Source organism: Arachis hypogaea, chromosome 7, assembly GCF_003086295.3.
Source record: "Arachis hypogaea cultivar Tifrunner chromosome 7, arahy.Tifrunner.gnm2.J5K5, whole genome shotgun sequence".
Lineage (NCBI taxonomy): Eukaryota > Viridiplantae > Streptophyta > Magnoliopsida > Fabales > Fabaceae > Arachis > Arachis hypogaea.
Window position 1 is genome coordinate 5,411,752 of NC_092042.1, and position 104,969 is coordinate 5,516,720.

General features: G+C 28.2%; 7 protein-coding genes and 1 non-coding gene across 12 annotated transcripts; 5 read left to right on the forward strand and 3 right to left on the reverse strand.

Moving 5' to 3' along the window:
* Nucleotides 1-12,992: 12,992 nt before the first annotated feature.
* LOC114924227 (uncharacterized) lies at nt 12,993-13,730 on the reverse strand. Its single transcript, XM_029288113.1, has one exon. The coding sequence runs from the start codon at nt 13,728-13,730 to the stop codon at nt 12,993-12,995; it is 738 nt and encodes a 245-aa protein (XP_029143946.1).
* A 30-nt stretch (nt 13,731-13,760) lies between these two features.
* LOC112701029 (uncharacterized) lies at nt 13,761-14,282 on the reverse strand. Its single transcript, XM_025751832.1, has one exon. The coding sequence runs from the start codon at nt 14,280-14,282 to the stop codon at nt 13,761-13,763; it is 522 nt and encodes a 173-aa protein (XP_025607617.1).
* Nucleotides 14,283-35,702: 21,420 nt separating this feature from the next.
* LOC112702166 (leucine-rich repeat protein 1) lies at nt 35,703-38,691 on the forward strand. The gene is made up of 6 exons (XM_025753091.2): nt 35,703-36,236; nt 36,933-37,004; nt 37,171-37,314; nt 37,659-37,730; nt 37,831-37,902; nt 38,343-38,691. The coding sequence occupies exons 1-6, from the start codon at nt 36,016-36,018 to the stop codon at nt 38,413-38,415; spliced, it is 654 nt and encodes a 217-aa protein (XP_025608876.1). The 5' UTR covers nt 35,703-36,015; the 3' UTR covers nt 38,416-38,691.
* An 800-nt stretch (nt 38,692-39,491) lies between these two features.
* On the forward strand, nt 39,492-39,575 carry TRNAL-CAA (transfer RNA leucine (anticodon CAA)). The gene has a single exon. It is a non-coding gene; the product is annotated as a tRNA-Leu (tRNA).
* A 3,770-nt stretch (nt 39,576-43,345) lies between these two features.
* On the forward strand, nt 43,346-49,121 carry LOC112702168 (L-ascorbate oxidase). Its single transcript, XM_025753092.3, has 5 exons — nt 43,346-43,721; nt 44,358-44,450; nt 44,541-44,753; nt 46,738-46,941; nt 48,024-49,121. Exons 1-5 carry the CDS (start codon nt 43,416-43,418, stop codon nt 49,002-49,004), a joined length of 1,797 nt encoding a protein of 598 aa, XP_025608877.1. The 5' UTR covers nt 43,346-43,415; the 3' UTR covers nt 49,005-49,121.
* A 3,641-nt stretch (nt 49,122-52,762) lies between these two features.
* Nucleotides 52,763-55,401, reverse strand: LOC112701030 (AP-1 complex subunit sigma-1). Its single transcript, XM_025751833.3, has 7 exons — nt 55,393-55,401; nt 55,209-55,295; nt 54,859-54,950; nt 54,643-54,751; nt 53,772-53,807; nt 53,288-53,374; nt 52,763-52,834 (listed from the first exon to the last, which is right to left on the reverse strand). The coding sequence occupies exons 1-7, from the start codon at nt 55,399-55,401 to the stop codon at nt 52,763-52,765; spliced, it is 492 nt and encodes a 163-aa protein (XP_025607618.1).
* Nucleotides 55,402-62,810: 7,409 nt separating this feature from the next.
* On the forward strand, nt 62,811-66,283 carry LOC112702169 (ETHYLENE INSENSITIVE 3-like 1 protein). The gene is made up of 2 exons (XM_025753093.3): nt 62,811-63,120; nt 63,896-66,283. The coding sequence occupies exon 2, from the start codon at nt 64,042-64,044 to the stop codon at nt 65,908-65,910; it is 1,869 nt and encodes a 622-aa protein (XP_025608878.1). The 5' UTR covers nt 62,811-63,120; nt 63,896-64,041; the 3' UTR covers nt 65,911-66,283.
* Nucleotides 66,284-94,233: 27,950 nt separating this feature from the next.
* On the forward strand, nt 94,234-98,818 carry LOC112702170 (probable inactive receptor kinase At5g10020). Of its 5 annotated transcripts, none has more exons than XM_072199009.1 (5): nt 94,240-94,606; nt 94,924-95,391; nt 95,490-95,841; nt 96,037-97,560; nt 98,015-98,818. In XM_072199009.1, the coding sequence occupies exons 2-5, from the start codon at nt 95,380-95,382 to the stop codon at nt 98,602-98,604; spliced, it is 2,478 nt and encodes an 825-aa protein (XP_072055110.1). In that variant the 5' UTR covers nt 94,240-94,606; nt 94,924-95,379; the 3' UTR covers nt 98,605-98,818. The 5 variants fall into 5 exon arrangements, with proteins under 5 accessions (XP_025608879.1, XP_072055110.1, XP_072055109.1 ...); XM_072199008.1 differs by having other exon boundaries at nt 94,299-94,418; nt 94,505-94,606; nt 94,924-95,841; nt 98,021-98,818; XM_029287855.2 differs by having other exon boundaries at nt 94,303-94,418; nt 94,505-94,606; nt 94,924-95,841.
* Nucleotides 98,819-104,969: the final 6,151 nt, after the last annotated feature.

The window sequence follows — 104,969 nt, forward strand, 5'->3', positions numbered from 1 at the left end:
GGGATGCACTATTGACAGGAGTAACAACATTTTTCAGCGAATTTTTAGACCCTTTAACATTTTCAGACTTTTCTCCTTCCTGTGTGATCTCTATATGTTCTTCTGCTTGACTTTTTTTTTTTTACGTTTCTCATCACCAAATCTTCCTTTTCTGATGATCGTCTATCAGTTTCAACAATGATAATGGGTTCATTCAGAGAAAAAAGAGTTGCATTTTTTTTGTTACTTTTAACATACTACTCATGTTGTAATAATTTTATTAATTTTATTAGATGTTATATTAAAATTTTATTGTATCTTGTAACTTTTAAATATTGCCATATTCTTGTATCTGCATTATATCATGTTGTATCACATACCTAATAATTCAAGTTTACATACAAAAATCAAAGTGAATAGTACATTTTTTTAGATTAAATTACTGACAAGAAACAAATTATTTCTTTAATGCAAATTTGATAACAATAACACAAAAAGATTAATGGAAATCATATCTGAAAAAGAGAAAAGGAATTTTGGATTTGATGTAAAGGCAATAGATTGAACAGATTATGTTACGAATTTAGAAAAATTATATCAAGAAGGAAAAGATGAAACAAAAGAGATGGAATAAGTCTTATGTTAGTTATTATAAGAAGGTTAAGGCATCAAGTAATTTCAGTGTTGTTCTATTATCACCGCCGTCAACACCACCCTCAATATTTTCGGAAGAGGATTATGATGATGAGGAGGATGAAGATGACACTGAAGATTATATCTGATATTTTTAGTATGATTGAATAATACACTGAGGATTATAGTTGATGTATCAATACTTGTATTTGTGTTTTGAATTGACTTATTTATTTACAATACTTTTCTTCTAGTTTGATACGATGAATTTGTTTATTTTTTGAAATACTATGAATATTCTAATACAAGTTAGACAAAATTTAGATAAAAATTTGTCTTCATTTAATTATATTTATTTTGTATGAAATCAGATTTATTTTGCAAATAGACAAATCTAAAAGAAAATTCTATTTTACCTCACTAACGTTTTACAGACAGAAAATTCATTTGTATGCAGAGTTATAAATATTTTTCTAGACTCTAATTACCAACAAAAAATCTGTCAAAAAATTTGACACTATTTACAGAAAGAAAATTTGTAAAAAAAAAAAATTATTTTTAGCAAAATGGATAGGAGAATTACCAAAGAAAAATCTATTGGTAGTAGAAAAAATCTGTCAGTAAATTATCGATGAAAAAAAATTATTAGTAAATAATTTTCGACGAGATTTTTACTAATGGACAAAATTTATCTGTAACTAAAACTTTGTTTATAATGAATATTAAACCTGTCTATAAATCTGTTGGTAATTAATAGTTTTTTAATAGTATTTGTTTTAATACATTTATTTTAAAAAAATAAGTTTTACTACATTAAGAAAACAAAGATGGAAAACTTTTATAGAAAGATATTGAAGTTCATATATATATATATATATATATATATATATATATATATATATATATATATATATATATATGAAATTATTTCCTTTTTAAGTTAGTAAGACCACAAAATAATTCTTAGTAAGATTTCTTCGACCAAATGAGGAAAAAATCCTTACGCTTTTGAGTTTTGATTATATAAAGAAATCTTGCCATATTATATTAGTATTGTACTATTATGAGAGTCATGATAACATCAGGGAAATAGATATTATTATCATTCGAATTTTAATATTATCATTTTTTTTATAAATTCATGTAACATATATAATGTAAAAAAATTATATATAGAGTGTCGTTGTAAAAAATGGTAGTGAAATTCATTACTTTTCTAATATCTATGATATCACAAAATAAAGAATAAGAAAATTTATATTTATACCCAAAGTTATTTAATTTGATGGATCGTGTCTCATTATTGTTGTCCATTGAAAAGTTATGTTTTACGTATGACAAAAATGGACTTAAAATTATTTTAATTTTTAAAATAATAATAATAATAATAATAATAATAATAATAATAATAATAATAATAATAATAATAATAATAATAATAATGTTACGATAGGTAACCGGAGATTAATACGACGAATGGCGTTTGGCGGCCCAAGCGTGTGATGGAGGAGAACTCCGGATATGTCCGCAACTCGGGAGGCTCCGTCCGACTTGTGCTCGCGTGGGAATGGGGGGTGGTACCTGCAAAGACACTCCGATGCCTAAGTTAGCAAGAGTGTAAGCAGGTCTTAGAGAGTATTGGACTTGGAGATACCTGAGGGGGTGTCAGTGTATTTATAGAGGAGAGCCAATAACCACCGTTGGTGTAGTGCCGTATCTTTAGGGTGGCAACCGTCCCTATTATCTTGGGGAGGTTAAGATACGGCCTTATGAGGCGGTTAGAGAGATTTTAGGGGCGGTTACTCATTTGAATGAGTGTTTATCTGCCAACTAATCCCGCATCCGACCTCTTCTGACCAAGTCGTGGTTGATACCGACTTCTTATATGAAGGCCGGTACTTAGCTAGGCTCTAATCCTTTAGATTAGGCCTTTTAGTTGGACCTGGGCCTTAGTATTGGGCCAGGGTATGAACAGTGCCCCTACTTGAGCCCAAATTTTCTTTAAAGTTTGGGTTCAAGTATTCAACTCGGGTGCGTAGTCGACTTGTTTGAAAGAACACGGATCTTGGGAACCGACGTGATTTTCGCGACTTTTGGTTTCTGACAGTTACGTCAATTCAAGCGTCGTGTCCGTTGAGGGATCGTTTAGGGATTGAGGGCTTTGGTAACGGTGCAATCTCATTAATGACTGCCTCGCTTTTTACCATTATGCCCCTTAGCCTTTCTTATAAATACTTTCCCTCTCTTTCCATTTTCCGTTTCTGCAATCTTTCAAACTTTTCCCTTATCTTGTTCGTATTGCATCCTTGCGTTCGAAGACTTCTGTTCTTCTCCAACCTCCATTTTCGGATAAAGGTCAGTTTTGCTTCTTCCATGTCATGCTTTATGTTTGCATGTTTTGTTTTGCGAGTAGATAGGTTGACCTGTAGATTCTAGTTTCAAGTCTCTCTTCTTTAGTGGCCGTATTTTTTGATTTTCTTTTTCTTTTCCCTTTTTGTAGGTTTTCTGCCACTTTCCTCTTTATATAAAAGATGGCTTCCGTAGATATTCTTTCTCAGTGGGTTGATGATACGGTCCTTGGGGAGGAACCGTTGGTTGACGCTGAGTTCATCACCCACCTTCGTACTCATCATAGGCTCTGTACTTCGGATGAGGACGAGCCCAAATATGAACTGATAATCCCGGGTCCTGAAGACCGGGTCTGTTTTGGGAGAGTTAATGAGGCGGCCCCTCACTTTCTCTTTATGTATGAATGCATGATCACCCGTTTGGGTGTTTTTCTTCCTTTCTCGGATTTTGAGATATCCGTTTTGCACCACTGTAAGGTTGCCCCTACTCAACTTCACCCCAATTCTTGGGGTTTTTTGAAGATTTATCAGTTTATAAGCCATGCTCTGGATTTTCCGACCTCCTTGAGGATTTTTTTCTTTCTCTTTCATATGACTAAGCCCTTTAGTGGGCTAAACAACAAACAACAATGGGTATCCTTCCGGGCCATTCAAGGTCGGAGGATTTTCACCCTTTTTGACGAATCTTTCCACGACTTTAAAAACTTCTTTTTCAAAGTTCAAGCCGTAGAGGGTCACCACCCCTTTCTTCTGGATGAGCATTCCTCCCCCGCTTTCCTCTTTATTGGTTGCCGGCCTCCCCTTGCGAAAAGATTGGTCCAGATGATTTGGACGAGGTGGAGGCTGCAATTGTGGGGTTTTTCCGAGAAGCATGGGGGAGGGCCCCATATTTGGATACGAGGAAAATCCTTCAGGGGACGCCGACTTTTGTTCAATCTTGCATAGGTAGCACATGCATTTCTTATTGCCGAGTTGTTTTTTGCCGACTTGTATTTTACCGATTTGTAACTTGATTGTTTCTTTGTAGATATGGCAAAAAAGAATGCTCAGGAGGCCTACCAAAGGGTCCGGGAGGCCAAGGCGAAGTCCCGGGCTAGGTCCGGGGCGATCACCTCTCCTCCTCCTCCACCTCCTCCTCCTAAGAACGCTGGCACTCCTTCTCAACCCATTGTCATTTCTTCCTCGAGTTTGCCCCGACCACCCCCTTCTGCCCAAACTCTCTCCGAGCCCGAGAAGAAGAAGCGCAAGACTTCAGAGTCTGGCTCTTCTTCTTTTGATGGTGGGGTTAAGGCGGATGCTTTGGCATTCGTCCAAAAGAACATCTATCCTTTTATAAGTATGGATGATGTTTCTGTTCGGAACCACCTTACTGCCATGGCTGAGGAGAGTTTTAGGACAGCGGGTGTTTGTAGCAAACTTTTGGATATTTTTGATAAGGCTCCCCTCAGCTCTTTGGGGGCGTCCTCGAGGGTTGAGGAGCTAGAGGGGAGGCTTCTTATTTATGAAAAACATGAAAAAGAGTTGAAGGAGGAGAGGGATAGATTGAGGAAGGAGAGGGATCACCTTAAGGAGGAGGAGAGTAAGCTGCGGGCTCAATGCACCTTGGAGGCAAATTTGAGGAAAACGGCGCAAGACAGCTACCACAGTTTGTTTAAAGATATAGTGGAGGTGAGGAAGGATTTGTTGAACTCTCGGAATGCTTATACCGAGTTGGAGGACTCTATAGCTGAGGGCGCCGAGGAGTCTTGGAGAATTTTCCTGGAACAGGTCAGGGTTATAGCCCCCGACTTGGATCTTTCTCCATTACATCCTGACAAAGTGGTTATCGATGGCGCCATTGTTGAACCTCCTGCCCCCGAGGTCCTTTCCGAGTCCGACCTAAAGACTCGGGGGCAGAGGATTGTAGAGTCTCCTCCCCGTCCCCAAGATGCTCCGGGTTCTTCAATCCTTACTCCGACTTCCTCTTTGGCTCCTCCTCCCGGTCCTGGTGGTGTTCCTCCTGGTGGTGATTCCTCTGCTCCATCCCAGAAATGACTTTTTTATTTTTGTGGCTATATGGGGGCCCGGCCTGTGGGTCCCCCCTTTTTAAACTCTATTTATTTGTTGTGGTGGTTGTGAACAATTTTCTTCCGGCCTTTTAAGGCCGTAAACAAAATATTCTGTTTTGGAGCCCTTTTTGGATAAGGGTTTTAAACAAAATAAATGCCCCTTTTTTGAATAAGGGTTTTTTAATCGAAGTAGGTGCCCTTTTTTGGATAAGGGTTTAAGTTGCTCTACGCGTGCACATGCTTTTTCTGTTTTGAGTATGTTTGATCTTTTCGGAAAAGCCCTTTGTTAGTTTGCATTGTTTTCTCGAGCCTTTTTCGTGCAAAGGCTTGTATGCAAACTTTAAACTTTTCAGGTTTTCATATCTCTTTTGTTATCCTTTGTACTCAACTTCGCTTTAGTGAGTTTTTGTGACTTAGGTTATTTTTGCGATGCGTTTTTCGTCTACTCGGAGCTCGGTTCCTTTTACTCGGAGCTCTTTCGAGTTTGCTTTACTCGGATTTCCTTTCGACTTAAGAATCGGATAGTTTCCGAGTTTGATACGATCAACTCATATAACCTCTTTACACCGACTTGTACCTCGTCGTTTTATCCTGACGACCATGTTAGGTCGGTTCATGGGATTTTCACACTTTGTCGAGCTTAAGTCGGCGCGTTTCGTAGAAAGACTTATAAAAATAAAGGAGGATATTTAAGAGAGACATAGCTATGAGAAAAGATCTTTACTAATTGGGAAGGTACCTTTTTGCTACTAAGGGTCTTGAAAGCATGTTTTCCCTTAGTCTCTACTATGATGCCTCGTTAAAAACCCCTCTCCAGAAAAAACCCTTTTTTGGGGAAAAAATCATGGAGCTGGGAAAAGAGTACATCAGGGAGTAGAGTTCGCTTCTAACTGTAGTACCTTTTCATATTACAAGCATGCCACGACCTTGGTAACTCAGTGCCATCCAGGTCGGTTACTTTATAATAACCTTTCCCTAACACTTCCTTGATTTTGTATGGCCCTTTCCAATTTGCGGCGAGCTTTCCATCTCCTGACTTGTTGACTCCAATGTCGTTTCTGATTAGGACCAAGTCATTTATGGCGAATGTTCTTCGAATGACTTTCTTGTTGTATCTGGTAGTCATCCTTTGCTTTAATGCCGCTTCTCTTATCTGGGCGTTCTCTCGGACTTCGGGGAGCAAGTCGAGCTCCTCTTTGTGCCCCTGTACATTTCCGACTTCATCATGGAGAATTACCCTTGGGCTTTGCTCACTGATTTCTATAGGAATCATGGCTTCTACGCCGTATACTAGTCGGAAGGGTGTTTCTCCTGTGGCGGATTGGGGGGTTGTCCTATAAGCCCACAACACTTGAGGGAGCTCTTCAGCCCAAGCTCCCTTTGCTTCCTGTAGTCTCTTCTTCAAACCTGCCAGTATGATTTTGTTAGCCGCCTCGGCTTGCCCATTGGCTTGTGGGTGTTCTACTGAGGTGAATTGATGTTTGATTTTCATACTGGCTACCAGGCTTCTAAAGGTGGCGTCGGTGAATTGGGTTCCATTATCTGTGGTTATGGAATAAGGTATTCCATACCTTGTGATGATGTTTTTGTAGAGGAACCTGCGACTTCTCTGAGCGGTGATAGTGGCTAATGGTTCTGCTTCTATCCACTTTGTGAAGTAATCTATTCCCACGATTAAGTACTTAACTTGCCCTGGTGCTTGGGGAAAAGGTCCTAACAGATCCATTCCCCATTTTGCGAAAGGCCAAGGGGAAGTTATGCTAACGAGCTCTTCTGGTGGAGCCACGTGGAAGTTTGCATGCATTTGGCATGGCTGACATTTTTTCACAAAGTCTGTGGCATCTTTCTGCAAGGTCGGCCAATAGAATCCTGCTCGGATCACTTTTCTGGCCAGCGACCTTGCTCCGAGATGGTTTCCGCAGATCCCACTGTGTACTTCCTCCAACACCTCGGCGGTTCTTGAGGTCGGTACGCACTTTAGCAATGGTGTTGATATCCCTCTTCTGTAAAGGGCATTTCTCACCAATGTATAATGTTGTGCCTCCCTTCGGATCTTTTTGGCTTCCTTCTCCTCTTTGGGGAGGATGTCGAATTTCAGGTATTCGACTAAGGGATTCATCCATCCGAGGTTTAAGCCGACTACCTCAAGTACCTCTTGTTCCTCTTCTGCTTTTGATACCGAGGGCTTTTGGAGGGTTTCTTGAATCAGGCTTCTGTTGTTCCCTCCAGGTTTGGTACTCGCTAACTTGGATAGGGCGTCAGCTCTGCTATTTAGATCCCGAGTTATATGTTTGACCTCGGTTTCCGCAAAGTGCCCTAGGTGTTCCAAGGTTTTTTCCAAGTATTTCTTCATATTGGGGTCCTTTGCCTGATATTCCCCACTTATTTGGGACGTCACCACTTGTGAGTCGCTGTAGATTGTCACCTTTGTGGCGCCAACTTCTTCTGCTAACTTTAATCCTGCAATCAAGGCTTCATATTCTGCCTGATTGTTTGAAGCCGGAAATTCGAATTTTAAGGAGACCTCTATCTGGGTTCCTTTTCCATCTACCAATATTATGCCTGCGCCACTCCCTGTTTTGTTGGAGGATCCGTCTACATAGAGTTCCCACGTAGTCGGTTTTTCCTCTTGTTCACCTGCGTATTCTGCAATGAAGTCGGCGAGGCACTGGGCTTTAATTGCAGTCCGAGTTTCGTATCTCAAATCGAACTCGGAGAGCTCTATTGCCCATTGAACCATTCTCCCTGCAACATCCGTCTTTTGAAGGATTTGCTTCATGGGCTGGTTCGTTCGGACTTTTATTGTGTGAGCCTGGAAGTAAGGTCGTAGCCTTCTTGAGGCTATCACTAAGGAGTAAGCAAACTTCTCTAGTTTGTGGTACCTTAGCTCAGGACCTTGTAGAACCTTACTGGTGAAATAGACCGGGTGTTGCCCGACCTCGTCTTCTCTGATCAGGGCTGATGAGACAGCCCTGTTTGCGACGGATAGGTATAGGACGAGGTCTTTTCCCGGTACTGGTCGGGTTAGGATAGGAGGTTGGCTTAAGAGTTTTTTGAACTCTTGGAACGCCTCCTCACATTCCGGAGTCCATTTAAACTGGCATCCCTTCCTTAACAGGGAGAATAATGGAAGGGATTTTAGTGCCGATCCTGCCAAGAATCTGGAGAGGGCTGCAAGTCGGCCATTGAGCTGTTGAACCTCTCTCAAACAAGTCGGACTTTTCATTTCTAGGATGGCTCTACATTTGTCGGGATTGGCTTCGATCCCTCTTTGTGTCAGCATGAACCCTAGAAATTTTCCTGCTTCTACTGCGAAGGCGCATTTTGCGGGATTTAGTCTCATCCCATGCAACCTTATAGTGTCGAAGACTTGTGAGAGGTCGGTTAAGAGGTCGACTTCTTGCTTAGTTTTTACTAACATGTCGTCGACGTATACCTCCATTAGGCTCCCTAGATGGGGGGAAAACACTTTGTTCATCAACCTCTGGTACGTGGCTCCTGCATTCTTCAGACCGAATGGCATGACCACGTAGTAGTAGTTGGCTTTTGGTGTGATGAACGATGTTTTCTCCTGGTCAGGTTCATGCATCGGGATTTGGTTATATCTCGAGTAGGCGTCCATGAATGATAGGTATTGGTACCCTGAGCTGGAGTCCACCAGGGTATCAATACTCGGTAGAGGATAAGGGTCCTTAGGACATGCCTTATTCAGGTCGGTATAGTCGACGCACATTCTCCATTTGCCATTTTGTTTTTTGACTAACACTACATTGGCTAGCCATGTTGGGTATTTGACCTCTCTGATAAAGCCGGCCTCCAGGAGCGCCTGTACTTGCTCTTCTACTATGGATGCCCTCTCTGGGCCGAGCTTGCGTCTTCTTTGCTGTACAGGTCGGGATCCAGGGTAAACCGAGAGCCTATGGGACATGAGCTCGGGATCAATCCCGGGCATGTCGGAAGCCTTCCAGGCGAAGAGGTCGGAATTAGCTCTTAGGAGTTCACCCAACCTTTGTTTCAGGGTTTCCCCTAGGTTGGCTCCTATGTAAGTGTTTTTTCCTTCCTCCTCACCGACTTGTATCTCCTCGGTTTTTCCTCCCGGCTGAGGTCGTAGCTCTTCTCGGGTTCTTGCACCACCTAATTCTATGGTGTGGACTTCTTTGCCCTTCCCTCTCAGATTCAGGCTTTCGTTATAGCACTTCCTTGCCAATTTTTGATCTCCCCTCACCGTTGCTATTCCTCCTGGAGTCGGGAATTTCATGCAGAGGTGAGGAGTTGATACCACGGCTCCGAGTCGATTAAGGGTAGTTCTGCCAATTAAGGCATTGTAAGCTGACCCTTCGTCGATGACTATGAAGTCTATACTCAGAGTCCTTGATTTTTCCCCTTTTCCGAAAGTTGTGTGAAGGGGCAAAAATCCCAGTGGTTTTATTGGCGTATCCCCTAATCCATATAGGGTGTCGGGGTAGGCTCTCAATTCTTTCTCATCCAACCCTAATTTGTCGAAGGCGGGCTTGAAAAGGATGTCCGCCGAGCTTCCTTGATCTACTAGGGTTCTGTGGAGATGGGCATTGGCCAGGATCATGGTTATCACCACGGGATCATCGTGCCCGGGGATTACTCCTTGCCCATCTTCTTTTGTGAATGATATAGTGGGGAGGTCGGGTGTCTCATCCCCGACCTGGTAGACTCTTTTGAGATGTCTTTTGCGAGAAGATTTGGTGATTCCACCTCCCGCAAATCCTCCTGAGATCATGTGGATATGTCTTTCAGGAGTCTGTGGCGGTGGATCTCTTCTGTCCATATCGTCTCGCTTTCTTTTTCCATGGGTGTCCGACCTCTCCATGAGATATCTGTCAAGCCGACCTTCTCTAGCCAGCTTTTCTATCACATTTTTGAGGTCGTAACAGTCGTTGGTGGAGTGACCATATATTTTATGGTACTCGCAATATTCACCGCGGCTTCCCCCTTTTTTATTTTTAATAGGTCTTGGGGGTGGCAGCCTTTCAGTGTTGCAAATTTCTCTGTATACATCCACTATAGAAGTCTTTAGAGGAGTATAAGAGTGATATTTTCTGGGCCTTTCGAGACCGGGTTCTTCCTTCTTCCTGACTTCCCTTTCCCTCTCCCTAGAGGAGGAAGTAGGTCCAGGTCGTGAATTCGGGTCTCTTAGCTTTGCATTCTCTTCCATGTTGATGTACTTTTCAGCCCTTTCTTGTACATCACTTAGAGAAACGGGGTGTCTTTTAGATATGGACTGTGAGAAGGGGCCTTCTCTAAGTCCATTGACTAACCCCATTATTACTGCCTCTGTGGGCAGGTCTTGGATCTCTAAACATGCCTTATTGAACCTTTCCATATAGGCTCGTAAAGACTCTCCGACCTCCTGTTTTATTCCCAGGAGGCTCGGTGCATGTTTTACTTTATCTTTTTGAATTGAGAACCTCATCAAGAATTTCCTCGAGAGGTCTTCAAAACTAGTGATGGATCTCGGGGGAGGCTATCGAACCACTTCATCGCTGCTTTTGATAAAGTGGTTGGGAAAGCCTTGCATCTCGTAGCGTCGGAGGCATCAGCTAGATACATCCGACTTTTGAAGTTGCTAAGATGATGCTTTGGATCCGTAGTTCCATCATAGAGGTCCATATCGGGGCTTTTGAAGTTCCTTGGAACTTTTGCCCTCATTATGTCCTCGCTGAAAGGATCTTCTCCGCCCGGGAGTTGGTCTTCTCCTTCATCGCGGGAGTTCTTGAGGGAGGATTCTAGCTGCAAGAGTTTTCTTTCTAACTCTTTCCGCCGTTCCATCTCCTCTTTAAGGTACCTTTCGGTTTCCTTTTGCCTCTCCCGTTCTTGTTCTAATTGTTCCAGGCGGCTATGAACCAATCCCATTAGTTCAGTTATGTGGGATGGTCCACCCTTTTCGGACTCACGTCCATCTGAGGAGTTTACCTTCGGATTCTTCATTCCGGAGGTACCCTCTCGGTGCTGGTCGTTGTCTTGTTGTTGGGCTGCATCTTCATTGTCATTACCCATGTCCAGATTCTCTTGTTCGGAATCTGTTTCCACATGACCCTCTTCGTGGGATCTTTCCGCCATCGTTGAGTGATCTCTCGGGTCCCCGGCAACGGCGCCAATGTTACGGTAGGTAACCGGAGATTAATACGACGAATGGCGTTTGGCGGCCCAAGCGTGTGATGGAGGAGAACTCCGGATATGTCCGCAACTCGGGAGGCTCCGTCCGACTTGTGCTCGCGTGGGAATGGGGGGTGGTACCTGCAAAGACACTCCGATGCCTAAGTTAGCAAGAGTGTAAGCAGGTCTTAGAGAGTATTGGACTTGGAGATACCTGAGGGGGTGTCAGTGTATTTATAGAGGAGAGCCAATAACCACCGTTGGTGTAGTGCCGTATCTTTAGGGTGGCAACCGTCCCTATTATCTTGGGGAGGTTAAGATACGGCCTTATGAGGCGGTTAGAGAGATTTTAGGGGCGGTTACTCATTTGAATGAGTGTTTATCTGCCAACTAATCCCGCATCCGACCTCTTCTGACCAAGTCGTGGTTGATACCGACTTCTTATATGAAGGCCGGTACTTAGCTAGGCTCTAATCCTTTAGATTAGGCCTTTTAGTTGGACCTGGGCCTTAGTATTGGGCCAGGGTATGAACAAATAATAATAATAATAATAATAATAATATAGCAAGATCATCATTATTCATTAAAAATGCACAATCTTTTTATTATTTTATGATAATTACGGTAAGATTTCTCTAGAAGCTGAAAAAAGGGATTTTTTATTTTCTAAAAGTTTATTTGGGTGAGTCTTTACAAAAATATTTTTTAAGTAATTTTTTTATTTTTAGAAAAATAAAAAATTAATGTTGAATTTTTAATGTAAAAATATTTTTTTTATTTAATAATTATGTTTGAGTAGTATAATATAATTTTTTTTGTTTATTTGTTATGTTAAAAATATTTTTTTGATATAAAAAAATCCTTTAAAAAAGGATATTTTTTAATAATTTTATTTTTACTACTAAAATTTTGTCAAATATAAAAAAATACTTTTTAAATAATTTAATGACACTCAAAAAAATTCTTAGTATATCTCAGGTTATTTTTTAATTGTCTTTTTTAAAAGTAATCATATGAGAATTACATTAAAAATTAATTATTAAATCAGTTATTTATATTAGATATATATTATATATACATAATATAAATATTTAGTAACTGATTTAATGTCTAATTTTTAGTATAAATATATAATTTTTGTTTAAAAAATATTTTTTAAAAAGTTTTTTGGGAAAGAATATTTTTTTAATGTTTGGATAGATATTTAATAGATCCTTTTTTTTGGACAGATTAATAGATGCTTTTAATTGGGACAATTTACGCAAATAAAATGAAGGAGCAAAACCTTTACACAAATATAACATTGACAATTTCCAGACGCAAATGCAATAAATGCAACTATATATAATCCATTACACCCTGTAGCGGAACTCAATTGCACGTAATCCACTACAGGGTATCGCGAATTACGTTAAGTCGTTGAGAACTGAGTTACTCATAAACCGCTACACTCTGTAGCGGTTTATGACCAAATGGCGCTACACTCATAATCCGCTACACACTCTAGCGGATTATGAACAATGTGGATTGATGGGAAGATGCCTATATATACCAGTCTTACAGTAACAACTCGTGATGCAAAATATACGAAGTTATACAAATACAGTGTCCATAAATAATAAGCCATAGAAATATAATAGGCACGAGACATTAACAGTAACACGGATTAAATTTCTACATTAGGCATAAGTCATAAGTCATACAAATAGGTCGGAACCAAGATTAACACAAACACACGAAAGGAACTAACAGTAACACCCGAAAGTGTAAATTGCTACAGGAGAATAAAAAATTCAAAAAAGTAGAAGCACACAGACTAGAAGTCCTACGAACTACCGGCAACGGTGGAGCCTCTCTAGGGGCAAGACCTACGCGTGTGCCCAGGCTGTCTGCATAGCCCGCACCGCTTGGATCGGTTAGGGTCGGCCTCATCCATGTTGTTCCAGATTCTGGTAGACCTCGGTCGTCCATCACGACAACGCCTCAAGCTGGGGTCCGGAATAACGGTCGGACCGTCATAAGGTGGCCAAAGTCCCTTTGGTATTGGCGGCACGAAACCCATCTGGTACACCCTGAACACCTTCTGCATGGTGTAGACCTCGTCGACATAGATAGACCAGTCAAGCCGTGACTGGGCACAACATGCAATCGCATGGCAACATGGGTAATGGAGAGCTTGAAAGTATCCACAGTCGCATGTACGGTGCTGGAGGGAAACTCGGTACGTCCCAAGTGAAAAGCTCCCGGTGGGCGTCGTCTCGGCAACGGTGTACTCAGACTGGTGTCTATCGAACAGGGTAATAGTGAAACATCTGGAGTCTTTCAAGTTGCGCTCCATCGCCTTCATAAAAGACTGGCAGAACTTGGCACCGCTGGCCAATTGAGCCTCTGCCGTCTTACCACGAATCACAAACAACTTCGCTAGCCGACCATATGTGGACTTGAATAGGGTAGTAACCGGAAGATTTCGTGTACCCTTAAGAACAGAATTAACACCCTCAGATATATTGGTCGTCATGTGACCGAACCGTCTGCCACCATCCTGGTGCTGAGTCCACTTATCGTATTCTATTCTATTCGCCCAATCACACATTGTCGAATTCTCAGTCCGCATTATATCAAACTAATAGTGAAACTCTGCCTCAGTCTTCTCATAAGCAGCATTCACAAGCAAACGCTTTGCATCCGTGCCCTTGAAACTGAGTGCGAAGTTAGCTGCAATATGCCGAATACAAAATGTTCGGTACGCAAGCAGGGGTAACCACCCACTGTTCGGGTTCTCTAGTGCAGCCTTGATGCCATTGTGTCTATCTGAAATGACCAGTATCCCCTGTTGCGGAGTCACATGTTGCCGCAGGTTGGTCAGAAAGAAAGACCAAGACTCGGTATTTTCTCCCTCCACGAGACTGAAAGCAATAGACAAGATGTTGGAGTTTCCATCTTGAGCGATGGCCATGAGCAAAGTCCCTCCATACTTGCCATACAGATGAGTACCGTCTATGCTTACCAATGACTTGCAATGTCGGAAAGCTTCAACACAAGGAGGAAACATCCAGAAAAGACGATGAAAGTACACGATTGAGTCATCCACGTCATCACCCACGCGACCCGGAGATGTCTTCAACAACGTAACCGTCCCCTCCATAGTGGACTGCACACCAAGGATCTAATGAGGTAGCTCGGCGTAGGACTCTTCCCATTTCCCGTATATCTGTGCTACCGCCTTTTGTTTTGCCAACCACGTCTTCCTGTAACTTGGCTTGAACCCGTACATTCCTTCGGTAGCTTCTTGAAACACCTTTATCGATACCGCCGCATTGGCTCGAACCAGAGAAAATATCTTCGCACAAATCACGTGATAATCTAGTTGTCGTGGTCGCTGGATATCGATGTAGCCAAGCATGTGTGTGGTCCGTTGTACCGCGGAACCTCCCAGGTTCCCTTCCGTGCTCGAAGGCTGATGCGAATCATCCATGTGCAACCTTTCCCAAACTCCTTGCATCTTCCATGGTACTTAAGATGATCTGACTCCATCACTCTATACTCAACTCCGCGCCGAATGTTGTAATCCTTTATAGTAAGCACAGCTTCCTTGTTACTATGGAAAGATTGGCCAACTTGAAATTCAGTTACAGAGTTTTTCTCGTGCAAGCCTCGACCCCCAAAGGTTGGTGCTGAATCCGTCGGTTGGATGATGGCTCCCAGATCCAGGGTAGAATAATGTGCAGGTTGCTCATGTGTGCCGGCACTTGACGTCGGTTGACATCTTGCTGGGTTTGTCAAAATTTCATCATCGTTGTCCCCTCCAATGTCAGCAGGCTCTTCATCGGAATCATTCTCTTGCATAGCATTTTCCACCTAATCCGGTTCCCCCTCATGTCCTACATCTGGAGATGGATGAGTTGAGGTGAATGCCCCAACTGGACCGGCTGGCCGATACTCCAACAAACACTCAGGTGCAACGACAGGCATCGAAGTGGAGGCACCCCCATCGTAGTGGACTGGGGGTTTGGAGCGGATGCACCAGAACTATCGATCCCATGTTTCAGCTTCGCAAACAACTCATGTATCCTCACTTCCAGAAAACTTCGACGACAATGAAACAACACCTGCATATCTTCATCTGTTCGTAACACGAACGTCTCGTATTACACGCCGGTTGACACAACCGCAATAGGGATCTTGTAGAACAGCTTCTTCACCCACTTTGTAGTATACTGCTCTGCAGATCCAACAGTGTATCAGACGACCTGACAAAAACACTCAGCGGTTCTCTGTCTGTAAACTTGACACCGTGCCTCTTACTCTTTTTTATTTTTCCAACATGATGCACTAACTCCAAAAAGCTCTCTTCACTCTCCATTCCTCAAGTTATGAATGAATGAGAATGACAATCTACGCCACTTGTTGGGTATATATAGGCATCTTCCCATCAATCCACATTGTTCATAATCCGCTAGAGTGTGTAGCGGATTATGAGTGTAGCGCCATTTGGTCATAAACCGCTACATGGTGTAATGGTTTATGAGTAACTCAGTCCTCAACATAATCTGCGATACCCTGTAGCGGATTACGTGTAATTGAGTTCTGCTACAGGGTGTAGCGAATTATATATAGTTGCGTTTATTACATTTGTGTCTGGAAATTGTCAATATTGTATTTGCGTAAAAATTTTGCTCCTTCATTTTATTTGCGAAATTGCCCTTTTAATTATCAAAAATTTTTCGTTATGTTTATTTTTAAAGCTTATTATTATCAACTTAAAAGATAATAGATAATTTTCTGTTTTAATCAGAAAATCGTGTTAGATAAATTAATCTAAATTCTTTACCTCAAAATGTTTAATGCACAACATTTTCTTCTAGAAGCAAATCGAAAGGCACTTTTTTCTCTCTAGATATCATTTTGTTGGTATACCAATTTCTTATTTAACAAATCTAATAAAACAAAAGCATTAAGGACTAGAAATTCGAAACCTCGATTGCTTAAAAAGTTGTAGGACTAAAAAAAGATGCAATATTCCATGTGTTGGTGACAAAACATTGGGGTGTCAATAAGATGTTGGGTTTAGGAAAAATGAAATTTGCAATGTGACGTGGAATTATGCTGTATTTTTCTCCCTAGCCTCAGACATGATCATTGAATATAAAGACTTAATTTGATAAAATTGGTTGAAACATACTCAATAATAAAATAATTCATTAAGCGGAAATAATTCATTAGGTGGATAATTTAAAAAAAATTAAATGTGATTCTTAATATATTTTAAAAATATTTTTACAAAATTATATAGAAATAACTCTAATATATATAAATAAGATCAAAATTCAAATAAAAATCTCTCATTTTTTTAAGTATAATTTATCTTATGAGACTAAAATTAGAATATTAAAATTTAGTATTATATTTAAAAGTTAGAGTTTAAAACTAAAAATTTCAGTATCAAAAAATAAAATTTTAGTCACTTTAATATTTTTAGAAAATAAAAATACAGAAAATAAAAATTTTTGAAAAATAATTAACATTTTAATAATTAAAAAATATCTCTATTTATTTTTTAAAATTTTAAATTTATCCTTTGATTTTTATATTTATTTTAAATTAGATATAATGTTCAAACTCTTAATTTCAATTTCTTTTTTAAAAACAGTTTTAATATTTGGTATTCATAACATGCGAAGAACTTTTTTAATTTATTTTTTATTTTTTTATTTACCCTTCTCCCCTCTCCCTCTTCTGCCATGCCAATTGCATTTTGAACAATTTGTTTAAGTGTGGTTTTCAATGTGTACGGCTCATTAATTTGGTTGAGCATCTTGTTGACTAATGATTGTTATGTTTTCAATATTCATCATGAATTCCTCCAGAATGTCATTTGAGTCCCTAATTAAAGTGCTAGAATGACAGAAATTCATATCTTAAAGAGTGAACCATTCACATTTATTTTGAGTCAATTTTCTTCCAATAGAGTCCACCCAATCAAAACTGAGTGCGATACTTGTAAGGTTATTGAACTCTTTTTCTTAAAAGCGTAGCTTATCTCTTGTATTAACATTTTTTTTGTCTTAGGTTTAAACCTATATTAATGATTTTTTTTATACATTAAAAATATTGATCCTTTAGTATTCTCTATTTAAATTTTTTATTAAATTAAAAATTAAAAATTTTATTTAACTAATATATATTTTTTATTTAAGTATTTATAGTGCACAATAATAACTAAATTCCTTTGTAATTTTTAGAGTGATGACTAAGAAATTTTCTTTATACCTATTTTATCTAATTAAATCAAGAATCAATAATAGTTACAAAAAAATCAAGAATGAATAAGATTTTTTATACATCTTTAGACAGGTAGAGTTAAATTAAACCATTAACTCAGCCAAGACAAGTGAGGTATGGTGAGTAATATTTGGCGAAAAGGCATTTTTCTCCTATGATAGCAAAAAAGGCTTGTGGGATCAGTGAAAACTAAAGTTCCTTTGATGTGGAAAGATTTTTTCGGCAAGAGTGCCGTTATGAAGACCCATTAATTTGATATAAAATTATATCAATTTTTTTTCTATATTAAAAGGTATAATTTATAATCCTAAGAGATTAGAATACATAATTTCTTATCCTATTAATAAATATACACTAAGAGTACTCAAAGAGAATATTTTATTTATACTTAATTAAAGAAATATTATTGATATGATCTATATATATCTAAATTTGTCTCCTAATTTTATTCTTCTTAATTTTTTTTCTCTATTCAAACTTTTTAACTTCTTTTTTAAACCTTCTTTATTTTACATTCTACTCTTTTTTTCTCTTTAAATTTATATTAACTAAAGTAATTAACCATCATATCTTGTATCAGTAAAAAAATTAAGCTTGTAATGTTTCTTATATTTTAGCTATTTAGATCTTCACGGTTACTAGACACAGTCAAATATAAAAATATCACAACGAAAACTTTAATCACAATATAATACCATTTTTTTACCAAAGATAAGAGACTCGAATCCGCAATCTCTTAATTGAGTATAGAGAGATTATACCATTTGAGTTATTACTAATTGACCACAACATAATACCATTCATTGAAATATAAAATCTAATCTTATCCTGATACACATCAAATTAAGTTTTTAACCTAAAATTATAAATTAAAATGTAATTATATTATATATACACTATATTAGCCATAACATCAATTTATTATATAAAGATTTAATTTGATAAATTTTTTTGAAACATACTCAATAATCAAATAATTCATTAAGTGGAAATAATTCATTAAGCGGATAATTTGGAGAAAATTAAATATTATTCTTAATATATTTTAAAAATATTTTTACAAAATTACATAGAAATAAATCTAATATATATAAATAAGATCAAAATTCAAATAAAAGTCTCTCATTTCTTTTAAGTATAATTTGTTTATGAGATTAAAATTAGAATATTAAAATTTAGTATTATATTTAAAAGGTAGAGTTTGAAACTAAAATTTCAATACTAGAAAATAAAATTTCAGTCACTTTAATATTTTTAGAAAATAAACATATAGAAAATAAAAAATTTTAAAAAATAATTAAAATTTTAATGACATTTTTTTAAAAAATATCATTTTTTAAATTTTAAATTTATTTTTTAATATTTATATTTATTTTAAACTAAATATAATGTTCAATCTCTTAATTTTAAATTTCTCTTTTAAAAGCAGTCTTAATATTTAATATTCATAATATGTGAAGAATTTCTTTTATTTATTTTTTTTGTGTTCTTTTACCTTTTCTCCTCTTCCTCTTCTGCCGTTACACTTTGAATAATGTGTTTAACCGTGGTTTCGGCTCATTAATTTGGTTGGGTATTTTGTTGACTAATGATAGTCACTTTTTCAATGGTCATCATGAATCCCTCGAGAATGTCATTCAACTCTCTAATTAAACTGCTACAAGAACAGAAATTCCCCTATCTTAAAGGACTGAACCATTTACAATTATTTTGAACTAATCTTCTTTTAATGGAGTCTACCCAACCAAAATTGAGTACGACACTTATAAATTTATTGAGCTCTTTTTCTTAAAATGCAACTTATCTCTTGTATTATCACTTTTTTTTTAGGTTTGAATTAATAAATTTTTTTCTTTTTTTTATACATTAAAAATATTGATCCTTTATATTCTCTATTTAAATTTTTTATTAAATTAAAAATTGAAAATTTTATTTAACTAATGTATATTTTTTATTTAAGTATTTATAGTGCACAATGATAACTAAATTCCTTTGTAATTTTTAGAGTGATAACTAAGAAATTTTCTTTATACCTATTTCGTCTAATTAAATCAAGAATCAATAATAGTCACAAAAAAAATAAAAAATAAATAAGATTTTTCATACATGTGTGGAGAGATAGGATTAAATTAAACCATTAACTCAGCTAAGACAATTGAGGTATGATTAGTATCATTGGCGATAAGCATTTTTTTTCTGTGATAGCAAAAAAGGTTTGTGGGGTCAATAAAATCTAAAATTCCTTTGATGTGGGAGGATTTTTTCCGCAATAATTCCGTTATAGAAATTCCATCACAGAAATCATTCCAAGTGCTATGATAGGAAATAGATGAGGGAGGGTGTTGATTGGATAAACTGAAAAACTGAAAGGTGCTATAGGATTAGTTTGGATTGTTTTTTTTTTAAATATTTTATTTTTTTATATTTTTAAAAGATTTTTTTAATTGATAAAATTATTTTACATTTGCATAGCCTTTTAAAAAATAAATTTCAATTATTAAAAATATCTTTTGTTTTTTTTAAGTAAGGTATTGTTAATTTTTAAAAAAAGTAAATAATTTATTTTTTTAATAAAAATATTTTTTTTAAATACGTATTCAAATAGAATAGGTTTTAAATTGAATATAAATATTTTTAATTCAAAAAAATCAATTAAAATTAGCATGTAATAAAAAATGTCCTTTTTGTTTAAATATAATGTATAAAAAATTTATTAAATCTAATAAATAAATAATATACTATACCATAAAATCTAAAAATCCACAAAAAAAAATCAAAGACTATTACTCCTCTATTTGAAGTAAAGAATATTTATATCAAAAATTTTTGAAATCAATTATTAATTAATTATGGTAAAACAGGCCATCAAAACATTTAGGCTGATACTACTTTTATTTTGGGAAAAAAATATTTTAAATTTTAATTCATTAGTAACTTTTTTTATTTGTAGATTTCTATAAGAATAATATTATTTAATTCAATTAACTTGTTACAAATAACAATAGTAAAAAATATCCGTCATATATATATATATAGGCCGATACGTCTCCGACTTGTGTTTCAATGACGGGTAAGGCGGTCAAGCTACCTGCACCTGTCTGGTCCGATCGTTTAGCGGCTCTTTCTAAGAGATGGGAATGTAACAATAATGACATTTGTCGATATGCCAGGCCTGTTTACTAAGATCATCATAGATTATTAATGCGTGCATTCCAATATCGCGGAAATATTCCCCCATGGCACACCTAGAATATGAGGCCAGAAATTGCAGAGGTGTCTGATCCAAAGCGGTGGCTGCTACAAGAATGGAATATTCTATAGCATTCGCTTCTGAAAGAATTTGAACTAATTGTGCCATAGTATATATATATATATATATATATATATATATATATATATATATATATATATATATATATATATATATATATATATATATATATATATATATATATATATATATATATTGATATAAAATTATATCAATTTTTTTATTTTAAAAGGTATAATTTATAATTCTAATAAATTGAAATACATAATTTCTTATCCTAGTAATAAACATACACTAAGATTTGGTTCACAAGATTTATTATATGTGAAACGGATTGCCTTGACATTCTGCCCATCATGCATGAGCTTACAAGTGGGTATTCATCTGAAGTAACAGATTTGGTTCACAAGATTCAGGAGCTTTTATCTCGTCCTTGGCTTGTTCACGTTGAATGGGTGTCCCGAGAAGCAAATAGAGCTGCGGATTGGATGGCTAAATATGGTGCCAAGAATAACTCTAATCATGTTATTTGGTCTGAGCCTTGTGTTGATCTTCAACGAATCATCCGCTCGGATTTAGGATAGTTTTTGCTTTGTTTCTTTCCTTGTTTAGACACCAAAAAAACATACACTAAGAATACTCAAAGAGAATACTTTATTTATACTTAATTATAAAAATATTATTGATATGATATTTCTATGTATATCTAAATTTATCTTCTAATTCCGTTCTTTTTAATTCTTTTTTTTTCTAATCACACTTTTTAACTTCTTTTTTAAACCTTCTTTACTTTACATTCTACTCTTTTTTTTTTCTCTTTAAATTTATATTAACTAAGGTAATTAACTATCATACTCTTATATCAGTAAAAAAATTAAGCTTGTAATGTTTTTTATGTTATAGCTATTTAGACTTTTACAGATACTAGACACAATCAAATATAAAAATATCACAACAAAGACTTTAATTACAACATAATACCATTCATTGAAATATAAAATCTAATCTTATCCTGATACACATCAAATTAAATTTTTAACCTAAAATTATAGATTAAAATGCAATTATATTATATATACACTATATTAGCCATAACATCAATTTATTATATAAAGAATTAATTTGATAATTTTTTTTAAACATTCTCAATAATCAAATAATTCATTGAGTGGAAATAATTAATTAGGCGGATAACTTGGAGAAAATTAAATGTTATTCTTAATATATTTTAAAAATATTTTTACAAAATTACACAGAAATAAATCTAATATATATAAATAAGATCAAAATTCAAATAAAAGTCTCTCATTTCTTTTAAGTATAATTTGTTTATGAGATTAAAATTAGAATATTAAAATTTAGTATTATATTTAAAAGGTATAGTTTGAAACTAAAATTTCAATACCAAAAAATAAAATTTCAGTCATTTTAATATTTTTAGAAAATAAAGATATAGAAAATAAAAAATTTTAAAAAATAATTAAAATTTTAATGATATTTTTTTAAAAAATATCTTTTTTAATTTTAAATTTATTCTTTAATTTTTATATTTATTTTAAACAAAATATAACAATCTCTTAATTTCAAATTTCTCTTTTAAAAGCAGTCTTAATATTTAATATTCATAACATGTGAGACACTTTAAACAATGTGTTTAACTGTGATTTCTAATGTGTACGGCTCATTAAGGCATTTTGTTGACTAATGATAGTCACTTTTTCAATGGTCATCGTGAATCCCTCGAGAATGTCATTCGACTCTCTAATTAAAGCGCTACAAGAACAGAAATTCTTATCTTAAAAGGACTGAACCATTCACATTTATTTTGAACTAATCTTCTTCCAATGGAGTCTACCCAACCAGAATTGAGTGCGACACTTGTAAGTTTATTGAGCTCTTTTTCTTAAAATGCAGCTTATCTCTTGTATTAACACTTTTTTTTCTTAGGTTTGAATTAATGAATTTTTTTTATACATTAAAAATATTGATCCTTTAGTTTTCTCTATTTAAATTTTTTATTGAATTAAAAATTAAAAATTTTATTTAACTAATATATATTTTTTATTTAAGTATTTATAGTGCACAGTGATAACTAAATTTCTTTGTAATTTTTGGAGTGATAACTAAAAAATTCTCTTTATACCTATTTCGTCTAATTAAATCAAGAATCAATAATAGTCACAACAAAATCAAGAATGAATAAGATTTTTTAAAAATGTATGGAGAGGTATGATTAAATTAAATCATTAACTCAGCTAAGACAAGTGAGGTATGGTTAACATTATTGGCGATAAGCATTTTTCTTCTGTGATAGCAAAAAAGGTTTGTAGAGTCAGTGAAAGCTAAAATTCCTTTGATGTGGGAGGATTTTCTCAGCAAAAATTCTGTTATAGAAACCTCATTACAGAAGTCATTGCAAGTGCTATGATGGAAAATAGATGAGAGAGGGCGTTGATTGGATAAACTGAAAAACTAAAAAGTGCTCTAGGATTAATTTGGATTGTTTTTTTTTAAATATTTTTTTATATTTTTAAAAAGATTTTTTTAATTGATAAAATTATTTTACATTTGTATAGCTTTTTAAAAAATAAATTTCAATTATTAAAAATATCTTTTGTTTTTTTAAGTAAGGGAAAAAATAAATAATTTATTTTTTTTAATACGTATTCAAATAGAATAGGTTTTAAATTGAATAAAAATACTTTTTAATTCAAAAAAATCAATTAAAATTAGTATGTAATAAAAGATGTCTTTATTTAACTGTATGTTACGAAGTGTAGGATCTACCATTCAACAACTAGAGCGGTTTTCTCGGAAGGATGTTGACTCCGTCACTGATGCTCTTGGCTTTCGCGTGTCACTGATTTAGCTTCTTTTCGATGGGTCATCCTTTAATCTTTACTATAGACTATTGAATTTGAACTGGCTGGATTCCCGCCTGGCCCACCTATGGGATTAGAACTTTGTCCTGAACCTTCTTTCTTGTTTGCCGGAGAGCCGGTCTTTTTGCTGGCTGGACTTATAAGAAAGCCTCTTCTATCTATTTTATTTGAACATAATGTATAAAAAATTTATTAAATTTAATAAATAAATAATATACTATCCCATAAAATCTAAAAGTTCACAAAAAAATCAAAGACTATTACTCTCTATTTGAAGTAAAGAATATTTATATCAAAAAATTTTAAAATCAATTATTAATTAATTATTGTAAAACAGGCCATCAAAACATTTAGGCTGATACTACTTTTATTTTGGGAAAAAATATTTCAAATTCAATTCATTAGTAACTTTTTTTTATTTGCAGATTTATATAATAATAATATTATTTAATTCAATTAACTTGTTATAAATAATAATAGTAAAAAATAAATTATTTTAAAATATTTTTTATCCATCATAAATATATATATCTTTTGATATAAAATTATATCAATTTTTTTCTATTTTAAAAGATATAATTTATAATTCTAATAGATTGGAATACATAATTTCTTATCCTAATAATAAATATACACTAAAAGTACTTAAAGAGAATACTTTATTTATACTTAATTATTAAAATATTATTGATATGATATTTCTATATATATCTAAATTTGTCTTCTAATTCCATTCTTCTTAATCATTTTTCTTCTCTATTCACACTTTTTAACTTCTTTTTTAAACCTTCTTTACTTTACATTCTACTTTTTTTTTTCTCTTTAAATTTATATTAACTAAGGTAATTAACCACCGTACTCTTATATCAGTAAAAAAATTAAGCTTGTAATGTTTCTTATGTTTTAGCTATTTAGACCTTTATAGTTACTAGACACAATCAAATATAAAAATATCACAACGAAAATTTTAATCACAATATAATACCATTCATTGAAATATAAAATATAATCTTATCCTGGTATATATCAAATTAAATTTTTAACCTAAAATTATAGATTAAAATGCAATTATATTATATATACACTATATTAGCCATAACATCAATTTATTATATAAAGATTTAATTTGATAAATTTTTTTGAAACATACTCAATAATCAAATAATTCATTAAGTGGAAATAATTCATTAGGAGGATAATTTGGAGAAAATTAAATGTTATTCTTAATATATTTTAAAAATATTTTTACAAAATTATATAGAAATAAATCTAATATATATAAATAAGATCAAAATTCAAATAAAAGTCTCTCATTTCTTTTAAGTATAATTTGTTTTTGAGACTAAAATTAGAATATTAAAATTTAGTATTATATTTAAAAAATAGAGTTTGAAACTAAAATTTTAATATCAAAAAATAAAATTTCAGTCACTTTAATATTTTTAGAAAATAAAGATATAAATTTTTTTTTTTAAATAATTAAAATTTTAATGACATTTTTTTAAAAAAATATCATTTTTTTAATTTTTAATTTATTTTTTAATTTTTATATTTATTTTAAACTAAATATAATGTTCAATCTCTCAATTTCAAATTTCTCTTTTAGAAGTAGTCTTAATATTTAATATTCATAACACGTGAAGAATTTTTTTATTTATTTTTTTGTGTGTTTTTTTATCCTTCCCTCTCTCCCTCTTCTGCCGTTATACTTTGAAGAATGTGTTTAACTGTTGTTTCTAATGTGTATGGTTCATTAATTTGGTTGGACATTTCGTTGATTAATGATAGTCACTTTTGCAATGGTCATCGTGAATCCTTCGAAAATGTCATTCAACTCTCTAATTTAACCGCTAAAGGAACAGAAATTTCTATCTTAAAGGACTGAATCATTCACATTTATTTTGAATTAATATTCTTCCAATGGAATCTACCCAACCAAAATTGAGTGTGACACTTGCAAGATTATTGAACTCTTTTTCTTAAAATGCAACTTATCTCTTGTATTAACACTTTTTTATTTTTGTCTTAGGTTTGAATTAATGAATTTTTTTTATATACATTAAAAATATTGATCCTTTAGTATTCTTTATTTAGTTTTTTATTAAATTAAAAATTGAAAATTTTATTTAACTAATATATATATATTTTTATATAGGTATTTATAGTGTACAGTAATAACTAAATTTTTTGTATTTTTTGGAGTGACGACTAAAAAATTCTTTTTATTCATATTTCGTCTAATTAAATCAAGAATAAATAAGATTTTTTTTACATGTGTGGACAGATAGGATTAAATTAAACCATTAACTCTATTAAGACAAGTGAGGTATGATTAGCATTATTGGCGATAAGCATTTTTCTTCAGTGATAGAAAAAGACCTGTGGGGTCAGTGAAAGCTAAAGTTCTTTTAATGTGGAAGGATTTTTTCGATAAAAATGCCGTTATGAGGCCCATTACAAAAGTCATTCTAAGTGCTATGATGGAGAATAGATGAGGGAGGGCATTGATTGAGTAAACTGAAAAGCTGAAAGGTGCTATAGGATTAGTTTGGATTGGATTTTTAAAAAAATATTTAATTTTTTTATCTTTTTAAAAATATTTTTTTCTTTTTTAACTGATAAAAATTATTTTACATTTGCATAGACTCTTAAAAAAGAATTTTCAATTATTAAAAACATCTCTTGCTTTTTTTTTAAATAAGGTATTGTTAACTTTTAGAAAAATTAAATAATTTATTTTTTTAATAAAAATACCTTTTTTTTAAATACGTATTCAAATAAGTTTTAAATTGAATAAAAATACTTTATTTTTTAAAAAATACTTTTTAATTCAAAAAATCAATTTAAACTAGCATGTAAAAAAAAATCTCCTTTTTTGTTTAAACATAATGTATTAAAAATTTATTAAATCTAATAAATAAATAATATATTATCCCATATATTTAAAAAAAAATCAGAACTTTCTTATACTTATGACAGGTATTTTCAGGACATTTACTAAAAGGTTTCTATTGGGAGAGATCCAACCAAAAAGACTTATTGGATTGGTTATCCACCCACGTATTAAAAGAGGAATCTTCTATATAACTATATTAAGTGTGAGTGAGGTCTTTTCCAAAACAAACAGTGGAATTTTCTATCTTTTCTCTCCTTCCTTTTTCTACTTTTTCTCTTTTCTTTTGCTTGTGCTTCTACCCAGACTTTTTATTTTTATAGATTTATATATAGAGACCCGAGAAAATTTTTATAAGATTCATTGCTCGATTTTGCACGCTCTTCTCCCAAAATGCGGATCGAGAATAGATCCGAGTTGGTCCGAAAAGTCACGAGAGAGGCGGGCTAGTACTCTAAGTAGAGGTTACCTCGTAGGACCTCACTACTCGGGTCTTGTATCGATATGTAGGAAGGGAAGCTCATAGGTGTGTGTAGGAGTTGTGTTTGTTTGCGAAAATAGATTCTTCGTCAAGTCACTTTGGAGGTGTGGATTATAAATCTAGAAGTCTAAAAAAAACAAAGACTACTACTCCTCTATTTGAAGTAAAGAATATTTATATCAATAAATTTTGAAATAAATTATTAATTAATTGTGGTAAAACAAGCCATTAAAATATTTTGGCCGAAACTACTTTTACTTTAGGAAAAAAATATTTCAAATTCAATTCATTGGTAACTTTTTTTTATTTGCAGATTTCTATGACAATAATATTATTTAATTCACTTCACTTGTTATAATTTATAACAATAAAAAATAAATTATTTTAATTTATTTTTTTAATCCATCAAGAATATATATATATATATATTTTTTTGATATAAATTTATATCAATTTTTTTTTATTTTAAAAGGTATAATTTATAATTTTAATAGATTAAAATACATAATTTTTTTATCCTAGTAATAAATATATACTAAAAGTACTCAAAGAAAATATTTTATTTATAGTTAATTATAGAAATATTATTGATATGATATTTGTATGTATATCTAAATTTGTCTTCTAATTCTATTCTTCTTAATCTTTTTTCTTCTCTATTCACACTTTTTAACTTCTGTCTTAAACATTTTTTGCTTTACATTCTACTCTTTTTTTTCTCTTTAAATTTATATTAACAAAGATAATTAACCACCATACTCTTATATAAGTAAAAAAATTAAGCTTGTAATGTTTCTTATGTTTTAGCTATTTAGACCTTTACTAGTTACTAGGCACAATCAAATATAAAAATATCACAACATAATACCATTCATTAAAATATAAAATCTAATTTTATCCTGATACATATCAGATTAAGTTTTTAACCTAAAATTATAGATTGAAATACAATTATATTATATATACACTATATTGGCCATAACATTAATTTATTATATAAAGATTTAATTTGATAAATTTTTTTGAAACATTCTCAATAATCAAATAATTCATTAAGTGAAAATAATTCATTAGGTGGATAATTTGAAAAAAACTAAATGTGATTCTTAATATATTTTTACAAAATTATATAGAAATAAATCTAATATATATAAATAAGATCAAAATTCAAATAAAAGTTTCTATTTTTTTTAAGTATAATTTATTTTCTGAGACTAAAATTAGAATATTAAAATTTAGTATTATATTTAAAAGTTAGAGTTTAAAACTAAAATTTCAATACAAAAAATAAAATTTCAGTCACTTTAATATTTTTAGAAAATAAAGACATAGAAAATAAAATTTTTTAAAAAATAATTAAAATTTTAATGACATTTTTTAAAAAAAGTATCACTTTTTTAATTTTAAATTTAGTCTTTAATTTTTATATTTATTTTAAACTAAATATAATGTTCAATCTCTTAATGTCAATTTCTCTTTTAAAAGCAGTTTAAATATTTAATATTCATAATATGTAAAGAATTTTTTTCTTATTTATTTTTTTGTGTTTTTTTATCCTCCCCCTCTCTCTCTTCTGCCATTACACTTTGACAAGGTGTTTAGCCGTGATTTTCAATGTATACGGCTTTTTAATTTAGTTGGGCATGTTGTTGACTAATGATAGTCACTTTTTTAATGTTCATTATGAATCCCTCGAGAATGCCATTTAACTTTTTTGTTAAACCGCTATAAGAACAGAAATTTCTATCTTAAAGGACTGAACCATTCACATTTATTTTGAACCAATCTTCTTCCAATCGAGTCCACCCAACCAGAATTGAGTGCGACACTTATAAGGTTATTGAGCTTTTTTTCTTAAAATGCAGCTTATCTCTTGTATTAACACTTTTTCGTTCGGGTCTTAGGTTTGAATTAATGAATTTTTTCTTTTTTTTTATACATTAAAAATATTGATCCTTTAGTATTCTCTATTTAATTTTTTTTTATTTAGGTATTTATAGTGCACAGTTATAACTATATTCCTTTGTAATTTTTGGAATAAGATTTTTTATATATGTCTGGACAGGTAGGATTAAATTAAATCATTAACTCAGCTAAGACAAGTGAGGTATGGTTAGTATCATTGGCGATAAGGTATTTTTCTTCTGTGATAATAAAAAAAGCCTGTGGAATCGGTGAAAGTTAAATTTCATTTGATGTGGAAGGACTTTTTCGATAAAAGTGCTGTTATGGAGACCCCGATTACCGAAGTCATTTTAAGTGCTACGATGGAAATAGACGAAGGAGGACGTTGATTGGGTAAATTGAAAAGTTAAAAAGGTGCTATAGGATTAATTTGGATTGGTTTTTGAAAAAAAATAATTTTTATATATTTAAAAAGATATTTTTTCACTTATAAAAATTATTTTATATTTGCATAAGCTTTTGAAAAAGAATTTTCAATTATTAAAAACATATTTTGTTTTTTTTTTTAAAGTAATGTATTGTTACCTTTTAGAAAAGATAAATAATTTATTTTTTAATAAAAATATTTTTTTTAAAATACGTATCTAAATAAGTTTTAAAATGAATAAAAATATTTTATTTAATTTTTTTGTAATTAAAAAAATAATTCAAACTAGCATATAATAAAAAATTTCCTTTTTGTTTAAACCTAATGTATTAAAAATTTATTAAATCTAATAAATAAATAATATATTATCCCATACATATTTAAAAAATAAAAAAATAGAGACTATAAAATCTAAAAGTCCACAAAAAAAGTCAAAGACTACTACTCTTTTATTTGAAGTAAAAAATATTTATATTAAAAAAATTTGAAATTAATTATTAACTAATTGCAATAAAACAGGCTATTAAAAACATTTAGCTGATACTACTTTTATTTTGAAAAAAAAATATTTTAAATTTAATTTATTAGTAACTTTTTTTTATTTGCAGATTTCTATAATAATATTATTATTTAATTCAATTCAGTTGTTACAAATAATAACGGTAGATAATAAGTTATTTTAATTTGTTTTTTGTTATCCGTCATAAATATACATATATATACATCTTGTGATTTAAAATTATATCAATTTTTTTCTATTTTAAAAGGTATAATTTATAATCCTAATAAACTGAAATATATAATTTCTTATCCTAATAATAAATATACATTAAAAATACTCAAAAAGAATATTTTATTTATACTTAATTATAAAAATATTATTAATATGATATTTTTATATATATCTAAATTTGTCTTCTAATTTCATTCTTCTTAATATTTTCTTTTCTCAATTCACATTTTTTAACTTCTTTCTTAAATTTTCTTTGCTTCACATTCTACTTCTTTTTCTCTCTTTAAATATATATTAACCAAGGTAATTAACCACCGTACTCTTATGTCAGTAAAAAAATCAGCTTGTAATATTTCTTATGTTGTAGCTATTTGGATCTTTACTAAATAATAGGCACAATCAAATATAAAAATATCATAACTAAAACTTTAACCACAACATTCATTGAAATATGAAATCTAATTTATTCTGATATCACACATCAGATTAAATTTTTAACCTAAAACTATAGATTAAAATACAATTATGTTATGTATACACTAAATTAGCCATAAAATCAATTTATTATATAAAGATTTAATTTGATTAAATCTTTTAAAAAGGTATTTACACTTTTTAAAAATATAAGTTCTTTATTTTATATTTGATAACTAAAAAAATAATATATTTATGCTTATAATTTTTAAAAGAGAAAGGTGCCTTTGAAAGTATTTTAAATAAAATTTTTTAAAAATAGTTTGTATTTATTAAAATTAAAAAAATTAATATAATTTTATATATTAATTAATATTCAAATTTAACTCATATGTTATAATCTAATATAATCTCATATATTATTTATACACAAATATATGGTAAATAATTTTTTGTTATATGAGAACTAATGTGTAGTTTGGGTTTTATTTAAGAATTTATCGTTGGACAATAGATTATTGTAAAGTTTAAAACTCTCAACCCTTATTTAAGTGTATGAGTGAACTATAATTTAATTTTAGTACATTATTAGTATTAAACAATTTTATATATACATTCAATTATGTAATGTTAAGTTAATAATAATAACTATTTTTTATACTAACATAATGAATAATTATTTAAAATAACAAATGTAATTAGACGACCGTATAAATTGTTTCATCAAAAATTAAACTCATGAACTTAAGCTTATAAGGTTTTTTTTTTAATCTTTGAAGTTTTTTTTTTCTTAACTAATCTAAGCCCAACTATTTAATAAATGGGCTAGTTTATGTTATGCCACTAGCTACTTCTAGAATATCAAAATCTACTTACTGATCAGTACACCTAAAAAAACAAATCTACTTACATCACAATCATTTTAACAAATAAAATTTTAGTTTATTAGAGTCAAATTTTAATAACCAGATACAAAATTTGAGATTTAATCAGGACAAAAAAATGAGATGGTATTTTTTTGGTCTGTAGAATTATGAATAATTGATAAATTAATATATAATTTCTCTGTTTTTCCCTTTTAATAAAAAATCCTCAAATGCCTATTTTAAGTGGTTCTTCAATATTTATTTTAGTTAGCCAAAGTATAGAATCTGAGCTGAATACTGTGGTTATTAAAAAAATTATTTATGCTGAAAAAGTTTTATTTTTTTGAACTGGTCTAAATTGAATTAGGTATTAGTTAAAGGGAAATGAATTCTCTTAATTTTTTTTAACAATTGAAAGAATAAAGTGTAATCTCTCATCATTAATTTTATAAGTGGGACAAAAAAATATAAAAAAATATTAAAAATTAGAGATCATATTTTATTTTTTTAATTATTAAAAAAAAATTAAGAAGATCAATTTCTTTAATGAGAGTCCTACAAATTAAACTTTAGGTGCAGGAAAGAAAAAAAAACGAAAAAGAAAAAGAAATAAAAAATCGTGACTTAATAGAAATTATTATTTAATTTAGTATTTAAATTGACATCCAATTTATGTTGCTTTATGACATTGAAGTCAACATGATAAATAGAGTCAAACATACGCGAAAATAGTTTTGTTTTTTATTAAAAAAAATACATATTAATGTGCATTGAGTGTCACTAAAGTTATTCTCGTTGTTGTTATTTCTAAGTTGCTGAAGAAAATAAATTATTTTTATGAAACATGTTTAATTGAAATGTAAAATGTAAAAATTAAGTTAAAACTTACTAAAGTTAATGTTAGTTTTCAATAAATTTTTAAGATGGATTGGTATGCAAAAGATAGTAATTTGTTCTTTAATGATATTTTTAAGAATTAAATTCTTATAATAAAATTTGTTAAGAATACATAATTAAAAATTTTATTAAAAGTAATGGATAAATCAATTTGTTTAACAAAAATAACTCTTAAATTTTTTAAGAAAAATAACAAAATTATTTTTTTAATCCAAATTACGGTGAATAGCATGATTACTTTCATGTACCAATATTTATTTTCATTCCATAGATTTTTTTTTTAATTTAATGTGAGGAAGCCACCTTGCAGCTCCACAATCATATCATATATAAATAAGGGACCATTGCAATTAAGAATTAACCAATTTTACTACCAACAAGTATAGAGTAATTATGGTACCAAAGGTCTGTTTGGAAAATTTTAGAAGTAATTTTTTTTAACTTTTGACTTATGAAAAGTAATAGTATTAATGTCTGGTGTAATTTTTAAAATTAAATTATAATTTTCTAAAAAGTTATTTAAGAATTTATAGAAAAGTTAAAAAAAATGACTTCTCTTATAATACTTCTACTTTTTATCATATTTTTATAAAATAAACACTTTTAAAATTAAAAATCTAAATACAATAATTTATTTATAAGTTACTTTTAACAGTGTCATTTATTATTTAAGTTATTTTATCAAAAGAAATTTAAGTAAATTGGTTACCAAATCGGACCTAATAATATATATAGAGCCATAAACAAGTACCCTCCATCACACTTAATGCATCACTAACTACTTTACCAAAAAGACTACTAAGTACCCTCTTATCATAATCCCAACAAAAAAATAAAGTCAAACACTACTTGGACTTGTTTAAATATATAGGCCTTTCCCCAAAGAGTCTAGTTCTTTTTAAGAAATAATTTTGGTTTCGAAATTATTTTTATGTTTAAAATTTCTTGGACTTGACAATTCAAAGTTTCAAATTTATGGTGTAACAAGACAAACGTCATTTAAAGTTTATGTGGGGTTTGGTTTGGATTTCCACCCTCATTTATATTTAACATAATGCACAGGGCTCTCCATTTTAGAGTTTCTTAATTAATATATGGTTTAATTACTCGATTACTATAATTTTGCTAAATTTTTAATTAAATTTTTATATTTTTTAATTAAATTTTTACACTACTTTTATTCATGTTAAAAATATTAAAATTAACATCATATTTTTTTATTAAAATACATGCGGTTAAATATTTAATTAAATTTTTAATTATAAAAATATTTTTAATTTGCAAAAAAATATTCAACTAATTCTAATTTTTTTACACTAGGAAAAACTTAATTACAAAATTAAAGTAGTGTAGAGGTCCAATTAAAAAGAAAAAAAAGTATAAAAATCAAATTAAAAATTTAGTGAAATTATAAAGACTAACAGAATAATTAAATCTTAATATATTTGTGGAAGAAGTCTAGAATTACTGTTATTTTCTCATTTTTAAATAATGATAAACTTCTTGTTTGAAATGAAGTGAACAATAGACAAAATAAATATCCTAATTTATTAGAAAATATTTTGTGTTTAAGCAAATTTGTTGAAAAATAAGTGTCATACTTTAACTCGACTTTTTAACAAAATTATATATATATGATAACTAAATAAAAAAATTATAACCTAAACATGTCGTTTTTTAAAAAAAAAAAGAGAATTGACATTTAAATAACATAAGAAATGATAAATCAAGACATTTTAGTTTTTCATTAAAATATTAATTTGTTTCAAATTTAATGTAAAACTATTTTTTTTCTTCTTAAAAAGTTTTTTTTTTTTGAAAGAAGATATTTTTGTAGGAATCAGTCCAAACAAGCCTAAAGCAAATTTAAATAGATTTTCAGTTTAAAAGACATTAAATGATTTTATTCAAACAAAACTCTTTCTTTACTTTTTGAAGATTTGGAATGAATTATATTTTCAAACAAACATAAAAGGCTGACAAGTCTCATCTAAATCCACTATAGTTCACACCTTAACTTGACAAGACACCATTCTAAAACATAAACTAATAAAATCATTTCCGATTCGTCTACCACTATTTATTAACATCAAAGTCAAACGGCACTATGGCACCTTCCTCCAATAACCAAATGGAGAATTTTCTTTTAATTAAACCAATTAGAAAAAAGTTAATGTTAACAAGTATTTATGATAATAACTCATTACACAATTATAAATCTTTTAAATAAAATTTAAATTCGCAACAAATTAATTATTTGTTTGACAAACTGAAAAATGTTGCAAAAAAATCGAAAAAACAAAACCAATTAGAGAATTATTACTCTACTCTACCTATAAAATCACCAACATGTAGGTCAGATTCTATCACTACAAACTTGATAAACTCCTCAATTCAACCCAACAAAATATATAATATATAAAAGAATAAAGAACTCAAATTAATAATAAAGGTTCAAAACATAATGATAATACAACTTTTTTTTAGAATGTCATTTTATACATTTTTCTTTTATATTATACGTTTGTATAAATTTTTAGAAAAAAAACTGAGGAATATTATCAAAATAGAGTTTAATTTTGATATACTTATTTATACAGTCGTATAATTATATTCATTTTTTTAGATGAGAATTTATATGATTAATGTGAAAATAATTATTTTTTTATGTAACATTAAGCAATTGAATACACGTGTAAAACTATTTATTATTTTCACTAATTTTTTTCTTAGTTTATTCCTATACTATTTATATCATTATTTAACTAAGAATTCTAATATAGTTGATATTGATTCAATGTCTTAAATCTTTAACCAAGAACTAAATCCTAATAACATACACAAAAAAAAATTAATACACTAATAATGTAAATTATACACAACATCTGATCATACATTAAATAAAAATAGCTAGTTTTAAAGTTCAACACTTAAAAAATCTACTATTATATGAAATTATATAATTGGATCACCATCTAAAATTTGTTATAGAATATCAAAATTAAACTTCAAAAATTCATAATCTCAGGAACACTATTTAATATCAAATGATTTAGTAATCAATAAAAATGACAAAATAAATGCATAACTCTCACATAATACAAAAAATAATTTGTGAGCTTTTATAACCAAATACGTTTATGATACTCTTTAGCTAAATTAAAAAGATAGACAAATTCTTAATAATAAAAAGTATATTAAAATATGAAATATGTATAAAATAAAATAAAATAAAATGAAATAATATATTTATACACAAACAAATATATAAAAATTAATTGCCAATCAACTATAGTTCAAATTGCACTTTTTAATTTGAATATGAAAACAAAAGTAATATTAGACTGATCCATTTTCTAGCTTCTCGAAATTTATATTTGCCCAATCATAAGTCGAACCAAACAAAATTTTAAAATCAAACAATTCGCATGATCCGATTTATGTACTCTGAATTTTTTCACAAAAACATAAAAAATTACTATATTAAACTATATCACTCATTTTGATTATATATCAAAATTTTTTAGGCCGAATGAACATTTAAATTATGTATTAATTATTAAAAGAAAATGGGGGGAGGCAGCAATGTTTTACTGCTATGTTATTCCCAAAGCCGATACTCTCTTCTTCTCTCATAAAGATTCTCTCTTTCTCTCTCTCTCTATTTAGTTTCTGCCTTGAGCTCCTTCTTCTTCCTCTTTCTATTATTATTTTCCACCAAACCCAAACACAAGAAACCATCCCAAAACCCAAACCCTAACTCAATTCCAATTCCAATTCCACTACCACGTGTTCAGATCAAACGCTAACTGCTTCGTTTTCACACCATGGAACTACAATCCCTATTCTTCTCGTTCCTCTTCTGCTTTTCGCTAACCCTAACCGCCGTTCACCTCGCCGCCGCCAATTCCGAAGGTGACGCACTCTACACTCTCAAACGGAGTCTCTCCGACCCCGATAACGTTCTCCAGAGCTGGGATCCAACACTTGTTAGCCCCTGCACTTGGTTCCACGTCACCTGCAACCAGAACAACCGCGTTACTCGAGTGTATACTCTCTCTCTCTCTCTCTCTCTCTCTCTCTCTCTCTCATGTCTTTGTTTGTGTGTAATTGTTCTTTTGTGTAGTGAATAATGATTCTACTCGTTTCTTCTTTGACATTTTGCTCCCCTTTGTTAGATGGGGGAAAAATTAAACTTTGTCTTGTTCTGTTTCATGGGGATATGATCGGGAAATTGTTAATTTTTTGTACTATTGTTCCTTTTTTTGGGGGGAAATTGTTATTAGATTTGTACTTTTTTTGCTGCTTGTGGAGTTTTTTCTTCTTAATTTTTATTCTTTTTACTCTGTAAGTCAACGCTTGTATATGAGTTTTATGTAGGAGTGATTCTAATTTCTGAGGTTCGTGGTTGATTGAAGGGATTGGGTTTGTTGTTGAAATTGCTTGATATTACAACTTTCAGTTTATGTTTTTGATGCTTCACTGTATTTTAAAAACATAGATGTTCTTCTTCATGTTTCTGTTTGAAGAAAAAGCTTTAAAGGAATTTAGCTAGGTGCCTCTAATCTGTATTGTGTTTTTGTTTTATGGCAGTGGCTAAGTATCTCTTTGATACTTGATTTGATATTCTTCAACCTGTTAATGTTATATTTTGGAATAGAAATTGCTAATTTTGGATTGACTGAAGTAGTTAGTATTCCATTGGCATTTTTTGTAATTGATCATCTTGTGTTACTTTCTGCAGGGATCTCGGTAACTCTAACCTATCTGGGCATTTGGTACCTGAACTTGGGAAGCTTGAGCATTTACAATATCTGTATGTTATATATGCTCTTTGGTCTAAATTTTGTTTGTTACCGTGGGTTTATGAATGTCGAATGAGCACATAGCATTTTTACTGCAGTCCGCTGTTTGTTGTAGGTTGTAGTGTTTCATATTTGTTAGTTTTTGCTGTTTACTTTGTTCTCTTATTGCTGATACAGTGAGCTGTACAAAAACAACATTCAAGGAACTATTCCTCCGGAGCTTGGAAACCTCAAGAGTCTTGTTAGCTTGGACTTGTATAACAACAACATATCTGGCACCATCCCTCCTTCACTTGGGAAATTGAAGAATCTTGTTTTTCTGTAAGTATGATTAATGACTATTAGTATGACTAAACTATTCCTCCAAGATGATGTAGGAAATATCCAAGAACCTTTTCAACTGTTAAATCCTTTAACTAGGCTTCTAGCTCGGCGTGAGACTGAAATTCATCAATTAACCCCTTGAAGCTAGGTAAAATAAGTTCCATAATTTAGATAAGAAATAACCTGACCTAGTAGTCCCATTCTGGAGTGTCGGTAGATCTTTGCGTTTTTCAATATGATATGGCATAACTTGACACATCAGTCAAAATACTTATTTTTTGTTACTAATTTATCATAAGAATCACCAGCTTGCATGTTTCTCATAAGTTTTTTCTTTGCAGTCGACTTAATGACAATCGATTAACTGGCCCGATCCCCAAGGAACTTGTTGGTATATCAAGCCTCAAAGTAGTGTAAGTCAAACTGTTGTCTTTATCTTTATATGTTCATAAAATTGTATAGTGATATTATGATGTGTGCTTACAAAGAGCCTAACCATCCACGTTATCTCAGGGATGTCTCTAACAATAACTTGTGTGGAACAATTCCTACCTCTGGGCCATTTGAGCATATTCCATTGAATAAGTACGTTTTTCAAGTCTATTTTCCGTCTATTTAACTACTATTTGCATGTATTTTTCTCTTATTCTTCATGTGGAGCTATTCATTGGTTTTTTCTTGACCCTTATATGTTTTGGTTTTGAGAAGAGGTAAGAGGGGCATTGTGGGGGATGCAATTTGTTGTTTGATGGTGAAGATATGTGGTAGTAATATTGTATGTGAGTGCACATTATATAGGAATGAAATATTTTTTATTTAGTTGGATCCCTCATGTAGCAGCATGCTATTCGAAAATGGGAATTTATGCATTTTCTTGTCATACATGAGTTTCTTTACATTTTTACTTTTCAGTTGCAATCATTAAAGCTTGCCTTTTAGAATTTAACCACAATATGTTTTCAGCTACCTGGCTATCCTTTTCCTCTTCCTGTTACTGAACGAAAATCTTTGTTTCAATATTGTAGCTTTGAGAATAACCCTCGGTTGGAAGGTCCAGAGTTGTTGGGACTGGTGAGCTATGACACAAATTGCTCATGAACTTGATGGTTTGGTTGGGATCTCAATCTGGGTTGGTTGGAATTATAAATATGTATTATTATTATTATTATTCTGAAAATTGAAGTGTATTACCTCATAGTGTAATGGGCAGTGGTAAATGTAGTCCTTGGTATATGTAAAAAGAAAATCCGTTTACATACTGGAGAAGAGCATTGGCATTTGTAACAACAGTATTGTGATCTTCCAATGATGTTGAAGACATTAATATCCTATTGATGTAATACTAGAAAAGAATCGACTTGGTTACTGATGAAACTATTTGTGATGCTGTGCTCTGTTGTCTCATCTATTTGGACCCTGTTTCTGCTAATTACCATAATACAAACCAAATAGGATTGTAAGGATTATCATCTGGGTAATGATTGGTGTATTGTGTTAAAAATTATACCATTGAATTATCCTGGTGCATGATCTGAGTCTCAAATTTAGGACTAATTTGGTGGATGACAAGTTTGATGAACTTCAATTAACAAATAGTGGTGCTTTTCACTTCCCGCCTTTGGGGTTCAACAATTAATTATTGGAGACAATAAAGCTATTTTTGATGGGTTCCTTTCAATCTTTAATTTGTTGCAGATTGTCAGGTTTCCGGGAAACATGTGAAACAGATGCTAGGGAAAAAGTATTCAGTACTATGGCACTTAAAACATTTACTGTTTTGGTTAACTGAACAAAGGACCAAATTAGATTCAATTATGAATGCTCCCAAAAGAGCAATTCTGCAATTAACACAGTGCAAGTTCAATGCGAATCTAACTTCTTTAGAATGAAGTCATGCAAGATTGCTAGTATTCAATACAAGTATTGATATTTTCACACCTGAAAAGGGGCTCCATAGATAAAGACAATGTTATATTTGAAGGTTCAAAACAAAAGCTCAATCGGTTAATTTTAGTTTTTCTTTTATCCAATTTTTTAAAAAAAAATCTATGTTTTTTCAACAATTTCAATGAAAAGTTAGTTAGTAATTGCAGGTTCCATTGGTACAGGTTATATAATTTTATGGACAAGTATATTTATATATTAATAAAAAGTACAACATAAATGCCAACAAGGTCAGGATGGCCGAGTGGTCTAAGGCGCCAGACTCAAGTTCTGGTCCTCTAACGAGGGCGTGGGTTCAAATCCCACTTCTGACATGTTTTCATTTTTCAATATTTTTTGTGTTTTTTTTTTCATGCAAAGTTGCCCCTGTTTTTTATAAAAGCTTCACTAAGAATAAGTAATGACTGCACATCCTTTTAAGGCAAAGTGTGGGCCAACATACACTTATTATACGGACCTTTCGAGGAAAATCTTGGGCCCAAGATACATAATTAGAATTTGAATTTTTTTTCCCTTTTTCTTTTGAGGTGAAGTTGGGACAATTATTGACCTGTTTCCTAGTCAAACTACATTATATCAAACCAGAATGTAACATGAATCATTCAATCTTTTTCACCATTTACATTTAAAATATGTTTTTTTTTTATTAATGAGTTAACTTGCTATAATGAGTCAAAATATGTTTTTCTCGAAGCATATATTAATATTCTTTTGTCTATTGTGGTTAGTTAGAAAACTAGGTATTGCTTGAAAATTTTGAGCAACACTAAGCCTTCAAGAAAGCTCTCCTATTCTATGCGAAGATTATTAATTTTTAGTTCCCTACCGCTTTCAAACTTTCCTAATAATAATGCTCTAATCATGGAATTTTTTTCTAATATTGAATTATTAGGAGTGAATTTTTCAAAAATAATCCAAATTTTGTGTTATACTTTGTTGTGGAATTTTACAAAATATCAGTAATATTTTGTCTTTTTATATTAAAAAATATTTTTGTTTACAAAATATCAGTACTATTATTATAACAATATAAAATACTAAAATAACCAAATATTTTTGTATTTCACATTAAAATTATCTATAGGTAAAAAATTAGCCGTAACCATGATGTGTTAATTAGAAGTATATATTTTGAATTAAATGATAGTTTTTGAATTTTCAAATAATTTAATCATGAATCTGTATATTTGTGTCAATTATTGGGTTGTATGCATTCTCATCATCTCATGTGCCAAAGTGCAGTGCAATGTGACATAGTTTCCTAATTGAGCTTTGCTGCTATGATATCACACATTTCTGTGTCCATCAACTTTGCTTTAGTTATCAACTTTATGCAATTATGGAAATTACACCAAACGCACCACTAACCTAAACTAATGTCTCACACAAATATATAAGCATAATTTATAGAACATGCCCATCACTACATGTGCTATACATCAAATACTAAATAAGAGGCCCATCATGATCAATAATAAATTTACATTATTTATTTAAGCATGAAATATATACTCACAAAAAACACAAATTATTTCTAAAATTTAATCTTAATACATTTAATTAGTCGTGTATTATCACATAATCAAAAGTAACAAATTTTATATCCACTATATTTAAATTTTAAAATTATTATTTATATATCAAAATCAGTCACCATATATTTGTTTATAAATATATATTATTTAATTTATATTTTAATATAGAGTGAATATCTCATCCGATCCCTGACAATTATCTCGAAAAGATAACGAATTCATTGACAAAAAAAATCCAACCCAACCTCTAATCTTTGTTTTTCGGGATTGATTAGTCCTGTGAAAAAAAAATATTAGTTTTTTTGGTACATGGGCAAATTAGTCCCATGAAAGCAAAGTTCAGGAGCCGGGTTAAATATTTTTTTTGTCAAGAGCTTCATTATCTTTTGAGGTAATTGTCAGAAAACGTTTAAGATTTTTTTTCTTTAATATGTATTTTATACGAATAGTTTATTTTAGTATTTAATTTTTGTGTAATCTAAAATGATTGTTAAGTTATTTATACTATTAATATATTAAAATTAAAATTTTATTTTAATCAAAATTATTTATTATCATAATATAAAAATCATCGTCTTTACACAAGGCTGTATTTGTTTACAGAGACAGGACACTGAGACAGGGACACAGAGATACAAAATCGTGTTTGGCAGAGGAGACATGGACAGAGACAATGTGTTCAGAGATACTGAATTAGTATATTTTGTGTCTATCCTGACAGGAATGACACAGAGACACTAACAAGGGACGTAACTTATTTTTTATTTTTTCTTTCATTATTTTTGTTAATTTTTCATAATTATATTTTTTCTTATTATATTTTTCATCTCAAATATTTTTTGAATGAAAAAAATGAGAATAAATTGGATTTTCATAATTTGTTATAGTTTATCACCAAATAAGATACAAGAATACAAAATTTTGTGTTTGTGTCCATCAATATCTTGTCCTATTCTATTCTATTCTCAGTGTCTTGTCTTGTACTGTTCTTGAAAACAAACGCAACCCAATTGTCTGTTGTGGATGTTGAAAGAGTGTCCATTATACAAGTATAGGACATTGATAAGGTAAAAGAAAATTTCCCTTTTGTAGAGGTTTAATTTATTTTATATAATAATAATAATAATAATAATGATAATAATAATAATAATGATAAATTTTGTTATGGTGTCTAAATTGTTTAATTTATTTTTAAGATAAAAAATAAAAAATAAATTATATAAAATTTATTAAATATTATTTATTTATTTACTCTTTTTAATAATTTAAGTACAATATGATAGACATCATAACATTCACCAATAACAATAATCTAGAGTGTGTCCTCCATAGAAGTGCATGGACAAAAATGGAGTGGGGACCATAGAATATATACTATAACCCCTCAAATGTCTCATTGTCTAATTTTCATATTGAAGGAGAATAAATCTTGTGACTTTGCTCGTTAGCTCTAATGTAAACACAAATCCATAGAAAGAAATGAACCCAATAAGTTATAATTACACCACAGTCTGTCGTTATCTAATTTTCATATTCCAAATATATAAACTAATTCATCTTTATAAAAAGCTAAATTAGTTCAACAAAATTTTTTAATTTGAGTAACAACCTTTTTTTGTTATTTTTTATAATTAAATAAAATCTTTGATTTTCAATTTAGATTAAAAATAAAATATTTACGTTTAAAAAATATTTTACTGACGTCATTATTGCATGCGAAATATGTATAAAGTATTTGTTTTTCATTTTGCTTTTATCCCTCTACTGTGAGATAATCATACATACCTTTGAAATTTTTTAATATGGTAAAAAATTTAAGTGTAATCAATTTCAAAGTCGTTAAATTATTTAACTGATTTGATTAGATTTTTATCTAACGACTTTTAGTTATTAATTTCACATGAAGTTGAATGTATCTGAATTTTCACCTTTTAATATACATAAAATCGTAAATATTTTATCTAAATTTAAAATTAAAGAATATCATTTCTAAATAAAAACTCTTTTCTGGTATATTTAGATATGTATCCTTTTAATTTTATGTAGATAGCAACGTTTTTTTTTTCCTTTGAATCTAAGGGTAAATTTTTGTTGTTGTCTATAGTATCTTTTAATTCGACAAGATAAGGACTACTAAATATTAATGAGTAATATAGTTTAATATTATTTTAGATTGCAACTGGGGCTTGAAGAAGATGATAGATTTGCCTGTTTTTTAAAGAGTTATATCAGGTTTAAACTTAGCTAAGAATTAGAATGAGGTTTAATAATCATATAATGTGAGTGGGTGAGTGTGTGAGTTGTGTAACGGCAAAAAAAAAAAAATACCAATAAATAATTTCTTAGTTAATAATCATGCACTCATCATACTTACAACATTAACACCACACTAAGCATGATATGACTTTAATTTCTTTCATATCGTAATTTGGGATAATTAAACTTTAATTTGGAGAAAAATACCAATAAATAATTAATAAGCTTAGTATAACATCATCACTCATAATTCTATTCTATATATATATATGTATACATGGCCTCCTTAGCTAGCTTACCATATGTATATTTCTAGATATACAAACAACCACTGCACCCTTATATACTTATTTAATTTTGAGAATGAGGTTGAAAGGTGCAATGAGAACTATTAGGGTTTGTTGGTCCATATGGTTAGGTTATTTGATAGTATTATTATCATTATTAATAGGAGGAAGTAGAAGTGTTAGACTTAGAGAGTATAAGTTTGAAGTGGGATACATGAAGAAGAAGCCAGATTGCATTGAGAATAGTTATGTTATGGGAATCAATGGCCATTTTCCAGGTCCAACCATTAGAGCTCATGTTGGTGACACTCTTCATATTTCACTCTTTAATAATATTTCTACCAATGAACCCACTTCTATTCATTGGCATGGAATTTCACAGGTTCAATTCCTTTCACATCTTCATTTCATTATCATCTTTTCACATTTTCTTCCACTAATTTTTTTTTCTTTAGTAATACTAAGAAGAAGAAAAAAAGTCAGAAATGATCTTAATTAACATTTAAACTAAATTTTGACTAATTTTTTTTGTTGCTAAATATTTTTGTATTAAATATGATATTTTTTTGTGCACCAATCAATTTTTTTTTGAATTTTTTTCTTTTACTATATAAGATATGATACTATTTGAATATCTAAATATATGATATCTATAAATACCAAAGTCAATCTAGTTAGAAGTGATGAAAAATAAGAGTTTGAGAATTAGAATAGAAAAAATATATTGAATGAGCTCAAAGGTTACAATTTATAAAACAAGTGTTATATATTAACTAACACAAAATTTGAGAGTTTAATCTAGTAGTTGTTGGAATAATATATATGATTTTTTTAATTTAATTGTTAAATGAATTTATGTAAAAAATTCATGATTTTTTTTATTTTTTATTTTCAAAGATGTAACTAGTATTTTTTCATATATAATAAGAAGAATATGGTAATTGAGTACTTGGTTCCAATTAATTAATGGTATATATTATTTTCAAATTAAAATAATTTTTTTGTCTTGGTGTTTCAGTATGGAACACCTTGGGCAGATGGAACTGCTTCAATTTCACAGTGTGCAATAAACCCAGGAGAAACTTTCCATTATAGATTCACTGTTGATAAGGTAATTAATTATATACATTATTATTTAATTAATTATTTGGCTATATAACATAATTAAGCATATTAATTGATTAATTAATATATGGTGAAGGCTGGTACATACTTCTACCATGGACACTATGGATTGCAAAGATCAGCAGGGTTATATGGTTCTCTAATTGTGGATTTGGCATTGGGACAAAAAGAACCATTTCATTATCATTCTGAATTCAACCTTTTGCTTAGTGATTGGTGGCACAATACTTCTTTTCATCAAGAACTTTCCCTCTCTTCCAAACCATTTCAATGGATTGGAGAACCCCAGGTATATATATATTTTATAATATACTTATATTTATACAAATTTAACCAAACAAATACATATCTAGATGATATGTTGTTAATTGTCTTTTTATTATTATTATTATTATTATTAATTTGAAATTTAAAGTACACTCCAACATGTGACATGCATTGTGACATAGGAATAAAGATAAAAAAAAATGGAATATTTTGAAAGGACGGATTCAAATGCATTGCAAATCAAAATCTAACACGAGATCTGCTTAAAGGTGTAGTTAGGAATACTAACATGAAGAATAAAAGCATAAATGTTCTTTGTCATATATAGTACAATTTAAAGAATATTTAGAGTAAAGTATATTTTGTCTTTGAAATTTTTGTCAAAAATTTTAAAAATATTCTGAATTTTATATTGTTTTAATTTTATCCTAAAAAATATTCCTACTAAATAATTTTTCAAGAATCTTAAAACTAAGTATTATTACTAAATTGATTCTAAACTTCTTAAAAATTTAGCTACTAGAAATATAATTGATATAAATAAAAAATTTTTGGAACAAAATTAAAATAATTTAAAAAGTATTTCTAAGACTTTTAACAAATTTTAAGAATAAAAAATAGAGAAAATGTCACTCCCCTCCCCTGCGAGATGCTAAAATAGTAAAATGTCACTCCCCTCCCCTCTATTTTATAAATGTACATTTTCCTCCCTTTTAACTTTTAAAAAATCTCCTCTTTAATCCATTTTAAATTTTTTGTGTTAATAATGTTAACTTTATCCATTTTTTATGAAAATAAAATAAATTATTTTTTAAAAAAATATCCATTAACAAAAATTTTATTTTTTATCATTAAATTTTGCTTACCAAAATATCCTTTAATAAATTATTCTTTTATTAATTAAATTGTATTTTTAACGAAATATTTTGAAAAAAATTAATAATTAAATTATTTTTTTCTAAGATACCTATTTTTCAATAATTTTTTAATTATTAAATTATGATTTTACTAAAATTTTTGTTAACAATTATTTTTATATTTACTATTAATTTTTTATATTAATATATATTATTTTAATATTAAATAAAAAAATCTTACCACTGGTAATATGTATAACAATTAATATTTATTGATATTGAAAAATAATCTTACTAAAATTTTTTATTTAATGTTAAAATAATATATAGATATCGAAAAATTAATAGTAAAATATAAATAAATTGTTAACAAAAATTTTGGTAAAATTATAATTTAATAATTAAAAAAATATTAAAGGGTATTTAAAAAAATAACATAATTATTAAATTTTTTAAAAATACAATTTAATCAATAAAAAAATAATTTATTAAAGAATATTTTATTAAGCAAAATTTAATAATAAAAAATAAAATTTTTGCTAATGAATATTTTTTTTAAATTTTTTTTTTAAAAATGGATAAAGTTAACATTAGTTAACACAAAAAGTCTAAAATGGATTAAAAATGAAGTTTTTTAAAAGTTAGAAGGGAGGGAAATATACATTTATAAAATAGAGGGGAGGGGAGTGTCATTTTAGCATCTCACAGGGGAGGGGAGTGGAATTTTCTCTAAAAAATATACTTTATCCGAATATTTACAGATCAAATATTCTTAAACCATTTTTCATATTATTAATGTGCTAAAAATCCATATAAATGTGCTAGCAACTACTATCCTATATATCTAAGCAGATTTAAAACCTACTATCTCGCGAAAGTGGTATGAGATATTTTTTAAGTTGTGCATTTTAAAATTAATTGCTTTTGATATAATGTAATAACTAATAATATATAATTAGATGTATATGTTAAACATACAATTTTATTCTCTGAGTCTATGAAAATTAAATTTAAAAAATTATTATTATTATTATTATTATTATTATTATTATTATTATTATTATTATTATTATTATTATTATTATTGATGTTGTTGTTAATAAGTTAATGCTAATAACTAATAACATTATTTCGCTATTATTGTTTCAGTCTTTGTTGATTAATGGGAGAGGACAATATAATTGTTCCATGGCAGCTAATACTATGAATAATAATGCGACGTTACCCCAATGCAAATTTAGAACAAGTGATGAAGAGTGTGCTCCACAGATTCTCCATGTTCATCCAAACAAGACCTACAGAATCAGAATTGCTAGCACCACTTCCTTATCTTCTCTCAATTTCGCCATTTCAGTAAGTTCGTTACTATATTGATTATTATATAAGTTCCAATTTAGTTAAGAGTTTAACATTGATGCACTGAATACAACCGTCTAATTATATCTACTCTTTTAAATGACTATTTACGCGTTTAATCTAAAATATAGTGTAATTAGATGCACGTTTAAAATTTTTTTACACTTCACACTATATCAAAAATATTTTTTTTAATTAATTAATAATTTAAGTATGTCTCATTGAAAAGGCATAATGGTGGATTTTAATAAGTTTATATAAGAATGATGCTGAATTCCACCTAGTACCACGAATTTTAAGTCTTTATATGATGCAGTATGAATTAAAGGAAGAATAATTAGGGTCTAGTTGAAAAAGGTACATATATATAATAAAGCACAAAAGGTCAAGAAAGAATGAAGAGAAGCTATGGCATAGGAAAATGATAGATCAATATTTATGTATACCCATTTTAATGAATTAAAAAAAAAAGAAAACTTCAATTGGGTGTGCTAATAAGTTAAATCAAACATGTTTTTTCAAGTAGAATTAAATATGGATTTGTTAGTATAGTGATCCATATAGTAATACTCTTTGGTGATTAGTGGAAGTAGGGCTTTTTAATAATTAAATTATTAGTGTTAATTAGTTTAGAAAAGGCTTTGGATTTGAGCAAGTTGAATTGGTCATAACCTAATGTATTTTTAGTCGAGTATAAATAAATAAATAACTTAATATAACAATATTGAATAAATATAAAAGTTAATTTTTAGTTAGTTAACTTTAGTTATTGTTTTATTGCAAAATTATTTTTTTTAACTCTAATATAATGTTTGAGTTAAGATTTTAGATTTAAAGTTTAAAAATTATGATAAAAAATTTTAAATAAAAAATTAATTAATATTGACTAAAAAAATTAGCTTTTTAATTTAACTTTGTAATATAAGTCAATATAGTATTAGAGATAACATATGTTTATTTAACTTAATCTTTTTAAAGCAAGTCTCCAAATCATAGAACATGTACTCAATTTCTCATTTCTTAATTATATATTTGTCCTAATTATTATTTCTTCTTCAATTTGTGCATAATTATTGTAGAATCACAAAATGGTGGTGGTGGAAGCTGATGGGAACTATGTTGATCCCTTTGAAGTTGATGACATAGACATATACTCAGGAGAGAGCTATTCAATCCTCATAACCACAAATCAAAACCCTAACAACAATTATTGGATCTCAATTGGTGTTAGAGGAAGAAAACCTAACACCCCACAAGCCCTAACAATCCTAAACTACAAAAAAGCATCTATTTCTTCCTCTAATATTATTATCCCTAATTCTCCACCACCAATCACACCCCAATGGAATGATTTTAACCGTAGCAAGGCCTTCACTAACAAAATCCATGCCCTAATGGGTTCCCCTAAGCCTCCAACTCACTATGATCATAGGCTTCTACTTCTCAACACACAAAACCTAATTGATGGCTACACTAAATGGGCAATTAACAACATTTCCCTAGTGTTGCCACAAACTCCTTACTTGGGTTCCATTAAATTCAAGATAAATGCTGCGTTCGATCGTAGACACCCGTCTGAGAATTTTTCTAATGGTTATGATATTTTTAGCCCGCCGATAAACCCTAATGCAAATTTTGGAAATAGGGTTTATATGTTTAATATGAACCAAGTTGTTGATGTGATACTCCAAAATGCAAATGTGTTATCCGGAAAGAACAGTGATATTCACCCTTGGCACTTGCATGGACATGATTTTTGGGTATTAGGGTATGGAGATGGAAAATTCAAACAAGGTTATGATGAGAAAAAGTTTAACCTAAAAAATCCGCCGCTAAAAAACACGGCGGCCGTCTTCCCTTATGGGTGGACTGCTTTGAGGTTTAGGGCAAATAACCCCGGAGTTTGGTTCTTCCATTGCCACATTGAAGCTCATTTGCATATGGGAATGGGTGTGATCTTTGCTGAGGGCGTTCAACTTGTGAAGGGCATACCTAAGCAAGCTCTAGCATGTGGCCTTACTAAGAAGATAATAATGTCCTTCAACACAACTAATAATTAGTTTGAACCTAGGCACTCTAATTGTATATGCCCTAGCCCTAATTAATTTCTTGTTAATCTTATTGTTACAATATATAAATACTATATCAATATACTAGCACTAATGTTTCAATTTCTATGATATTTCGGTTGGAATCATTTCACATTATAGTTTTACCTTCATCAAGAAATCAACCTTTTAAGGATCACACTAAGTTCAAATTTTATTAGAATTACTATTCTAAAAATTAAAGACGTAAACTAATTTAATCTTTAATAGGTGTTGAATTAATGTACGTATTATTAGAATTGTTAGCAATAAAGTTTTTGTAATTTTTATAAGCCTTTGCTTTTAATTCAAATGAGAAAAAGTATAATGGGCCTAGCCCAATTATCAGCAATATAGTAGAAGCAGTATATATAGATTATGGGGTCAGGCCCAGTTGGAATTAAAATAAAAAGAAATAGTATACATTTATAGAGTTTGGAGTTTGGACTTGTGATGAAATTAGCATGCATGACCGAAAAAACAATAAAATTGTTAAAAATAAAAATTAATTAATATGTAAAAAACTCAATAACCAAATTAATTGTTATCTCGTTACTCTTACCAACCTCTTCTTATTAAGCATATATAAGAAAATGTTAAAAAGTTGTTGTTTGTGTTTCTACTTTGGGAATAGGGTGGTGGACTACCTCGTACTAGGGTAGTAATCTAATCTATGTTGTGTTTTATACCTGCAATTTTGTACGCCTGGGATTTTTGTGACAAAATCACAAAATATGTTGAGCAATGCTATGGTGAATACGGGTGTATATGGTCTGGTTCGATCGGTCTGAACCTAAATATTTTAGGAGTTAAATTTAGTGTAATTTTATCAGATTTATGATCGGATAAGAATCTCAAAATTCAGTCATTATTTAAAATCAGGTTTGGGTTAAAATAAATTCGGCTTCACACGACCGATGTGTATCTTAAGGGAACTAAAAAAAATATATGTTTTAAATTAATTCCAATATTATGTTATATTAATTATAAGTTTATTGTTTTATATTTAATCACAGTTGTTGTTGAATTAAAAAATAAATCCAAGAAGCATCAAATTAGAATTTATGAACAAATTCAAATTCAAATATGGATATCAACTTTTCGATAACAAGTTTTTTCTTTATAAATAAGTGCATCATAAATAAATTTTTTTATAAATTATTGTTAAAGTTTTAAAGATCTAGTTTTCACTCAATTTGGACCCGATATAATTGTGATTCGAAAATATTTATATTTCATTGAGTTTAAGACAAAGTTAGGATCTAAAAAAGAGACCCAATATATATTTAAAATTGAGTCTAAATTAGGACATATCCCATTTTATCCAATCCATATATACTCCTAATGATAAAGAGTGATATTGAGTAAAGAATAAAAATTATACTTTTTTTAAATAAAAAAAATTATGAAATAGAGATATCATGTGGAATACATACTTCTTTAAAAGATTAGTTTTCAATCTCCATTCTTTATCCAATTTTATTTTTCATCAAAGAAATCCTCCTAAATACAGTCACCAAAAACAAAGAAATTAACATATTAAATATGATATACTAAATTTGGAATCATCGTATCAAATAATTAATAAAAAACGGTGCACATATACAATAATCAGTCCACTGTATATTAAGCCCAACATGAAATTCCAATTGTCATGAAAATAAAGTATATAAAAATATTTAAGTAAGTGTTAGGAGTTCAAATTTTATTTTATATATATAGAAAATTATTGATTAACAATAAATTTTCAAATAGAATTTAATACTACAGCAGATTAATCATTGACCTGTCAGGTTGAGTGATGTGGTGAAAAATCAATATATATATTCACTAAGATTTCTTTTTTTGGTTGTGCATCTCAATCTAAAACCTAAAACACTAAAACATTCAAAAAAAAAAAAAGATCTAGCACCTAAAATGTCCTAAAAGAACTTGTATCCTTTCATCTTTTCTTGCTTGCCCCAATCCTCTTCTCCTTCACACATGGTGGGTCCAATTTTATTTGTTTATATATAATCCCATTGCCCCTACAATTAAGGTAACCCATCTTAGGTCTCAGCAGTTTCTAGACAATTCGTTACCCTTCATCTTCAAATGTAGCTATCATTTATGTATCTGTGGTTTTACTTTATCCATAGTTTTAAGGTCTTTTCATAAGGTAATGTCTGTGTATGTATGTAACCTTTATTGTTTATTTTATTTCATAGGTTTTGAATGGTTCAAATATATCCTTAAAAGTGCATCACATAATTTGTTGAATTCTATTTGTTTTTACTTGACATCAAGTTACATGCAATGTTCATAAAAAGTAGTTCAATATTTTATGGAGTGTGTGTCCTATGCTTTTTAAATGCTTATGGGCCTAATGGGTTTACAACCCCCCACTACTCATAATGGGCCCATTATGGGACCACTTCATTTATCAATAGAATAGCAAGATATAATGGGCCCACATGACAAATGAGCCCGTTGACCACTAAGGTCCAAAAACCTAGATAATGACTTTTTGAGGGTTGACCAAAATGAAAATTTATATTTTGAGGATAATAAAATTTGGGATTTGGAACCATCTTGTCAAATAGTAAGATGATGTATCCGCTTAAATTTACCGTGAATTAAGTTTTGATTTGTCGTGTTGAGAATATTATGGAAACAAAAAATAAATTAAAATTTGATTGTATTTATTATTTAGAGTGTAAAAGACAATAACTAAATTATTAATGAGAAAATAAGTAATTTCATATTTAATTAAAAGAAGTTATTCAGATAAAGACGTTTAAAACGTCTTTTTTTAAAGATATTTTTCAGTAATTAAAATTTAACATATATAATCGATTAAATCATATTATTTTTGTCAAAATTAGGTTAGACAAATTGATTTAAGCAAAAAAATAGTGAATCAAATCTTGAACTGGTCTAAATTAATATTATTATTTTTTTTAATAACTATAATACCCTTATTATAGAGAATGATTAAAATACTCTTATTATTATATATATATATATATATATATATATATATATATTTTAAAAATTCTAAATCCTAACCCTACGATAGAAAAATAAAAGACTAAAATTTAGAATTTTCAAAATTAATATATATAATAGAAGTATTTTAGTCATTTTTTATAATAGGATATTGTAGTTATTTTCTATAAAAAATAATATTAATTTAGACCAGTTCAAGATTTAATTCACCATTTTTCCGTCAAATCAATTTGTCTAGCCTAATTTTAACAAAAATAACACGATTTAATCAATTATATGTGTTAAATTTTAATTATTAAAAACATCTTTATAAAAAAAGTTTTCGACGTCTTTATCTGAGTGACTCCCTTAATTAAATACAGATATACACATAAGATGATAATATAATTTAAAATATTTTTTAATTAATCGTCTAAATTTATATTTTATTCTCTAAAATATAACACACACTTTAGAAGATCTAATACTAAAATTAATATAAAACTGACTATTTTCTGTTCAATAAAGCTAGAATAAGATTATTAAAATCAAAAGAAAAAATTGAAAAGAGATACATGTCTTCAATGATATAAACAATAAGTCATATTTCAGTATTTGGAGTACATGAAATTAACCTAGGATACAGGGCTTTGTCAAAAAATCTTTAAGGCAATAAGAGAGAAAAGTATCACTTGATTGAAATTTTATTTGCAGTATATAAGCTAATTATTGTAACATGATATAATTCACTATGAATCTCTCTCTCACTTGGTGGCTTGAGCAATTATGCTACTCAATGAACTAGCCTCCTCTTTAGCAGCTTCCAATAATTCCTCCTGCAAAAATCATATACTATAAGATCAGTATTTTATCAGTATTTCCATTCATATTATTATAATTAAATAAATAAAAGTTTAATTATTCTATTAATCTTTATAATTTTTTTAAATTTTTAATTAAATTTTTATATTTTTTAATTGAATTCATACACTACTTTTAATTTTATAATTAGGTCCTTTTCATATAAAAAAGTATTTAAAATTAACAAAATATTTCTTTTAAAATACATGCAGTCAAAGATCTAGTTAAGTTTTTAATTATGAATACCTTCACTTTGTAAAAAATATTCAGTTAATTCTAATATTTTTTATACTACGAAAGATCTAATTATAAAATTAAAACAGTGTAGAGACCTAATTAAAAAATATATATATATATAAAAATTTAATTAAAAATTTGATAAAATTTTAGGGACTAATAGAATAATTAAACCATAAATAAATAAATACCTGTGCAGCTATGAGTCTGAGTGTAGTTCTCTTGCTAGTTTCTTGCATCTCTCCAGCAAGCAAAATTTCATCCAAAATAAAATATGCCTGCTTAAGATCAACCTTACACAGATTAGCCTTTTAATTAATGATTGAAGCTTAATTAGTTCAATATGATCACAATAGATTATTTGATTTGTTTTCTTTGAAATTTCTTTAGTAATCAATGACAGAAATACATAAATACTAAGATATAAAGGTATATCATCCAGAAGACACATACAAAAATAAACAAAATGTCTTTATTTTAAAATAAAATTATTTGTCTAATAATTTTTATCTTATTTCTTTTTTTTTTTGGTCTTAAAACACTTATTAAACAATACCTATAAAATACTTAAATGTAATTTGACCATTTACATGATTATATGAAAATGTATATTTCACATTCTAGTTTAGTAAAGAAAACTAGAGATAATAATGTTTATGAGAAACAATGAATTACCTTATGGAAGTTAAAGATCAAATCCAATTCACAAACCTGATAAAAAAGAAGAAGAAAAAAAAAAGTCTCATTATTTTTTTGGTTCATATAGTTTTATCACATTTGTAATTAGGTCTTTATATATTTTTTTAATTAAATTCTTATATTATTTTTAATTTTATAATTAGATCATTTTTAATGTAAAAATTGTTAGAGTTAATTGAATATTTTTTCACAAATTAAAAATATTTATTAAATGGATTATACTACGTGTACACCAAATCAGCTACCAAAATCAGCCACCAGCATAAAATACACGCAAGAATATAAATATACATTGAAAATAAATTAAATCACACATGTATTTATACACAATACGTTGGTGACTGATTTTAGTATACGAATAGCATTTTTGTTATTAAATTCTTATTTTATTTTTATTTGTTATCTCATCTTTTTCTTTTAGAAACAAAATTTTTTATACTTATCTTTTTCTAAATGTTATGTTTATTTTTTTTAACAAAATTATTTAGAAATTCTAGTTGTTTTAACTTATTTTAAAATTCAAAATCAGTTTAGTAATTAGTATAAATAGATAGTATTATTTTTCCATAATACAATAACAATACACAATAAAAATTCCTCTTTTTTTTAATTCTTTTACAATTTTATTAATATTCGTAATTAAAAATCTAATTAAATATAATATTATGTTAATTTTAACAATTTTATATAAAAAAACTTAATTATAAAATTAAAAATAATTTAAGAATTTAATTAAAAAAATATAAAAATTTAACTAAAAATTCGATAAAATTATAAAGATCAACAGAATAATTAAACTTGTATAATTTGTTAAGAAAGTTGAGAATTAAATAACTTTGAAACTCACACTGCCAAAATAGCGATCCAATGTCTCAACATAGTGATGAATAATGGAAAGTGTCTCCAATTCATTGTCATCTTGATCATTGCATATGCAAAAATAAAGGCTAGCATATCTGAATAACCAATTAAACAACATTCAAAATCAACTGAAACAATATTTCAAAAAAAATCTCAAAATTAGAAATAAATTTTAGTGTTATTTGAATATTCTCAGTCACACCTTTTATAAACAACTTTAAATCCCCTCCATTCTACGAAATTGCACAGTTTCGGACCTCGTGAGAGAATCTCACTGCTTAACTCTCGAATTACCTTCAAAAAAAAAAAAAACACTTTCAAGAATTTAAATTTGTAATTGAGAAGAGAAATTTTAATATTCAATGTAAACTTATATGTCACAATTTTAATTTACCACAATTTAAACTCTAATTCCCAAATGATGATACAGTTCAAGATCAAATAACTTGAATAAACAAACAAAAAAATGTGACCCTCTTCTATAAAATATATAATATATTCTAATAATGAATTAAAATGTAAAATTTTGTATGCAATTAAGTAGACAAATACCTTGGATCTTTCTTTTTGAGAGTATGGAGAATACCATTTTGTAAGCCTTACTTTTCCTTGTCTACTTATGAGAAGCACAAAGTGAATCTGAAAAAAAAAATTACAAAAAATAAAAGAAATCAAACCCTTGTTATGAGAAATGGATATTAAGATTAATTTAAAAATATAATAAAAATTGAAAAACATGTACCATGACGTTTAATTGTTTGATTTGGTTTTAGTTATGGTGAAAGGGATAGTGGTGTTGTTTTTTCAGATCTATGAGAACTGAAACTTTTGGAGTTTTGGTTAATTTCAATGGTCAAACAAAAACTTCAGTTTCATTGAATTTCGCACAAACACAACAAACACAACCATTTGTGTGACTGTTCTAACTTCTTTTTTTCTTTTTAAGTAGCCACCGTAATTTATCATTTAAATTAAAGTAACAATTAACTAAATAATATAACGAAAATCAGGGTAAATGACACACACACACATATATATATATATATATATATATATATATATATATGGAAATATTTGGTAACCAAAGAAAATCAGCCAAAAACAGTTATAACTTGTTTTATTTAGTATTTATTAATTATTACAATAATTAATAAATGCTAAATAAAACAAATTCTGACTGTTTTTTTTTATCTACCTAATATTACTCATAAATTATATGGAGGGAAAAATCTCCCTTGTCCATGTCTTAATTAATAGATTGTGGCAGGATGATTAAGACAACAATGTGGCAGATTTTCGTGTTATCTAATCGTTTATTTTGTCTTTTTTTTTTTATTTTATATAGATCTTACTTCATTGCTATTATTTCCACTCTAATTTGTCTCTTACTTATAATTTTTAAAATTTATTTTTTAATTATATATATATATATATCCCCACTTTGCAAGTATAAATTGTATTATTATTATTTGTCACCAAAAAAAAATTGTATTATTATTTTTAAAGAGAATAGATTTTATAATTTTCGCTCTCCTACTAAATCGTTACACTCTAGTAATTTTTTGAAAAACTAATTTCTAGATAAATTTTTGTAGAGTATATGAATTTAAATATGGGTCTAAAATCTAAATCCCACTGTCCTATAGCAGCACTTATTGAGCAATTTAATATACTAAATAGAAAATACACCACAGGCATAACAGTTTATTTATGTATAAAACATAAAATCCACTATCATACCTTTAATCATTTATATAAATAAAAGAGGTCTAATATGTAATAAAAATATTGTGCCTTCCAAACAATTTATATACGTTATTTGTCCTACAAAATATTAAATATTGTGAATAAATTATCATATATATATATATTATATTTATATTAATCAAAATAATAAAATATTTTAATCTTTTAATTAGTGCATTAAATTTCTTAACTGTACCCTACATCAATAATTGAATGGAAAGCAAAAACTTGTTATAATTTTCAAGATCATGATATTTCTATATATAAGTGTAATGTTAGAGATGTTATTAAAATAAAAAGACAACACTTGCCATGGAACCACAATTATACAATGTTGCTTATTATTATATGATGATGATTTCAATTATATATATATGATGCATCAAACAAGTTCAATTTGAATGGTGGATGAATATTCTCGGGAAATTTGTTAAGGAAAGATATCAAAATATTATTTCATAAAAGGCAAAATATTTATTTCAAATCATAATACTTAATAATTTTTTATTATGAACAGTATTTGTTATTTATTTCCTTAAATAATTTTTTTTGAAATTTATATAATAAAATATAAAATATTTAGTACAGAACATTAAATAATTTTTTCAACTGATATACATATTCTTGAAATAGAAACAAAGTTAGTATAAGATTTTTAATTTCTTCTTGTTATTTTTATGTCACTGATGAAATATAAAGAAATAAAAAAAATTTGTAGAAATTATTTTATATATTTATTGTTACGCTATATTGTCTTTTCTATTACTATTTTTTTCACATAAATAAATAGTTATTTTAACCTTCAAAAGATTTTGATTTTGCAAAATAGATTCTGGCATTTATTTTTGATAAAATAAACTCCAAATATCTACTTGGTTTGGTAAAATAACCTAATTATTCAGAATAATAAATTAAGAATTAGACTTTTTTTTATCAAATTTAGTATATATTTAAAAATTTATTTTGTCAAAAATAAACAAAAAAATTTATTTATCAAATCAAAATATTTTAAATATCAAAATAATTATTTATTTTTTAACAAATACAGACAAATTCAATTGAAATTGGTTATTGTTACTCCATATTCTTTTTCTATGTTAATATTTTTTTGATTAAAGCATTGTTTTTGTCCCCATCGTTTAGGATAAGTCCTATTTGTATTCCTAACGTTTAAATCGTCCTATTTATATTCATAACGTTTATAAAAGTGATTCAATATTATCCTACTATCAATTATACTAACAAATCAGATTATATTTTTCAATTATCCTTACTTAGATGTATTCATTTTCAATTAGGTCTTACTTGGATGTGTTTGATTTTAATATTATATACACTATTTGTGTTTAGATTCAATTATGTTTCTAGAAAAGTGAATTATGTAAATGTTATAGGAATTAGTTTCAACTTTTGATGAACTATTTTTCGGAGTGGATTATTAATTCTATCATAGACATTTGTATTCTAACTTTAAGAAGAGATTTTTAAAACTCAAACTAAAGCGTTCATGATGTGTAATTGACGGCAGGATAACATTGAATCACTTTTACAAACGTTAGGGACACAAATAGAACGATTTAAACGTTAGAGACACAAATAGAATTTACCCAAAACGTTAGGAACAAAAACGATACTTTACTCTATTTTTTATATATATAAAGCAAAATTCAAACTTTTAACGCTTATTTAAATTGGTTCACTCAACTTAGTTATTATTACTCTATATCCTTGCATAATGGCTATGGACTCCAAATAATTAGTGGTAAGTAGGGGTGGAAACAGGTTAGGTCATATCAGACTTTATTTTTAATAGACTTGACTTGTCATGTAGTCAATTAGTCTAAGTCTGACTTGCAGTTTGCAATAAAATTACATATTCATATTTAATATTTATAAAAAAATTTAATTTTTAAAGTATTTAAAATATATAAAACTATTTATAATTAAATATAATAAATTCAAAATATCTCATAATTTTATTAATAATAAAAAAATTATTTATATATGTAATTATGTATTAACAGGTTCAGGCAGGTCTGATAGGCTAATAAGACTAATTAGTGAGCTTGGGTCTGACCTATTAATATAATAAGACTTTTATAAAAATCTGAGTTTGTGCCTATTTTATAACAGGTAAGGCTAAACACAGGTCAGGTTACAAGCCCTAACAAACTGCTTGGCCTTTTTCCACCCCTAGTGGCAAGAAGCAACAAAATTACTAAGCATAATATTTATCTATTTGTTGCTCTTCTTTTTTAAAGATTAATTAGGGGTGAATACGGGTGGATTAGTTTGGAGTTAAGGTGAAATTAGAATCGAATCAATTGAATTGTAATTGGTTCAGTTTGATTTGAATTTGTATTTTTTTATGTATACGAATCAAACCAAACCGATTAAAAATAAATTGGTTCGGTTCGAATAATTGGGTATCCAATAAAACATAAATTCATAAAAAAAATTAAAAAAATAGAATTTTTATCTTAAAAATTCTATAAGTACAATAAACATGTAACATTAATAGAAATAATCTAGACATATTAAACATTAAATACATTAAAAACTAAACACATTAAAATCTAAACATATTAAATACTAAACACATTAAAATTCAAACATATTAAAAGGCATATATATTTTAAATTTTTATTTTTAATTTAATTAATATATAGTCGAATCTATCAATTGATCTGGTTTCATTCCAAAACTATTATTCGAACCAATTACTAAAGAAAGTTATTAGTTTAGTTCGGATTGACTCCCTCTTAGGTCAATTTAGCATCTTTGATTTTTATTTTGTATATTTTGGCTTATGCCTAGAGAAATATCTAACAAAATAAAAATAATATAAATAAAGTAACTCCCATTATACTAATTTTGGCATTAGAAGACAGATAAAAGTTCGGTGTAATGATAAGAACAATAAAGGATGGAAATTCAACCAATGAAAATTAGCTTGACAAAAATGGGCTAAATTTTATGTGAACTTTATCCACAGGATTGAAGGTTTCAATTTTTTAAAATTATTTTTAAATTAGCTTTTGTGTTGGGAATTTTGTTTATATACTCATAAACATTTCAGTTTCTGTTTTCGATAAAAATGATGAAATAGTGCAATAATATATGTATATTTTTTAATCAATTTAGGTTGGTCGAGTGGCTAGTTTATTTATTTGTTTAAAAAAATATTGGAAGTTCAAATTCTGTCTTATGCACACAGTAATTTATTGACTAATAATAAATTTTTAAATAAAATTCATCTGTGACGAATTAATCTTTAATCTATCGAATTTGAATATCGTAAATAAGTAAAAAATAAATGTATATTTTATATATTATTTTTTATAGAGACATAGAAATGAACTTAAATTTCATGTTTTTAGCATCTAATTTAGAGAATCATTCATTAAACTATATTTATAACTAACATAAAAATTAATGATCATACTCAGCAGTCCTAAAATAAAAAGTAAATACCTGAGAAAATTTTAAATAAATCAATAATTTTTGAATGTCTTGAAAATTGTCCAAAGCAAAACCATCTAGTGGAAGTAAAGGGGAATGGATGGGTTGCATTATTATCTATTAATTTATTATTATAGTTTTTTTTTTTTTAAATAGTTATCCCCACACACAGTGTGTTCCACTGAGTAACCCACTTTATGTTATGTGTGTTTGTGTGCGTTTCATTTTGTTTGGGTGTGTGAACTTCATAATTGGTCAGGTGCCCTTATCAATTATCTGCAAACCGACGAAGCCAAACACGGTCCCCACTCTCACACATTACACACTTTCATAGAAATAATAATTAAATAATTAAATTAAGATTTTAGTTAACTTGTGCTTTATAAAAACATGTATTAATAACATCGAAAAAATAAAAAAAACATATTAACATCATCAGATGAAACTCTTTTGAAGCGAAAGAATTAGTAAAACGGTAAGGTGAATGGTTAATCAATTTTAAACTGAGATAGTGAAAATGATGTACGTTAGGATTTACAGTTATAAATTTTGATTAATCTATTATTTTATAAATCTTTTTATTTAGAAAAATCTCAATTCAATATTATTAAGTATTAAAATAATTGAAAATTTATTTATTAAAACAACAAATTTAATATGCAGTTTAAATAATTTGAATTAGTCAAATAATCACTTCATTTATTTTATTAAATAAATGTTAAAATTTTTAATTTATTCATTGGCTAACGACAATTTTAAATAGAGTTTTAATCCGCGACAATTTAGTTTTGAACTAATCTGAGTTGGGAGATATTTAAGAGGAAAAAAATTAATATATATCTTTCAGAGAAATATTAAACAACTATTAGAATATATTGTTTTTTTATTATCATTTAGTTATTAATTTAATTTTTTTAGTTTAATATTTTAACAATATATTTTATCTTATATTTTTAAATATTAATAACTAACGGATGAAAAAAAAATAAAGTCTGATAGCCTGTCATTCTTCTAATCTTAAAGCAAATATTAATCGAAGTGTAAAAAATAAATAGAATTTAGCTAATATACTTTAAAAACACATGATAAATTTATTATCAATAAAAAATTTTAAATATTTTTATTTAATAAATATAAAACAAATATATAAAAACTTAAAATTTTTATAATTTTAATAAAAAAATTAATTTATAAATTTAATATATACTCTTAGAATACAAGATAGATAAATTCATAAATAAATAATATGAAAAGAGTTACTTGATCTTCATGGCTTCTATGACCATTAATGTGACCGAATATGAACACAAAAAAACAAAGAAATCTAAGGAGAGTTACGTAACTGTTATTAAAGAATGGTACTGATGAATAGAATACTCATAACTTATCCTTTTAAGATTGAATTCAGAAGTGGATGGGATTTACCTACCCTCCACTCCACAACTCTAGCCATTATTTCTCAATTGAGTTTATTTACACATGTTCTTTTTTACTTCCTTTCTTTTTGGAAACAAAAATACCTGGTTTCCTCAGTATCTCACCTTTGGCAATTGTACCTATTTGGACATATAAAAAATAAGTCATTAAATTAACTATAATGTAAATATGTATAAATATAATTATATTATGAATATATTAAAAATTATTCACTAAATTAAATATAAACTACATATTATAATATAAAATATATAAAACAAAATATTTATATATAAAATATTTTTAATATATATTTTGTATATATAAATAATTATTTTAAAGATTAATTTTTTTATATTAGTCATTAAATTAGTTATTTGTATAAATATATATTAAAATATATTTAAAATAAATGAAATAATATATAATAATTAATTTAATAATTATTTTTAGTAGATACATAATATTTTTTATTATATACATAATTTTTTATTTCAAAACGAAAGTATTTTTTTGACCCTCATTCATTTGTATCAAATATTTTCGAAAATTATTTTACGAACAATCTAGAATTAATCTAAGCTTAATCTATTAATTGTGTATGATTTTTTAATTAGTATGTGAGTGCAATTATTAAAATACAAAAAAGAAAATTTCATATTAAAAAAATGTTTCAAGTCTTTTATATATATCGAATATATAAAAAATCTAAAAATATTACCCTAAAAATGATTTTGATTTTATTATTTTAATAAATATCTTTATAAAATACACATTAGTTAAAGCTTTGATTTTATCCAAACATTAAATATATGGATCAAATATTTGTACCTGTATAACATGTGCAGAACACACTAATAACTTAAAATTTTTTAGACGAATAATATGATATGAAAATTAATCTGTCTAATAAAATAAAAATTTAAAAATTTATTTGGTAACTAAAATTTATTAAAAACTAAAACAACTGACTAAAAAATTTTTAAAAATTAATTTAGAGTGACTTATTATTAAAGTTTTAATAAAATAATACTTATAATCTTATAAAATATATAATTCTAAATACTTAAAGTTTTTAAAGTAAAAAAATTGATAAAATAAAAAATAAAAATATAGTTACCTATAAATTTATAAATTTAACACTAATTAATTTTTTAATTTTATTATTTTCTAAACTTTTTTACAAGAATTTTTTCATAAATATATTATTTTAATTTTAATATACTAATTATATAAAATATTTTACTCACTTGTTTAATTATATCTATTCAATCATTATATTATTTTTATTAATATAATATTACATAATTAAATATACATATAAGATGATTTTATTATTTACCTCAAAATTAAATTGTAAATAATCTCTTAATTGAATTACTCCACCCCTCAAATATGGGATATTTTACTCTGCCCTGGAATATGGGATGGTTTTACATTTGAAAATTTTGTTTTTTTATGAACATAATTTTAACCATCCCACCAATGAGTAATGTAATTATATAAAGACCCACCACTTTCACATTCACCAACACTCTTCCTCTTCTTAAGCAAGGCAAATAAATATAAAATAATATAATATAAATACTTAAAAATATTATTATAACAAAGAAGATAATAATGCTCTAAACACCCTGTCTCTTTTCTCTCTCTCTCTCTCTTTCTTCCCACCTTCCCTTTCTCTCTCTTCACTTTCTCTTTCTTATGTGCTCTTCAATCTCTCTCAAATAACCTTCTCTTCTTCCTCCTCCTTCTTCTCCTCCTTCTATTCATTCTTCTTCTTCTATCAATATTGACCTCTTTGCTGACCACTCATCAAGACCCAGTTCTGGATCTTCTGGTAAGCTTCCCCACGTGATTAAAAAAATCAACTTTTTTCACTCTTCAGTTCATTTCTTAAGCTGCTTGGTCAACTTAATTTGTGGGGTTCTGTTTTTTTTTTATTTTTATTTTGTTCCTTTTTTGTGGGGGTTTCAATTTGGGTGTTTCTTCTTCTTGTTTGTTTTGATATGTGGTTTCACTACCCTGTTGATCTGTGAAGTTTTAATCTTTTCATGGCTTTCAGTTGTTAAGTTTTTTTAACTTTTTAATCTTTTTTCATGTGCTCTTAAATCTTAGCTTTTGATGTTATGTATGGTCTTCTGGGTTGTTTTTTAGATCTTGTATTTCTGCATGGACTTGCTATTGTTTTGACGGTGGATTGAATATGGAATCTTCTATTTTATTTGTCCTGAAAAAAATAGTTTGATTGAATTATCATTGGAACCATGTTATGTGTTTATGCTGCATGAGTTTTTAGTATTTAATTTGTTGTTTATTTAGATCTATTCAATCTGGACAGGTCCTGATCTAGTTAGTGTTTTCATGGATTGAAGTTATCATATGAAACCTATGTTATTTTTCTATGATTTTTTTTTCTAGTTTTGTTTTAAATTTAATCCATTTTTTTCTACTTTTTATGACCTATATAAGTATATAATCTTTATCAAATTTTGCTGGATGAGAAGTAAAATCTCTTAATTTGATATGCTCTTGATGTATTCACTTCATGTTGAAACTTTATTTTGTTCTTTGTACTAAATTGATTGTTCTGTTCTTCCTTGTCCTCTTGACAGGTGTGAAGGCATCTATCTAAAGTTCTTGAGAATCTGTTGACCTGAATTTTTGTATAGTTCTGAAGGAGGGGTAAAATTTGGGACGGATTTTTCGTCACAAAAGCTCATAGGTGGAAATTTAGGCCATCTTTGAAGGTATTGACAAGATGATGATGTTTGATGACATGGGGTTTTGTGGAGATTTGGATGTTTTATGCGGTCCCCTCGGCGAATCGGATATGACTGCCAGACAGACTGAGCCTGATGCAGTGGTGGAGGATGATTATAGCGACGAAGAGATCGATGTGGATGAGCTTGAGAGAAGGATGTGGAGGGACAAAATGCGTCTCAAGAGATTGAAAGAGCAAAGCAAGGCTAAAGAAGGCATCGATGCGGCGAAGCAAAGGCAATCCCAAGAACAAGCTAGGAGGAAAAAGATGTCAAGAGCTCAGGATGGGATACTCAAGTATATGCTGAAGATGATGGAGGTTTGCAAGGCTCAGGGATTCGTCTATGGGATTATACCCGAGAAGGGGAAGCCGGTTACTGGGGCGTCCGACAATCTTCGCGAGTGGTGGAAGGATAAGGTCCGGTTTGATCGAAACGGTCCGGCTGCAATAGCCAAGTATCAAGCTGATAATGCTATCCCTGGGAAGAATGATGGATGCAATGCTATTGGTCCAACTCCACACACCTTGCAAGAGTTACAAGACACAACCTTGGGGTCTCTCTTGTCTGCACTTATGCAGCACTGTGATCCTCCTCAGAGGAGGTTCCCTCTAGAGAAGGGTGTTCCTCCGCCTTGGTGGCCGACCGGTAATGAAGAGTGGTGGCCTCAAATTGGTTTGCCTAAAGATCAAGGTCCTCCTCCTTACAAGAAGCCTCATGATCTTAAGAAGGCATGGAAGGTGGGTGTCCTAACTGCAGTTATCAAGCACATGTCTCCTGATATCGCCAAGATTCGCAAGCTCGTGAGGCAGTCCAAATGCCTTCAAGATAAAATGACAGCGAAGGAGAGCGCCACCTGGCTCGCCATCATCAATCAAGAGGAGGCCTTGGCTCGCGAGCTTTATCCTGATTATTGCCCACCTTTGTCTTCTGGTGGGGGAAGTGGATCTTTGGTCATCAATGATTGCACCGAGTATGATGTCGATGGAGCCGAGAATGAGCCTAACTTCGACGTGGAAGACCGGAAACCGGAGAATCTTCATCCGTCTAATCTCGGCATGAGGGGAAGGCTGCAGGTTCAGAAACCTTCTCTTCCAATCAAGGGAGAGGTTGTAACAAACTTGGACTTCATTCGGAAGAGGAAGAGTGACTTTAACTTGATGGTGGATCAGAAAATCTACACATGTGAGCACCCTCAGTGCCCTTACAGCGAAGGCCGGCTCGGCTTCCAAGACCGGTCTTCGAGGGACAACCACCAACTCAACTGTCCATATAGAAACAACTCTGCTGCTGATTTCGCCGGTCCGAATTTCCATGTCAATGAGGTTAAGCCTGTTATATTCCCACAGTCCTTTGTTCAACCAAACACCACAGCTCAGCCTGCTAGTTTGGTTCCTCCAACATTCGACTTAACCGGACTCGGCGTCCCGGAGGACGGCCAGAAAATGATCAGTGACCTCATGTCAATCTATGATGCAAATGTTGTAGGAAACAAGAACACAAGCTCCAATAACTTTGTAGCTGAGAATCAAAATCAAAACATTCCTCAACAATGCATCAATCAACAACAGGAAAGTTTCTTTCCCAATCAAGGAATGGTGATGGAAGGGAACTTCTTTGCAAGGGATGATAATAATCAATTTGACAGGTTCAAAGCCATGAACACACCCTTTGAGACCACCACCACAGCCGCGGCCACCGCCGTCGCTGCCGCCACCAACCCCCCCAATAACAACAACAGCAACTTTAATTTTATGTTTGGATCCCCTTGTGATCTAGGATCATTTGATTTCAAGGAGGATCTACAAGGAGGAATGGGAATGGATTCACTTCACAAACAACCAGATGTTTCAATATGGTACCAGTGAAGAAAAAGAACACAAGTTTCATGGGAACTTTTTGTTGTGTCCTTAAAAAAAAGAAAAGAAAAAGAAAAGAAAAGAAAAGAAGGGTTTGGCACACACACCCCTTTGATCATGTGAACTTCCCTTAACTATCAAAGTTAGTTTTTAAATTACTTTGCATATTTTTATATTCACATGTAATCCTCTTATTATTAGGTCTTCTTTAGAGATATTTTATGTTCTATGGCAGGTCCTCTTCTGGTTTATGTGTTAATAAATCAATCATGGATGTTAATGTCACTATATATATATAATGTAGCCCCTCTTGTGTTTTCACCTTACTATATATATTATTATGTGTAATATTGTGACATAAATAAGATTTTAATTTTAATTCTCTCCTAAGATATTATAAAATATAAATATGTGGCCCCTTTTATGGGAGGAAGGTAAAATTTGGTTGTGGATAGATGCAAAGGTTTGGCCTTATTATTAATATTATTGCAGACTTTATAATATAAATATATTTTCTATGCTTATCTTGTTGTGCATGTGAATGGACCCCATTATCAAGTTGTTTGGCAGATGCAAAGCTAAATTGCCATTTCAATTCCGTGATCAACTTGTATGCCATGAATGAGTGTGTGGGTTGTGGGGTCTTTGTTTTCAAGGCCACGTTGTCTTTGTCTTTTTTAAGTCAATGGTCAAAACCCCAAGGCTGCTTTTTTTACAATTTTGCCCCTGTCTTTTTCTTTATTTGTTGGATTCATTATTTTACCAAAAATCTAACTAATTGAAGGGTGAAACTGAGATATTCTAAGATATTTGTATAAAATTGATATGAAATGGCAATATTTTTAATGGAGTGTTTTAGAATATTGTTTGATATTTTTAAAAAATAAATTAATTTAAAATTTATTTTATATTAAAATTAATTTACAAAATAAAATTAGTATCATCTTAGAAGTGCGGTATTATTTTGATAAAAAATCAATAGAATTTTATTATTAATATAATTATGTTGATTAAATAATTAAAAATAATATAAAATTTTAATTAAATTAATATTAAATATTAAAAAAATATTTTTAATTTTAAATTATTATTTATGATATATAACTCACAAATATTTATATATTATTTTCTACGATTTAAATTAAAATTAAAACCTAATATTTATGAATGAAATCTAAATTTCCAACAAAGATGTCATCATATTTATTGTTTTGGTCTATCTAGATTTCACAAGTAAGAATTTTTTATTCTTATAATTTAAATTTTAGATTTCTAATATCCATAAAATTTAAAGAGATTTTTTTTTTCATTCCTATGATTCAAATTCTATATTTTCAATTAAGAAAATAATATACACACCTTGGTAAAACTTTCTCCAAGTGTTGATTGAAAAAGAAAGTGGCACTTTGATTATACATTGAAAAAGTGGGGTCCACATCTCTTTGGAGTATGGACCCCTTATGGCGGCTGAACAGAGTTATTGATTAATTTTTAATTTTTTATTTTACCAATTTTCTTGTTCAATGATGTTATGATTGTGAAAAATACTTGTATTTGGTTTGATATTTGGAGGGTATTGTTGAATTATTGATGTAGAATGACACAGGTGTCATCAAATTTAGTGAAGTAACGAAATTATTTGAAAAAGGTTGTAGTGTTATGTAATTCATCACGTGTGCAAATTCGCATAGTGGAAAAGTCATCAAATCTTCTGTGACTATTTTTGTAATTAGTCAAAATAAAGTTTTTTTTTAATATTCCTCTTTTTTTAGAACTCTATTAGTACAAATTTGACTAACTAATTTAGTCAATAAATAAATAAATCCATTGCAGCTATTTTTTTAGTACTGGTTTATTCTTTTATTTATATATACTACTTACTAATACAAATAAAATTTATACATATATCCAACTATATATTTTTACATTAAGAAAAATATTAAATTTAATTATTCGTTATGTAAGCCAAGTAAGTAGCTAGGCCTTCAACAAGTTGAAAAATGTAACGTCACATTAAAAAATATTTTACTAGGAGAATGGGACATATATAAATTTTAAAAAATATTATGTATACATAAAATATCAGTTATTAAATAAATTATTATATATTTATGAATAAATATATATTATTTTATTTATTTTTAATATATATTTTATATTGTTATATGTATTTATATAAATAATTAATTTATTAATAGTTAATTTTTTTATATACATATAATATAGTTAATTAATTTTTATGTCAAGATTGAAATAATCTATTTGAATTGAGTCACCGATTTCAGAAAAGTTACTGTTGCTATTCTTTGATTAGTTAAAGAAAAAGAAAAAACTGCCAATTATTTCTAAGAATTTGTCAAAGTCCCAAAGAAAGGAAATTGTGCGATAAAAAAAAAAATAATAATATGACAGCCGTAAATATTTTATTTATCCTTTAGTTTGATTTTTGACCTTTTTTTTTTATTTTTCAATATATTGTTTAGTCGATATTTTCTGATTTTTATGTTTATAAATATTTGAAGAAAACAGCAGTAAATATAAAACATGGTTTGTGTGTGTAATATGAGATAATGTTTCTCACAAAGAAAATGTGAGACACATTGTTGTACGAATTAACATGCAAATTAAATATACCAATAATAATAACGAGTTCCATGACGGTGACCTAATTAATAACCTACCATAGGTCTAGTTAAGAGATAAATAGTTTAATTAAAATTAAAAAAAAATTTAAATAATAAATATTTATATTAAAAATAATTTATAAATAAATTATTTTGTAGTTGATTTTTTAATTTTAAAAGTGTTTATTTTAAAAAAGAATATGATAAAAAAATTTTTATTATGAAATAAGTCATTTTTTTAATTTTTTTATAAACATTTAAATAACTTTTTAATAAATTATAATTTAATTTTAAAAATTACACCAAACATTAATATTATTATTTTTTATAAGTAAAAAATAAAAAAAAAACTTTTGAAACTTTCTAAACAATTGTATATGTACTAATTTTTCAATGTAGAGTTTAATAAATGAACAGAGATTTACGTATAATTATTTTTATATAAAATTAGTAATTAATCATTATAATTTAATTAATATATATTTTAATGATACATGAAAAATTTATTATTAATTAGTAAAATTTTTTAAATATTTTTTATTAATAAATATAAAATAAATATAAAATTTAAATATTTATATTTTCACTAAAAAACTTTTTAATTTATAAATTTAATATGTATTTTTAAAATATAAAATAAATAAATTCTAATAATTATTAAATAATTTAATTAAATTATTATCTAATAATTTTTATTATTAATTTTATATAACTATCTAAATTTCTACTACGAATTAATCAAAATGAATTTAGTTATAATTGGAAATTAAAGAGTACTGTAATGAATAACACGACAAGTCATTAAAGGGGCGCAACCGCGCAAGTACGTATATGATGGGTTGGATCATGAACTGCTTTCATTTATTTATTTATTTATTTTTGCAATTTCTTATTTTTTTTCAGCACAATAATGTATTCTTAACTTCTTGTATTGATCCATCTAATTAAATTAATCTTTTTTCAACCCTAAAAAATTCAATTCGAAAATAAAATTCACCTTAAAGTTATTCTTTGATCATATTAGGTATTGTACAAATTGATCCGTTATCCTATAAGACTCATAAATCAATTTTATTTGTGTTAATATCATATTCAAGCGTATCTTGTGTAACTAATAATTTTTAATATCATGGTTCCTTGATCAAATGGTCATGACATTAATATCTACTAAATAATTATATATTCATCATTTATCTTAATCAACTTTTATATTTTATAACTAATAGTCCATAATAATAGTAAGAAATCTCACACCGTCTTATAAATTTATTCCAACAAAATATATAAATTATACTATAGTATTTAATTTTTATTATTTTTATTTGTTTTTATTTTTTATAGACAATATACACTCTATATATATTTAATTTTATTTTTATAATTTTTTAATTAAAAAAATACAAAATATAATATTTTTTATATTTATTTTTCTTATTTTTTTAAAATTTTATAAAACTCGTATATTGTTCATCTTATATTTTCTCTTTTATATCACAAACTTGTACTTATTTATATATTTGAGTGTTAGACTATCTTTTATAAGTACATTTTTAACTATTTTTTGTTCAATTTCAACCACAATTATGGAAAAAATTACAATGGAGAATTACCAAAATGAGTTATAACTAGTTCAGAGTCATAACTTATAATTTGTCTACGAATTTTACAAGAAAGGTTTCAAAAGAGAAATGTATCTTCAATGAACTATACGTTAAGAAAATATATTTTGACCTCAGAGCATAAATTAATAGAAAATTATGTAGATATAATAATAATAATAATAATAAAAACTTCTGTTGCTTTCTTTTTGGAAAAATCATTTGAAAATAAAGCAGTACAGAGAATATGATACACAAAACAGTCTTAATTAATTAATCTATCAACTGATACTAATTAAATTTAAGAATCTATAACTGCAAGCACCCTACAACACATATTTTATAATAAATTCTCACATGAAAGAAGAAACCCCCATCAATTAATTCATAAACGTGTTTATAGATATCTTAAACAATTTGAAGATGACGTCTCATGAATTCAAAGCTATATGTTTAAACCGAAAAAATTATTTATTTATTTATTTTTATTTCTTAAAGAAAAGGTAGAGATATGTTTCCACATTTGCTTCTTATTAACTCCACGAGGAAAATTAAAAGATGAATTTTGCCAACAAGACACTCCTTAAGGATTTTAAAATAAAAGCTTTCTAATTATAAAAATTAAAATTTCGAGTTCTTCTTGTATTTCATCCATCAAAAACTAAAAAAATTTACAAAATCTTAACAAGTGCTCTTCAAGTAATTAATTATTAGCTAAACTACTAAAAGATTAATTGAAAAGCTGGCAATCATTAATTAATTCAGTGAAGAGTAGTGAAGACTTGTGGCTCCAAATAATTTAGAGTAGTTGACTTAGGAGCATATATTTAAATAATGGTTTAATTACTCTATTGATTTTTATAGTTTTGCAAAATTTTCAATTAGATTTTTATATATATTTTTTTAATTGAATTCCTATACTATTTTTTTTCAATTAGGTCCCTCTTAGCAGTAATTGACTTAATTTTATAAAAACTCAACTAAAAGAAAAAATTAATACAAGAATCCAAATATAAAAGGAAAAAAAGTGTAGAGACCCAATTAAAAAAAAATTTTGATGAAAGAACTCAATTAAAAAAAAAGTACAAGAACCTAATTAAAAATTTTGTAAAATTATAGAGACCAACAAAATAATTAAACCTTAAATAATATACTGTCTATAAATTAACAACTATTATTACATACATATATATATATATATATATTAAATTAGTTATTTATTTAAAATATATATTATGATATAAAATATATATTCAAAATAAATCAAATAATATATATTTATACATAAATATATAAAAAAGTATTAATTGTTTATATGTACATTATATTTTTTATAAATTTAATTAAATAATAATAATAATAATAATAATAATAATAATAATAATAATAATAAGGGAGTCGCTGACTATACATACACAATAAAATAGATTAAATAAATTAAATTATATATAAGTATATATGACTGGTAGTTAAGGATCTGAATCTGATGAAAAGGAAGAATTAGGAGGTTAAATAGTAATAAGCAAAAGAAAGAATTAGGAGGTTAAATAGTGGCCATTGCTTTTATTGGCTTAAATGTAAAGGAAGACAGCGTTATAGCTGGCCATATGGTTTTCTTTTAATTTATAGCAATAATAATGCATAAATAGTATGCACCACAAAAATTGTGATATGATCCCTTTTACTTGTATCTATATCTATATCTATCTCTTTAAAAAGAGTAGACAAACGCCACTGTTTCTTGCCTTTTCCCACTAATTCATTCATGCTTTTTCTATGCATATATATATCCACATTTTTTTACATTATCTTAATTTCATTTCCTTTATCTAATATTAGGCAAGATTTTTGCTTTCCATACATCATTTATAAGAATAATTAGTGTCATGTTTTATAAGATGAGAGATTTTTTATGGTCAGTAATTTTTAGTATTTTTTATTATTATTTAATTCATATAAATATTAAATTATTTTTAATAAATAAATTTTATTGATTTATATGTATAAATTTTAAAAAATATAAATATAAATTATATTAATTTATATGTATAAATTGTGATAAATATATATATATAAATTATATATTTTTTGTATGTAATATTTTTGTAAATATGTGTACAAATTATTATTGACAAAAAAAAATAATATTTATAGATTATATAATATTACTCTTATAAAATAGTATTAAGTGTTGTATAATCTAAAATTAAAACATAATGTTATTATTGATTACTTTTAGAAAATTGAAATATCATATATGTAATATTGTCTAACTTCAAAGCATATTAGTAATTTACATTTCTTTCCCTAAAATATAGGTTGTAGAGAGTTTTTCATTTATATACTGAAAGACAAAAAAAGAATTTTTAGCTAGAACAAGAGAATGGCACTACAAAAAATAAGTTAAATGCCGTTAGATTTACTGTTGAATGTAGTGACGGTCATTCCTCGCAAATTTAGCGTGGCATTTTTTGCGATGGATATAAATAAGATTTATAGTTTGTAGAATTAGTTACTGTTAGATTTTATATTTTTGTCATTAAATTTGATGGTAATCAGTGATATAAAATCTTATTTTAGTAGTGCCAACTTTATTTGTGAAGCTTTCGTTAGATTCGGCCGTCGGTATATTAATTTAGTAAAATATTTAATTTTACTGGCGAAAATTTTCGCTAGTAAATCCGACGTTAAAATTAGGATAAAATTCAAACACAAAATCTTTCTCCTTCACTTTTGCGAACTCACTTTTTCTCTTCTCATCTTCTCTCTTTAGCATTGAAACTGCCGCAGTCGCCACCACCACCTGGAGCTTCCGCTGCCCCCGCCACTATACATTGTCGTCACTGGAGCTGTCGGGAATGTTACTGCTGTTCGTGTTTGTGGCCATTGGTGGTGGTCACATTATCACCGTCACTGCCATCTCCTGTCACCACCACATCTCTACTATCTTGCAGTCATCATCAAAAGTAATTTAGGTATAATTTTTGTATTTTTCAAATTTTTATGTGAGTTTAGAATTTGGTTAGATATTTTATCAAATTATTGATTAAATTAGTGTACTGAAGTTTGTGATTAGGATTTGGTATAATTTTTTTATTTTTTTTAAATTTTCTTGTGAGTTTAGAATTTTGTTAAGTATTTTATCAAATTATTGATTAAATTTGTGTAATGAAGTTAGGGTTTAGGATTTTTTATATTAATTTAATGCAAATAGAAATTAAATTAAGATAGGTTAAGTAGGGTGAGATTAAGAGTGCTCGAACTGTTGGAAGATTTTATTTAGTTTGTTGAATTAGTTTCACTTTGTGAATTTAATAAGTTGTCTTTTTTATTAGGACGGTGTTATTTCTCTGAAATCAATTAGAGTTCGCTTCTTCTGTATTCTGTGTATCCGTGTTTCAAGTAGATTTTTTTATCTCTACATATAATCAATTGTTTAAATTTTATGTCGAACTTACTTTTCCTAGGATAGCATTTTAGGACGAAAGTGGGAGAAGGTTGTGTAGATGCGCCTTCTCAAAACCCTTGTTTGCTAGAAATTGTGGAGTTATAAAAAGTTGCGCACTAGAACAGTTGTGATTTGATGTGTTATTGAATTCATGTTTGTTTTCATTTATGCCTGCAACTATTTTCTTTGTGAAAACTGTTAATTTATTTGGTGGATGTCTCTGGATTAAGGAAAAGTTCTGCCGAAATTTCATTTAAATTGGGTAAAAAATATTTGGTTTGTGAAAAAACGATAATCAAATTTGGTTGGAGATTCTATTTATAGGAGACACCCTGTCGAATTTTCTAAACATTTTAATAAATTGTGTTGTTGGATGAGTTATAGGGTATTTGTTACAAGATGATTCCAAGTCATTGTCTGTGGATGTATAATAGGAACAACAGTGGACTGAGGGATTTGTTTAAAACCTAAATTCTTTGAGGGGGTTGACGCGTTTGTTGCATATGTCTTCAACATGAAACCGTTTAGGTTTCAAGCGGTATCTGTGTATCTGTGCTATAAGTGTCAGCTGACTAAATGGTTAGGACTTTCAGATATAGCACTTCACTTCTACCGTAATGGGTGCAAGGATGGGTATTGGATGTTGATAGAATACAAAGAAGTGGATGAGCAGGGAATTAACCAATATGCCTCAAATTTCAATATGTCTGGGTCCGATCAATGAGAATTCGGATTGTTAAAGAACTAAACATGGAAGAAATGAATTGGGAGGGTAACCAAGAAAGATAAAACAAAATGGCGTTTGATGTAATAGGTATTACTGATATGGAAGATGTTGAACAAGAGCCCAACCCGAAGGCAAAGAACTTTTATCATTTGTTAGAATCTGACATGAAATCCCTTGTATGAGGGGTCTGTTCATTCGAAATTGTCTGCATATGTTAAAATGATGAGTATTAAGTTTGAGTCAAAACACATCCAAGAGTCTTTTGATAAGTGGGTCACTCTTTGCAACGAATTAGTACCTGTTGAGACTAATGGCATCCCCCGGAGCCACTACAGAACAAAGAAGTTAATTTTGTAATTGGGTCTAAGTTCGGTGAAAATCGATTATTTTTTGAATGTTTGTATGCTATATTACATTGAGATTTTTTTATTTATCCTATTGTATCATATGTTATTTCAAGAAACAAATCCTGATACATCATTGAACAATTTTTTTTCTTGGTTCAGAGAATACATCAGAGTGCATCTAGCTGACACAATAGATTTGAAACTAGTAGCACTTATTAGTTGGGGTCCAATGAATAAAGACACAAGCTACTCGATATACAATGTTATGGATATCGGTTCCATTCTTTACAATAGTCAGTTAGAAAGAAAATAGATAACACTAGGGTCTAGATTTGTGGAAATTTAGGTGGTAGTCATTATGATTGGTATGGTGTTTTGCACTACGTACAAGGTGTGTGTATTTAAATGTTAATGGTATAATTCAAGTTCGCGACAAGGAATATGAAAACACAAGGACTACAATATCACTGAAGTAAATGTGACAAGGAAATATAAGCACTATGATCCTTTTTATTCGACCTCAAAATGCACGACATGTATACTATTTGTCTTATCCGGAGTCATGTAAGTCTAGTTGGGTGGTTGTGGTTAAGACTAAGTCAAGAGGTCACATTGAGTCTGATGGGACAAAGAGTTAGTAACCTTTCCAAATTCATGACCCAACTCCTTCGAAAATGATGGTTGATATTGGTGATCCGATCACCTTTAGGTCGGCTGTTATAGATTATGACATCATTGACCTTAGGGTAGATGATGACACATTACCACTGGACGACGACGATCTTCAAAAAGAAGACGGGGTTGATGCAGACGAAGAAGAAGAAGAAGTCGAGTTCAATAATCAAGAAATTACCTCGAAATAGGAGGATGATGAACCAGAGAAAAAAGATGATGAATTTGAATAAGATTAACATCAATATAGTTCTATCTTACGTATTTCATTATCAAACTTTCATTCATGTTTACATTCTATGTATTGATATTTTACATCATATATAAATCACTGTTTTTAGATAAAATACTAATTTATTCATTATTAACTGAGAGTTGACTATCATTATTAACTATCAGGGTCCATCATAGATTGAAAAAAATAAAAAAAATATTGACGCTATCGGTGAATTTACCAACAAAAAATTTCGACGTTAACGATTATTCAGATTATTTTTTAAAAAAATAAAAAAATTTCGACGGTAAAGTGGCGTGAAGGCTTAGCTTATGGTGCTGTCGTTACCGTCGAATGTTTTTTGCCAGTAACGTTCATAAGATTTTTTGTTCATAAACCATCATATTCCGACGCTAAATTCGTCGCAAGTTACCGGTCGATAACAAAATCTAATAGTAAATATTTACCGACGAAATTTATACCGTCGGATTTAATCCAATGGGAGATTCGCCAATAATCATAGTATTGGCAAATTCTTTTCATTTTTCAGCCGATAAATTCAACGATACTCAACGTTTTTTTTTGCAGTGTAGAATAAATAAAAAAGTAAATATTTAATTATTATTAAATTTATAACTTTATTTGCGTATGAATTTTATTATTTTAATTTAAGAATATCTATTAGTGTCTTATATTATCATTTTTGAAAAAAATTGATCCATAATATATATATTTATATATTACTCGAGTTAAATTTTTATTCTTTATAAAATAAAAATTCTATTTTTTCTCACAGAACTAAATAAGGGTCAAATTACTTTTTTAAAAATCTTAATTGATACTTAATTACTTAGGTATATGCATCAATTGTTGATTATTGTGTAAAAGAGAGAGAAGTTGAAGATCATCCAACAGGGGGAGGAAAAGAATTAAAAGGGCGACAAAAGTATAAAACACAAAGACAAACTTTCACCGGCAAAACTCCCTTTTCTTTTTCAGCCTTGCAGCTTAGTTGCACATGCAATGATTTATCCAATTCATAAAGAAGTATTTCATCTATGAGTTTGGTGCTAAAACAATTTTGAGATTAATTGAGAATTGAGATTAAATGGGAAGGAATTATTAATGTATAGGTTTAATTATTTTATTAATTTTTGTAATTTTATTAAAATTTTTATTAAGTTTTGTACAATTTAAAATTTTTAATTAAGCCTTTCTGCTGGATATTTTTTTTAATAAAATTCTTGTCAACGATTTTATAAAAGAAAATACAAAATATTTTTGAAAGATATGTTTTTATGTTTGATTTAGGATGAATGATGTAATATAGATGTAAATATTTAAAATTAAGAATAAATATTGGTTGAAGTTAAAATAAAAATCGTTTTTAATATTTTTTGGTTTAAAATGATCTTTAATATTATATTTAATATTAAAACCATCTTTTGATCAATTTATTTTTTATAATTTAAAAAAAAACCTCCTTTAATTTCTCTCATCATCCTCCATAAGAGACCATCAACCTCCATAAAAAATCATCATTTCATTAATTTATTATCTGTTTTTCAATGTCACCGTCATTTTTTTTCTACCTCTCCTTTCCAAAGAATGACAACACGCTCTTTTCAGTTCTGCCCCTTTAATCTTCTTCGGAATCTTCATCAAGGTTCTTGAATCTCATTGTCGGCAATGGAATGAGGATAGCTACGAGGAGAAGGAAGAAAGATACTATGAAGATGAAACATAGAAGGAAGAAAAAAGCTATGACAGAAAAAGAAACAAATCTCAGAGCTCCTATTTTTTCTTTTTTTGATGGCGATTCGGAAAACAACAACAACGATGGTTTTAGCCCCCCTCTCTCTATTGCTATCGCTTTTTCCTCTTTTAATCTCTCTTTTCAATGACCCAACTAACATCAATGACAGCAGCAGTAGATTCTTTTATTGTTATTGTCCAACATTCTCTTTCTCCTCCTTATTCTTTCTTCTTTTTCTTCTCTTCCTCCTTCACTGAGCTAACTCCATCTCTCTTATCTCTCTTTCTGTTCTAATTTTTTCTTTCTTTCTTTCAAAAGATATAAATGTTGTGTTGTTGTCGTTTTTTTGAAGTTGAAGGATTAAGTTGTAATGGATGTTGTTGTTGTTAGTGTTATTTTTAAATTTGAATGTTGTGTTGTTGTTAATGATAAATAAAATTGATAGTGTTTGGGAAGAAAACGACTGCTACTTGATTCGAGTAAGAGAGTTGGTGGTAGATAGTGGAGTTAGAGTCTGAACAAAAATAAAGATATTTTTGTCCAAAAAAATTTAAAAGGGTGATTTTAATTCGAAATGCAATGTTGGGAATTATTTTGAATATAAAAGGTACGAGACAAGTTTGACCTCAAATATTCGAGACGAAAACAGTATTTATTTTTTAAATTTTTTTCTCAAATAAAATATGTTGAGTTAAAAAATTAACTAACTTAATTGATGACGACAAATATTGATGTATTGGGTTAAACACCCAATTAGTTTTGATTGTGTTTGATTAGTGTTGCAGGCCAAAGAAATAAAATGGCAGCAGCCCAAACAAATGGAACAAAGAAACAATAGCTGCCAGCCTGCCACAGTTTGTAAAGCTCACAAGCACAACCCAAATAAAAATGTGACACACAAGTCATTTGGGCTAAATACAAAGAAGCAAATCCAGCCCAAGATGCATCACTCAAGTGGAAGCCTTCCAAAATTATTATTCACAAGTTCACTTCGGTCATAAATATGAAGAAAGAAAGAGAAAAGTAAATCACAAAAGTAAATATCTAATCACCCATATCAAAACGAGCTAAGCTTAATCAGAAGCTAAAGGTGATTTATTTTCATTTGCATGCAATTTATTCTCTTCACTCCTTCTCTAACTCTCGGTGATACTATTTTGGGATAAATGAAGAAAGAAATCTCTGATCTATACTGCTGTAAATTAATTGTCCATAAAGTTACTTGGAGCCAAAGCATATTTTTAATGGTATGGATTTAGGGCTTACCATTGAACAATAATCCTTTGCTACTCAGTTGACCTCGGTCAAGCAAGAAAAACAGAATTGAAACTCCTAATTTAGGGGCTGATTGAAGAAAGTGAAGGGATGTATTATCAAAGCTCAAAGTCCAAGAAGTTGACCTGAGGAGAGACCTTATCTATGATCCTGCACAACGTACAAAAAGAATAATTTTCTAGTTGGCAAGGCAAGGAGAGAGAACCAGATTTTGAATTTGTTCTGAAGAGCTTCTCTATAGAGTTCATCAACTTTGGACAGTATTTTCTAGTAAAAGAAGTATTCCGCCAAGATGAAGAACTTAATCAAAGTCAGCTGAATTAGGTTCAACTTATAGCAACAGAGGCTGTTTATGCATTAATCTCCTTTATGTTTTACAGTTTGTATTTCATTTTCAATGTATATCTTTCTATAATTTCTTAAGAGGTAAAAGGCTTAAAGTGAAAATCCAAAAAAAAATCTATGAGTAACAAAAGGCTAAGTGATACACTTGAGAAAAAAGTCTAGAATGATTTCAGATTTCTTTAGGTTGTTTCATATGTATTGTATCTTGTACTTGTGAGGCGCCCATTTTTAAGTTGGGTTAGCACTTAAAGTGAATAGTTAGGTATTAGCATAACCAAATCAAGTTAGGTAAAAACTTGAGAAAGAAAGGATTGAGTAAATCCTGAGAAATTCGTATATGTAATACTTTAACCATAGCAAAAATTTTACCACTGTTTTGGTAGAGATTGGATGTAGGTACTTGTATTGCATAAGACAACTAAACCAAGAAACATACTTGTGTTATCTTTTTTCTCATTCTTTAAGTTCTGTTTTCTAATATTTATGAGACAAAATGAAATTGTCTCATAAAATTTTCACTGCACAGTTCAAACAGATTTTAAGTGAAAGTTTAATATTAAAAGCTTAATTCATTAAAACAAAAAAAGTCTATAGATTCAACCCCCTTTCTCTAAGTCTTCTACAACCTTTAAAATAAAACTACTAATAAGTATGTTATTGAAAAAACTTATCTCTAATACAAATACTCAATTTATAAAATTTAATTTAAATTTTGATAAATTATAACAACACTTAAACCTATTAAGGATGTGTAGTAACTAAAGGGAGTGAATTATCAAAGGAAGGTCATGTGAAACATGAATTAATTTTATATCTTAATTTTAGCCATTGATTTTCATCTCACGGTCTCCATTATTGCATCTTCAAATTTTTTCTCATAACAAAGATTTTCTGATATGAGTCCTTTCTTATATAAATGTGCACCCCTCCTTACCAAAAAAATGGCTCTTTAGTGGTAGCATCTCAGCATAAATTCGATCATAGATGTGGACAGCAAATCTATATATCAAATAATGCAAATTCACCTATTAATTATAAAATGTATATATGTCTTCTTTTAAAAATAAAAAAGAGCTCCATAGACCTTAAATGGAAAGACCAAAAAAGTGTCAAATAATATGTAACTTTTCCAATATGGAAATGTTTATCAAGAGTGATCGCTTCCAGATTAATTTTTAGGATTCGCCAAATTAAAGTGAAAGGTGATAAAAATAGATAAAAGTTTCATAATCTTCATGTGATGATTTTAACTCTTTTTTTTTTTAAAAAGAAATTTTTCTGCTTTTTAGTGTTAATTTTGTGCACGTAAAGATGAAGTGTTTATAGACCCCCAATTTAATCCAACAAGAAAAAAGTAATAATAAGAATTTGAGTGTTGTAAAAAATTACACTGAATAAATTTCAACTGCAAAAAAATAAGAAAGTGCTAAAATTTGAGTTTTCAAAAAATATATATTATTTCTCTATTTTATTATGGTCCTGATTTAAACATCTGTTTAATGGTTATTAGCCAATCTTTTTAATTAGTTATCCGTAGCTTTCTTACTTTAATATATATTACCTTTCTATTTTGTGGAGCCAACCAAATTAAACAGTAGTTTTGTTTCCTTTATAAATTATAATCAAGTGCCAACTAATCACTAAAATTTGTTTAGGAGTGGGATGTGCACACCTACTATACAATAGATATTATATTATTTGAAAATTAGTAATTTTATATTAATAGAGGGAACATTAAAAAGTGAAAATAAAAAGATCAGATGCTCTTCTCTTCTTAACAATTATCAAACTCCTTCTAGAAAAAGGTCCTGAAAAGAATTCAAAGAAAATAAATTAAATAATAATTAACTTGAGCATTCTTTTTAGAAATTAATATAGATTGATTATTGGGGTGAAAATTCAGGTGAAGTCAATTTTACGTGAAGTTGATACCTGAGAGCCGTTAAATAATTTGACTGATTTGACTAAATTTTCATCCAACGATTTTCAGGTATCAACTTCACGTGAAGTCGATTTAACCTGAGTTTTTATCTTATTAGGGCGTAATACATTAAAATAGGATTTGGAATAGGGTTCTCTATTTTTTTTTCTGATTTTCATAATGACAAAAAAAAAATTTTCACAAATGGTAAAAAACCTGAAATTTATATTTTTTGTATTTCATCCGAATATATATAATTAAAAATTATTAAATAATTTAATAAATTAATTAAATCATTATTTAATATTTTTTAACTATTAATTTTATCTGTTTTGTGTTTCTCTTTATTATTTAAACACCAAAAAAAATATCAATTTTATACAAAATTATTTTAACGGTATATTAACTTGAAATGAGAATAACACTAGAAGCCGGAAAGCATGAATGCTAGCTAGCTAGCTTGTGATGTGATTAAATTAATTAAAATGCCAACAAATCTGGTCAAATAAACAAATATTCTTCCTATAATTATGAACATATATACGCAATTTAAATTTCATTTTCTTAATCTTATTCAGTGTACACGTATAAGTACAGGAAAATAGAAAAAGTCTACTCTAAAACAAAACTTGCACATTTAGTCACGTCCCTTTCATTCATATATAATAAATTATCACTCATAGATGGCAATAATCAATAATGGCATATTCCCACATCAACTTCTAGTCAATAGGAGAATATTATATTATTATAATAAAATACTAAAAGATAACAAACTGTTTCTTTTAATATGATATTTTTTAGTTAGTAACATATTAATATAATAGAAAATAAGTCACAATCATGTAGGTTAAGAAGCTAAGAGAAATATTTTTTCTTTTTCTTTTTCTTTTCTAAAAGAGAAACAATTGATATTGAGGAAAACTAACAAGCATGTGCTACTATTTGCACATGAGAAATTATATAATATAATATTGAAGTCTAACAACATATTCATTTTCATATCTCTTATATTTTCTAGTTATTTTTTTTAATATTAAGTTAGTCGGTGTTTAGTTTTTGTCTATGTTCTTCACAAATATAAATATTGTAACGTAGGTTTATTATTTATTTAGTGAGAAATAAAATTTAAAAGGATATAACAATACTTAAAATACGTGTATATATATTTAATATTTTGCTATCAGAAAGTTGAGATATATATTTGTATTATAGACTTAACAACCAAACATATATACTATATGTATTTATGTATATCTATATTATGAGTATAATTTTAATGTATTGATAGTGTATAAAATATTTTATATAGTCGTATAATTATAATTATTTTTTTAGATGATTATTAACGTAATAAATATGAAAAGTAGTTATTTTTATTGATATGACATTACGTAATTAAATATATGATTAAAACTATTTTACATTAATAGTACATATATATGTGTGTGTGCGCGTGCCATTATATGTGTATTCTTTTAGGTTGACAGGAATAAAATACAGAGGCAGAGACACAAAATCGTGTTTAATTGGTAGATGAGACATGAACAGAGACATTGTGTCTAAAAATACTGAATTAATATATTTTGTGTTAATTCTGACAGGAAAGACGCAAAGATATTAATAAGGAACACATTTTATTTTTTATTTTTTATTATTCTTGTTAATTTTTTATAATTATATTTATTATTATTATATTTTTCTTCTTAATTTTTTGAATAAACAAAAATAAAAATAAATTAAAATTTTATAATTTATTCTATTTTAATTATCATCAAACAAAATACAATAATACTATATTCTATATTTCTATTTTTAGTATCTTATTTTATCCTAAGCTCAAAACAAAGGCAGCCTAATTATTATTGAGATAATAAACAAACACAATCACTACTTTAAATAGACACTAATTTTATTAAATTAAGGGTATAAATATCATTATTCTTTCATATTATTTTTAAACTTATTTTTGTTGCCATCATGGTGAGAACTAATGATTAATCGGCACTTGGCATTATATGTGATTAAGTAGATGAGAAAGAGATGGAAACTACATAATGCAATCTCGTTATTATCTCAATTCTCAAAGTAGATGAGAAAGAGATGGAAGAGGTTGCAAAAGTACAGGGTTATGATCTCTTTATTGCAGTAATTAATAACTTTCACCTAACTTAATCAAAATCTATCCCTAAAGAAAGTTAACTAAAAAGCTATAGTTATGCAAGAAAAATATAATAGATTTATAACTACCATTTAAAAAAAAAAAAAAAAAACCCTACATAGGTCATGTATACATAGCATGCATGTGTTGAATGTCTTACCATTTCTTTAATTTTCATTTATTTATATATTTTTATTTATATAGTATGCTTCTTAAATTGTGTTTGTAATAAGTTGAGATTTTTAGTATTTTTTTATTTTTTGTTTTTCTGCATAATTATTGTCACGCATATATAAAAAATTACTTACCAATTAACCGATGTATATAGAAATATGTATTTAATATCTCATAAAAAATTTATTCTAATCTCTTTGTATTGTAAAATTAATTTTTGGTCCTCCAAATTTGTCTAACTTCGTTCTTGATTATAATTAAGTTGATTATTTTAATGATTGATTATTTAATTAGAAAAATATATACATTAATATATATAAATATACATAAATACATAATGTAGTTGACTTTAAATGTATATGAAATATTTTTGAATTGTTGCTAATAAGAAGAAAGAGAATTTGAAGAAGTAATATATACTTTGACAAAGAAAAAAAATGTTATTTGAATAAAAAAAAAGGACATCTTAAGAAAAACTGATGATATACAGCAATTAAGTGAACTTGACATACATATATCCCTTTTTCTTTATATAGTATCTAATTAAGAATGTAAACTTTTAATATTAAAAAATAATATAACTCCAACAAAAGCAAGACAAGATTATTGGTTACAAACATCTCCATAGTCATGAAATTATTACCCCAAAACAAAAGCAAGAAATGTGGCTTTTATTGGTCATAATATACATACAAGTCTCTATATGTATATTTTGTTTGTGGAATAGATCAGACATTCTTTATTATAAGCATTATATCACATCTATAAAGTATGGATACTTCACTGAATTACTAAATTCGTATGTTGGATATATTTTAGATATGATATTTATTAATATTCGTCTGATATGTATGTATTGCTGTGTCCAACTGTATCTTAATAAAAAATAAAAATTTTTTTTAGACACACTTAAACATACCTAAATATAATCACATATCAACGTATTCAATTTTATTTTTATTATGTATTCTTAAAATAAATTTAGAAATAGTATATATTATTACTTATTAAAATAAAAATATTTTAAATAATTTATATAATTAAAATAAGACATTAAAAATAATTAAAAAATTATTTTATATTTATTGTCAATAAAAATATCAAAATATTATATGTATACATATTCTCTTATCTTATAAAATTTTAAAATTCACATGTTGATGTGTCGCGTGTCGTGTTTTGTGTTTATGTTAATATTTGTACATCATAATATCACACACTTATGTACACTATATATATATATATATATATATATATATATATATATATATATATATATATATATATATATATATATATATATATATAAAGTTTCTATATATTATTTGGCCATTATCAATATTTAAATTCGAATACACAACATATTAAAAGACAATATATTTAACCACTCAACCAAGGTTTTGTTGGGAATAATATACCATATATTTTTGAGAAAATATCTTTCACAGAGAAATAAAATAGACACAATCACAATACAAGAATTTAACATGAAAATTTCAATTACCGGAGAAAAAACACGGCTGTTGTCAAATGACAACTAGAGAATATCACTATGTGAAAATGTTACAATACATAAACTTCTTTCTCTCTAACACCGGCACCCCAGTACACCCACACTCTCTCAAAACAAATATTTAACTACACCTCACAACACTCTCTAATCAAAGAGTATAGAGAAAAAGAAAAGTCAGATACAAGCTTTAAGTGTTTCCGACTGGTACAAAAAATATGGAGAATTTAGCCTCATATTTATAGCCTAAGCCACCCACTCTATTTGCTATCCTAAATAATGTGGGACTAATTTAATCAAATTCTAACAGGTTTAAGTGATTTTATATGTATATTAGTATTAAACATTTAAGTGGCATAGCATGAATTGGGCAAATATTGGTGATGATTAATTAAGCAAGCCAACACAAATATATATATACATATAAAAATAGACACACGTAAAACGACAAAGCAAGCTGTTACTAAGCTGTGTTGGTGGTGATCAGTGATAATAACTGAGTGCATGATGAAACTGAGATTGGGGTTAGATTATTTTTGACACTTTAACTGCTAGTAGTTGTCTCAGTAATATAGGTCACACTTTATTGGGCTGGTTTCTTTGTGTATCTTTAGAATAAATAAAACAAGTATCTCTTTTAAAAAAATACTTATTTAATTTTTGAGTAATTAGATTATACTTTTAAAAAGTTTTAATGAAAAATAAGGTAATTTTTTTTTTGTGTTTTTCTAGAAGCAAGTAATGATTCTTTTTGCCATAAACAGAAACAATTGAAAAGGGAAAATTTGAAAAATGATTAGGCTTACAAATTATTCCCATACTGTTTTTAAAAAAGGCAATATATCCATTTAAGAAAATATAAAATACCAACCACTGCACTGTACAAATTTTTATCAAATTTCTCTATTTCTATTGCATTATCCTAAAATTGGATTTAAATTATGTTATGGTTATCATTTGTTAAATAAAAATTTGTGTGCTATTTTAAAATAAAAAATTGTACTAGCTAGTGTGTAGTATCTGTATGTATCTAAAAAATATATTATATATTACATGCTATTTTTAAAATAAATATTTTAATAGAAATATCATTAAAAGGATAACATAATTAGTATGTTCTATTAATTATTTACATAAATATTTTATTTTATATCAACAAATAAATATATAATAAAATAATTATGCTTTTTAAATTTTTTAAATATGTCATATTATATGAAATAATATTTGTTCTTCACTATTATATATAATTGTAGTTTAAAAATAAATAACTGCTTCTAATTTTAATAAAAATTACTTTTATAATATATTTTTCTATTTTTACTTCTAAAAGAAATATTTTTCTTAACCACACAAGCAAAGGTATTCATTATATAATACTTATAATATAATCATTAAAATGATAACTAATTCGTTAATGGTAATGGGAGATGGATGATGAGGATGGAATCTAATGTAGCTAGAGCTAGCTAGGGTTATCTATTGGTAATGAATAGTATAATTATTGTTTGATGGAGGACAAGAATTGGGGATTGAAAATGAAATAATAATAAATAATAATGTGACCCACCGACACAACTTGTATGGTAGAGATGAGAGAGCGCCGTCTTGATGAGGAAGTTCTTCAGTCCCAACATTATTCATTTCACAATTCACAAATGCAATGTAACTCTCAATTTTCCTCTCAATCACCATCACCTCTCTCTCATTCAAATATTCGGATATTGATTCTATTATTACAAATAAATTTTACTTATTCGATCTAATTTAATATGTGATTCGATATTATATCAATTAAGTAGTAAAATAATAGATAATCATAAAAAAATATACGTGAAAACTCAGTACAGTCAACTTTACGTGAAGTTGATAACTGATGACCGTTAGATAATTTGACTGATTTGACTAAATTTTTACTTAATGACTCTTAACTATCAACTTCACGTGAAGTATACTGTACTAAATATATTATTTTATATAATCGCCGGTGATGGTAGTTACAGATAAGTTGAAATGGTGATGGCAGAGATTCAATCTTTTTTAAAATTTAAGGATTTTTATCAATTAAAAATTTATTTTCTGTGAATATAATTAATAGTTTATTCATAAAAAATATTATTTCATATAATCGAAAAGAGTATGTTAAATAGATAGAATTCTGGGATAGTCTTGCTGCTATTAATTAATTATCTGTAATGATTTGCCTAATTAACTTTAGGCTTGTTTTGTTTTTGTGTTTCCTGTTTTTTGTTTTATTTATTCCAATCATAAAAAAAAAGTATATAACTCTATTTTAGGGCATTACTCTAATAAATAGTTAATAAATAAATATGTATATCTTTTAGCTTTTGTAATGATTACTAGTTATCTAATATTTTTTTTGGTGACTACTAGTTATCTAATATAATTGTTAATATAATAGTTTTTATAAAATCTTTTAATCCAATAAATTAATGACCGTCTATCTAAATTTTATTTAAAAAATTATCGTTAAGTAATAATTGTTATCTAGACAAATAGTAATAATTTAAACTCAATATTTAATTAAGTAGAAAAATAAATTAATTATTAGATTAACCTAAATTAATTAAGTTAATATCATATTTTTTAATTATCTCATAAAAGGGGGTGAAAATCTTTTAACAGATTCTCTTTAATATACATAATTATATCATTGATAATTATAAATAATTAGGTTTTAATAAAAGTACATAGTTCATATGATAAATATAGATGATAAAGAAGTTGGTTGATCTGAGGTTATGAAAGATGAGTGCATTTATTAGTGAATCTTCTTCTAAAATAATATTAAGTCTCAACTTGCAATCTTTTCAGCAACAGTCCAATCCCTCCTTCACACACACTTCTTCATGTGTTATGGTAGGCAGATGAGAGTAACCGTGGAATAATATATAATCTTTTTCAAGCCATTATTTATTAGTATGTAATTTATATATTATACGAAATATTTTAAGCATTCAAAATGTTTCATTGATTTCAACCATCTATATAATTTGGAGGCTATGTTATCTTTAATGACAATAGGAATACATAGCGGTTATAGGTTAGTTATGTTTTTGCTCTTTTAACAAGTCAAATTTATATCGAACAATCTAAAAAAATAAATTTTATAATTAAAATCAACAACTAAAATTATTAAAATACTTAAATGCTACGTGGAAAAGAAATCTCCTATCAGCAGGTGGAAAGCATGTTCTCATTAAAGCAGTTGGTGAAGCGATTCCGGTGTATACTCTTTCTTGCTTCCGATTACTAGATTCATTATTGGAGGAGATTCATCAAATCTTGATGCAATTCTGATGGAGTCAAAAGGGTTCAGAGCGCAAGATGGCTTGGGTTAACTGGGATATGATGTCGAGGCCTAAGAAAGAAGGAGGACTGGGTTTTAAAAATCTAAGAGCACATAATTTGGCACTGCTTGGAAAGCAATTTTGGAGGGTTACCATCAATTCAAATTCTCTACTGTCCAGAATGCTAAAAGGAAAATATTTTCGTTATGCAAACACACTCTCAGCGGATAAAGGATCACAGTCTTCTTGGGGTTGGCAAAGTCTTTTAGAAGGAAAAAAAGTTGTGGAAAAAGGCATTAGCTGGAGCATAGGATTGGGTTCTAATGTTCGTATATGGACAGACCCTTGGTTATCTCCCCCATACCCATTTATTCCTAGTTTCAGCAACAACATAGGTACAGAAGTCTATTGGGTCAAGGATTTACTTACAGTGGATCGGCAATGGAAGAAAGAGCAGATAGAAGAAATTTCTCCTCCGGAGATAGCAACTCGTATCCTCTCTATTCCGGTGAATGCTGATGGTGTAGACAAGCTACAGTGGATCTGGAACAAAAGAAAGCAATATGATGTCTCTACTGGGTATACAATCGCCTACAATTTCTATCATGTTCCGACAGCACAACTTTCCCCTTTGATGCAAAATCAGTTAATTTGGAAGCAGATTTGGGGATTAAAGATTCAAACTAAGCTACAGATATTTCTATGGAGGGCTATTTATGAAAGGTTACCTGTGATGCATGTCATCCACCGCAGATTTGAAAACACCTTGCCCCTGTGCCTAAGATGCAGAGTGGAAGATGAAACAATCACCCACTGCCTCCATCGCTGTGGCCCTGCAGCAGCAACCTGGAACGCCCTCTTCCCTGCTGAGACTGTTGCTCGAAATGGGTCTCCTGATTTCGCGACGTGGTGGATGCGGGTCATCACAAAAAACCAGGGCACCGAGACACTTGTTCGAATTGTGATTATCTGCTGGGAACTCTGGAAAGCTCGGAATAGAGAAGTGTTTGAAGGAAAGAAGATGACGGTGGAGAAGATAACTGAGGTAGTAGCTCAGTACCGTTGAGTTGTTACTAAGGGTTCAATACATTTCCTAATGTTTCGTTCCTCTTCGCAATAGCCATCTGTTTTTGCTATGTTATCCTTAGTGGGAATTCCCAATTGCTATGTGTATGTCTCTCTTTGAACAATATTGTTTCTTTTCTGAAGAAATAAAAGTTAACTTACCTTTGGAAAAAAAAATAAATACGTTTTATATAAAAAAATTTGATTACATATGTTACATATTAGAAATAGGGATGCACATGGCTTGACCTGATCCGATGATCTGGCCCAATTTTGAATATTTTAGGAGTTAATTTGGTGTGATTTTACCGAGTTTATGATCGAATAAAAGTTTTAAAAATAGACCTGATCAATATTTCGAGTCGGGTCCGGGTCAATATGAATCCGATTTCACCCGATCCATGTGCATTCTAAGGGAACTAAAAAAGGTATATATGTTTTAAATTAATTTCAATATTATGTTATATTAATTATAAGTTATTATTTTATTTTTAATCACACTTGTTGAATTAGAAAATAGATCAAAGAAGCATCAAATTAAAATTTATAGACAAATTCAAGTTCGAACATGGATATCAACTTTTAGGTAACACGTTTATTCTTTATAAATAAGTGCATCATAAATAAGTTTCTTTATAAATAAGTTTTGTTATAAATTATTGTTAAAGCTTTAAAGATTATGTTTTTACTCGATTTGAACCCGATATAATTGTGGCAAAAAAATATTTAGATTTCATCGGGTCTATGATCGAATTAAGGTCTAAAAAATAGACCCGATATATATTTAAGACCAGATATAAGTCAGGACAAACCCGATTTCATCCAACCTATAAATACCTTTAAATGGAAATTAAAGTTTTTGTATATTCCGTGTACTAGAGAGAATAGTAATAAATAATTTTTTTTTGACATATTAATAAGTAACTGTGGAGGAAGAAGATATTTACTCGAGAGTAAATATAAGAATAAATCTGTTTATAAATAGGTCAATTCTATAGTGTCTATGAGTTGGTATTTAAATTTTATTTAACTTATTTTTTGTAATAAATTTTAATTTTTTAAAAATTACTTATTTTTATATCTTTTAAATTAAATATTAATTTTTAATTTTTTTAATAAGTCAACACTACTTTTTAATCATCATATTATTCACCTTGTCGAAAAAGCAACACTATATATAGTCACAAGCAACACTGAAATTGTTAATGAAATTATGTGGCAAATGTCATATTAAACTAAACATGAGATCTAATAGTAGTGTAGTAAAAAAAATAAAACATTTTCTTTTTTTAAAGAAAATATAAAATCAAAGAAGTAGACATAAAAGGATAGTAGGTAAAGAAATTTAGGAGAAGAGATATAACATCAATTCTGTCTTATCAAAAATAATAATCCCACAATGGATAATGAATAAAACTTTGTTGAAAGGTTGGTTTTGACTATAATCCTGCAACAGTATAGTATAATATATATTTATAAATTAGTTTAATTAGTATTTAATTCCTATAATTTTATTCAATTTATAATTAGATTTTTATATTTTTAATTAAATTTTTATATTATTTTTTATTTTATAATTAGATTATTTTTAGTATAAAAAATATTAAAATTAACTGAATATTTTTTCACAAATTAAAAATATTCATAATTAAAAATCTAATTAGATCTTTAATTATATATATTTTAAAAAAATCTTGTATTAATTTTAACATTTTTAATATAAAAAATATCTAATTATAAAATTAAAACAGTATAAAAATTTAATTAAAAAATATATATAAAAATATAATTAAAAAATTAATAAAACTATAAAATTAACATAATAATTAAACCTTATAAATACTATGTAATACTGTGTAACATTTTTTTTTTGGGTCTTAACACTGTGTAACATCTTGAAGGAGGGGGCATGAGGCAGATTTAATGCATAGTATTGATATTTTGTTATAAAATGAAATGGGCCCTTCCCTTCTAAGTTATTTATTTAGTCATTGCATTCATTATGTGCCTTGTTATTGTCATTGCAATTAAAGCACTCTGGCCCAAAACACAACCTCAATAAAACACTTTGACCCAATTTTCTCTCCTTTTTCTTCTTTAAAAAAAAAAAGAAAAGAAAAAGAAACTTAGCCATGATAAACACTACTAGAGTAATATTGGCCAAATAAATTTTAAAATAAATAAAATAATAAATAAATATCAGCCACATGGATTGGATGTGCTATTTTCTTTTTCACACTTTCACAAGTAAAAATTGTTGGACGATTTTTATTGACAATAATAGGAAAGGTGGAAATATTGGTTCACGTATTTTCTTTCTGTAACCTTTTTTTCTCCCCTCAAGTTACTAATTTTTTAACACAAAATTATAAACACCTTATAAAATTAGTTGATGGATATTGTCGTTTCTAAGTTGATAATATTACTTTATTATTGCATATTATTCTTAAATTACATTTTATAACGGGTTATTATTATGAAAAATAAAATAATAAAAACAAATAATAATTTGATAAAATTATATTTGAAGAAAGTAATATTATCAAATTTGAAAATGACAAAATCACTTCCCACAAAATCATTCACTAAAAATTATTTGGTATAAACAATTTAGAGAAACATCATTTTCAATCGTAGAAACATCTTATAAGATTTGTTTTTGATTTTTTTATTTTAACACATGACAGATCGAAGATGCCTAGTCCAATTCTTGTGAGCTTCTAAGTTTCTAAGCTCAAATTTATTTCCAGACCCAAAAAAGCTAAATTTTATTTAGCATTACGATAACTATTATTATTAGAAAAAGTATGAGAAGTTAATGAAATATTTATATAATGTGGATAATAGAGGTTTAAGGAGTATTAGAGATATAATTATTAATGTTATCTTTTTTTATCAGCTGAAATTTTTGAGATGAGTGGTATCATGACATGATATTAGAGCTTTAGATCTGAAAGGTCAAAAATTCGATCTTAAGTGAACCCCAAAATCAGTTTAAACTTTTGGGAAGATGTTTAACGGTTTTTGAGATTTTAATTACACTAAAAACATTATTCAAGATTGAAAAAATTTGCACGATATTTATCTTTAATCCTTTTCTGTCAAATTACTCCTCACATTATGAGTGACTTCACAATTATTCTTTCATATTGGATTAGACAAAACAATGTTGTTTTAATTTTGAAGTTAAATACTTAATAAAACTATGTTTAACTTTCATAAACTACAAGACTACAAGTATTTAGTGCAAAAACTAAAACAACATTATTTTTTTAATCCAAAGTAAAATGATAGATGAAAAGTTACTCACAGCGTGAGGAGTAATTCGACAAAAAAAAGTAAGAGATTTAATCTTAAAGATATTTATAATGCAATTGGAATTTTAAAAACTCTTTCAATATAAACACTGATTTTAAAAATTATTTTGAGGTTTATTTAACTTAACTTGTTTATTTATTTTTTATATATAGACAAACTAACAATAATCAGAACCAATTTTTTTAATGAGTTTATAACTAATAAGTTAGAGATTGATAGTAAAATCAGCATATTAAAATATGTATTATTTATAATTTATGTTAATTTAATAATTTAATTATCAAAATATTTGTAGCTTCTTCAATGGAAAAGATATGGTACTTTGCAAAAAAATTTTTTATAAAAAATAACTCAGATATAGAATTATACATATAATTAGATTAAAAATATTTTGTATTATAAAATAATCATGCATTTTATAGATTTATATGCAATTTTTTTTTGAGATAGTTATTATTATCACTTTAAATGAATGAGTAACGTCTAAGAAATAGGATAAAGGTACACTTTTGACTTTGTAGTGATATGAAAAGACATTACTCATATTACTGAGCAAATTAAAAAGGTACTATAGGATCCCACGTGAAAAGGGAGAAGAAAAAGTTAATCGAAATGATTGAATAAATAAATGAGTAATCATAGAACATAATAGAGTAATAACAATCTACATAAAAATCCTTTCAAAAATCTTAAATCAAATCAACAAAAACATAAATATAGAAAAGACAATAATATTTTTTTAAGATGTCTAAATAACATTTTTTTCTTATTTATTTATAAAATATACCCTCTTCTTTTTACAAAAATTAAAATAACGTATTTAGTATATTTAACTAAAATATTTAATTTCTATTTTTATATATATATTCTATGATTAATGATACACTATTAAAATAAATAAATTTTATTACATTAATAATAAATATATATTTATTATTATTTGAATTGTCCAAGTGAACTAAAGAGTGAGTTATTTTTTTTTAAAAAGGAAAAGTATGATGAGTCAATAGAATATTTGTACAATGTGTACAATGGAGGTTTAGGGAGTATTAGAGATATAATTATTAGTGTTATTTTTTTCTATCAGCTAAAATTTTTGGGATGAGTGATATTATGACATGCTATTAGAACTCTAAATACCAAAAATCATTTTAAACTTTTGGAAAAATATTTTTTTATTCTTAGTATTCGGATGGTTATTCTAGATAATATAAAAAATGTTTATTTTATAATTTATATAGTCTATTATACACATTGTACAAATAAGCTATCGTCTTTCTAGTGAGATTCTAAAAAAAACATTTATTTAGATATGTCACAAAAAAAGTTGTCGTTTCCTCATAGAAAAATAATAGATTATTTCTGTATATATATATATATATATAAAAAAGATTTGATCCCCAAGTCACATTCACAAAGAAGCTTTAGTAGCAGAAGCAGAAGCTAAAGTACTTTACATTCCACAGATGGAAATGCTTTTACATTGGGATGCCTTGTTGGACCATTAAAAACAATTAAAAAAGACAATGCGGTTAAAACTATTTAACCAAGTCAAAGGTACATGTCTTGGATCAACGAGGAAAACAATATAGTAAGAAGATCTAGCAATAACAAAGAAATAAGTAAGAGATAAAAAAGTCTTTAATTTGAAGACGTAGAAGTGAAGTGGAGTTTATTGGGTGTGGCGAACTCTATTAATATTATGGAGTTTGTCGAAAGATACGACGAACATACTTAAAATTACAAAAATAAAAATATTATGAATTTAAAGTTGAAATATTTTAAAAAAAAATATTCTTTTAATTTATTCCAAAAAAAATCCTTAATTTAGTACATATATAAGAGAAGAATTTTATTTTATTTTATAATGTTTTTGTTTTGTTAATCACTTAATCCTGATAAAACATCAACTCACCTAACCCTTTTATGTTGTCCCTTCTCTCTTACTCTTCTTCTCCTTCTTCTTCTTTCACTGTGTATTCTTTGCTCTTGCTTCTTCTTCTTCTTCTTCTTTCAATCTCTTGCCAACAATTCCTTATACACACTACATTGTACTGATCTCACTTCCTTGGTCAGATTCATTTGTTTATTTATTTATTTTTGACTTCCTATAATCAAAACCATTCTTGTTTTACAGTAGAAACTTCTTGGGGTTTGGTTTCTTTCTTCTGAGCTTCTTCTTTTGTTGCTTCTGCTGTTTCACTACTCAACCGTGTCTGTGCTGTTCATCAATTAAGAGGTAACAATGCACCATTATAATGCCTTCTTTTTTTATTTTCTCTTTCTAGTAATTCTTCTTGCCTTTGCTTATGAATGTTCATAAGGTAAATTATGTGAATTGAAGTTCATAGGTCAAGGATGAACTTAGTTATTTGTAAATTTTTCATTTCTTTTAGAATTGGCATTAGAAATTTGTCTGCATTGCTGAGAATATTGTTTATGCAACACATTATGGAACTACATTTCTTAAAATCAAAGTTTGGCACCCGAATTTCGGTTCTAGAATTGTGCATTTTGCTGATAAATTGATGTGTGTTTTGTTGGTTATTGGAGTAGGAGCTAGTGGGAAAGGCATGCAGGGTATGTGGTTGATGTTATTCTTGTTGGTGGCTATTGCATTTGGTAATTCAGATATTGATGCACTCCTTGAACTCAAGAAGGGTTTTCGAGACGATCCTGCCGGACTAGTTCTCGATTCATGGAATTCCAAGTCCTTAGATTCTAATGGATGCCCTCAGAACTGGTATGGAATATTGTGTGGTGAGGGAAGTGTTACATCAATCATTTTGGACAATGCCGGGTTGGCTGGACAGTTTAATTTCCCTGCAATTGGTGGCCTTAAAATGCTTCGCAACTTGTCTGTTGCGAACAACCGATTCGAAGGAAGTATCTTGCAAATTGGTCAGCTGGAATTGCTTGAATTTCTTGATTTGTCCCTCAACAAGTTTAATGGATTGTTACCCTCGAACTTTGTTGAATTGCGAAATTTAGTGTATCTGAATCTTTCTTCAAATGAATTTGAAGGTACTCTTCCTGTTGGGTTTGACAAACTTAGCAAGTTGAAGTATTTAGATTTGAACACTAATAATTTTTCTGGGGATATTATGCATATCTTTTCTCAGATGGGAAGTGTTGTGCATGTGGACTTAAGCCGCAACAGGTTTTCCGGGACACCGGATTTTGGACTCGGAGATGACTCGTTGCTCTCTTCGATTAAATACTTAAATGTTAGCCACAATTCTTTGACTGGTGAGCTTTTTGCTCATGATGGAATGCCTTACCTTGATAGTTTAGAGGTCTTTGATGCGAGTAATAATAAGTTAGAGGGTAACATACCTTCCTTCACATTCGTGGTATCGCTGCGTATTCTTCGACTTGAACGCAACCAATTGTCGGGTTTGCTACCACAAACTTTGTTGAAAGAAAGTTCAATGATGTTGTCTGAACTGGATCTCAGTCAAAACAAGATTGAAGGTACCTTGTTGTCTTTGATTTCTATCTTCAAATTCAAACCTGTGCTATTTTTCGTGTCGATGTATGACTGCTAAAAGATTCAAAACAAGAGCTTCTCATTTTAGTCATTAATCCATCAAATTAACTCATGACATAGGTTCATATAGCTACCAATTTCTTCATGTACAATCTAAACTAACTAGTTCTTCTTTGCAGGTCCCATTGGAAGTATCACTTCTGTCACTCTAAGGAAACTTAATTTATCTTCGAACAAATTGTCGGGTGCCTTACCTCTCAAGATAGGCCACTGCGCCATCGTAGATTTGAGTAATAACATGCTGTCCGGTAATTTGTCGAGGATCCAGTATTGGGGTAACTATGTGGAAGTCATTCAGCTAAGTTCAAACTCATTGGTAGGTACACTGCCAAATGAAACTACTCAGTTCTTAAGGTTAACCGAACTTAAGGTATCCAATAACTCATTGGAGGGAGTTCTATCACCAATCTTGGGAACATATCCAGAGCTAAGAGAGATTGATCTTAGTCTCAACCGGCTTTCGGGCTTCCTCCTACCGAGCTTTTTCACCTCGACCAAGTTGACTAAGCTTAACCTTTCCAACAATAAGTTTTCTGGACCCATTCCTGTTGAACTTCGACAAGGTCGAAATAATCCATCAGTTTCTTCTAAAAATTCTAGTATGGTATATCTGGATCTTTCATGCAACAACTTGAGTGGGGTTATACCTTCAAAATTAAGCAAGCTTCACAATTTGGCTTATCTCAATCTATGTAGCAACAAATTGGAAGGTACTATTCCTAATGACCTTCCGGCATTGCGAGGTTTTAATGTGTCCTTCAATAATCTCTCAGGTGTTGTGCCAGACAACTTAATGCAATTTCCTGAATCATCATTTCATCCGGGAAACTCTCTGCTGATTCTTCCGAAATCACGATCATCACCGAAAGATGCTTCTGACTTTGGTTTGGGAGAACATCAGTCACATAAAAAATCTGCAATTAGGATTGCTTTGATTGCAAGTTTGGTGACCGGCGCTCTTGTGATGGCCTTTGTTGGTATGGTGATTTATTACATGGTTCGCTGGCAAAAAGAAAGGACTTCGAAACAAAATGAAGCAAGAGGTATGGTCCAAGTGAGTTCTTCATTATCAACCAGAGAGGGACCTAACAGAAATTTGGAGGCAATAGGATCTTCTAAGGGTGGATCAGCTGATGATGGAGGAAACATCGATGCCTTGACAAAGAAGGCAAAAGATCTTTGCCAACCTGAATTAGTTAAGAACGACGAGGACATGCTTTCTCCAATGTCTTTTGTGTCAGCCTCAAATCCTTCATCTTCTATAAGTCCTCAGTTTGAGAATCCCGGTTTCCTCAGTGTATCCTCTCCAGATAAACTAGGCGGGTACTTGAATCTATTTGATGGATCTTTGGTGTTAACTGGTGAGGAACTTTCGTGTGCTCCGGCGGAAATTATTGGTAGGAGTTGTCATGGAACACTATATAAAGCCACACTTGACTCTGGTCATGAATTAGCTGTAAAATGGTTAAGGGAAGGCATCACTAAAGGGAAGAAGGAGTTTGCGAGGGAAGTTAGGAAACTCGGGACTATCAAGCATCCGAATCTGGTTTCTATTCAGGGTTACTACTTGGGACCAAAGGAGCATGAGAGACTGATTGTAACAAATTTTATTAATGCACATTCTTTGGACATTTATCTCCATGGTAAGGTTATGCTTTCATGTTTCTATTTTCAGGATTTTACCAAGGAAATATTGAGAACGAGAAAACGAAAACAGAAACCAAATAGTATTAGTTTTTACACTTCTGATGTTCTTGGTTGGCTTGGAATCTTTTAGAGATGGAAAAAGTTCATTTTGGAAATTTAGGTTGAGTTATTTGGTTTGAATATAAATTCACACTGCAAATTGTTCATGCGAAATATGGTAGAGATTCACATACAGTTGTCTTCATGCGAAGTTGATAGTTGAGAATCATTAGATAATTTCATGTTTGACTAAACTACTAAACTGTCATCTAACAGTTCTCATCAATCAACTTCACGTTAAGATAACTGCGTTAAATATACATGTTGTTTTCATAATCATGATAGAAATTTCAACATTCAAATGCATGGAACCATCTATACTTAACTGGTTTATGTTCTTTTTTTCTGAAGAGGCAGATAAAAGAAATCTCCAATCTCTGTCTCTTGATGAGAGGCTGAGAGTGGCCGTCGAAGTCGCACGGTGTTTGAATTTCCTACACAATGAGAAGGCCATACCTCATGGCAATCTCAAATCCACAAACATTCTACTTGAAGCTCCAGACCGGAACGTTCGGCTCACTGACTACAGCCTGCACCGGATACTAACTGCTGCAGGCACGGCCGAGCAAGTCTTGAACGCCGGTGCTCTTGGTTACATGCCTCCCGAGTTTGCCAGATCATCAAGCAAACCATCCCCTTCACTAAAGAGTGATGTGTATGCATTTGGAGTAGTCTTGTTAGAGCTCACGACAGGGCGAAAATCGGGTGAAATATTGTCCCAGATTCCAGGAGCGGTCGACCTGACCGATTGGGTGAGGTTCTTAGCCAGCGAAAACCGGTCTAATGAATGCTTTGACAGGTTCCTTGTGGAACAAGAAAGAAGTGAAAGAGCATCTAGAATCCTTGATGAAATGCTTAAGGTTGCTCTTACATGCATTCTTCCAGCATCAGAGAGGCCTGATATGGAAACAGTTTTTGCTGATCTTTCATCAATAAGGTAGCAAGCATTTTTAGTTTCTGATCATAAAATTATTAACCACTAACATCATCATCATCATCATCATCATCATCATCATCTATGATTGGTTTTTGTTTAAATTTTTGGTCCCTTGATTACACAACTCTCCATAGGCATCATTGCAACATGTCAGCAAGCAGCATATTGTTATGAAATTCTTTAAGCATGGAAATAATTCATTCTTTTCAACCCTTAAATTGTGCAGATTGTGTATTGTTGAATTTACAGTATTGTCCTTGTTCCATCTAGTTATATACAAATGTTAATTAAAATGAGTAAACACCCAAATTAATTTCCAAGGAATTTCAGGTTGGCCGCTCCGGTCGCCGACAAATTTTTATTCTTTAGAAGTTCTCGAGAATTACTCTGGTCGAATTGATTGGTCATTCTGTTTCTTTCAATCAAATTTTTAATATGGCGTGTTTGACAAATAAATCTCTAACAAATTTTATTAAAAGACTATTAAATTCTAAAAAATATCACTATAAGATAAATTAGTTCTTTCAAACCGATAGAGAAATCAATCTACCCGATGTAAGTAATTTTCGAGGAATTCTAGCGAATACAAATTTGTTGAGTACCAAAATATTCGATCTAAAATTTTAGTGACCAATTTAGATGTTTACCCTGTTTTTGTTGTTATTGATTACAAAATTTTTTAGTGACCAATTCAGATATTTACCCTGTTTTTGTTGTTATTGTTTACATAATTTAGTGATGCAAACTAATGTTAATGAACTTGCTGGAAGACAAAAATACCCTTTGATTTCAGAAACTGAACCATTATCAATAGAACATTGAATTCAAGTATCAAATCGTTCACAAATCACAAGGATAAAGTCATGCATAGCAGACAAATAGGTCAATTTTGAGCCCTATAGTATAATATATCTTGAATGATAACTAAGATAAATGAGCATTGTTTTTATTGAAGTAGCAAAAAGATAATAATATGGCATGAAACCTAAGCCAAAAGTCGGCAATGTATTGATCCAATTTCAATTTAAATTCAATCATCCAAAACATTTGCCGGCTACGACACACATTTTTCATTGCCATCACCACAAGTAAGGTTATGAACTTAAAGAAGCATTGGAAATATTGTATATCTCAAAATTCTTTGCCGAATGTATTATTGTTTTTGGTTTCCCGCGGTATTTTTATTTAAGGGTTTGTCGTTGACCAATAAGTTATTGCATGTATAAGGCGGGATTCAAACCTTCGACACTTATTTAAACAGACTAGAGAATTAATCACTAGATTAACCCAATATGGTTCTTTGCCGAATGTGTTAAATCATACATTTGTTATATATCATGCCAACCTAAGAGGCTAAGACCAATGACATTTAAAAAAAAGGATAAGATATATTTTTTGTCTCTGAAATTTGATAAAAAATTTAAAAACATTCTTAAGTTTTATTTGTTTCAATTTTGTTCTAAAAGTTTTCAATTTGTATCAAATATATCTTTGACGGCTAATTTTTCACAAAATTTAAGATCAATTCAACAATAATTTCATAAGAACAACCTTTAACACAAGCAAATTAAACATAATTTTCATGCATTATTGTTAGATTGATCTTAAATTTTTTTAAAATTTAGCCATCGAAAATATATTTGATGTAAATCGAAAATTTTGGAACAAAATTAAAATAAAATAAAACTTAGGGATATTTTTAAAATTTTTACCAAAACTTTAGAATAAAAAATATACTTTACCCTTAAAAAAATTATGATTATTGTAAAATCTGGTGTACATAATAGAAATTTGCATCAAAGTTATTTGCGATTCTTGTTACGAATTTTGGTACTTGTAAAATTTTCATAAAAAGAAAAGTACGAGAAGTCAATTGAATATTTGTAATTTTTCTTACAAATTTACTGCATATCACAAAATTTGCAACTAAATTTACAGTAAGATTCGATAAAATTGTTTAATATTCCATGAAATTAGTTACAAATTTGAATGGCTTTTTTTTAGCAAAATTAGCAGTAACTATTATCTACGAATTTATATATATTGCGAGTTTAAATTCACAGTAAAATTTATAAAAGACAAAATTATCTATAAATTTTAGCCAAATTTTACAGTAAAATCTATAGATAATAGACTATTTTTAAGTAGTGAAGGGACAAATAATAATAATAATAATAATAATAATAATAATAATAATAATAATAATAATAATAAAACAAGCAATGTCCAGAGGGAAGTTGTTTGATATTCATTTATAAATAATATTATATTTTAAAGTAGTTCAGAATTCAGAAAATAATATCCACTGTCATTTTCATCCAGAAGTGAAATCACAGCTAATATATATTAGTTGTAAAGATTGACTATATATATGAATGGAAATTAATATCATTTATTTTTCTAGAAGCATATTATATTGTCTTAAGCTATTTATTACCACTATGATTTACCAAAAAAGGGGAAGTTATTTACTAATATTTAAAGACATTTTCAAAATCATCTGGTAAACTTTACGTATATAGTCTTTCATTTACTCAACCAAATCCATAAATTACAATTGATTAAGAAGATAAAGAATAACCTGAAACATGGATATTTCATTGAGTTATCGTGTCTGTGTGTCGGATATATTTTAGATACAATACATATTGATATTTGTTTGATATGTGTGTCTGTTGTGTTCAACCATATTTTAATAAAAAAATTCTTTTTCAGACATACTTGGACATATTTAAATACCATCACGTGTCAATGTCTATAGTCTTATTCTTAATATATATTCTTAAAATAAATTTAGATATAGTATATATTATTATTTATTAAAAAAATATTTTAAATATTTAATATAATTAAAATAAGACATTAACAATAATTAAAAATTTTAGTTTATATTTTAATATCAATAAAATATCAAATATCATTATGATTTATCTAAAAAATACTTTATATTTTATATGTATGTGTGTTCTCGCGTCATGTAAGATTTTAAAATTCACGTATTGACATGTCTCGTATCGTATCCCATGTCCGTATCCGTGTTCGTGCGTCATAGAGAATACCTAAAGTAAATCATATTTTCAATATTTGATCTCAACTCGGTAACTGTATAAGGACACATAATCTAAAATTATTTGACTTAATTTAATATCTATAATTTTATAATATAATATTTATAATTATATATTTATTATATTTAATACTATTTATTTATTATAATAATAATTGATGAATACAAAATAAAATAATTTTAAATTAATTTGAGTTGATTTTTATTGTATAATATATTACTTTTATATTAAACAAATTCTTATACGTATAATATATTGTTCTCCTTGGTTGATTAATTCTAACATAGAAAATACAGACATGAGACATCATCAATAATTAAAGAAAATAAAGATAGTCAAATTAATATGCAAATGTCACTCCTAACCATAACAATAATTTGCAGTGCTCCAATTGGATACATGATTGGACAATATGGTAAAATGAATTAGTCCAATGGAATATGAAAAACTTCACACCTCACTACATATGTTAATCATATTATTATTTTTTTGAATATATTAAATTTTAACATCAAATACTCTATATATTTTGTATGTGTATATTTGACTAAATCATTACTTCTTTTTTTTTTTTGAAAAAAAGAAAAGAAAAGTGGTTTAGCATAAATTTATTATTCCTACTTTTGATCATTACAATGCCAATAGAAACAAAACCGTGTATGGCAAAGCTCCAACTAACGCGCTGACAAAATGGAAATAAGCAAATTATATAAAAAAAAAAAAAACATAAATTCTATAATGCTTATAATTTGATGTCTAATTTTTATCGAAGTTATTTTTTTATGATAAAATTTAAATATTTAATAATTATTTATTTTTATACTATAAAAATTAAATTAAATTTTTTATTTTTTTAATAAATTAAACAAACACTTTTAAACAACGTATTACGAAAATTAGGAATTCAGCATTACTTCCTCGTGTGCTTACATAAAAAGAAACAGCCAAACAGTCCCTTACCATTTTCCTTTCTTTTTCTTTTCTCTTTTCTTTGCTTCCTTACCTATTAATCTATCATTCATGTGAGTTGTATTATTATACATATAATTTATAATTTTGTAATTTCTTTAGATAAAGTTAGAGGCATTACAAATAAACAAAACCTAAAACTTTATATATATATATACACAAAATTTGATAAATTTCATTTTTAAAATCCAATAACTTGAAAAACTAACTTAAATTGATCGAGTAGTCAGTTCATTCATTCGTTAAGTAAGTGTTGAGAATTTAAATCTCATCTTATACATGCAGTAGTTCATTAGCTAACAATAAACCTTTAAATAAAACTCAGATCCACAATAAATTAATCTTTGTCGAATTAAAAAATACTATGAATAACAAAAAAAAATTCATTTTAAAATAAAACAAAAATATATTATCTACTTTTATATTATTTTGATAAAATATTTTTTAGGTATTTGAGTTAGTATTGAATATTTTTATAGTAGCAGCCTTCTTTCTTTGAACATGCTCCGAATATAGCTTATTATATAGAATAATATTACACATTCACATTTTTTTATGAATTAAATCCAATCAAATTAAATAATAAATTTTAAAATAATATTAACTATAATTAATTTTTATTATATAAAATCAATTTAATTAAATTTAATTAACAAAAAATTTAAATGTGTAGCATTATTCTATTATATATTCCACAATATCCATGAGACCATAACAGTCACTTTCAACCTTAAGCTATATAAATAGACCTTTGTCCATCATATAGTCTCATCTATTCCAGAGTAATCTCTGTGTGAATGCGATAGACATCTTCTCTCCTTGCTCCATTTTCATGTAAGCTTTTGTTTGAAGATCTAATTAATTATTCATGTAAGTTTATATCTATTTAATTAGTTTTCTATTATTTTCATGTTATTGTTTTCCCAATATGTGTTACGTTGTCTTATTTGTTATTATGCTTCTCACCAAAATAAGTAAAATGTTAGTATATAGAATATTCACATATTTAGATCTACGAGTATTGATATGATCATGGTTCAAAGAGAAAATGACGAATTACGCAAAATCAGAAGCCGCAAATTACGATGTGAAAATTAAGTGTCGAAATAGTACAAGTTCTTTTCATCTAATTAAATTCAATATGCATTTGTTATCTTCCTAAGATTTTAATCATACAATTATAATTGTTGGTATATTATAATCAGTGTAATTATTCTCATTAAATCAATATATGGCCAATCTTTTTCATCAGTTACACTGTATTATGAGGAACAAAATTAAGATTTTTTTAGAATGTCAACAAGTACAATAAACACTTTTGTCGTGCTATTCATCAACATTTTCCATTTCAAAATGTTAAATCATATTATGTATAATTAAACCTTATTAATGATTTTCTTAAAGGCATTTACTAGTAAAACCTAAAGGGATCAATTTTTTTTTAAATAATGCATTTAATTTTATGAACTGATCTAAAAATTTAATTTTGATTATTATAAATGTTTTTTATTTTTATGAAACTGTTAAAATAGTACTTGAAAATTTACTTCAGTGACAAAAACAATTTCAAAAGATTTTAAGGACAAATAAATTTTCAGAAAGATTTAAAAATACAATAAAAAGAATTAGAGATCAAATTTTGCTTCAAATTTTTTTTGTATCTTCTAAATATTTATTCAAATATTGTCAAAAAATTCATAAAAAATGAATAAATCGTTTGCTAAATTTAAAAGTTTTTTGTCACTTATAAAAAATATATTATTTATTGATTACTTTTGTCGTATTTTTAAATTATTCAAAAATTATTTTATTGATAATATTTTTTAAGGACTTTTTTGTTAACGGCTAAATTTTGTGGGCACCAAATTGATAATTAACTCCTACTTTAATAGTGAGAATGATCATTTGAATAAATAGATATGAGTGAAAAATTGTCTAAAACATTTTATTAGTTAGAAGTGTTTTTGGTACGGTTTGGATTGATGGATTGATTTTGAATGAAAAAAGTTCATTCGATTTGAACACTATTTTATTTGGGTGTAATTTAGATTAGATAATGTTCTGTAAACAATCCAATCTAATTCGATTAATTTCAAATGGTTTAGATTAGAATAGATTTGTGATTTTGTAAATAAAAAAAATTACCAATAATGATATAATAAGTTTTAATAGTATAATAAGTTTTAATAGTCGATAATAATATAACAATAGAATAAAATAAATAAATAATAATATTTTTTAAAATTTATAAAATATTTACAAAATAATAATATATGAAAAAAATAATAAATTGAATATATTATAAGTAAAATTTTAAATATAATAATAATAT

Excerpts from the sequence above, each read along its gene's own strand:
- LOC112702169 (XM_025753093.3), top strand. The coding sequence starts at position 64,042 with ATGATGATGTTTGATGACATGGGGTTTTGTGGAGATTTGGATGTTTTA.
- LOC112702166 (XM_025753091.2), top strand. The coding sequence starts at position 36,016 with ATGGAACTACAATCCCTATTCTTCTCGTTCCTCTTCTGCTTTTCGCTA. Across the intron at positions 37,731-37,830 it reads ATATCAAGCCTCAAAGTAGT|GGATGTCTCTAACAATAACT; the intron begins GTAAGTCAAACT and ends ACGTTATCTCAG. Across the intron at positions 37,903-38,342 it reads GAGCATATTCCATTGAATAA|CTTTGAGAATAACCCTCGGT; the intron begins GTACGTTTTTCA and ends TCAATATTGTAG.
- LOC114924227 (XM_029288113.1), bottom strand. The coding sequence starts at position 13,730 with ATGTGTGATTGGGCGAATAGAATAGAATACGATAAGTGGACTCAGCAC.
- LOC112702168 (XM_025753092.3), top strand. The coding sequence starts at position 43,416 with ATGAGGTTGAAAGGTGCAATGAGAACTATTAGGGTTTGTTGGTCCATA. Across the intron at positions 44,451-44,540 it reads ATAGATTCACTGTTGATAAG|GCTGGTACATACTTCTACCA; the intron begins GTAATTAATTAT and ends TATATGGTGAAG. Across the intron at positions 44,754-46,737 it reads AATGGATTGGAGAACCCCAG|TCTTTGTTGATTAATGGGAG; the intron begins GTATATATATAT and ends TTATTGTTTCAG.
- LOC112701030 (XM_025751833.3), bottom strand. Across the intron at positions 53,808-54,642 it reads TGGATCGCTATTTTGGCAGT|GTTTGTGAATTGGATTTGAT; the intron begins GTGAGTTTCAAA and ends CTTTTTTATCAG. Across the intron at positions 52,835-53,287 it reads TCAGACTCATAGCTGCACAG|GAGGAATTATTGGAAGCTGC; the intron begins GTATTTATTTAT and ends TGATTTTTGCAG.
- LOC112702170 (XM_025753094.3), top strand. The coding sequence starts at position 94,941 with ATGCAGGGTATGTGGTTGATGTTATTCTTGTTGGTGGCTATTGCATTT. Across the intron at positions 95,842-96,036 it reads CAGTCAAAACAAGATTGAAG|GTCCCATTGGAAGTATCACT; the intron begins GTACCTTGTTGT and ends TCTTCTTTGCAG. Across the intron at positions 97,561-98,014 it reads TTTGGACATTTATCTCCATG|AGGCAGATAAAAGAAATCTC; the intron begins GTAAGGTTATGC and ends TTTTTTCTGAAG.
- LOC112701029 (XM_025751832.1), bottom strand. The coding sequence starts at position 14,282 with ATGGAGGGGACGGTTACGTTGTTGAAGACATCTCCGGGTCGCGTGGGT.